Below are 132,593 nucleotides of genomic sequence, written 5' to 3'. Positions count from 1 at the left end.
CTTTCACAAACAATTCAAAATAAAATAAAAATTCAAGCAAATTAAATCAACAGAAGTTATTCCAATTTATAAAAATCAAAACATTCTCTCTCCAGGTACACAAACGTCTATATCAGAAAATGGGTCTTTTAAAACAAACAGGCAGACAAAGCTTTCTGACAAAACACAGCGGTAGTTATTCACGTTTTGCAGTGTCAGACAACAAAACCAACAACGAATAACAGCAACTTTCAAAATACAATGATATAAAAATCTGGAACCATATTTCCCCAGTGAGATTGACCAACGGGAAAACAAAAAGGCAGGCTTTGACATATATGAGAGTCTACATTTATTACTCTAAACAGAAGTGCTCATGTGCGACTGGTTTGGACACTCTTTGTGTCTAAGGGTTTCCATTAATCTGTCATCAGCACTCCTATTCTGTTTTTTATAATTACTTTGAAACAAGATGGCCAGGCTCAGATTTGATATGATATTAATAATATAAATAAAAAATAAGTTAACCTAATCAACACTGCCAAGGATGCAAAATTATCTTTGAAAATTGAAACAATAATGCAAAGTCTTGTTGGAAAAAGTTTGAAGTCATAAACCACTATTTTTTTTAAATTTGTGCTCCACAAAGGTAATGAAGGACTGCACTGAAGTGTTGTCCCAAGAAAATATAAATCCCTGATTTTACACAGAAAAAAATGTATCTTCTTATCTTACTTTTTGTTAAAAATTCCTTTTGTTTAAGCACAATGACATTTCGATAACGTTTGTATAGTTTTAAGATAATGTTTTTGTTCAAGGCGTTTAAGCTGTCAACAATGTTCATCATTATTCTCAATTTTCCTCATATTCTGTATATGTAACTATACATGTCCTAATAAAGTCAAAACCAAATTGTATTTTTCCATCATGATTTCAAACAAGAAACTCTACAGGCCTTTTGCAATATTTCATAGAAGAGACTTTTGTTCTTGTGTTTGCTAGAATTCAACATCTGTTGGGAAACTTCGGGACCTCGACTTGTGTATAAAATATGTTCTGTGGGATTGAATAATGCCTGGCAGTTCTGTTGAAATGATGAACATGGAAGCAGCTAAGCAGCTCTAACCTTAGCTTTAAACAGTGGTGTCGAAGACGAAGAAAAAACAACATTATTGAGGGAAGGACTGCTGATTGTAAGTCAAAGCATTTGGATATTATGGCAGATAAAACTACCATATAGTGAATAACTGTGGGGATTTAGGTAAAGTCACAACCTATAAATAAAGTAAATCATATGTCCTGTATAAAACACAAGGCAACAAAAGATCTCAACACAACATTATACTAATTTTTTATAATATTAGATCAGGCTTGTGCAGCTTTAAGCTGTATCAACTAATTCATTCTAGCAAAGCAACTGAGAACTTCACATCTGCTGAAATGAAGGAATCCTAAGAACAACACAATGTTCCTGCTTCAAGGGAAGGTCCTTTCCGAAAAATATAAAGTCCATTACATTTAGCAGAAAAGAGGCAGTGTCCACAAAGTGAAGTCCCAGGATCAGTAAACATGTACTAAGTCACTACATCTGACCTTTGCTGTGTCAGAAGCAACTGACTGCAGGGAAAAACTGGTGTACACTGAATCGATAAGGCATGCATCAAAATAAGACTATTGATCTGCTTATATCACCAGGTGTTTCACACTTCATTATAATCTGATCTTTTTGTTGAGCACAGACGACATCCATCCTCATAACAGTTATTGGTCTGAAATACAGCTGATAATAAAAGCCCTGCTGCCACTAAAATGCCAAAGCAATTCAACAATGTGACGCTCAGAAATGACTGCTCATTGGTCAAAAATATCCAGTTATAGCAGTTCTGACATAGTATGTTTAAAACCTGACAGTTACATCAGCATACAATCCAGAGGATGAATTAGCAAATTCGTCATGTGCTTACTTTTTTACAGCATGTCTGGTTACACAGGAATCAAAAAGAACTGTCTGACCCAATTTGATAACTGATTAATCAGTTTGATTAACCTTTCAAGAAAAAAAGTCAAAATTATCTGATTGCAGCTTATTAAATGTAGTATTTTTTTTGTTTTGTTACTCCTCTATGAAAGGAAACTGAATATTTTTGGGTATAAGCCCAAAATGACATTTGAGGATGTCATCTTGGGCTTTGGGACACACTGCTTGACATTTTTCACTTAATTTTTTGCACATTTTATTGACTAAACAACTAAGTGATTAATCAAAAAAATAATCAACATTGAAAATATCATTAGTTGCAGCCTAAGAGCTGTCGTACAAGACTCAGCACTTTTCCTTCATTTGCTGCAATTATGGAAAGCCTAATGTGCATTCACTGACAGACACTGAGTCGAGCAAAAATTCCTGGCCATTGACCCAGAGTCAGAGTCCTCTCTCTGAGAGACTATGCAGGGGAAAAACTAAAGGCCTTGTTTAAGATGCTGTTGAGCCTGTGCTGCAATGCTCTGTCATTGGGATCACTTAGATCATTTATACTTACTACAACATTTCACACCTCATTCAGTAACCCTATAAGGGTCTGCACATTATCATCATTTATCTTGTTTAGTTAAAGTAATTACAGAGTGAACATAATAAAAACATCTAATCACATAATCAAATCCACTGATTTTCAGGGATGCTGAGATGCTCAGTTTTTACAAGTCAGCTGGTGTCAAGTCTTGAGATGTCTTAAGTTGTTTTTGCTATTCTATGAGTGCACACAACACCAACAACTAAGCAGGCGAAAGTGCTTCTGAATATATCACCATACTGAAATGAATGTAAGTACAGTTACCACATGGCTTTATGTGTAAAATGATAGAACGGAAAACACAAGTGCACCTGCTCGGCTGACTATTGCATATTTTCATTCATTTCCAAAATTCAAAATGTGTTGATCTCAACCGATAAAATGTCTGGAAACATGTAATCAAATTAAATGTACAGAATCCAATTAAAATGACAAATAAAAGAGACTACAGGAAGCAAATGGTTATGAAACTAACCCCTCAACCTGATGTCACAAGTCTTTCTTATAGAGATCTGGGTTTGTTTTGTGTTCACTGTGTTAGGAGGGCTGCATTAACCTGTATGGTGCTGTTGTGCTGAGATGAATCAGGGGTCCTGCTTCCTTGTTTGGTGTGCAGTCTCCTTTTCCAAAATCAGCTCTGCAAGAAGAAAAAAAATCAACATTGTGTTACTAACATACACGTGTTATTTATATAGCTGCATAGTGCCTATAGCAGGCTATCATTCAAGTTGTTAAGAGATCTAAAAACCTTTCATTAAGAGAATATACTGTAAGTGCTATAGATTTGTGTTCTCAAGGCAAAAATGTGTAAAGCACAAAAACATCACAACCAGTAAAAGCTGTGTTAGTGACATATTCAGCTGAAGCGGAAAATCAGAAATCTGAAACAGAATTACTTGTTGAAATCAGATCATTTCTTTAATTGCCATGACCAGTGGAAAATAACAATGAAGGCTGAATTGCACAATTGGTTGCAACATGCACAACACACTTTGCCCCTCCGTGGCTTTTATGTGACGTGATTTTATTTTATTTTACTGTATTTTATTTTACACTGTGTGGTGTGTACTGTGTTGTCATGTGTTCTGCAGAGTATGTTGTCCTTTATGTCATTCTGTTGGATGTATTGAATATGTTTTAAATACCCTAAATGCAGCTAAGTTATTCAGAAGTGCAAGTGACTCAACAGCAGCCCAATAATGATTGATGTGGAACTGTTTTCAATCTGCTGCCATGAGATAAAAAATGACCATCATTTAACCATTTGAGCTAAAACCACCTCACATATAATGTGATTTTTTGTAATTCCAAAGTGTGACATGTTGAGTCAATGTTTAATAACACGAAGAACAAGAAAGCAAGTGACTGCCAGACTCCTTTTACCCCTTGCATTAAAATGCATTTTGGGTAATTGGATTCCAAGCAGATAGTGGTAAACCACTTGAAAGCACAGTTGCAAATGCACCCAAAACACATTGAGGATGAATTTTGATCCAATCACAGTGGCTACAATCATTTTATATAAATGCAATTTTGATTTCAATCCACATAAAACAACTCTGTGCAGAAATACGTAATCCGCGCATTGATACGTAATCACTGGAGACATATTAATACCAGTACCAGGGGCAAATGGAATCAGGTGAAATTATAACGAGATACAATCTGGATAGCAGATGTATTAAAGGTGTAAAGGGGGTGTTAGTGATAAAGACATTGTTGTCTGGCTCAGTGTATACCTTAGATTCGAGCAAGCTCAGCTTGTTTGTCTGCTTCAAACTCGCCTTCGTTCTCATCATCTCCGTTATAGTCAGCCAGCTCCTCCTCCATGTCCTTGTCTATTAGAAAGTACAATGTAGTTATGAACATCAAACACACATAAAATCCCTTTTTAGCACTGCGTCCATTTCTTAATCTTTGTTAGTTAATAATCCCTCACTCAGACTTTAGCTCTGGCCTTTAGATGGTCAACTGCTCTTAGACAAACTCCAAAATAAAGACTGAGGATCATCTCACTCCTCATCTATCACACTTTTTCAGTTTTATTCTATAAAGACAAACACATACCTATATTTTCAGCCAGTTTACTCTGCTGTTGTTTCTCCAATTCAACTCCAGCCACTACTTGCTCATCTGCATCATATTCTTCTGGCTCCTCAAGTTTCTGACCAATGGGAGTCTCATCTGCCTTCGCCCGGCCAATCAGCATGCCTTCCATCCCAGGGTCTGCGTCTGGAGAAGTGACCAAAATTTTCATTTAATTTTAACAAAATTTCATGAACTCTTCACTAAGCATGTTAAGATAACAAGCTAGTATTCTGCTTTCAGTGAACCAGTCCCTCTACCTTCTGTCTGAGCGCCCTCCTCATGAGCATCCATCACTTCCAAATCGTTATCCTCAGTCAGGTTATTCTTCACAGGTTTACTGGTCCCTGCCTCACCCTTCTCTGCTTCGACAGCTCCCTCTGGTGGGAGCAAAATATCCTGCTTGACTGCAGCAGCTGAGGGAACCAACTGGGACTCTCGGACTTCAGAGAGATTCTTCTCTGGAGACAGATTTACTAGGGCATCGGGACCTGGAAAATAACAAGGCAGAAAGCAAGTGTAATGTGAAGTTGTATGCATGTTATTGCAAGTCTACATACAGATATGTAGAGATACACAAAATACACTGGTGTCATTGTAAGCTGTATGAGTTTCCAGTGAAGTAGTCTGAGACACCAGGACATCCATGTCTGTTACCTTTGTCCACAATGATCTCATTGGTCAGTAGCTCAGGCGGATCATTCCCTTTGGGCTGAGAGAGGCTTGATGTGTGGCTTACAACAGTAGCTGTCTTAACTGCATCAACCCCGGTCATCACTGGTCCGTCCTCTTTCACTGCTATATCCACTGCATTTGTCTGCTGAAGGGGAAATATCATCACATACCACATTTCTTTTACGTCATAAAAACAGCTGGCCAAACATAAGAAAGGTCAAAGCCAGTCAATAGATCTTAATTTAGGGTGCCTGCTGTGTAAACAAAAGGCACACTATATATTATTCATTGTGTTTATTATCATATACACTTTTGCCCTGCGTCTACTGTTAGAGGGCCAGTACTTTCCTTTTGATTTTACTGCATAAAGTGGGGCAACATCAACTCCATTTCCACTACAAGTAGACTACAGAGAATGATTTTAAACAAAATTTTAAAAAAAATAAAAAATTAGTTGTGGTTCAAGACGGCCACATTAGAACATCACCTTGCCTGATAAGTTGCTGTTTGAGGGTTTTAACCTCAGAATATTGAAAATGCCCTGAATAATGTGATATTGTTTCAGGACCATATTATCCATGGAGGTGGATTAGGCTTTATGTGTCCAAAATGGCTTGATTGGCCCTGGCCCTCTGCCCTGATACTGATCCTGTGAAAAAACTCTTGACATCCCTCAAGAAAACATTGTTTACATCATTTAGTTCACTGTCAAACAGAAACGCCAACTTACCTGCGTTGAAGCACCCAGAGGAGGGATGAGCTTCTCCATCTTCTTCTGAACTTCAAGTTTAGCAGCGGCCACTCTCTCATCACACAACTCCTTCTGAGACAGCACCTGGGAGTGACAGTGGGTCCTACACACACACACAAAAACACACACACACACACACACACACACACACACGATTAGGGATGCACGATAATAATTGCATGCCATCGGTATCAGCAGATATTGGCTTTTAAATGAAATATTAGTATTAGTATATGACATACACTAAAAAGCACTGTAATTTACAACTCCATCTGCTGGTGGGCCAATATGAGTATGCATAATATGATGTTAATTCTACTACAGAAGATACTTGATGATCACTAAAATTAGAGGGGGGGGGGGGGGTAGTTATCTGCCAAACGAGTTGTTATATATCAGCTAACGGATATGTGCAAAAATCCAATATCATGCATCTCTAATTCAAACAGACCTGTATTGATTATAAGAATCTTTGTCTTACATGTCATATGTGAGTTTGTTGTTGAGGGTTTTGATGTTGCCTTGGCAACTCTGCAGCTCTTTCTGAAGCTCCCCCAGGTCGTCATTCAGCTGATTTAACTGACCTACAGTACACACACACACACACAAGATATTAAGGCCCACATAAGATATGAAACACAGACTTTCTTTCTACAAAGATCTGTTGGCTGCAGAGACAATGCAGTTTTTAGGTTGAGGTCAACCTTTACCTTTCAGTTCCTGTATGGTTTTGGTACTGGAGGAAATGTTCTGCTGCAGTATGCCCTAGAAGCAAAAACATATCAGTTATCACACTTCACAGTTTGTATTTTTGTATTAAACTGCCTGTGGTGTTTGTGGTCACCTTCTCTTGGCTGCAGGTGTTCTGGGATCCTTCCAGCTGTTTCTTAAAGAGGCTTTCTATGTGGCTGATCTGCTCCTTTTGTCTCTGGATCTCCTCCTGGAACTCATTTTTCTTCATCTCCTGTGCTCCTCGTTCTGCTGCCCCACGTCGCACCTGGCCCTCCAACTCATACAGCTTAGTCTGTATTACACACGCAAAGTCAAAGGGTGATAATGTAGACGATGGTACATCAATCTGACTGTTCAGTGCCAACTGGAAAAAACACTGGATATCTACAGAATGACCGAATCTGATAGTAAAGGCAAAATATAAAACACACTTGCTTGTAAAAAAAGATCTGCAACAATACCACCAGGTTTCCACAAAACAGCCAAAAATGATTTAGCCTTAAGTATATTTTTGTTCAATGCAAATAAGCAAGGCCCTGGGTTGTCAGTTGCTTATGGTGACCTACATAAAAGGATGTAAGTTAAAAAGGGAAATTACACAACATACAAAAAGACCTTCCCACAACCAAAACCCTGAAACAACTGAAGAATAAAGGAGGAACTGATGACGCTTATCTGACATCTACAGAAGTCAGTCTTGCAGATCTGCACCAAAAAAGTCAATTAATGATGGCAACCTGTTTCTTCGTGTGAATGTTACACACATTTAGGCAAATGCTAAAAGCGGATCTTGAAGGTCTATTCTGAGACAAAATATGAAAACATTTCCAACAAAAGAGGCTTCGATCATCTTATTATTCATGTAGTGATCATGCCAGAGCATAAAGTAGCATTAATATAACTTACAGCATCATTTAAAAGGTGATATTTGGAATATCCACTATGGTTAAAAAAAACACAAAGTAGCTCACATGGTAAAGCAGGCACCCCATGTACAAAAGACTGTCCTTGCTGCAGTGGCTGCAGGTTCGATTCGACCCACGGCTCTTTGCTGCATGTCATCCCCTCTCTCTCACCCTTGAATGCTAATATATCTCTTCTATCAAATAAAGGGAAAATCCCCCCCCAAAAATCTTTTAACACTCACACACACACACACACATAGAAACACACAAACACAGAGAGAGAGAGAGAGAGAAACACACAAACACAGATAGATTAACCTTACCTGTAGCTCCAGGTTGCGGGAACTTGACACCCAGTAGTTAAAGCCCAGAACGAGTATACAGGCAATTAGAGCGCCAATCATTAGAGGGGGTGACCTTCCTCCACGGCGCCCATTTCCCAGCCCACCCATAGCTGTCTACAAAACTGGACAAAAAGAAACAACAATCAGGGTCAGCATACTTTCCATTAATTCTATAATTACACGTTTTAAACATGCAGTGCCTGTCTGTGAGCCCTGAATTCCTCTATATGAAGTTGGTCAGCTGACTTTAGGCTAGTTATGGCTGATAATGTGGCTAAGGCCATTGAAGTAGTCTACAGATGTTTTGTAAGTTCCTTACATACATGTAAAAAGCTCTCTGCCGGGCCTGCAAGCAGCAGTAAAGTACTTCTGCTTGCATCAAGCTAATGTCGCACAAAAAAGGTCCATGGTGTCAGAATACAGTATAAAGGAAATGTTATCTAATGACACACACGTATAGTCTAATACTCAAAGCAATGCAGCAAGATGATCTCAGTTTGGACCAAACAATGCTGACTCAGCAAAAATGTTTGAAAGATGCTGAGAAAGCACACATTAACAAGACAGGACCAAAAGGTGCTGAGAAACAAAAGGTATTCACCCCTACCAAGATCCAAAGTCTGATAGTCATTGGAACAATATTATGTTGTCTGAGGGTTGGAAACACTCAACCATGCCGTGCTTGGTTGGTTTCCTCCCATCGTGCAATGCACTGAAGACCCAGGGGCAAAGACTTGTTCAGAATCGTAAAATGTAATCTACATTGTAAATTACTTCATGCAAATTTCTCATGGACTGCAATGCAAACAGCCATAGTAAATCCTAAAACGCAACAGCACACAAAGATAACACTTAAAGTAAGCATACGTTGTGATTTAGTTACCACAAAAGAAAGCTATGCCTTGCATTATCCCCTAGATACTTAATAGGGTTGATATTATAGTAGATGGTATGCATCAAGGTATCATACAGCTGTTTTTGTTGAAAGAAGATTGTAAGTAATACCTCATGGTGGACAACATGAAATAAAATAAAGATAATTATACAAAACAACACATTAACGTCTCCGAGTCTTGTCACGCAGCAGCAGTAACATTACAGGAAAAGGTGGCACAAGGGAGTCAACCTCTGCTTAAGATGACAAACAAGTGACGCCAGTGAAATAAGATTAAAAAAGCTGGCGTTTGTTAAATCACAGCACGGGCCTGACGATAGCTCATATCTTAAACATGTTGGGTAGTATCTACGCAGTTAGTAACGTTAACATTAGCCAAAAGGGTCACTCGTAGGCTACATTAAAAAATTAGGTCAGAAATGATCAGATGTTAGCAGACATCACGCCGACTAGTTTGGAGGGCATGATTTATAATCAATTATATATAAAAAATGGCAAACCATCAAAGAAGGTTAATGAATTAAGCATAATTTGGCCAATATGATAAAATAGTAAGTAGGGTTGCCACTCTACGTTGCAAGATAACGGTCGTTAGCAACGTAGCTTGTCCCCAGTTGCCTTTAGCTTTGTATTAGCAGTTAGCAAACGTTAGCAGCAAGACCATCTATTTACCTTACCCGTTAGACTCGAGAGTCACCAAACAGGAATATAATGTTGATCCCAATATATGGAGAGATACTTGGAAAAATATTTGACAATTTGGCCGCGTTTCTCTGGAAATTAACAGCGCATTACCGGTAGCTATGCGGTTAGCTCGTATCCATTATTGCCATACAAACAGCAGCTCTGTACTGTATGGGCAGCCTGCCTGAGTCCGTCAGGTGCTGCCTCTGCGTCCTGTGGGAAAAACAGCGTTTCACGTTGACTATAATTTCACTGGTAAATAAATAAAAAAATATATTTAATCCCCCATATTTATCATACATAGAGCTCCTGTAAAATTATTTTCTAGAGTTAATCAACAGTATTACTTTTCTGTTGCAGTCGATCTTTTGATTGTTCGATCTTTCAACCACTTATTGATTACAGAATGTTTATTTTACGAAGAGCACGTGAAGGCAGCACTTAATAAACCAGACATAATAAAATAGATAATAGCCTAAATAAATGAAATTATTAATTTAATGTATCTTGAGTTAAAATAATAGTCAGTCATTGTTTGTAAAAATAAATAAATAAATAAAATAAAAGATGGGGACAGACAAAAACACTGTTTTACTTTAAATAAGTCTTACCTGAACTTAGACATTACTTTATACTAGCTTTTGATACTGCTGGCCTAACTAGTTTTTATAATATCAAAAAACATTTAATGATGCAACTGAGGATCTTAAAGGTCCACTGTGTAGGATTTAGTGGCATCTAGCTGTGAGATTGTAGAGCTGCAACTTTTCAGGCGGGCCAAGCATGTCGGAGAACCACAGTGGCTGACACAAAAAAACGCAAATGGCCCTATCTAAAACTACTGTAGAATAACATGACGGGCTCTGTGGAAGAGGACCTGCTCTGTATGTAAATATAAACGTCACCTTTCATTAGAGCCCCAGGGATGGCATTTTTCTGAAGGCTGAGTTGAAGTTAGTGTTATCTTGGTTCCCTCCTCAAAAAGCCAGTGGAATGTTTCATTAGACTTGGATTATCGCTGAAAATGAGCAGCAAGATAATCTTCACAAATGAACATCTTTTTTTAAGGGTTTTTGAAGACTAAATGCAATAGTGACAAGTAAAAAACGAATATTAGGCTATAAACAAACTACACTACAGAAATGCTAACTCATTTCTGGGTTTTAGGACTCATTCCTGGTGTACTCTATGGAAACTTTAAAATAAAAATTCTTTATTTCAGGTGATTATAAACTAATGGAAATATAGGAATGAATATTATATACCATTTCATACCAAGTCATCTGTGGTCTAATAAAGATTGCATAAAGGGGTAAAATTATTAAATTTTAATGCATTATCATAGCATAAACATATACAAAACATACAGAAAATAACTGGCTGTAGATTTTACATACAAACAAGTCATGTCTTTTCCCAACAAAAAAGTATCCCACAAGAAATAAGCATGGCTGTTGATATCTTCTCTTCTGACGAATCAGTTTTAATTTTGTTTTTGTTTCCCAGTTTGCACAGTGAGCTTTGTAATGCAAATATTAATGTTGAAATTTTAAAACAACAATGCATTTCCACATTTATCATGTGCAATTATCCTCAGTGAAGAGAAGTGTATAATTGTGCCATTCATAACGTTCATCCATCAGTCACGCTTTCAGTATTTAATGACTGTAACTGATTGTACGTCTCAGATACACGATCTTCCTCTTTATTTCCTGAGATACTGTATAATTATTGGCACTCAGACTTTTGTCAGTAAGTCTCTGAGTGCCTTTTCCCAGTTCTAGCACGTAGTGGCTTGTTTTTTTTTTGCTCTTCCTCAGAGTCTCCTGTCTATCAAACATCATCAAAGATGCCCGACCCAGAAGGTGACAGAGACAGGTAACGCCTCCTTTGGATCTACGGTGTCAGACAAAGAGAGACAAACTAAGTGATTAAGGAAGCTGTTAGATTGTTATTCAGCTTCAATCAAACACTGTGTTTGATGCATTTCACACAAAAAACATACCTTCTGTTTGGTGAACCTTCATTACTGGAATTATCTCGCAGTAAACTTCTCTGCTGCTCCTCTAGCTCCCCGTCTCTTCTGCTGAATGTGACGACTGAGAAAGACAGAGAGCATTGTATCCACAGTGGACTGTAAGCAGGAAGACCTCTTGATGGATTTAAGTTAGAGTTTAGGAGTAAAATATCTAATATCTGTTGGAAAGGTCTGGTCTTATTCAGTTTCAGTAGCTGTGAGCAACACAGACATTTTTTTCAGGACTATTAGTATTAATTATTATTATTATTATAAACATTAATAAAAATAATAATAATCATAATAACAATAATTGTGCTATATTTATATAGCACAATTCACTCATAAAACACAACATAAAACACAAAGTGCTAAACCTAAACGTCAACCAAAACATTGGTGATGAGAAAAAACAGATGATATAAAATAAAATAAAATTCGGTTGAAACTGCAGACTAATCCCTACCGCTGTTGTTGATCTCTGTAACTGTGCTGCTCTGGTTATCCTTCAACTCAGTGTAACCAGCTCTGGTCCTACCAGCAGCTCCCTGGACTCCATACTGTTCCCTCCAGGCCTAAAACCCAAAACAAAACAGGCACATAAATACCAAGTGTTGCATCCGTACTGCTGTGTTTGGTATTTCTTAGTGTTGTGCTACAGTCTTTTTAAAATCTTTATTTTTGTAAAAAAAAAAAAAAAAATCTTCATTTTGGTTCATAAACATATCTCAATTACATGACTCATTCGGGGATGTGACACCTAGAGGCATTGTAATCAGTGAGCCAACAGACTAAATGAATTTTCTTGGCTTAAAAAAAACTTAAGAGAAATCATTTGATATAAAAAAAATCAAAAAGAAATCACCAATCTTCGATTTCCTCCATCCTCAGCTTTCTGTCTTTTTTCTTCTTTCTACAAAGGACCAAAAAGTGGTGCATATTGTTAAAAAGCACGTGAAGTGGTGAAATAACCAGTTTAATCTCATTTAAAAAATCAATCAAATTCACTAGAAACAGGAGAGGAAAAATAATCAGTTGAGTCTGATACTGTTGCTGACTGTCATGAAGTAAATTAAAGAGCTTAATAAATCTTTGAGCTGACACATTAGAAATGTTAAGTGATTTAATTTGCGATGAAACTACCTCTTCTAATAAGTTCCCTGCCTTCATCCACCAGGTCAGAGGTCAAGTCATCGTCAGTGAGGTACTGATGAAATCCAAGGAGGTTCAAACAGCGAGAGCCCAGGCTACAAACCCAGACAAACACAGTTACAAACATACTGTCATTTTTTTCTTTTCCAACCATAACGATTACTACTCCAAGATGTTTAATATTATTATTATTATTATTATTATTATTATTATTATCTTTTTAGCCAAATTATCTATAAACCATAAAGATACAGCTACAAATATATTTTATATGATTGTATGTGTAAAAAAAATCTTTATGTACAACAAAAATACAATATTTTAAGAAATATTGTCCAACATTTGAATAATAATTCACTCAACACATGCGCAAGACTACATTAAATCATACCATGGAGACACAGAGCTATATTAAGTAATTTCAACATTTATATTATCATAAAGTGGGCATCATAGTCTGACTGATACTGGATTTTTTAGGCTGATACTGATAACTATTAGAGTTTAAAACAGCGATAACCATACATCAATATATACACAATGGGGACACTGTTCTTAAAGTACCTTAAATGGTTAATTACCTAAATCTAGTCACATTTATACTGATAGCCTATATCTACAATAAGCAAATATCTGGCAAACTTAACGGTCTAACTTGACAGGTATACAACCAAAACTACACTTGAATGTGGTGTTTATATTAAATTGATAAAAAATGGTGTTTAATTGTTAGTGGTATTGGCCTACCTGTAATAAGTGGCAAAGCAGAGCAGCAATACCAGCATGGGATAATAGATGTAGAAGCCATCAGATATAAAATACAGCACATGCATCGAGCCCATGATCTAAAAGAAGGAAGGAAAGAGGGACATCACTCCATTAGGTTTGAATGTAAAGATAGTTTTACGTTTCTACATATATTTTAAATGATTATGCCTGTGTTCGTATAGGTGTCTGTTTGTGTGGGACCCACAGAGGTGTAAGATGTCTGTATTCTGTCCTGGTGTGAGATGGCAGAGTCCATGTGAATCAGGCCCAGGAAGTTGAGACACAAAGGAGGGGTCAGACGACAAAACAACCTGAGAGGAAAAAACAAATGAAAGCAACCTGATATCATAATACAAGAGTTTAATTTTGATCCTATAATTTTGTTTATAGTAAAAAATGCTGGAGTTTTTGCTGATGTTTCGACCAAACGAGCAACACTGTTTCTTGATGTCGCTTTCACCTAAATAAATATCTTATATAAAGACTTTATGAAGAACATACATGCCGCTGAACTGCAGGCTGTAAGCATCGGTCTGGTGATGTGGCACCAGGTAATAGTAGTTGAAAACTCGTATCCTGAACACTGTGGAGTAGACGCAGACACACAGGAAGAGGATACTGACAAAGCACACCATCTAGTGGAGAGAAGAAAACAAGCAGAAAGGATACAGTGTTGGATGAATTACCATCACGAATATACACGTCAGAAATATGGTCAAAACTGAAAACCTCGACAGACAACGGGCACTGTGTGTTTGTGCTGAGTGTGTTGCTGCTTAATAAAACTTAGATTGGCGGTGCCTGTTTGCATTTCGGTGTGCCTCACTGAGTACGTGCCCACCTCTATACAAATGTAGTTGTGTTGTTTTTCAGCCGCCTGAACAAAGACAGCGAAGAGGGAGAGGACAGGGTGGGTGCTGAAGAAGGTGCACTCAGACCAGACAACCGCTGCTGAGAGGAGACACAGGAGAACTGCCAGCAGCCTGTAGAAACCCTGCCTGAACACACACTCCCAGTACCACTCTGAGACACACACACAAAAACACACCAATTCGTACAGACATTTTAGATTTTAGATGTACATAAAAGTCTGCACATGACATATACTGCAGGTATGGATTCATACACAGATGATGTATTTTCAGTCTGGGTTTTTTTTAGATTATTTTTAGGCTTTTCAGCTGTATTTGATGGGATAGACAAATGAGTGAGGGGGGAGAGAGAGGGGAAGATGAGCAGCAAAGGGCCGAGGCTGTGCTCGAGCCCATGGCCGCTGCAGTAAGGACATAGCCTTTGTACATGAGGCGCCAAATCTACCAGGTAAGTTACTGAGTGCCCCTTATTGTCAGTTTTAATACCAAGTACTAAACACAAAGCTATTCTGAAGTATCTTGAGTTTGTGATGGCTTTGCCAATAACTGTCTTTTAATGTAGAGATAATACTAGATAACAGTTAAAACATAGTGTCTCCATAAGTTGTGTTTTTGACAACAACAACAAAACCCTAAATTTTAACACAGACGAATGAGAAATAATTTCAAATGTATTAGCTTTTTCAAGGTAGTGACACCCACCCTAATTAAAGTTAGATAGTTGGGAAAAAAACTGGAATATATATATTTATCATAAAGCCATTTCTGAATTAAAACATTTTTTTAAATCTAAGAAAGTCAAAATTTGGTGCAGGTTTTTCAAAATAGGGTCATGAGATGCCTTTTCTCTTTTAATTAAAAAATATGTTTTAGTTCTAAATATTTTTTTCAGATGACATTGAATTTGTCTGCTTTAAAATGAAATCTGCTGTTGCTGGTTCAAAAAGTCATTGATTTCAATCTTTTGTCATCTGAGAATAGAGTGCACAAACACTGGCAGGCTATGAAAAGTCCAATAAAGAACAAAGTCTCTCTGAAATGTAGTGGAGTAAATAAGGGCTCACAAAATGAAAACACTAAATCAGAAGTAACTTAATTTTGCACTTAAACATTTGAGTAACTACTCCTGCTTTCCATATGTAAACATGAGATTTTGGATCAGACTAAACTCACCCACAGTGGGAGTGTAGATGTACTGATGGATCCAGCCATGGCGGTGTGCAGAGGGAGAGTTGTTGATGAATTGTCGGACTGGGCTGCTCTGACTTTTAGCAACATCCTCTAGATGAAAAGCCTGGTCCAACAAGATAGACCACTGCACCTCAGTCTGACCGTGTCTCTGCACTGCAGAGATTACCTGTAACATAAATAATTATTATTCACATTTACATGCTGCTGTCACAGCTTTGCATTGGTTCCTTTAAATTCACAGTGCAATGTTAAAATAGTAATTACTTTTTTATGAAGCTTGATAAGGCCTCTTTTGGTGGGAACGACATTCTGTTCTCCACAAGAGCTTTCCACATTTCTTCCCAACTCCTCTTGGTACACAACAGGACACTGAAATGAGATGATACTCAGATGAAGACTGTCCCACCGAAACTGACTATAAAAACTGTAAATGCAACATTAAACTTTGGACTTGCAAATCAATAGAAAAACTCTAAAATGCAATCTAATGAACAAATGTTCTCGTTTATTTCTTACCTTTGTAATAATGGTGTCCACACACTTCCTGAGTGAGTGGTTGTGCCTGACAGATTCATGGACTCCTGCCACCTCCTAATAATACAACATATTATTGTTCTTGTTGAAGTAAGAATAAAAAGTTCCATTTTTTATGACTATGGAAAGCCTGTTGAAAGATTCCCTCGACTTTTTCAGATTTAGCACCTGCTAGAATCCAATCTCTTCACACTCCCACACCGCAACTCACCTCCATGACGTCTGCCAGGTTCTCCTCAGCGGATGCCTTCTCAGTAGCCATTTTTGCAGCCTTGAAGTAGGTCTTGGCCAGCAGGTAACCATGGGAAGATGAGAGCCAATAAGAACGTGGGATTTCCACCAGGCCGTAGCCTAGCAACAGCACCAGAAGGAAGAGGCCCCAGGTGTTAGCAGCTGCAATGCCGATGGTCTGCAGCCCTCTCCTGCACATGTTTTACAGACAAATCAATAAACTGACGTAACATCCGCTTAGAAAACAACAAAGAACAATTTTAGCCCAAAAGTCGTCCAATGCTTCCTGAATTGAGGCACATTTGATTTACCATGACAGTTCCCACTGTGGGTGAGCAGCCACGTAGATGAGCAGAGAGATGAAGATAAGGAGGTAGGTGCCATAATAGATTCCATTTTCGATGAGAGCCGTTTTAATCTTTCCAACTCTGGAGAAAGCTCCCGCCCGTGCGTATGACTGCATGAAGGGTAACAGCAGCCTGAACACAGAAGATCGAGTCAATACACCCAAACACACTTGTCTTTTTAGTAAAAGGTAGAAAATAACCGCTACAGTCAAGGTTTGTGTGAGTGCAAACAAGTATCTTACCAAGTAAGAAACTGAGAAGTCCAGTATACAACTCTCCAGAACACTGGTAGGACGCCATCTGGGATGTAGCTCCACGGCTCCTCACAAACCTTTGGTGTACTGTGACACACACATTGAAGAATGTGAAGGTTCATGTATGCATACAGGGTCATTACAGTGCACACACTTTGAACTGCAGTGATAAGTATAGCCGTCTACCACAGTGACTTTTTGGATACTAACACTCAGTTTCACCAAAGTCAGAAATGTTAAAATCCTACATTTAATTTTTTTTTTTATCAATTCTTCTTCCAAAAATTGAACAGGGGCTGCAGTAACTCAGTCTGTGGGGACTTGGGTAACAGGGAGGCGGCCTGTTCAAGTCCCCGTATGGACCAAACATGGAGCCTGCAATGGTGGCTGGAGAGGCACCAGTTCATGCTTCTGTACAAAAGTCCTCTTGAGCTAGGCACCAAACCCCCAGCTGCTCAAGGTGCCTGTCTGTGGGCAGCTCCCCTGCCCTGACATCTCTCCATTAGTGCATGTGTATAGGTACTGTTTATGCACGTGTCTGGTTGTATTTCGGCCGTGTGTAATATATAGAGTGAATTTCCCACTGAGGAACTAACAAAGGGATACTTTTTTCAATTAGTAGTGTCAATAAAAAAACTGAGCCAGTTTAAAGGGGGTATTGTTCATGAAAAGACTACCTCATAAATGTAATTTTTTAATGCTGCGAGCACTGTGCATGTCATTTCATTCATATTTTATTGTATTGCAGAAATCTCAGACATTAATGTGTCAACACTTAGACAAATGATAAGACTATCTGCATGGCTAGATAATAGATCCAGACCTTTGAGTCAAGAACACATAATATTGTTGCTAGAAGCCTAAACCCTTAAAAATGTTATCCAACCCAGTTTGGTAAGTTCAAAATCTATGGTCTAAGAGACACTTTCATGACAAAACACTCTATTGAAGAGGACAGGACCACATCTGGACACTGTACAATATGAGTCTGTTTAAAAATGTTGTTCAACTCCACAGCAAGTAAGGCCGCAAGGCCAAAGCTCATGATTTAAAAGCATACGCTGTAAAGTTTGACAATGAAACCTGACCTGAGTGCTCAGTTTGTGTAGATATATAGGCAATATAACAGCTTGATGGCCCTTGTGGAGTGCTCTGGCTGTTGACATTTGCTGATAAAAATTCATTTGAATGCTCTGGGGCTGGAGGCAGGTAGAGGTTTGTTCCTAGCAGAAGTGCATTTCACATTGTTACGCCCCTCCCACTTGGCTTGGAGGCTGACATGGCCAGCCTCATCAGGCAGCTTGCCGACATAGGAGGGTGTTTAGCTTGATTACGCTCACCTGGGAATTCCCAGCTGTAAAAGCTGGCCCAGGTGTTGACTCATTTTCTCCCTGCCTCTAGCAGATATCTACCTTGCATTGTTAGTTTTGGTTTGTTCATTTTTGTTTGCTCTGGTTTAATACATTATATGTGTTTTTACAAAATTTCTTGTGTGGACTCTCTCCTTGTCGAATTAATAATAACGATACGATTTAAGTGTTTATAAAATGCTGAGAATAAAGCCTATGCCAAATGTAATGCTATAAAAGCAGGATCAGTTTCTGTGATTTCAAACAATAAAAAAATCAACTCATCTTCTACTACTTAAAACGTTTCAAACTCACGTGCAGCTTTAATGTTGATTACATATGAATCCACATGCAGTGGCTAAATATTTGTTCTCATACTTTCAGCGAGCTGAAAGAATTGTCTATCATGTGGGTTGACCTTGGAACGCAATCTGGAGGAAAATTACCTTGAAATGAGCAAATTTAATCAATGAATCAAACATTATCTTATTTATGAGATGTATTATGCTCCATTTCTTGTGGTTTTTATTTCTGTCAGGCGAGGAGGCCTCGAAGTCAGAGGTCTAGGGATGGTTAGGCCTGGGAGCCAAGTGTGCAGAATACTGGCGCCAGGCTTAAATAACATGGAATTAGGCTCCTTTCAAAAAAGGACATATTTGTGGGGTCTTGTGATTGATTACAGCAGGTGAGGAGTTGCTTTACTTTAATGTATTGATGCCTGTACCTATATAAGAGACTTGCATGAGCTGTATGATAGAGAGATTTGCATTGATCCTGAATCCTCTCCCAGGCAGACCATGGTGCCTGGTGGATGCTGAACTTCGTTGTAATAAACTGATTCTTATGCAACCAAGTTGGTGTCAGCGAAAGTTTCTTCATCATCTACACATCATTGCTACTTAAGAAACAACATTTACCTGACAGGTGGATAAACAGAGGAGCCGTCTTCTGTCTGATTACCGTGTCTTGCTCGAGTTACAGGAGTAGGGTGGTCTGCATTGTCATGAATACACTGCCTGTAGATGGTCTAAAAGAGGAGCAGAGTTTACACAGTCAGGCAAAGACACTCTGAGATGAAGCCTATTCATCACATCACACTGATACATGTAAGACGCCACAGGCAGGATAAAGAAACACACAGCGCTCACACAGACACAGAATATTCTCAGAAACACAAACAAACTCACATCCTGTTAATCCTGTCTTTATCTGGAGAAACAGTTACTGTTACCAAGGCAAAAAGACCTCATGACAAGCACTTTAAACATACCGTGCTAACATCAAGTGGCAGGATGAAGACGATGAGAAAGCAGAGGTACCAGGACAGCAGCGTTCCCAACAGGACCATCCGCTGCTGCCTCCGCAGATCTCCATAGCGATGGAGGAGGTAGAGGGCCAACAGGAAAACAACTACGACCACAACAGCCAGCGCAGCACCACTCATAGTGATGAATTAGCAAACAGACGTCAAGAACTCATGATGGCACACTGGCGGAGGGGGGGAGAGATAAACAGAAACAAACCGATTAGATAGCAGCTCCTATCTGCCGGGAGTAACTGTTTGACCTGAACACTCGGAGCACATACAAGATACAGCCATGAGGTAAGCAGGGGAGGAGGGAGAGAGCAGGAGGAGTGAAATAAAAAATAAGGTAAAAACTAAAAAGATGACAAAGTGAGACAGGTAAAAAAAAAATGTCTGTTCGGGTGTTAAAAAAAAATATGTAACATATCAGAAATCTTGCATTTCTCATCCTGATGATACTCAGCTTAAAGCCAGGGTGCCTATAGCTTATTATTTTTGCAAATTTAGCAAATAATGCTGTTTTTTTGTTTGTTTGTTTGTTTTTTCAGAACCTTTACTATATTTCAAACAGACTTGTCATTAACATCTGTTAAATGTGAAAATCTGTTGGCAGACTCTTATAGCGTTATAAGATGATGTTGTGCAAGCTTTTTAAACTTGCATTTGTGTTGTTGTTATCCAGCGGTGAGGTTCAGCATTTCAGCCATGTGAAATTTCTCCTGTTTGTTAGAGAGCTATGGTGGCCAACGCAAAAATGCCAATGGCCCTATCTAGAGCCAGTGTTGGATTTGTCCATTCAGGGCTACTGTAGAAACAACATGGGAGACTCCGTGGACGAGGACCTGCTATGTTTGTAGATATAAACAGCTCATTCTAAGGTAACCAAAGCAAATCAATTCTTAGTTTAAAGTGACTGTAAAGAAATGAAAACATAGTTATAAACAATATATTCAGGGTTCCCACACATTTTTATGGGCAAAATTTCAAAACTTTTCCATGTCTTTTCAAGGACTCATAGGAAAATTTCTGTTTTAGAAAAGCTTGCATTTTACTGCGTCTGCAACACTTGTCAACCTCATTACTGTACTTTTTTACACACATGCAGGACAGTCTCGCTTTCCATAATAAATGCCACCACACTACTTCAGATATACACATAACCTTCCTTATAGGGGAAGGCTTGACAACTATTAGTCATGGAAAGTGAAAACTGTTCGTGTTCTGCTTGTATCAGGCAGAAATAAGGTGTTTTAGTTAACTTGCCCTACTTGATATCCTATGTCTTTGGATGCGTCTATTGCACATTGTAGCGTTGATGCTGAAAAAATATACTGAGCAGTGCAAATTCAACATATATTAGAGCTGCCTTATGTCAACAGCTAAAAGGTTACATTACATTGGATGTAATCCCTGAAATATTAATTTTATTACACATAACAAAATTCCATGACTTTTCCAGGTTTCCATGACTGTGGGAACATTGTGCCATTTCTGCTAATACAGCCTCTAAAATTGCACTGGACCTTTAAAGTGCAGCGCCACCAACATCAATGTAACTGTGACAACAGCTGATGCAGACTGTGTGTTCACTACACTGATTTACAAAGCTCAAGCAAGAGTGTTACTGAGAAATTAATTGATATCAAAATGTGCCTAGAATGATCCGAAATGATTTCCTCAACCCTAAATTTGAATAGCATGATTTTAAAAATGATAGATAAAAATATAAATAATTTGCACTTATAAAGAGGTGACTATACTCCTTTAAAATCTAGTAATGGGACGTTCAAACAATGAAAACAAACAGTATGGTCAAACTCTGGTGACCATACTGTTTGACAATGGTGACAGTAATATAAAAGGTGTGGTTCAAAATGTCCATACAAAAAACGGTTCTTTATTCTGTGGGCTACTTGGAGGCTGTTACAGCGATGCTGTCCCTTTTTTCGAGCAACTATCTCATTTATTTTACTTTCAAACGTTGAGCTGTGAAGATAGCTGAACATTTTTTTTCATTTATTCCTGTCGTTCATGCACTGTAGTCATGTTTAATGTCTAATAAAGCAGGGCTACATTCCGCTCTGTTTTTTGGTCCAGGCCGTCGTTAAGATTCACGCGGTGGACAAACAGTCCGTGTTTACGTTACTTACCGGGAGCGACGCTTACCTTTGAGTTCATTCTCTCAGACTGAAGCTCGAAACGCGGAAAACTACCAGATTTTACTGTCACATCGTGTTCCTCAGACGTGGAGTCGACAAATGTACACAACCTTTGAAACTACATTACGTTACAGCCACACGGCGTACGCTCTCGCTGTCACAGCAAGGACTTCTGGGTAATGTAGGCATGTAATGACGTCGCAAACAGGAAACCAGCACTGGGACCCCCGCCGGCATCGTGCCGCCAAACAACACATTGCAAAATATTGTGACAGTGTAACCTATATTTAAACCGTGCTGGAAAGTAACCAACTTCAGTTACTAAGGTTGTGAAGCACTCATAAACTTGCAACATATTTCCATATAAGTAAGTATTTCTATTCTGTGCTACTTTTTACTTTAGGCAAATAGATTATAGTCATTTTCTTGACTTTACTACATTTATTTGATAACCTAAGATACTCTCCAAATTCGGATTAATGTTACAAAATATAATCAACAAATAAATTCTGGGTTAATTTATTGATCCACAAGGAGAAATTCACAAGCTACCCGACAGCAGGCCGATATACACGAATTAGGCACACAATTAAAAGTTGCAATAATAAAGTGATATATAGAGCTACACACACACACACACACCTCTCTACACTTTGTCCAATCTATGTAATTTGTTACAGGTGGACTCCAATTAAGTTCTAGACAGGTCAGGGACAACTGAAGCGAACAGGATGCACCACAGGCCTAAAGAGTCAATACTTGAAATGATAGATAAATGAGATATTTCAGTTTTTATTTTATATACATCTCCAAATTTAAAAAACACGATTTTACTTTGTCGTTATGGGTTCTTTAGTGTAAACTGATAAGCAAAAATGGCATTTTTATTCATTTTAAATGACATCTAGAAAAGAGTAAAATACAGAGTGCACAAGAGAAAAGGTTGTAATAGACGACTTTTTGAGTCCCCTGCAAACACATTAAATAAAAAAGAGAAATGGTATAAATTAGCAAATATACAAATATATTGTGTAGATTGTTCAAATATATGATGATGATGATCATGATGATATACCATGTATGTTGATAAAGGCAATCAGTGACAAAAATGAGGAACTAAATACCAACTACTAAATAATGATTTTATCATATTGTTGTGTTTTATTGCAATGGTTCAAACATTTGCAACATCTTGTGCAGATCCACACACATTGAATCATGACATCACACATTTAAACATACATACAGTACAGAACATCCTGTGATGCTCCAAATTGGCTTTAAGTTCAGATAAAAGGCTGAATTAATTTGCTTCCAGTTGTCATTCACAGCCAAAAATGTATAAATATCGACAGATGATTGCTTTACAGTCTTGATGAATTTCTGCTGTGGCCATGTTAGATAAGCATGTAGTGCTGTGAAACCAAATACAATCAAATCGTGTTCACATACGTTTTAACCAACAAGAACTACTCTTGGGTTGTCTTGTTAATCTTTTACACACTCTTGTCATTCAGTCCTGCATTATTAAAAACAATAACAGTCTGACTGCTGGCTGCAGATCAAATATGAAACATCCATTGAATATGTCAAACATTTAGCTCTTTAAGCTTACATTTCCTCCAAATAAATCAAAATTGGAAGTTGTTCTGATGCCAGTGCTGTCACCTTTCCTGTCACTCACAAAGTTGTTTGCAGAGGCACCTTAAAGGGGCTAAGTGGACACTGACTCTGTACTCCAAAAGATGCGTCTGCTGTGATGGAGAGTTTGGATATCTTGTGGTCTAAATGTTTTCCAGCCAGCATAGTTGAACAACAACAGAAAGAAAGAAAGACATCTTCAATCCATTTCAGTTGTGGAGGAACATCCACACATATGGGTCATCAGCGTACAGAGGGCCCAGCAGGTTGACGCACACGGCTCGGTGCTCTAGTAAAAAGTCCATCTGTCTCATCAGATCCAGACACAGATGTTCTACAAGATTCAAACAAACAGACCAGTTTTCAGCCACTCTGGACACGGCGAGTGCGTCCAACCAAACTGACCCAAAAATGTCCAGAGACTGCGGCCAGTCCTCTAGAAGATCGTCCAGCTCCATCTGATTCATGATGCTGTTTGAGGAAGCTCAGCGTAGATCAGTCGTGCTTTGATAGTATCTGTGTTGCTCTGTCACATTACTCCTCTCTGTTTTCTGTTGCTTTGCCTTCGTCCTGTTTCTGCCATACGAGGATAATTGCCCTGATCCAAACTGTTACGGTGCAGATAAAACCTGGAAGCATTGGCAGCTTAGTGAGGCCATCTGTCAGCCTGCATCCTCACCTTAACCCCTTCTCTCTCTCTCTCTCTCTCTCTTTCTCTCTATCCCAGATTAGTGTAGTATACTGTTTCAGACCCTAATGTCCTCATTTTATTCACTGTTTTCATTGATAAACCTGCTGTGTGAGTGAGATTTAGTCCCTCATTTATTGTTGAATACATATTGATCCTGTTTCCTTAGATCATGCAGCTTTGTCTTAATCTCTGTCGATTCTCTTTAACAAATTCTCACACCACACACACACACACACACACACACACACACACACACACACACAAGGGCACTCATGTTCACAGCACTGGAAAACATGGTCTTTAAAATGAACTTATCTATTAGGTAAAGTGTAATAAAGTGACTGCATTGAATTTAGCGTATTTTTTATTTATTTTTATTTAACAGTTTCTACCACTAGATGGAGATAATGAATTTGTCTTTAAACCTCCTCAGCAGCACACAGCTCAGCAAAAGGCAAACCAGAGGGAGTTGCAGAGGTGTAGCTCAAGTGCATCTACCTTTTTAACAAAGATTGACAAATGCAACGCCTTCTTATATATTTATAAAAAATAAGAAAATAATCAAGGTTATGTCCTCTGGTTATTCCAACAATAAAAATATAAAGCTGGATTGAATCTTATCTCAGGTCCTGAGTAATAAAAATTCAAATCAGTGAAGTTTTCTTTATTTAATTTTCCCACGTAATCCAACAAACTAAATAAAATCAAATTGCCTAACCCTAGTATGATGTTTACTGGCATTATTGCACTTAATGTAAGTATGCTGCTGAATATGTTTTTGGTGCAGATTGTGGTTGTGATTATTGTGATTATTACACTCAGAATCTTAATGGGAGGATCAATAACAAAACAGTACAACAAAAGTGAAAAAAAACCAAAATAAAAACAAGAGTTTAGACTGCAGGGCTCAGAGGTGAGACTGAAACTGAACTGTGATTAGACGAGACACTCGCTGCGTCTCCTTTATGCCTTTGTCTTCTCTTTTTATTCTACTGTCATTAATCACTTTTATCTTGTATTTACTGAAATACTGGCTTCTTTGGTTCAGTTGTTTATGGAACAATAAAGAGGGGTGTCATATTTAAATCTTTGAGCACCTCAAACACATCTTTAACAAAGCCTGGGTCAGGTTTCTGGTCACTCCCCTTGGCACCACAGGGTAATGATTATTTGGGAAACTCAAACCTCGTGCCATTCTGCTATCTAAGATTCAGTGCTAATAGGATAGAGAGAAGTTCAATGGTGAGATAACAAGGCAACAAACTTTTCAGCCATCCACTGTTTAGCAGTGTCGCCTCTCTGCAGTACAAATGTCACTTACAGTAAAGACACAGGTGAACCTGGTTAAGGTAATTAATGCTTCACCCGCCAAGACAATCAGCATCTGGCATCCCAACAAAGAAAAGTAAGAGATTCCCTACAAGCCTTTCTCAGCAGACACCTTGGCCTGTCATAGTGAGCACAGGTGTTAGCAATGACACTAATGATGGCTCTGTTGTACTCCAGAGTCCACGTGAGTGTGACAGTGAGCAAGCAATACCAGGACCCTGAAATCAAAGCAGCTAAATGGAATTCAGCCATCGTTAATTTCATTATTTACACATGTGTCCTCTGCCCATTATCCAGGCATATACGTACCTGTTTGATTCAGTTTAACCCACTATATTGGGCTCCTGTTAAGCTTTTAAAGGCACAGGTGATGTAGGTCTGCAGATGGTACTCTGGTGCATGTATACTCAAGATGCAAGAGTCTTTTATATTTGGCACTGTAGAAAGAATTGTTGGTATATATATATGTGTGTGTGTGTGTGTGTGTGTGTGTGTGTATGTATGTATGTACATACACACACATGGGGAAGTTGGCCGATATTAGCCGATTCCAATATTTCATTATACAGGCAATATCTTCCAATACTGATGATGTGTTGATATTATTTTGCATCCTTATTTATCATTAGCATTGGTCAGGTAAAGCAATATTTAAGTATTTTGGGGGATACTGGTCCAGCAACAAAATCATGTTGTAATATAAAGCTTCAAACTGTTATCAACTTGTTGTCTAAATGCTCTGAGCAATAAAATACACCACATCTTCTTTATAGCATCCATGTAGTTTCCACATTACCACTTAAAGCTCATGAATTCACCCAAGTACAGGGAAAAATTTCCCAACTTGAGAAATGGGAGCAGGTGGATGCAACATATAAAAATGTGTGAGCAAAGTATTCTCATCTATGAAAATAACATCATGTGTTGGAGCCCTTGAGAACATAAACTCTGTCCTCTGTGCTTTCAAAGTTGTCTCATTTTGCTCCGTTACATCAGGGGTGTGTGTGAGAGGGGGTTCCTTGTTGTTGAGCAGGGGAAGCTTGTTTTCCTGTGTGTTTAATTCTGCCTCTGAGCTCAGTCTGGTACTGAGAGTCTAGACTTCCGTCTTTTCTGCTGACTTTGCCCACTCTCATTCTCCTCACACTTCAGCACAAGTTATTCTTATGTGTCTAGCATCTCCTCCTCTGCCCCCTCACTCCCCACCACCATCTTTCCCCTCATCCTCTACATCCAGACGACGAGCCTCTGGGACGTCGTCCAGTGTGGCCTCATTCAGATCAGTGAGAAACGGTGTGTGAACAGGCTCGTCTCCCATCGTGCCCATTGAACAACAGCTACGAGTGCGCTGAGACCCCTGGGTTTGAAGTCTGTAACATTTGATCGCATGGGAAACCCTCATGCACAATGATGCCGGTGAACAATGTGGCCCCAGTTCTGTGTGTCCCTGGAGGGCCACTGTAGACTGCAGATCTTATAACCTGTCCTGGATACATCACTCCCCTGGGATTGGACCACTCCCATCTGAAACGACTGGCCTGGTAAAGCAGTTTGCACACACTCAGTGGTCCCGAGATTGAGGATATGGCCTGTGTGTACCTGTTTATGTGCATTTGTGACGCCAGTAAGCCTATAAGTTGCTGATGACATCATATCCTGCAGTACAAGAGCATTTGAAGTTGCCAACTGTCAGCCTCATTTTCTTCACTTTCAACCAAAATAAAAGTACCTAAAATCTCCCAACGAATGTTTATGTAATCTGAGATCAGCAACAGGCATCAATTATTTCCTCTTTAACCCTTAGAAACTTGGATAAACATCAGTTCAGACACCGTTCACAAGCTGTTTGACCCTTTGAAACCTTTGCAAATTATTGTGATTTCTTTCAAAAACATGGGGAAAAGGCAATGACCAACAAATTGCAAAAAGATAGTAAAGGTGTCATGAAAATTACATTAAAATTTGTTTTAAAAAAGAAGGGAGGATTATTAGAAAATTAGCAAATAATTCTGAAAAAACGGATCTACTTATAATAATTTTATATATAAATTATGTTACAGAAAGAAATATCATAAATATATGAAATAAATGCATATTCTTTTTTTCATTTCAGCACTTTTTTAAGGTCATTATTTAAATGTTTTGGGTTTTTTTTTTTTTTAACTTTTTGGAGTAATTTCTTTTTTTTTTGTGCTAATTTTTAGTTATTTTTTGAGTCATGTCTTGTTAAAGTGACATGTTTTTGAAAGAAATTGCACCAATTTGCAAAGGTTTCAGAGGGTTAAGGGAAGCCAAAAAAAAGTCCAAATGCTGGATTTAATGTCTTTGCCTGTCTGTCATGATCTGATTCTCCACTTGATCCCTTTACAGTAAATCCCAACAGAACATGTGATACCATTAAATGTATATGACTACAACCCTCAACAATGAACAAACAGATTATTGCACGAGGATAGAAAAACAGAGATCCATTTTGTTCCACATTCCTCCTGTAATCTATTTAACAGAACTGAGACTAGCCTTCTTTCTCAAGTATTCAAGGCCCTGCGGTCTCTTAAACTCACAGTTTCTTACGCAAGAGCAAAGAATCTGTTTGATCTATGGCTGGGTGAGTGAGAGAGAGAGGACAGTGAAGAAAAACTTTTTATTGCAAACAGAGAGACAAAACAATGTCACATATATAGTCTCTGTGACCTATATCAAAGGGATCAATGAACAGATTAGGAAGATATTCCACTGTTGTACTTTTATTCCTTGGAGACTTCCCCTTACTTGAACTATAACTACTTCATACCATCTCTGCCCTGACCAGTCTTAACCTTGAAATAAATCATTAAAGAACAGTGCGGTGCTGGAGAAACTACTTTTAAAAAGCACAGTTTTGCAAGCTATAAATGAGTTTCCCTCCAGTATAAATATTTAAAAATTTAATAGCTAAGCAGAGAATTTTAGATCATTTTTAAGAAAAATATTAGGAAGTTCTCAAAGTTTTGGTGATTAAGTGTGATTTTATGACACCAGTAAATGATTGAGGGCTGCGGAGGAAAAGTGCACATGCTGTGACTATTTTATGACTGTTTTATTTTATTACTTTTTAAATGCCATACTATATGACTTAAGGTTTGACCAATAAATTGAATTGGTCAGAGGCATTCCTGAGTACAGTCTATGGTGCTAACCTAACATACAGCACAACAGCAGTGGGACTTCTAACTCTGCATGTATCACTCCGCTCTCAATCATTAATTAGGCCTACACAAACGATGGGTAGTTATCTGGTGTCACTGTGGACTGTAGTGTAACAGACTGCTCTGGAGGCCTGCTCTGTGGCCCTCTGGAGTTGCTCTTTAGCAGCAAAAAAGTAAGGGAGGGAATTTACACTCCTTTTGGGGCTCATGCATGTGTGCGAGTTTTGGTTAAGGAAACTAAAAGGGCAGTAGTTGCCGTTGGAGCTGTCACACCGTCTTCCGTCCCGTTTTTTGTTTATTTAGTTATCCAGTTAGGTGGACACAGGACCCTCGGCTACATTGGTACCAGCGGACTTCTTCAACAAGCCGCCGTGAGGACTTTCCCGCGGACGTGAGGACCTGTTACCCGCTGTTGTTTTTAGCTTAGCTGCCTCAGTATAGCTAGCTAGCTAGCTAACCCAGTGTGGTGCCTCAAGACTGTGTACAACTACGTTACGAAGATGTGGCGCGGAGAGGAGGAGCCTTTTAAACCCGGGACGGGGATGTTTGGCAGATATTTGCCCGGCAGGGACCCTCGGGTTGACCTGTCATCTCCCTTCACTGACCAAAGTTTCCTCAGCCGAGTGAGGCGGCGCAGACTGCAGTTATAAACCGGTAAAGATCCTTCCTGCTCGCCTCGGCAACTCAAGAGAGACACACAACATATTTCAGACCTAAATAAAACAATGTCGCAAGGTAATTTGCAGGAAAAAAGTTTTGTTTTGCTAGACAACAGCTGTGACTCCCTGCAGTTGCAAAACTATTTGTGTCTGCCTAGCCAAAAATGATTAGTTGAACAAACAAATCATAATCTGTTGTCCCCTATTACCATTCACTAATAAATGATGCTTGCTGAACTGTTATAAAAGCAAAATCACACTCAAGGAGCTGTGATGATATTCAGTACAACAGCACTCTGTCATGTGATATTTCTTATTTTTTTACAACCTGTTTTATATCAATTTTTTATGATGTACTAACACTTTAAAAAACAATACCAGCAAACAGTGATATCGCCCACACAACACTCATATCACACTCTAGATTTCCACTTTTTAAAGAAATGAAAAAGAGAGACAATACCATGCTCAACACTGATTCTTCCTCATCCCTCAAGCAATGGCTTTTACTGAGGTATGATGCCAGTTGGACAAACCACATGAAGAACAGCAGCAAACCATAATCAATAAACAGAAGTAATAATAATTGCATTTTGTTAAGTTTATTTATGATTATGAATACTTTCACAAATGTTGGTGGTGCATTTTGAGCAGATTTTTAAAATTGGGGAGCTGTTTACCCCCCCATTATAGTTAAACTAGCCTACCACATTAATTACACATAGTCTAGTTCACTACTATCCAACACAGATTATTGGTGAACTTTTAAAGTGCTGGGGGACATGTTGTTTCTTTTGGACAGGCTATCTGTTACCCTCCCAAGTTAGCCACATTCTGGCGGTAGCTTCATACACACATATGACAGTGGTATCAATTGTCTTATCTACAGTAAATCTCAGCAAGAAAACTGTCTTCCAAGATGTCAAGCTACGGTGAGGACCAACAGCTATTTGTCCTCATATGTGGATCTCCATGATAAACCCGTTGTCCCCACAGTGTACTTAACACAAGTAAACACACATACACAGTCCGAAGGCATCACGTTTTCTGCCATGTATCCATGGCAATGTGTCCCATTCACCTGTTTCTCTGTTGTTTCTGCACTTTTTATGGCGGGACGCCTGATTCTTTTCTCCTTTCTTCACTTTACAAGTTCTGCTCTTCAGCTGACCCCATCAGCCGATCCTTCGCTTCGCAGGGGGACAGCAGGACAAAGGAGGCTGTTGTCTGTTGTTGATTGTTGGGATAGCTGTGCGACAGATGCCATGTGGGTCACAGCGGTGAGGGTGAGGAGCAGAGATTTAAAGCTTTCCAGATGAGCTGAGGTTTAATGATGAGAAAGCCAGAAATTAGGCCTGTCAGTACTGGTGTCAAACACACACAATATCCAGGGATGATTTTACAGTATTTTTCTGGAGATTTTCTGAATTTGTTGGAAAGAATCATTGACCTGAAGGCCGCAGTTACACAGTGGTTGTTTCTGACAAAGATATATACACATACAGACAAAAGTCCTCTGACCAAATCAGATTCTGAATAGAGACAGTTATCAAATAAATGATTTATAGACTGCTTAGGAAAGAAAGGTTTTTACTCCATCATTACCGCTATTTATTCAGCTGGCCATTTTAAATCAACTGATAAGAAGAGCCAGCGGGAGAGGTGCCTCCAGTCCTGCCACTCTCCACCTGTCCACCAAATACCACCAGACTTCCCCCTGAACCTGGATCACCTGTTCAACCCTTGCTTTTTAACTGGTGCTTGTTTAACCTTTTGAAACCTGGATTGACATTGGTTTTCTTGTGCTGCGTTCAGACGGCTTTTAAAGGCTGTTTAACCCTTTTAAAAAACTGAGAAAATTGGTGTGATACTTTTGAAAACATGAAGGAAAAGGCAGTAAGCAACTTGGCAAGAAATAGCCCCCAAATCGCAAGACAATAGTTAAAGTTGTACATGAAAACCCAGCAAATACTACAACTTACAGACAACTAGTACATTATGGGCCTGCGTGAAAAGAAATAACTCCCCATGCCAGCAGCTGACACTCTGAAATCCTCATTAAAAACATAAAACCATGTCAGCTGTGTCAGGGCCTTATGAGTAAATATATATATATTTCAGATTTGGTGTTGAACAATCCTTTTTGCAAAGAAATGTTGCAATGTTGCAGGGCACACTTACACATGGTTGTACCACTGCTTACGGTAAAAAGTGTTGGCTATTTTTAGTCTAGTTGTTCCTCAGATATCTAAAATAAGCAGACACAGTGGATACGCTTCTAGTAACACCCTGCGTGACACTGTTTTGTTCTAAATTTATATCAAACAACTCACTCACCACCCCCAGCAAAACTCTACTACATCTCCTAATACCAGAAAAACCCTGAGCAAATCTGCAACATGTCCGTGAGCCTTGTGTTTAAAACGGCTCCAGAGCTTTTTTTACAGCCACTGAAAAAATACACCAGACAAAACCCATCTATCCTCTACTACTGTTCCTCCTGTGTCTCTAGTGGAACAAAGTTGTAGTACAGCATCATTTTGCACATATGGAAAGGTAGAACAACTCTCTAACTCTGTTTATATGATAGATTTTAGTCACGTTTTGCATGTAGCATGTGTTTTCAGTGGATAAAGGTCATTGATAGTGCTATTTTTCGTTTTGTGGCTCCACAGACAAACATGTACCTTATAAGTGGCAGAATGAGCCAGCTGTTTGTTCAGTCAGTTGTTCACACTGCTCAGTACAAGTTACAGCTGACTCAGTATATTGATATGCATTTTCTAATACATATTTTCTAGATACAGTATGTATAATGGTTAAGACAAACAACATTACGATAAAAAGGCACATAATATGGTTAAACATTTACAAGTTAAGAATATGCAACACAATTTAACAATATAAGTGGATAAAATCCAAATAGCAGATGATGCAGGCAAAATATGGGTATAGTCATTTTTAAATTAGGTAAAATTAGCCTAAATAAATATAAATAAATATACCAGTCATTCATGATTTAATGATTTTCTAGATTTCACCAGCGGTATTTTAACACTGACACAAGAATATTAATGAATGACAGGTTAGCTATGCCGCCCCACTATATTTACTTGCTACATGAGCAGCCTCATATATTAGGGCTACATCTATATAATAATGACATCGTCGTAGATCAAATACAGCTCTGATAGTGAGTTGCCAGTTTGAGCCAATATGGATGTTCATGCTCTTTTCATCAGCATCTGTTTATCTAAATAAAATGTCATAAGAGCAGTGTTGTCGTGGGATTTGCAGCCACTGACAATGATAGTCGGTCTGTGCACTAAAAATCCAGCAGCTCAGTCTGAACTTCTCAGACGGAAGTGTTGAGAGAAGCTGTTCAGTGTCTCCCAGGCCCAGGGGATGATAGGGGAAGATAACACAGTACATGTTCTCTCTCCCTGCTATTCAGACAGTAATTGCCTGTTTGTTGAGAGCTAATGATGGTTATCCAAGCATCTCAGAGGAACGATGATTTCACCGACAGCTCAGTGCTTTCCTTTGCTGCTCCATTATACTATGAATAATGATTACAGTTTGAAAATATTTGCTCCCTGATTGCAAACATGTTGTTCTGCAGCATGTGCTCAAGCTTTTTTTTCAGACTTAAAGGTCCAGTGTATGGGATGTAGTGGCCAGTGTTTTCTCTGTCCTGGGCCGCTGTAGAAGCAGCATAGAGGACTCAGTAGAAGAGGACCCATGCTGTGTATAAACGGCTCATTCTAAGGCAACCAAAACACAACAATTCTTATTTTCTGGTCATACACTACAATACACTATAAAAAATGTGAATATTATTTAATGTTAGCAATATAATATACCATTTCTGCCAATATTTCAAACCTGGAGCTACATCACTTTTGTTGTGCTGCTTTCAGACCCCTTTCACAAGTATTTACTTGGGAAGAAATGTTCTATACTATATTTGTAAATGTCATCATTACATATTAAAATATATTGCAGAAGTATTACATTTAAGTATTTAGTACTTTCATTGAGTCTTGTTGGCCTTTTTAACCCCCCCAATTCCCCCTAATTTTCAGGTAATTTTGTTAAAAAAAAAATGTTTAAACACATTTCTTGCTTATTTTGGGCCATTTCTTTTTTTGTTGCCCATTGCCTTCAATCAAGCCAGTTTGCTTTGGTTTCATAAGGGTTCAATTGTTTCAGTGTCAGACCAAAACCTGAATCTCAGTGGCATTGGGTCTGTACCAACAAAAGTGGCGGAAAATACACTTTCAATGCTTATCAGCAAATTCTTTTTCCAAAAACACTCACATTTACTATAATTAAATCAACAGACTTTTTCAATTCTTTAAATAGAAAACTTCTTTTTAAAAGTATTGCAAACAACTGTTTATCTCTGCAAAAGGAGAACAGGCAAGTCACAACAAGATCTGTGGATTAATGTGAGTAATTATATCATATAAAAGACACAGTAGGCTTGTTACTGCAGATTTGAAAGATTTTTTTTATTTTAGAAATGCTCAAAGAAAAAATGTTTCATTGCCGTGAGTGAACTTTCCCCATCACTCCCTCTACACGCTGCAAGTGCAGCCACTGTTAATGTATTCAAAACTCTTTGGCGGTGTCACTCTTGAAATTTCTTCTCCTCCCTGGTGTAAAAGACGAATGCCAGAGTCCGAGGTTATGTAATTTTTCTGAGGTCAGATGCAGCATGGAATACTGTGCGTGCGCGTGTGTGTGGACAACATCTCTGCCAAACATGGATTCCCTTGCTATGAGTCAGAAAGGATGCCTGCAACTCAACCTCTCTCCCCTACTTTTTCACAGACACATTCACCCACATTCACACGCGCACATTTCCTTACGTACCCTCGCCTTCATCCCATCACACATGCCAAACTGAATTCCTGAATCTGCTGCCAAGCTAAACTCCCAGTCATCAGCCTGCTTGTGTTTAGAAGTGTTTTGCTTCGTAACCACTGTGTCTCCTGCGCTAACGCTCAGGTAGTCATTACATTTAAATGGCACAGATGTGGCTGTCCACATCTGTCCAAGTAGCACAGCCGGCAGTATGCCAAAAATCCTCCAGATTTGAAACATGTTTACACAGAGTGTTTGTTTCCAAACCAAAAGCTGCTGTACCAGTTGCACCACTGGCACTTTTGGGTAAACATTTACCCACTGTGTTTAGCTGCGCCAACTGAAGACGCCACTGTTTTTCATGGAAAAAAAGACGACCTTTGTCTGGTTTAAATGTGTATTAAATTAAAATGTAGCAAAAGCAGGCAGTTTGATTGACTGGTGAGTGTATTTGTTGGAGATGTGCCAAAAGAAATGTATGAATGGCTAATCCACTTCCATATTTTTTTGATGGATGAGGGACTTTTATTTCTCTGTTGACTCACTCTCCACAGGAATCTCCAATCAGGCTGAACTTATCAAGCGTGAAAAACCTATTGAAAGGAAGGCTGAGTGGGACAGAAGAAAACAAGAAGGTCCTTTCTCTTTTTGCTGCTTGGAAAGCTCATTATTCCTCTAGCTCCCTTCTGTCTGAGAAGCACCCCTCCTCTAAATTACTTCACTTTTTTAGTTCCCGCCTCACCTCCCCACAAGCCCACACTGTGTAAGTGACTAGCTCTAGTTTTTCTTCTACTATAGCACCGCCTCCATTCTCTCACTGGCTCTTTTATTCCCTCATCCCTGCCAGTGCTCCCTCCTTTCCTTTCTCCTCCCCTCTCCTCTTTTTCTCCTCTTTCTCTCCATTGCTGGTTGCTCACACCAACCAGCTCGCAGCCCAAGAGCTCCTCTGTCTCTCTCACACTGATCGGGCTTTAAACCAGAACTTTACCCCCGAAAAAACTGAGACATTGCTCCAGAGGAGGTTATTGCTCAAGTATAAAGGTACAGAAACAACTTATATCTTAATATTTTACCATTTTATGTGTCTTAAGATGCATTTAAGCATTTGACCAGTAGCTGTCTGTGTGTTTCTGCATGCGTGTGAATGTAAATCTATGTCAGTAAAACCACACGTGGTGTTGTAGCTTCCCGAGTGTACGTATGAGGAAGTCTGCATGCCTTCACAGTTGTGGGTGCACACATGTGTTCTTTACAGTCTTCATTGATAAAAAAAGTTTTTGTTTTGCAATGCATGTTGGGGGGTGAATTTTTACACCATACTTTGTACGTGCTGTATAAAGGTTTTATGTGACAGTAAATGTGGAGTGTAGCAGTCCAATTTACATATATCATCTGACTAAATTAAGAGTCTGACAGAATGGTTGTCTGCTTTTTTATCATTTGTTTTCTGTGCTAAAATATTTGCTAACTCACTATATGCCCTTTCCTTTCAATCAGAACACATTAACCCCTCAAACCAAAGGAGAGGTTTGGTTGAGAGGAAGAAGAGCAACAGGTTATTCAGCTGCAACTTTAGGGTGTACCCATCGCATTTACGTGGAGATCAAGTCCCTACACATTTATAACAACTCTGAAGACTCCAGTAACAGCTATGACTCAGAGCAATGGGGAGAACTCGCAGAGGACCCAGAGTGGTCTTCACCAGATCCGGGCCAGGATCCAGGCCAGATCCTTGCAGGCCAGGAAGAGAGTGCAGAGCATCAGGAAGGAAGATGTGAGAGGATTCTTCATAAGAAATGCCTTTGTGATCTTTACCGTCGCTGCTGTCATTATTGGTAAGTGGAAAGTATAAGATGCTACTCAGACACTATTGGTAATTTAGTTTCAAAACTGGACATTATTAGAGAAGACCCTGCTCCTCTCCTTTCCATCTTTTCCACTCTGCTTTTCAAGCTTATAAAGAAAAAGTCATCAGCATTCTTCCTCAACACACCAATCCATCAATCTGGTGTGATCAACACCCCTGCAGCAGGACGGAAGGAGGAAACGAATTGAAATAAACTCAGCGGATGAGAGAATAGAGGGACCTTGGATGAACTTAGCAGGCAGGCCTTTATCTGACCCTGTAGCTGACCCTCGACCTGCTGCCATTAACCTTTGAATCTGACTCTGTAGGAAGTGAGCCAGGCCCACCCACTGCCTGCACATCTGCAGCCCTGCTAGAATTACACCATGCCATGACAGACACATTTAACCGATTGTTGAATTCAGGATATTGTTCAGTTCAGGCTGCTGGGTGCCACCTGGGTGCTGCAGTGAAGAATAGACCTCACTGAGACTGATGAAAAGAACTTCTGCACAAATATTCACCATAAAATCAGGTTTAAAAAAACGACCACAACAGAAGTGACAGTCATTGTGCAATCATTGGTATTTTTAATAGTCTATAAACTCCACCTCCTGCCCTCAAAATACCAGTAAATGCCAATGCCTGTCATCCACATTATTGCACAATAACTCTTCCTAGCAATGATAATGTTCTCATTTGCTTTAATTTTTAACAGTGTAGGCCCACCTCTCCCGCATTATTTGGGAAAATGTGGGTAAACAGTACCAGTGCTCTTACCCAGGAGTCTGCAAGGCAGTCATTTGATAAAAATATGTCGTTTCAGCTCTAAGGTGTCACTTTGAGGCTCTGAAACTGATCAGTATTTTGAGATTATCAATATCCATTCAGAAATATGCTACATTTTGATCATTTTGACATGCTACAACTGCAGATATCAAATCTGTGATTCTCTCTTTCTCGTGTGGACACAAAAAATTTGAAATGTTAAAGTTGATAAAGTTTTGACTTTTCCTCCACATCTGTTTCTCATTGCAGGCATTATCCTGGGATTTGCCCTGCGTCCTTACAACATGTCTTACCGGGAGGTGAAGTTCTTCTCTTTCCCTGGAGAGCTGCTGATGAGAATGCTTCAGATGCTCGTGCTACCCCTGCTGGTTTCCAGCCTCATCACAGGTAAGAGCTGAGCATAAGGTCATAGGACATCTCCCAACAGAATGATCTCTCAATTTGACCTCTTACTCTTCTGTGCTTTTGAACAGTCGCACAGGAAGACTTTGACATGGTAGTATTCTTGAGTTTTGAAAGTCCATTTATTTTCTGTCACTGATAATCAAACTGAAATATCTCATGCATGTGAATCTGATCGAGTCATTGGAGTGAAGTGTTGGGGATGTCTGCCTCCTCTCAAATATAATGGATCTAGATGGCACTCAGCTTTTGATGCTCAAAGCACAAAAACTTTAAAAAAAAACCTCGACAACAACGCCTCTTAGCTGTAATATTAGCTAGCTCAGTGTTGCAGTAGATGCACGCTTCCCTCTGTGCGGTGTTAAGGTTGGCAGGTGTGGTTTGGTAGAAAGAAAATAGTTCCTACATAAAACTGTTAACAACAAGGCCCGTGGACTTTCTTGACTAACTGGGTCGTGATTACTGGAGAGAGACATTGATGTTGAGTTTTTCCAATTTACTTTTTGGAGCTTTTAACATTGCAAGCCGAGTGCCATTAAGTTCCATCGTATTGGAGAGAAGTCAGACATCTCTACGACCGTTACCTACAACACTCGACAACTCACACTAAAACAATGAAGCTTGATAAATAGCACTACAGGTAAAGGCCGACACATCAAACTGACATCAGAGAACTAGCTGCAACGAAAGCTGCCTGCTGCTTTGCCTCACATCTCCTGTGTCTTGGCCAAAAAAAATTGCACACAAACACACCGCAAAGACTGTACCCGAAAGTGACTGTCTGAAATCCGCACACAAAACAGGGAAACTACGTCAGCTTGTTGTGTCAGGGCCTTACGAGAAAGAATATATATTTGTGATTTTGGGGTGAGTTGTTCCTCTTACAAAGAAATCTGGTGATGTTGCTTCCACCCAGGGCACACACAGAACTCACATATGGTTGTATCATTAGTAACGGTAAAAAGTGTCTGCTATTTTTAGTTCCTCAGATATCTAAAATAAGCAGACATATCGTAGACACTTCCAGTAGCAGCCTGTGTGACACTGTTTTGTTCTAAATTTATATCAAACAACCCAGTCACCACCTGCAGCAAAATACTACTGTATATCCTAATACCAGAAAAACCCCAAACATTTTCTTTTATCAGCACTATCTGCGACATGTGTGTAAGCCTTTGTGCTCAGAAGGGCTCCTCAGCTTTCTGGCACAAACTGTAAAAAATACACCAGACAAAAACCCATCCACTTTTTGCTACTGTTCCCCTAACTACTAGCCTGAAGATAATGTTACTAAGTGGTGGGTCATGATGCAAAAGTGGGTCCATTCTGAATGGACAGCAAGTGACTGTGGATGAGGAATGTGTCAAACCCAAAAAAACCCCACTTTATTTTAGCTCAAAGCTTTTATTTTGAAGTGCAGTTTCTGTTTATTCTTGCAATATGTTTTATTTCTTTGTTTTCTAAGCCAACATGTTATGAAATAAAATTTAAAAAATAAGATAAAATTGAAAATGCGATATTTTATCTAGTGTGTGGACCTTGAACTATAATGACAATGGAGAGCTGGACCCTGTGGCTGGACCAGTTGGGAACCACTGATGTACAGTACAGCATAAGTTTGCACATATGTAAAAAGTGGGACAACTCTCTGTTTATATGAGATTTTAGTTACATGTTTTGCATTGGACATGTGTTTTCAGTGGATAAAGTTCATACCAGTGATAGTGCTGTTTGTTGTTTTGTGGCTGCACTGATGAACACGTACCTCAGGAGAGGCAGAGTGAACCAGCTGTTTGTTCAGTCATCGCTGTTTGTTGTTTTTTGGCCAAGTGGCGGATGGGGTAAGGATGACCTCATGAGCGAGAGAGAGACAGAGACAGAGATAGAGAGATATGTTTTGAACTGCTGGTCTCAATCACATGCTTGACCAATGCTGTGGAGGTCTTGATCTTGATACAACATGACCAAAGCGATCCCGGCTTTACTGTGTTTTAATTGAATAAGCAATTCATCATTTCTTGAATAGATCACTTCAAGGTTTCAGTACATCTTGTACCTTGTGCAGCTCAAGTTTTTGGGGCTTTATCTGAGAAATAATCACAAACATATGACACTGAGGTTTTCTACTCCATGGATATAGTGAGTTATTCGTCATTGTTGATATGGCTCATAAAACCATTCAGACATGCGGGGGTGTTTTCTCCCGGAGGCCTGTGGGTTTGTCACTAAGCAGAGCCTCCACTTGTTATTGAAGAAGAAGTGTAGATAGAGTCACGGAACATGTGAGTTTCCAAAAACACAGGTCAGCAGCACTGACTGACAAAGGCAGGCGGGACATACTGAGACCAAATGTCCAGTCCCTGAGCAGTGATTGACAGGGGAAGAGGCCCGTCTCCCCAGCGGATGACAGAGACACGTTGTCCGATAATAACCTGCTTTGTGCTGCAGCGGGGCGTAACATCAGCATCCTCTGACATCATGTCACATGACCGCAGCCACAACATGTGGAAGCAACAAAGAGGGCTGTTCTGTAGCCAAGTCATCCAGCACATGGCTCTCATGTGTGTATGTCTGCCTTTGTCCAAGTTACCAAATGCAAAGTTGTCACTAGTCTAGGAAACATCAACTACTACATTACCACAGATTACAAAGTTTTCTGCTGCCCTTTTTTTTGATCTTCGGGAAATAGATTTGAAACCATCTATTGCAGGGAATATCATGTTTACTTTATGTTATCATTGAGTAGTGAGTAGTTTGGCTGTGCTGCTTGATTTTGAAAGTCCACACTGCATAAAGGCAGCAACTTTTATCTTTATTAATGATTAATCTGACAATTACTTTCCTGATTAATCAATGAATCATTTAGTCTATAAAATGGCAAAAAGTGAAAAATGTCCATCATCATTTCCCAGAGCTTAAAGTGACGTCTTAGAGTTGCTTCATTGTCAACTGTCCAAACTCCAAAGACTCTTCATTAACCATTATAAATGACAAAGAAAGGAGCAAATTTTCAAATTTAAGAAGGGGGAACCAACAAATGTTTGACATTTTTGTTTGAAAACTGAAACGTTTCATCAATTATCAAAATAGTTGGTAATCATTTTCTTCGATCGACTAGTTTATTATTTGACAAGGAGTTGTAGCTCTAAACTGCATTGCTATAGCATATCATACATTTGTGTCATTTTGTGTGGAACAGAATTGGTTGAAACACATTTGTCTGCATCTGCTTCACCACTACGCAGATTACAGGTAGTCATATCAGTTTGCAACATCAAAACCGGCACAGCCTGTGCCTTTGGGTTGACATGATCTGGTTCCACCCTTAAAGAATGTGAGCACACTGGATGCAAATAAACTCCTCTATGTAGAATTATTATAATGCTAACATGCAAATTTCAAGTGATTTTCAGTGCCAATTGAGAGGTCATTAGCTAGCTGTCCAAAATTCAGTAGATTAGATTGAAATCAGAAGTCACAGCAACTACAGCTTGAAAAGTATAACTGTTTCACCAACATACAAAAACACACTGCATAACTCACGCTGTGACTCAAGAAATTTTGACTGTCAATGAAACAGACGAATCAGTAGATTAAAAGATTATAACTGAAAATTCAATAAACACATTTAGCAAAAGGTCATTAGTTAGTTAACAAATTATGACATGTTTCTCAACACCTGCTGTAGATCTCAAGTTTATAAAAGTTTAAGTCACCATTTAAAGTTGCTCCTTTTTTTCTTGTAGTCTTTCAAATGCTTAAACTATGATCTCAGTTGAAAAATTATATGAGAAGCCTGAGGTAACTTAAGAGGACAACAGCTTCTTTTAATCTTGAAGGACATTTTGACATACTTTAACTGGGTTTGGCTGCATTTCTACCCCCACAGCGTATTGCATTCACCCACTTTCCCATAAAAACCAATCTCCTACAGCATTATGCCTGATTTCTAGAGCAGTGATTGCTTTACATACATGACATGGAGCACGACTTTGAGAGTAACATATTTTAGAGGATAAGAGCATCCAAAGCATATGACTTCTTTTCCGCAAACACTTGGCCCCTGTGTAAACTGGCTGTCACGCTCCTCAGGCTGAATTGTGCCTCTATGTGAAAGGGGTTGTCCCAGAAAGGGACTTGCCTCTGAATTTTGATCTACAAGTTAAGTTAAAGTTAAACTGGGAATCAGAAAGTTTCAGTAGAGTGCAGAGGGGCCCTAGAAGGTATTAAATGAAGGAAAGCAAGACAAGTGGACAGTCAGGCAGGAGAACCAAGGATCAGGGACTATGAGAGACTTCATACAAACCATTCAACATATGTTTGCTACAAAATCCATATTGTCTTCAGGCATTTCATTATGATAGCTGAGAGTTTGCCACAGAGTATTATAGGAGCCAGGGAGGGGGCTGGACAGGGAGAGGGGATGTGGGCAGTAAAAAAAAGGAGGAAAAGGAGGATGATTACAGAGGAGGAGGAGGGAAGCTTGATGAAGGAGGGAGAGGGAGTAGAGGGGAAGACCAGAACAAGAAGTAAAGACAGGACATGAATGACGAGAGGGATGAAGATTCTTCATTCTTTCCAATTCTTTGTGAGTTTGTTACATTAAGACAGCAACGTAAAGGTAGAAATGAAATAATGAAGTTATTAAAATTGTCAAATCAGTTTCAACTCATGGATTGGAAATTTCACTTGAATATGTAGCTGGTAATAAAATGTAATGTAAGTTCTCCCTCAATGGAAAGGTCCTTTGCAGTGTTAAATTACAATAATTATACTACATACATTCTGTCTAAAGCCTTATTTAAATTTGTCAGTATCTGAACTCAAGACTACACACAAGTTCATATAGTTAGAGTTTACAGTATATATATTTATTTCAAAATGATTAGAGAGCTTAAGGGATGGTGCTTTTTGTCGTTGTTGTTGTTGTTGTTGTTGTTGTTGTTGAGAGAAGTTGCCTGGTTCCCTCATCAAAAAGACATTTGGATTTTTGATCATTGCAAGAAAAATAAAACCTCTCTCGCAAACATATGTTTATGATACTTGCACATTTTGTTTAACATGATGATATTAACAAATGAACACCACTTTTAGAAATTTTGAAGCATGAATGCAATAACCAGAAGTAAAAAGCTAACATTAGGCTGTAAACGAACTTAACTACAGTTTAAACATCACCACAATGAGGCTGTTAAGTTGTGTTCAGTGTGATGACGTTCTTTAGTCTCATTTAGTGACTTGTTAGCAACCGTTTTTGTTAAGACAAAAGTCAGCATATACTGAGTGTGGTATATACTGACTTACAACTTATGACTTATTTTTTGTTGTAGAGCAACAACAAATAAGTCTTGTGCTAGTGTTAACTATAGACCTTATTTCGGGAATCTAAACTAAACCCATTCAAACAACACTTTGTCTTCAAGACGAGGCAACCTGAAGTGCAAAATGCTGACTCATTTGCAGATGTTAGGACTGATTCTGCATCACTCTATTGTTTTAGTCTACATTTTACTTTTTTGTACCTTTTTTTTTACATTGTACCTGTGCTATGCTGCTACTAACGATTATTTCAATGACTTTTTTTTAATTAACCAATTAAATTCACTGTTATGCAGATGATACCTAATTATATCTATTGATCAAGCTAGATTGAACCAATCAGTTAGCTAAACTTTAAGTGCAATTTTCTGATGTGGAAGTCAGATAAGACTTAAGTTGATTGTACTTGGCCCCAAACACCTCCAAAACACAGTATTTAAAGATACAGTTACTCTAGGGGTATTGCCCTGGCCTTCCAGCAGTACTGTAAAGAAACTCAGTGATCTAAGGTGAGTTGTGTAGTGCTTGTATGGTTCAACTAGCACTCCCCAAAGCCTAAGATACTTAGTATAGTATTACTTAAGACAAAGAAAAGCATCAATTAAACACATTTCAGGCTGGAATCAATGAAAATAGATGATACTGACTAATTTTTAAACCCTTTCAGCTCTAAATTTTGAACCTAACAGACTGACGTGGAGATATTTTCTGACTGCAGTCTCGCTAAAACTATGGAGTCAATCTTTGCCCTGCATCAGTGGATGTTAATTGCCCACTGGTCAGACCTATTGCAGTCAGTGTGTCCTGTGCTTCAACCCCCCCCCCCTAAAGTAGGCCTACTTTTGTGTTTGATGAACATTCCCCTTATGAGAAAGAAAGTCATTCTCCCTGCTCTCCTTCAGTCTTCGTTCTTTCGTTCCTTTGAAAGGATGGAATTGGTGAGGCTGCGTCGGTTGTTGCCTGGACAACAGGTTGGAGATCATTGTGTGCGTGCGGGGCTGACTAAGTCAACAAGTTTTCCCAGGGCTGTCAGAAAAGGAATAGGAGGAGAGCAGGAGAGGTAACAGGGGGTTGGGAGGAAAAGGGTGGCAATGAAAGAGGATTGCAGCAATAAGATCAGCGTGCAAGAGAAAGAGAGGAGGGAGGCAAAGATGTGGGGGTGGGAGGGGAGGAAGAGCAGGGGAAGGGGTACGAGGGGGCACCCTGAAACAAGAGGTGGGGATGCAGAGAGGAGGTGAAGAGTTTGGAAGAGGAGAATGAGGGAGGGAAGGATGAGGAGGGGAGGAAGAGGATCAAAAAGAATTGCATAAAAGCTTAAGTCTTGGGCATGTTGAGACAAGAGGAACAGAGAGGGCCAAGGCAGGGGCACAGGGCACACATACACATGCACACATGCACACAAACACACACACACACACACACACACAATCCCAAAGTGCCACGTATGAAAGGAACACATACATCTCCCATCACACAAAGCCTGCTTTGCCTTGTACAGCTCTGAATGAAGATAATAGCCATAATAGGATCTGACACTTTGAAAATACAACACCACTGTCATGTCTTTTGAGGCTGCATGTCTGTTTCCAAATCCAGTTCTCTGAATGGCTGCATTTCTTTTTAACACCGTTATCCTGACAAAGTCTGTTTAATGCCATTAGAGCTGTGGACAATGCTTTAGCCTCCAGGCTTTGTAAACTTCTCTCATATAAAGCTTTTTTTTTCTTTCCCCAGTAATGCTTTATCACTTCTTAGAAAAAGCCTTGTCAGAACTATTTCTCCTGCAACCTGAAATTGATTTGTGGCTTTCCAGCAAGCCAGTAAAATAAAACTCGCCACATATTTAAGGTTTTGTATACTGTATAATTAGATAGCATCCAAAGTTCATTGCAGGGAATGAACATAGCTTCTTTGTAATGCGACCATCCGCTGTTTCTTCTGGATCTAGCTGCAACACTTTTTTCTTTCTGTATAAATCGCTGCTCTGTTTGTATTTTCAGAAGTTGTTCACACAAATATTTAACTGAGGTCAGACTGTTAATCTATAACTGACACTCGGTCTGCTCTCTGTGTTCTCAACAAACTAATGTTGCACTTCGGGGACACGCAGCACATGTTGTATGATCAAATGAGACCCAATAATTTGTACTGTCTTGTGAAGATTTCTGCCAAACCAGCACAAAATCAGAATTTGAGAGGCACATTTTTAGCACATTTTCAAAGTTTCTCCCTGTGGATATGATTAAAAATTAATTTTCTGTATATGAAAATACAGTAGATAAGCAGGTTTTGTACATTAGATATGCTCCTGTTGTAGTATATTAGTTGTTTTGCAAAGGTCAGAGTCAGATTGTATTACTTGCTGCTCTTTTTTGTCATAGATAGTTAGTCAGATAAGCCAGATGGGTGTATTCCTCCTGTAATTACAGCGCCTTTTCCCAGGCTAACTGTATACTCATAGGGACACTTAAATGCAAACTGTAAGATCACAGGGCAACACAACAAAAGCTGATGGGGATGTTGATTTTTTTTCATGTATAGAAATAACAACAATGAGGCAGTTTTTCTTAATAGTTTAATCCTGAAATTATGGCAGTGATATTTACTCTCAATCTATTGATGCAACTATGTATATGGAGGCAACATTTGATTTTGTGTTATTTTGTTCAAGTGAATGTTACTTAAAGCAAATGTAAAGCAAATGAATGTCTGAAACAAGGCATATGATGAAAGAATTAATGATTACATTGCACTGTTGCTACACTGCTGCTCCCTCTACAGGAACTATTTGGGATTCTTAAGTTTGATCCATGCTTCTGATGATATGGGTAAAGAGTACAGGCGGATAAATAATTACTTGAGAAACCTTTTGGAGGTTAAACCCTGCTATACATTCATTAACATGTCTTTTTCAGGTATGGCCGCTCTGGACAGCCGTGCTTCTGGTAAAATGGGTATGAGGGCCGTCATCTACTATACCACCACTACAGTCATTGCTGTGTTCATCGGTATTGTCATGGTGCTCATAATTCACCCTGGAAAAGGATCAAAGGATGAGTTTGCCAAGCAGCCGCAGATAGAGCAGGTCAGCCCCGCTGATGCCTTCCTGGACCTTATCAGGTACAAACACACTCACAAGAGAACTCCAGCAAACTGATATAATAAAAAATTGTATGCCTGTTTTTTTTTGTTTGTTTGTTTTTTAGTGATGTGTTGACATTTTTTTAGTGATTTGTAATTAGTAATAAAAATGTACCTCTTTTGTCGTTTTCTAGAAATATGTTTCCTCCTAACCTTGTGGAGGCCTGCACCAAACAGGTACCTTTTCCAACACAACCTCTCTCTTTCTGTGTGCTCCAGCTACATTTAATGTTTTATAATTGTAATTGTAATTGTCTTTTTTATATACATATTGCAGTTGTCATTTCTTTCAGCTACTTACTGGAAATGTAATACTTTAGCAATTAAATCTAAATTTGCCATTTATATAAAAACACACACCAGATGCCCATATGCCTATGCTTATACCTGACAATTCAAAGTAATTAACAGAGGCCCTCATCTCAGTGCCACTTTCACTTCCTCATTCCAACACATTTTAGGCAGATGGGGTAGTCTGGAGGGATTGTGACATTTTGTGTACCAGATGTTGGTAAAGGAAAATGAAAGCACAAACGAAATATTTAAATTTTGAGTCATTTGAATATTTTTCTTCATATATTCCCCAAGCTAGACTCTGTAATGACCCTGAATCTTTTATTCATAAAAAATATTATGTTATATTAAATTAGTAATTATTGCCCTGGGCACTTACTACTATTTAACCCATCCACTTTCTTTTTTAAAAAATCTAGTTCAAGACACAGTACGCCAAGAGAGTGGTACATGTGACAATGACCGTGAATGAATCCATATTCACACTCAATGGTAGCCAGGAGATAGCGCGGGAGGAGATGATCCCGGTGCCGGGGGCGGTTAATGGGGTCAACGCTCTCGGCCTGGTGGTGTTCTCTATATGTTTCGGTCTGATCATCGGGAGCATGGGGGAACAGGGGCTGCCCCTCAAGGACTTCTTTGACTGTCTCAATGAAGCTATCATGAGGCTGGTCGCCATCATCATGTGGTGAGTGCCAGGGGGGATTGATCAGTGGATGGATTAATGGATAGAGCAAACATAGAATTAAGTGTTGGATATGGATTTCAAATTCACATTAACACCCTTTGATCCCCAGGTATGCCCCTATTGGTATCATGTTCCTGATTGCTGGTAAGATTGTGGAGATGGAAGACATCACAGCGATGGGTGGTCAGCTGGGGATGTACACAGTGACAGTCATTTGTGGCCTGCTCATCCACGCCATCTTTGTCCTGCCAACACTCTACTTCATCATCACCAGGAAGAACCCTTTCACTTTCATCGCTGGACTGTTGCAGGCACTCATTACTGCCCTGGGAACATCCTCAAGGTTTGTGGTTGGGTTGTGTTTAACTGAAAATCTCATAGACTGATAAGGATGGTCAAGCTAGAATTTGCTACCTTTTTTCGCACTCAGAGTACAGGGAATGAAATGGCATTGCTCAAAAAACTGTAACAAAACTGAAACAAAACGAGGGGAAGTGCTGTACATATTTGAATGCACTTTATGTCTGTTTCTTCAATATGCATTTTTATGTGACAGTCATTTCTCTATATTTAAATCAGAATCGACCAGCAGTGATTGGTTTTAGGCTAAAGTATTCAGTAAGCCTCCCTGAATGCTACATATAATGACCGTTGATAAGCATGATTCAGCAACTTTCTGTAATTTCTAGGAGACCGGGTTGATTTTTCCCTATGTCCCTATTTTCCTTTTTTTTATTTGATCCTCTGTCTCCCTCTCCTCTTTCAGCTCTGCCACACTGCCCATCACTTTTAAATGCCTGGAGGAAAACAACAACGTGGACAAGCGTGTGACCCGTTTCGTGCTCCCTGTGGGAGCCACCATCAACATGGATGGTACTGCTCTATATGAAGCCCTGGCTGCCATCTTTATCGCTCAGGTCAATGATTATGACCTTAACTTCGGACAGATTCTTACCATCAGGTATGTGATATAGAAGACACTTAAGTTTGTGCTCTTTTTACATCCATTATAATGTCATTTAATAAGTACCCAAAAGGATTTGATTAAGTAAACCTCGCCTTGCCCTGAGAGTTGAATCATTTTTGGAAGTACTGTAGAATATTTTGATCATATTTGTCTTTCATTCCGACAAGAAATACCGCTTAACCTAAGTTAAGCATCTCCGAGCCTCAGACACAGGCTTTAGCTTTATAAATTACTTTCTAATCACCAGACTTGCTTTTTGACTATCGGGATAGAGGGGGAATTTAAGCCAACATAATGACTTTTAAGTGACCCTCTTCAATGCTAGGAACAAAAAATGATGGACGGATCAGTAAAGGGACATATGTCACTGTTGCACTGCACTGAAGGATTGTTAGATGACTAAAACTTCCATCCATCTTTTTGTCTACTTTTTCCATCAGTATCACGGCCACAGCGGCCAGTATTGGAGCAGCTGGAATCCCCCAGGCAGGACTGGTCACCATGGTGATAGTGCTAACATCTGTTGGCCTGCCTACTGATGACATTTCACTCATTATTGCAGTTGATTGGTTTCTGTAAGTATTGGTATATAAAGTTTTAAAAAACTATATATAATTTAAAAAAAAAAAAGATCTTGTCAAGATTGTTCCTCAAGTTGCACCGGCACGCGAAACTCGCAAATGGTGGCTTTATCAATCCTTTAAATCTAGAAATAAAACTGCATGTTGTATATACAGTATATCAATTAACACAACATCAAATCCACACACTGTACATAATCATCTAGTCTATGTATATACTTTCATTATTTATTTCTTAACACTTTGTATATAGTTCACAACTTAGAGAACATTTTAATCATGTAAAAATACTTTTTTTGTTGTTTTTTTTTGTTGGCCATTGGTGTTTTTTACGGTATATATATTTATAAAATATCAATATCAGCCAATGTCCAGAGTGCCCAGAGTATGCTCAGTTGCTCTCAGAGTGTGGTGCTCTGAATAACTGAATAGTATACTCCAACAGCGCTCTGAATTAACACATGGTCCTGTTTCTAGAGTGCATTTTTGCACTCGGAATGACTATTTTTACGAACATATCCCATGTCACAAATGTCTGTTTCTGCTCTGAAAATACTTCAGTTGACTTTAGCTTGTAAATTTTTCTACAGTTTCATTTCTGTATTTTCAGGCCTGTTTTTTTTTGGGCCCAATCACAGCCGGTGATTGACACAGTCTGAGAGAACCAATGAGCACATTGACCGGACTGCACCGGTGAAAACAAATCTGTTTGTTAGCACCTTGAGAAATTAAAGAAGAAACACAACAACAGGCACTGTGCCTCAGCCTGGCATGTAACAGTACATAATTGTGCTGTTTACGCTTTACTTTTATTTGTCTAGCTTTGTTGTCCTTGTTCTCAGATGTTATGTGTATTTGTGTGTAAGTATGCTGAGAGCAATTCCAAAAAAACAAGTCAAATACCTTGTATTTTTCACATACTTGGCCAAGAAACGGGATTTTTCTTTTTCTTTGGAGAGGAATGAAGACCGTTACATCATGAGGATGTTTTATTTTAGTAGTACAAGTGGTAGGAATTCAATTCAGCTCCACCCAAGGAGGGTTAAAGGGTAACAAGCTATCAACTTGGTGTGCTGTAACTCCTGAGTGGATTATGGGACAGCTTCCAGAGACACTCCCTTCATATTCTTTGCCTCTCAATCCATCTGGTTTTTATTCTATCGGCATCCAAAGCCCAACTTTCTCATTATCTACTGGCTGTGTTGCATGTGGTTTGAAGATTGCCTTCAGAGATTACAACTATGCTTCCAGTTTACCAATGCTGCTTTTTATGTACACACATTTAGAGACTCTCCATGTGGATTTAATTTTCAGTGTCTTTAATGAAACCGTTATTACCAGAACCATTTAGGACGCCATAAACCCACACACTGCAGCTTAGAGCTGCACGTTGGAAACATGAACAATTATAAAAAAGCAGCCTACAATGTAAAACAGGCTGTGAAGGAGGCAAAAGGAACTCAACTGAAATGCACAAGTTTCAGGCAGTAATTATAATATATTCAGGAGGTGACACAACCACTCAATATTCGAATATGCTAAAAATGAAAATTTAATAAATTAAAAATAAATAAAATAAGAATAATAATACATCAGGCAACCATGCACAACTGTCAGAAATAGTCATCAGCAAATGTAATCATAATCATAAATATACTAAACAAATTGTTAAAATTATTAATAGTGATTCCAGTATTATGGTGTACTGCAGTTCTGCATGAGGTTCAAGTATTTGTCAGGGCGCCCGCATGAAGTTTTATAAATGTGTCAATATTGTGCTGCATGTGTGACTTATGTAAACAGTAGTAGCTTTTACTCACTGCAATATTTGTCAAATACTTTATAGCTGTACTTGCTTATGCTTAATAATTTAGTATAGCAAGAAATTTGTTTTCAAAATGGGAAATTCTCTCTGGGAGGCGACCCCCAGAACGTGGCCTAGCACTAACTGAAGGAGATGATGGGGTTGCATTTCACTGGAGTTAAACCTTGCCATAATCTTTAAGTCTTTTTTTCCTCTCATCTTTTGTTTGTCTTGTTTGTTCTGTCTTGTTTTTTGTCTTTTCATTTCATCTGTAGTCATCTAGTAGTCTCTTGTCTTGTCTTGTTTTGTCTTGTTTTGTTTTGTCTTATTTCATCTTGTCGTCTCCCTGCCTCCTGTCCTCAACTTTTCTCTGTCTGCCCTCAGGGACCGATTGCGCACCACAACCAATGTCCTGGGAGACTCCATTGGTGCCGGTATAGTAGAACATCTGTCTCGCCACGAGTTGCAGAAGGACCCTGAGGTGGGCAACTCAGTGGTAGAGGAGGCAGACAAGAAGCCGTACCAGCTCATCTGCCAGGAGAATGAGTATGAGAACGAGAGACGTGCTGACAGTGAGACCAAGATGTAAATTTTTGGTCTGAAGATGCATGATTGAAGGGTTCGAATGAAATTGATCTACAGCTAGAATATATTTCAGCCAAGATGAGTTCCACTAATGTGTGAGGTTGAGTGTTGGCTTTCCTGACACACTGTAGACTTGAAATGGTTAAGTGACGCATTGTTTTTGTGCTATGATGCTTCCTAAGAGTACTATTATGTGTATGCCATCAGGTGGCAGCTGTTTACTTTTAAGGATAAACATCTCTGGAGACCAGCTTTCCGTGGCCTGCATGCCATATCCGTCTCTTCCCAGAACTGTGATGACTAATCTCACCCACTAGAGGCCAGTATTGCTGTGAGTCTTAACACCACAGCAGATTATACAGGCCATTTTTGCAAAGACTTTCACTGGCTTTAAAGTTGTTACTTCTGTTCTGTTTGAACAGTATCATGTGGGAAAATGTGAATGAAATGGTTTTAAAAATCTGCTTGGAGACAGATGTGAGGTGTTGGATGTCATGCACATACACTAGGCTGACCAGGCCAACTTCTTTGGGGAAAAAGGGCTGTTCATTTACAACTTCTTCTGCAGACGTTAGTGGCTTTATTTTCTATGATTTGGTGTATGAACTTCAACTAAATGAATGATTGATGTTTTTTACCTTTGTTTCCTAACCATGCAAACCAGGAAGTGCTATCTGACGCTGTCAGAATATCTTGGCAACTATCCAGCTTTTCCCTTTTTCTTTGTCTTTTATTTTTACAAATTTTCCTTAAACAAATCATTACAATCTTTAGACTAAGTAACCAAAATCCCTCTACCACGGTTTAACTATAAATGTGCTCAGCTGAGAGTTTGAACTGTAATCAAATCAGAATTGTATGCCGATATATATTCCAACCAAAAAAAAAATTACCAAAAATAATATCCAAATTTCCGAGGAGTACTTCACCCATTAAATGACAATTTCAGTTAATCTTACTATATTCTGCTGAATTTGTGGTGAAAGCTTTGTTTTTCTTGCATGCCTTAATGGAAGATGGCAAAAATATTGATTTAGTTATTGACTGTGGACTAAAATTACCAATAGTAAATAAATAAAACATCAGTTTACAAACTCTCACAAAACTTGTGCAGCGTAATTGGACTCTAATTTATCCATTTGTATGCTTGATACTTCCCATACACGTGCGTTTTACTAAAAAAAAAAAGTCTTATACTGCACACATCGTGTGAGAGTTTGCAAATGAATGTTTTGATGTAGTTTGCTCTTGTTAAACATGGTCCCCAATCAATTAATAAATTAATATGTTCAACGTTTTCTGTGGACGCATGTAAGAAAAATGTTTTTGTTGCAAATTCAAGGTAAAACGGCATGACTAACTGATACACAAATCGTTATTTTACAGTTTTCGTTTAAATATTCCCTTCCCATGCTCAAACAAAATGCTAACCTGCAAAGTAATACAGTGCTGCTTCAATAGGAAGATAATAATGATTTTATTTCTGCTAAATTCTAATGATGATTGTGAGTACATCCCTTACACAGGCCCTTTAATATGGGGCAACAACTAATTATTTGGTTGAAACATTCATATGACGGTATACATTTTTTTTAATATTAAATTGGTAAAATGGTAGACATTAGGTTGAATATATAATTTTTAATTGTCAATTAAACTTTCTTTAGATAAAATCTAATGTTGATTTCATTTGATTTAATATGGATGTGTGTTGTAAAGTTACAAATTTCAGTTAACTCCCCATTTTTTAGTTTAGTGAGCTTGTGCTCGAGCTAATTCTGTATACATAGCACATGTAACATTTACATAGAAGTTGCTTTGTATAGAAGTTTCCTCTGAATATACTGTATAGAGAAATGTAGATACATGTGTACATTTATTGTAGATTTGAATTGTAAAAGGTTACTTGAGGATTGCGTATGTAAAGATGTTGTAACCATGCTCTTATAATGACCAAACTAACAATCCCTCTAGTTCCTTTTACAAATGCAAAACTGGCTGATTTAAAGGACCAATTTTTTTTTTCTTTACACACTTGAGGAAATGGAATAGTTCCTTTGTTTACAGTTGCTGGTGTCTCTTGATATGACCATTTCTCTTGGGAATTCACATGTGACTACACATACACACACACACACACACAGGAATGAATTATAGTTGTAGTTTTGTCTTGCATGGATTTTTATGAATAAAAAAAATGAAATAATTATTGTTTTAGTTATTGTTTTATTATGAAGATTATGAATGTTGGTGGCTAAGTGGATAAAGCAGGTACCCCATGAATAAAGGCACTGTCCTAGCCACAGCAGCCTCAGGTTCAACTCCCGCTCAAGGCCCTCTGCTGCATGTCATCACCACTCTTTCTCCCCCTTTCACACTACTGATTTGTCCTATCTAATAAAGGCTAAAATTCCCCCAAAAAACCTTTAAAAAACAATAAAAATATGTAATATGTAAACTATGAACCAAGCATCCATTTAATAATGAGAACATGTCTTCAAATTTTATAAATTCTTATGAACTCTTGTTTGATATCTTCCGGGATCCATATTCTTCATATGTTTGCATACTATCTATAACGTCTGCATGTCTGTTCATCCAGGGAGAGGGATCCCTGGATTGTGAGGGAATCCGAGGACAGAGGGTTTTGAATGCTGGGAAAAAATTGTAAAGCCTCTTAAGCATGGAGGGATTACTAAAAAGGTTTGTCAAACTCAGGCCAAGGGGCCCTATGTGTCAGGATGCCTCCCCGGCCTTTACCTGCAAAATCGCCTTCATTCCTGCTTCTTCCCATCAAACACGTGGTGGCAGCAGCACCCCACTGACAGGGGTCATTCAGCTGAGCCTTCCCTCATATCAATATTGGTATTGGTTTTAGTAATAACACTGTTGCTTTCCATTTTTGGTTTATTTTTTAATAAAATTCCACTCCAATTTATTTAATTTTCCTATTTATTACCGTATTAATGGGGATTTTTAAAATGTATTTATTTATTTATTTTTACGTTTTGTTAAGTCCTTTGAATTTTCCTAAACTAAACATCTGATCAGAGAAACAAAATACAGGTTAGCTAATTCAGAAAAGTATGTGTGCGTGCGCGCGCACGTGCATTCGCGTGTGTGCACGCGCGCCCGTGTTATGTTCGAATTTGAATTAAACCTTTATGACGTGGATAGAATGTGTGCTACATTAGAATTCGAATTAAACCTTTACGGCGTGATAGAGCGCGTGAGGGGGCAGTTAGTTTGCTGGAGTCTTTGAAGACAGCATCTGACTTATTATAGGAAGGCGAACTCGCAAGTTTCAAAACTTGAAAAATTTATTAATCTTAGACGCTGTTATCGCATCGTGAGGGTAAGTATTTGGGGGTTTTTTCCAAATAAAAACACACAGTTAGCAGAGAAACTATATTTTGTATGATTCATGTAATAGTCAGATATGTTGCCTACTTTGATAAATCCTAGGTTTTGAATATTGAAAAATTATTGTAATTATAATTACAATAATATAAATTATAATGTTATAAATGAATATTATATTATTTTCAGACTGTGAAAAGGGTTTTTGTCGAAAGTGTGAAAAAAAGGCTCGAGAAAACATACTTCCAGTCACGGCCATTAATAACCCCTTTGTGGTCTAAAATTCCTAATATACCTGCAAAGTTTCTAACTGTACAAAATCTGTCTCAAAACAATATTTTTGATGTATGTTTAAATTGTTTTGGTTACTTACCTTAACTGGATTACAACATGTGGACAGTGATTTAGTACTGACTGAATTTATACTTATCCAAATTCTCAAAAGCTGACTTAAAGAGAAGTGATAAAAAAAATCTGATCTGATGCCATTATGTTGAATCAGAACAATAAAATAGTGATTGCCATGAGATGTGGGAGAGAGTGGGGAAAATAAAAGCCCCTCAATAAGTCAACACACTATAAGACACTTGTATGATTGTTGAAAATATACATCAGTCTATAATGACGAAAAGAGAAGAGGATGGTCAAAGGTCTCATCCACCACAAACTACAACCTCAAAAACGACCTGGCTCCTCTCTGGCTCAGAGCTTTTGGCTCGTGTGTGTTAGGCTAAAAAACATAAAGTACTATTGACATGTACTGAGTTATTTCCAGTGATAGAAGTCTTATAATTAGAAAAGTAATTATTAAACGTGTATATGAGATAATTTGTGTCACAGAGTGACTGACACCCTTCTCTGCGCTCTCATTTCGTTTAGAGCCATGCCACGAAGAAGCACTCGTTTGGAACCATACTATGACAGTGATGGAGAACCCATAAATTCCTACAAGGAGAACCTGAACAAGTAAGCTAGAGTTTGTGTGTGTGTGTCTACATATTGTATGTAATGCAGTCATATGGTCTTTATTACACATCTTCAAAGGTCTCACTCCTTTCTCATGTAATTTTCATTACAAACAGGATTTTCAGAACATATAGGAGATGCCACAGTAGATCGACCCACAGCACTGAGAGTGACATTAGCCAGCACAGCTACAGACACAGTGATGACTACAGCCACAACATCGACTGTGACATCCACAGCTGCGTCAGAAACAGCGACAGCCACAACATCACCAGGTCTCCGAGCATGTTGAAACTGTGGCTGCTCGCTTTTCTCTTCATCATACCCTACCTGTGTTTTGGTAAGCAATCTCTTCTGACACAAACAATCCTATCTAGTTCGTTAGCTTGTATTTTACAGAGTGTCTGTCTTTGAATAAAATATCTCTAACCTGTTTATCCTATGCTTTGTTTCTTTCCATCCATCAGGATTTGTATTCTTGACCCCGACTCTGAGCAGTTATCACCAAAATTTAGGACTCTCAGAGTCACCCGTTCCACCTACCAATACAAAACACGGGACAGGACAGGACGCAGGATATTGTGATGACACAGCGAACCGCCTGAGAGAGCTGCAGGACATGGTGCTGAAGTTGGAGCAGAGGGTGAACTACTTAATTCCCGTAGCTGACACTTTGCCGAACTTCGCCCTGGAGTCACAAGGTATGATATCTCATCATTTTAATCTTTCACATTTGCACATGTGGTTTTTAATTTTGAGATTGCTCTCTAAAGTCCTATGTGTGTTTTTTTTGTTTGCAGGAGCCAGTGTTATATCACATCTGTCCTCCGCCACTTACCGGGAATCAGGAGCATACCTAACGGTCTTTGGGTTCCGTCTTTGGCCACTCTCATCACACCCAAGGACTGTTGTTCAGGTAGGAACTACATACACTAAACACATGGCTACGTACGCACGGCTATATAATGTGGTGGGGATTGTTTTAACATATAGCAAACCATCTCAACTCTCTTTTTATGCTCTTTCTTCCCTCAGGGAAACTCACAGCTGGTTCCTGGACACTGCTGGCCCTTTACAGGTGGGCGTGGACATTTATTTATCACCCTGTCCCACCCAATAACCATCAGCCATGTGACACTGGGTCACATGTCAAAGAAGCTGTCCCCAAGTGGCACCATTCCCAGCGCCCCCAAAGAGTTTTCTGTCTATGTAAGTCACAAATGTAATGTTGCTACACTACAGATTTCTAGGTTATTTAATTTTCACATACATGGAGAACAACAAGGTGTTCAACTGGATTCTTGTCTGTCTTGCAGGGCATGACGACTTTAGAGGATGAAGGAACCCACATAGGCACCTTTCTTTATGATCAAGACGGGGACCATATCCAGACTTTCAAAGTTGCTGTAAGTATCAAAACATGTTAACAACAAAAAAAGGCTTAATTTCTGTCAAAAACATGGGAATAAGTCAATGACCATCAAAAGAGGAAATGACCCAAAAAATTAGTAAGAAATTATTGAAAAGTATTAAAAAAAACTGACCTGGTAATTAGTTAAAAAAAAGAGAGAGAAAGAAAGTACAACAAAATAAAACAATTAAACAAATAAATGACCAGGGGAAAAAGGGGGTTAAAAACTGTAATAATTCTATAACATAGTTTTAAATATGTAATTATAATTACAAATATAGTTTTCCCCCAGTTTTTTTCTCTTTCCAAAGGCATGGCAAGGTGATGTCGCTCCAGGTTTCAAAGGGTTAAACACTCAAATTTCACTCATGAGATAATATATTGTAGAAGTTAGAATTTGTTTGTCCTTATTGTACTCATGATATTCCAAAGTACCTCAGTTTTCTGTTCATTTCTCATCTCTCAGGATCATAAAAAGGGTGTCTTCAAACACGTGAAGCTGCAGGTGGAGAGCAACTGGGGACATCAGGACTACACGTGTCTGTACGACTTCAGAGTCCATGGGAAGTTGGCAGATTAGAGAGGGATGCGTGGAGCAGACAGAAGTCCATCATCTTGGTGCAGAGATGGATGAGTATAGTTTCTTTTCTACACTACTGTGCAAAAGTCTAAGGCCAACTTAAACTGTGGTATTTGTAGCAAGGTGATCATTATCATATATATCCATTTTTTAGTAGCCTCTCAACTAAGATGCAGCCAAGAAATACAGGGAATGTGTACAAAGTATTTAAAAAAAAACACCTTTAACAGGCTGAAGTTGCAAATGTTGTGTGACCTAGCATGTCTTGAACTCTCTCGGGTAGATGATTTATAACAATAGTTTTCTGGTATATCAAGTGGTTATTTAAGAAAACTTCATGATAGCCCAGAGATGGCTCATTAAGGCGCCACTGAAACGTAACAATTATTTTTTTATCAACAGACTAGTAATGTCATGGTAAAAAAAATGCCTTAAGTTACTTGTTTGGTGATAAGAAAATAATTGATACACTTTAAGGTAGTCTGGCCAAGAGAGTTCAATAGGTGCTATGCGTAGAGGGGCTCAAACTCAATATTGACTTCAGTCTGAAGAAGCCATTTGTTTTGACTTTTTTGGTGTTTTAATGCATTGTAAATAATCCAAGGGATTTTATTTTACCATTACATAACTATTTATATATATATATATATTGATATATGTACTGTATATATATCTCATACTTGGCGTGAAGTCAAACATGTTGCCGGTGGGTGTTGGCCTCCGCCAGGGTTGCCCCTTGTTTCCAATCCTGTTTGTGATATTCATGGAGAGGATCTCAAGGCGCAGCAGTGTGTGAGGCGGTCGGGATGAGAGTCAGCACTTCCAAATCTGAGGCCATGGCTCTCTGCTGGAAAACGGTGGATTGTCCCCTCTGGTTGGGGAGTAAGTTACTGCTCAAAGCGAAGTAGTCTAAGTATCTAGGGATCTTGTTCACGAGTGAGGGTAGAATAGAGCATGAGATGGACAGGCGGTTTGGCATGGCGTCTGCAGTGATGCGGAGTCTCCACCGGACCGTTGTGGTGAAGAAGGAGCTGAACTGGAAGGCGAGGCTCTCGATTTACCAGTCATCTATGTTCCCACCCTCACCTATGGTCATGAGCTCTGGGTAGTGACCGAAAGAATATGATCGGGGATACAAGCTGCAGAAATGAGTTTCCTCCGCAGGGGTGCTGGGTTCAGCCTTAGAGACAGGGTGAGGAGCTCAGACATCCGGGAGGAGCTCGGAATGTAGCTGCTGCTACTTCGCGTCAAAAGGGGCCAGTTGAGGTGGTGCAAGCATCTGATAAGGATGCCTCCTGGGCGCCTCCCATTAGAAGTGTTCCAGGTACGTCCAAAAGGAGTGCTCTGCTCCGCCTGCCCCTGCATCTCGGCCCTGATTAGGCGAAGAAAATGGATATATATATGCACAAATCTACAGTGGCCTTAGACTTTTGCACAGCTCTAAGTAAACTTAAATCACACCATGTGTGAATAAATAGGGCTTAATTTAACAAAGTGTTGTGTAATTTGCAGTGATAAAAATATGAGCAAATGTTAGCATACTGAGTCAGCACGGTGGTGCATTGGTGAGCACTGTTGCCTCTGTGTAAAAGGATGCAGGGTTCAGATTCACAAGCTGGCAGGGCCCCTCTATTTGGTGTCTGCATGTTCTTCCTGTATCAACAGGATTTTCTTTGGCTTCCTCTCACAGTCCAAAGACATGCAGATTAGGTTAATTTGTGACTAAATTAGCCGAAGGAGTGAATGGGTGAATGGTTGTCTGTCTTTGTGTGTCAGCTCTGTGATAGTCTGATGATCTGTCCAGTGTGTACTGTGTGTGCCCTCCTGTGACCCCTAACATATGGGATATTGGATGTCCATATGAATGGATATTCACACCTGTGCAGGGGTGGCAGGGTGGGCTAGTGTTGGGGAGAAGTGTGGTGTACCGTGGAGGTTACACTCTGCCAGCACTGTGAGGGGGACCTCGCCATTTGCTCGTATTTTCTGTCACTCCAAATTCACAACACAACACCCTCTACTAATTCACAGAGGGTCTGAGGGCTGCACGGTGGCACAGTGGTTAGCGCTGAAGCCGCACAGAGAAAGGACTGGTTCTCACTCAGGTTCTTGCTCTGTGTAGAGTTTGCATATTCTCTCCGTGTATGCATGGGTTTCCTCCAGGTACTCTGGTTTCCTCCCATACTCAAATATGCACAGTTTAGGTCAATTGGCTGATTACATAATAATTTATAAAATAAAATAAATAAATAATAATAGATAAGTTAATTAAGTAAGTTCTCCTTGTTTTATTCTCTATTTAGAATCCATAAGTGTATACCTAAACCCTGATTAATACCTGATTTATTGTGCAATTAATTGCACAATTAATCAGAAAGTGTCCTCGGATTTCCCAATCACCACAATCAATATCACTCTATGCAGATGACACTTTAGTGTATATGACAGACGTTCAGCAAACTCTTACCTGTGTCCTAGAAACACTGAAATAGTTTGGATATCTTTTCAGGGTACAAGGTTATGCTCTGCACTGATGCTCAATAACACGGACAGAAGTGAGGTGACTCCTCCTCTCCAGATTAATGTTACTTGGGCATTAGAGTTAGTAGTTCCCTATTGTCTATTGCTAAAAACCAATTTCTCTTTAATTAAAAAAAAATAGAAGAGGATATCAACAGATGGAGACGTCTGCCTGCATCTATCCCAGCACGTATATCAGTTATTCAAATGAATATACTACCCTGTATTAATTTCATCACCTCAATGCTCCCACTAAGTTTTATATATATATTATTTTAAGGTTTCAGTTGTGATTTTTTTACTTTACTTGCTTACTTTTTACTTACTTGCTCCAACATTTTTGTTGGAGCCCACTGAGCAATAGATGTCATTTAAACATCATCTCCAAGCTATCAGCTACATATGCCCCAATTTTAGGTCAAATTTTAAAATAATTATTAAATATATTTAAAATACCTAAAAATCTGCAAATAATTTACAAAAGTATTGCATACCCCCAAATTCCTACATTCAATGTTCATTTTTTGTCATATACACAGATTCTGTTTACTTTTTCATCTAGGTTAAGATTATTGACTTCCACTAAACCTTCACTTCTCAACCTTGAATAACTGAAATTTAAAGGTCTAAAGACAAATAAATCTAAATGTCTAAAAACAAATATAAATGTAATAGGCATTTATTAAATGTCTTTTTAAAGTTAAATTGCTTATAAAAGTTGAATTCCTACAGTTGTGCATTGACAAAGGTTGTCCTTAAATTGTTTGAATATATGCTGAAACATATTTTCGAAGCATTGCCTTCTGTTTTTATTTGCATTTCCACACAGCGTACCAGCTTTTTTGGAATTCAAGTTGGACAATATTGAGATAGTTGCACTAATTTCTGCTTTATATTTCTTCTCCATTACAGTTCATAGAGTACTCCAAACTTTATATGACAGATTGTTACTCTTTCATGATAAAATTATTCTTTAATGATAAAATTATAACTATTCGAGATAAAAATCCATCACCTCTTGCCCTTAACTGACCTGACCCCAGACTCAGATAGCCTGGATATGGCAGCAAGGCCTGAAATTTATTTGGACCATTTCTCCCCCATTGACCTTCATCGACTCTATACTTTGATTTCTGCATCTAAGCCTTCAACATGCCTGCTAGACCCCATCCCAACTAAGCTCCTAAAGGAAGTTTTGCCCTTATTAGACAACTTTTTATTAGATATAATCAATGTGTCTTTATTAACAGGCTATGTACCTCAGTCTTTTAAAGTAGCTGTCATTAAACCTCTTCTAAAGAAGCCCACTCTCGATCCTGAGATTTTAGCTAACTATAGACCGATATCTAATCTCCCCTTTATTTCTAAAATCCTTGAGAGAGTGGTTGGCCATCAACTCTGTGACTTTCTCCAAGATATCAGTTTATTCGAGGACTTTCAGTCAGGCTTCAGAGTTCATCATAGTACAGAGACGGCACTTGCAAAAATTAATAACTTATTTATCGCTTCTCACACAGGTCTGGTCTCTGTTTTAATCCTATTAGATCTCAGTGCCGCATTTGACACCATTGACCATCAAATTTTACTGCACAGACTTGAAAACTTAATTGGCCTTAAAGGAATGTCACTAGCCTGGTTTAAGTCATACTTATCAGATCGTTCCCAGTTTGTTCACATCAATGATCAACCCTCCGCACATACTAAGGTCTGCTTTGGAGTGCCACAAGGTTCGGTGCTTGGACCAATCCTTTTTACTTTATATATGCTTCCTCTAGGCAACATAATTAGAAAAACACTCTATAAATTTCCATTGTTATGCTGACGATACGCAATTATATCTATCCATGAAACCAGATGAAACTTATCAGCTATCTAGACTTCAAACATGTCTTAAGGATGTAAAAGCCTGGATGAGCCGTAATTTCCTGATGTTAAATTCTGACAAAACTGAAGTTATTGTTCTTGGCCCCAAACACCTCAGAAGCTCCTCTTCCAACAATGTAATTTCTCTAGATGGTATTACCTTGGCCTCTAGCACAACTGTATGGAACCTCAGAGTTTTATTTGATCAAGATTTATCTTTTGCCTCTCATATAAAACAAATTTCAAGGATGGCTTTCTTTCACTTGCGTAACATTGCAAAAATCTGACATATCATCTCCCAAACAGACGCTGAAAAATTAGTACATGCATTTGTCACTTACTGTAACTCCCTATTATTTGGTTGCCATATTATTTGGTTTGGTTTGGTTGGTAGACTTAAGACCTTCCTCTTTGATAAAGCTTATAATTAGGGCTGGCTCAGGTTGCCTGGACCAGCCCATAGTTAGGCTGACATAGGTTTAACCTGCTGGGGGGGGACTTCCTCTGATACGCTGAGCTCCTTTCCTTCTCTCAATGCCGCCATCGGAAAATCATGCATGTCTGTTAACTGTATTGCCATTTGCAAGCTTAGCTTAGCCTCAGCAGTTTAGCTTAGCCTTACATCTGTGATAGCCATGTGGTACTCTCACTACCTGGGGCTCGCGATTACAGAGCCTGGGTCTGTTGAACTGCACTACGCTAATCCTGTTGCCTCTCGGGAGCATTCCTGCTCCCTTGTTTCCTAGTTTTCCCGGATCCTGGCTGTAACCTTGACTGTGCCTGACTGTGGTGATAGCTGTGCTGATGCTGCGACCCTGCCTTTGGTTGTGCTCGTGCTGTGGCTGTACTGATTCTGTGCCCCCCGCTCACCCTGATTGTGGTCTGGTCCTGGTTGCGCCGATGCTGTGATCTTGCCTTTGGACACCTCCCTATCAGCATATGCATGAAACTGTTATCATCACCCTCAACATCATCATAGAGTGCAATTAATAATTTCACAGCTACCGTTATTGTAATATGACATGCATCTGTTTCTACGATTGCCATGCCTCCTCCCCCTCTCTCCCCCTTCTCTCCACCTCTCTCCCCCTTTCTCTTTGGCTTTCCTTTTTTGCCATGATTGTATTTCATTTGTTATTTACGACATCTATTGCTCATCTGTCCGTCCTGGAAGAGGGATCCCTCATCATCCTCTACCGCTCTTCCTGAGGTTTCTTCCTTTTTTTCCCCGTTACAGGGGTTCTTTTTGGGGAGTTTTTCCTTGGGTGATGTGAGGGTCTAAGGGCAGAGGGATGTCGTACACTGTAAAACAGCCCTCTGAGGCAAACCATGTTTTTTGATAATGGGCTCTATAAATAAAATTGACTTGACTTGACTTGACTTACTAGTTGCTTTGCAGAACAGCCTTTAAAATTGCAGTGACAGTAAATAGTAACAATAACCTCAAACTTCACAATATTAAAATGCTGTTTGGTATGTGCATGCATCAATAGAAGACCCATAGTAAAATAACATTTTAAGTGGGGTCATTTTTCACGAGTGCTTATTTCACTAGCAAGGACCACACCTCAATAGGAAATCATTTTGACAATTTATTGATGTGAATGTAAATTTGGTATAACATTGATGTTGAATTATTGTGGGATGGATGGTTGAGTGTGGTGTGGGGAAGCTTCGGTGGGAATCTGCCGTGGCTCCCAGGCACGACAGACCCCTAGGACCCTACGGAGAGAAGGAGGTGCAGAATAACGAGAACGAAAGGGGAAGATCAGGTTAGGAGGATATTTATGCCGGAAGAAGTGCAGTTGAGGTGTGGTCCTGCTCCTGAAATTCTGCTATATAGCTTCACTTCTTTGATGCTTTTATTATGTTGATAGTAATAAATGTCTTTTACTGGCAACTGTTTTTTTTTTAATAGCAGTACTTACGTAAAAGATCTGAGTAATTCCACTACATCACACATGACAGAAAATAGTGTTTTATAAGGGTGTATAATAAAAAAATATGATTTATCATACAAATCATATCATATTTATTTGTATTGTGTGTTACTGTATCTGCAAGAAAAAAAAAAGTACCAGATATTTAACAGGTGAACAGCTTTAGGTTCCTTGGAATTACTATTACTGAGAACCTATCTTGGTCATTGCACATCACCACCCAGGGTAAAAAGGCACAAAAAAGGCTCTACTTCCTGCAAAAACTTAGGCTAAATTCCAGAGCAAGATCCTGGTTAACTTCTACAGTGGAGCAACACACAGCATGCTGACTGGAAACATCACAAACTGGCATGGTTCATGCAGCACAGCCCAGGACAGGAAGGCTCTACAGCGGGTGATTAAAACTGCCCAGGACATCACTGGTTCACATCTACAGAGCCTCAGTGGCCTCGGTGAAGTGAGGTGTCTCAGAGCCGAAAGGATACTGAAAGACTGCAAAATTTTATTTCATTTTTAAAACTGTATTTAAAGAAAATCACTAATAAATCTACCTTTTACCTTAATGTGATTCACCAGATATCTGTGGCAATTTCACGGCTTCTATAATCACCAGAAAAGATGATTTATTTAGGTCTCGGTTTAATTTAGGTAAGCAAGGTATAAATATACCAGAATGAATACATTATTTAAATTTATTTTGACATGTAAAAAAAGGAAAGGATGAAAGAATGACCATGTAAACATACTTAAACATACAGAGATGTCCCAAAAGGAGTGGGAAGAAATGCAGTTAATGAAAATTAATTGACTTGTTTCCATTTTTTAAATAAATTTAATTCTCTTAAAACTATATATAATTATATATATAAACTATATACAGACCATATTTAACAATTGGCAAACACATTCACATTGTTATATGTAAACATATACAAACTATATACAGACCATAAATAACTATATGTAAACATATTTACATTGTTGTTTACAGAAAAAGAGGAGATAGAAAAAGGAAATAATACAAAAAAGTAAAAAATAAATAATGACACAATAATCCCTGTGAAAACTTGACTGTCAAACTTCATCTTCGCCTATGTACTTCATGAAAATCAGATCCTTATACATCTTTTTAAATTGGTTCATGTTTGAACATTGCTTTGACTTATTCTTAAAACTATTCCATAATTTTACACCACAGATTGAAATACAAAATATTTTCAGTTGTCCATGCCCTGTGAATTTCAAAATTAAACATTCCCCTTAATTTATAACCCTCATCTTGTTAAAAAAAAAAAAAACCTCTTTAAATATTTGTTGGCAGTGAATTATTTTTAGCCTTAAACATTATTTGTGCAGTTTGCGGTTCCACAAGATCCATGAATTTTAAGAATTTTGACTTTAAAAAATATTGTGTTTGTGTGATCCTGATATCTGACATTGTGAATGATTCTTATTGCTGTTTTTGGAGAATAATTAGTGAATGCAACGGACTTTTGTAGTTGTTGCCCCAGCCAGAAGGCTATTTTTCATTTTTAATTCCCTTGGCCAAAGTGTTACACAGGCTTCCTACAATACAACAAAGCAAAACAACAAAATAGGGCAGACAGTTTAAAAGATGTCTTTACACTAAAATTAGAAAATATTATATATTAATTTAAAGGTACTATAAGTGGAAATTACATATATGCATATAAAATGGCATTGCTTAACATTATATTGTTAAAATATTTATCAGTTTCTTTGGATTTCTTTTAAAAAATTTAGAATTAACCCTTTGAAACATGACTAAATTGGCTTGCTTTCTTTAAAAACATGGGAAGACGGCAATGCAACAAAAGAAGAAATGACCTAATATTAGCAAGAGATTAGTAAAAAGCCCAACCAGAAAATTAGCAAACAACCATAATATTAATAATAATAAAGAAAAAATAAAAAAGGAAATTACATGGAAAAACCCTGCCACTTGCTTTTTTATATAAAGATCTTTATACACAGGCTATGGTTGAGGGTAAATCACTATATATATATATATATATAATTATTATTATTCTATCATTATTATTATATTATATTATACATAAACATTGGTCATCAGACATAAAAATGTCAGGTGCTAATGTCATGATGCTGATACTATTATTAATATAAAATATTATGGATATTATTACTACTTATTATTATATTATTACTACTATTATTAATACTATCACTACCATTATGTGTGCGATGTCTTCAAACTGATGTTATTACCATTATTAGTATTATATGTACACCTCTACATATTCCCCTTATTCTGCTGTCATCATTACCATGCTCATGTGTATCCTTACCATCATCAGATTGCACCTTACCACTGCATTTGCACTACCTCAGCATTCAATTTATTCTATTTTTATATTTATGTTTATTTCTATCTTCTATTATTCTTCTTATTTTTCTATGTATGTCTCTGTATGTCTTACGTGCCAAGCTGCTGTGAGAACTAAATTTCCCTCCGGGGATCAATAAAGTCGTCTAAGTCTAAGTCTAAATATTGTTTACCAGAAAAGGTAAAGTTGTCCTACAGCGCCGTCCAGCGGCTCAGAGGTTAAATGTTGCATGGCATTTTGTTTGGCGCCGATGGAGGGAGTCACTCCTGAGATCTTTGGTCAGTCAGACGGCAGAACTTCCGGTCGGCATTTTGTTCTACGAGAGGAGAGCCTCTTGATGATCGCAACAATCGTCATATTTCTCATTTACTGTCGAAATTGGCTGCACTCATTGTTTATGTCGGCGCAGACCGACTGAAACTCCGAAGAACGAATGTTTCCCCATGAATGTACGTTGAAACATTCACCCTTGAGTGACGGGAAAAGAACGAATCAGTCCGACCCGGATTATTGTTGATAGCTAGCTTGCTAGCTAACCAGCTAGCTGGCAAGCCAATCGAGTTCCTTCTGGAGGAGCTGCGAGAGAAGAAAGGGGGAGCTAGAGATACGGACACGGACACAAACCAAGCTAAAACATTCCCCTCCCTTTGAACGCAACATCCGAAGGTAAATATAATCACCTATCTATCTTTATGCAACAAACTTTTTAAATTGCGATTATGAAAAAGAACATTAACAAATGTTCTGCTGCAAGACCACCTACGGCGTCGTTAATCGTTGACCGGGAGGTAACGGAAGCTAGCGAACTAGCCAGCCAAGCTAGCTAGGTGTGTTTTTGCTCCGCCAAGGCGCACGGCCTCAACTGGATGTCATTTGTCGAGCCCGAGGATTGGGCCGTTGCCACGGAATTGGATTCAGAGCCGCTGCTTTTACATCTACCCACACTATCACATCGCATTTTCCCGAGCTCAGGGGAAAATTGACCAACATTCATCAACCCCGACAAGCGCTTCCTTGTATTATTTGAATTGGCGTCCCTTTATTTGAACGGGGAACAGCATCCGAGGCTAACCAACAACAGTTAGAGCTAGTTAGCATAACTAGCTAGCTATTAAAACACGACTATTGTTGTTAGCGAATGTTAGGCAGCTAGTGATCTTAGCTGCTATCGTGAGAGGTAACAGTAGCTTGGCGGTTAGCTCGAAACATCCAGGCAGTCAACTTCTTGGCAGTGTAATGGTTTTGTTCGCAAGTAGCGGGCTGCAGCTGGCAAATGAGCTAACTAAGGTAAACAGTTAAATGAACGCTAACGTCAACTACTCGTTAGCAAATTGTTATGTTGACACTTTTATTTGTAATTTTACTCCTAACGTTGTCTGCTGGTTGCTGGAGCTTTTGGCAGGGCTAATGTTGGTTTTGGTTGCTATTCTGTTTTGAAATGTTTTGAGTGACTTACATTACAGACTGAGCACTTTCGTTGCCTCAGATCTACTTACTTAACTATCGGAGTTTGCTAGATTTGTTGTTGTTAGTGGAATCGTTTATATTTTTCCCTCTTGGTCACAACGAATGCAGTTTGATCGCTCTCTGCAGTTAGCCAGTTTGCAGAGTGCGTACGGTGGCTGTCGGCTACTGGAGGATGCAGCCCCCCACTACTGCCGCCACCATCACAGTGCATCTGTTCCTTTGTGCTGCCTCCTGCCTGTCAGTCTCACAGCTGTCAGCCAAGCCCCTGCGTACTGAGGAAGAGCACACAGACTAAGCATGCTAATCTTACAGTTAGCTGATATAATGTTTACAATATCCATCTGTTGATTCTCTGTAACAGTTACGTCGTGCGGAAGCTGTTGCATGTATTTACAACCTGACCTCAAAGCTCGGCTTGCACTCCGGTCAGGTTGAAACATTATGTTTACAGATTTTCTGTGGCATCGGGATTCCGCAGAAGTTGCTTTCAAAAATGTTGCATTTCCCCAGAAGTTATTCAAGAAAATTTTCATTAGGTCAGCAGTGCTGCATACTGTGTCATTTTAAGTTTGCAGATTGTGCAGCAGTAATGTCATGCAGGGTTCCCATAGTCATGAAATTCCCCGAAAAGTTATGAAATTAGAAAAAAAATGTTTTCCAGGCATGGAAATAATTTTAAATGGTTTAACGTAATGTTTTGGAAAAGTTATGAATATATATTATTTTGGCTGTTCAAATTATATTCTCAAAAAACTCAAAAAACTTGTCCGTGCAAAATATGTTCCTTGTATTATTCATTTAAAATCTAATGCTATTTAGCATACCTGAAAAATGATCAGACATAAAACATTTGAATTATAGGCATTAAATGCATGCACACTTACACAATGTGCTGAATATCCACCACACAATTACACTGGTGGATATTCAGCTGTGGTTTGTTGGCACATACAGCCTGGTGGCACAAATGTAAAAAGCAAAGTAAGTTATCGCTAACACAAATACCTATGAAGTGCCTGTTTAATAGTATATGGTATTGTTGCTGTACAGGCCATTTTTTAAAACTACTTCAATAAAGTTATGGAAATGGAATGAAATATTATGGATAAGTTATGTAAAAGTTTTTAAATCAAAGTGCTAAATATGTGTGAGAACCTTGGTCATTGTAAATGTGAAATGCATGTTTGACACTCAGTATTGTGATGCTGCGTCTGGCATTCCTCGACTGTTAAGGGTTAGTTTTTTTTTTTTTTGTTTTTTTTTTATTTAACTGCTTTAGAGATGTCTTTTCATCTATGTGTCACCAAAGAAGAATCAAATGCAGTTACCTGCCATGTTCTCTTTCAACAGATTGAAGGAGTAGGACTTTTTATCTGAAATGTCAGTGAGTCCACCCGAGACTGCACAGAATTCTTCAAAAAGGTATTATAATGGTTTGAGCTATTCATAATTTGATTAACTTGTCATTAATATCAATAGTACTATTTGTTTACTCTTAATTGAGGCAACAGAGAATGCTGGTAACACATTCAGTGAGTGTTTAAGACTCATGCAATTAATGTCTGTAATTTCAGTGTCTATAATATGTAAACCCTTTATCATAATTTTGCGTTATGGAGACTGAATGTGGATAACAACAGAGTGCTGTACTGGCATTTATCGGCTCGTAGCAACTAGGTTTACACATCAAGCGTGGGATGATTTTTGAGAAAATTGCAGCTGGCTTTTCCCTCTGCTTTTTCTTGACCTCCTGCGCAGTGTTACTGGAAAGGTCAAGGACACCTAACAAGCAAAGGGATTTAAGACAAATTAAATGGGACACAGGGTCCTAATTTGTGCAGATCCATCATAATAAGATAGGAGTGAAGAGCCCAGTGGTTTGAAATTTGTGAAGGGAAATTGACTCCTATGGCATAAACACAAAGACTGACATCTGTGGACTACTTATTCAGTTTCACAGCACTAGCTGTATTAAGTGTAACAATAGAGGAATGCTATCTGTACCAACACAGATGGTAAAATATAATGCCAAAGCTTATTCACTGGAGTACATTATCACTGGGGCAGTATATTATTCATAAAGTATTTTAAGTAGTTAACATGATAAATGACCATCTTGCTTTTTTTCTTACAAAGCTCCTTTCTTTCATTTAACCTAATAAGCCAAAGAGTGATGTTGATCATGTGCGGTTGTATTTACAACTGCTTACAGTATATTTTCCATGCAGATATGTGTTGGTTTCCACTTCCACCAAGATGTTTGTGTATTGCATATCAGCTATTAAGGGAGATCTAAGTAATCTGATGTGACATTTAAATGACTCATAATAAGCATCAGTCAGTGTACTGAGGCTGAACTATGACTTGCTCTTTAAAGTGTAAAAAATAGTAAGCATGTAATGATTTTATTTATCAGTACATTGGACTCGTAATATTTTGTTTATCTGAAACGTCTTATGGTATATACCAGTGTTATAACGTGGTGTTGTTGAGCAGCAGGCTGGTCTAGTAATTAGTGACCTTGTTATGTAAGAGTAAGACCTGGATTCAATCCTCTGTGCAATTGTATATGTTGAGCATTTCTTGAGTAAGACACCTTTTTTGAATTTACGGTAGTGGCATGATATCCTTGATTTTGTGTCCTTGCAATTCAGGCAGAGAGTACTATAGATTCTCCTCTTTTGCATAAGTTACATATTTAAATAATAATATCCTACATGTATGAATGAAAATGGTGAGATCCATGGCAGTTTATCTTGACTGATAAGATCTATGAAGACACATTTATTTCCATCTTACAGATGATGTAACGGGCACTATTTCTCCCTCACAAAACATAACATCAGAGTCAGGGCAGACATGGCAGTATATTCAGCATTTTTTTTTTCTTTATTCACTGCATTTGATTCTATGTTTTTGATGTGTCTGAATAATATTGATTATTTTATTATTTTCAGTTTTGTTCATTTTTTCTCTGCCTCTTATAACACATACATTTTATATTTATTTTATACATTTTGCAAATCTATGCTTTCCCCCTTCACTTACTTGTGCCCTTTCTGCTCCTTCTCCTGTCCATTACTCATGCTGTTTTTTGTCTTTCTCTCTCCCTCACTAACCATCCTCTTTCCTAGGAGTCAGGAGATGTGAGGACGGGTGTCGTCCATCGACCCCCTGATCTACCTGTGTATCAACACACTCCCCCACCCTCACCTTCAGCATGAATGGGGATATGCCTCATGTTCCCATCACCACTCTTGCTGGGATCGCTAGCCTCACAGACTGTGAGTGACACGCAGCAGTGCTCCAAACACACTCTCACAGTTTTTGTTAAGTCTCGTCTTCCAGTGTAAAACGAAGCTGAATTATTGAACTGATGAAAATGATCAAATGTGATTGCATGTTCTGTCTCTTGCCTTGTCTTTCGCCTTCTGTCTACTTTTCTACTTCCACGTTTCCTGTATTGCTCATGCTTGTTTCTCACTCTGCCTCTTTTTCTCCTCTCTATTTCTTTACCTCTCCACCTCTGTCCTATACATCATCTCTCTCTTCTCGCTCAGTGTTGAACCAGCTGCCCCTCCCCTCCCCTCTCCCGGCCACCACCACTAAGAGCCTCCTATACAATGGGAGGATCGCAGAGGAAGTTACCTGTCTACTGGGCTGTCGGGATGAGAATCTGGCCTCCCAGCTAGCCCATGGCCTCAACCAGGTCTCCACAGAGCACATGTGAGTGTTTAAGTGAAAGTTTGCTACAATATGCTACAATAAATGTTGAAGTGCGGGTAAAATAAAATCTGGGACTTTTTTCTTAACACATTATACATGCTAGAAAATAGTTGCTGAAAACACTTGAAAGGACTGTGAACCACACAGTATTGACTTGTTGAGATAAACTGCTCTATTAAGTAACCCGGCCTGTTTCAAATTAGCCACCACAACCATCACTTTCAGTCTTTTGTCCAAATTAGCTACCTGTCCTGACAGTTACTGCTCACTGCTGGCTGTGTGCAGTTGGGTTAGCTGCTGAATGGGAGTCTGTCGCTGTGTAGCGGCGCTCAGTCAGTGCCGCCTAGTGTCAGAGCCTTCAGGAGACACACCCTCAGTGTTTCAGTGAGCAGAATACTGAAGATAGCCATCTAGCTAGTGCTGTAAAGTGTTACATACTTCTCACGGAGATCAATCAGCTCACCAGCGTTACATAAAACAAGAACAGATGTTTGGGGCACAGAGTGGGAACGAAAGAGGCGCCATTCTCTCTATCACAGTGTACCATCAACATGATTTTGACGCTGTTATTTTAAGGTAAAAAGTTGCATAATGTTGTATTAATCCTACACCGGAGGGTGTATTTTTTGGGTACAAATACTACATATTAAAAAGTCAAGAAAGTTGTCTTAAAAATATAGTTTAAAAAAGCAATTTATTTTGAAAGGTGTCACATTTGTTTGAGGTTGCACACTTGATAAAATCTAGTGTAGTGCTTATGCAAGGAGCCACACGTTTTATATCAAGAGATTGATATATTTTCTTAATATAAAACCCCTAGAATATATACATTTGGAAAATCTATGTAAGTCATTACATTGATGCAGAGATTCTGTAAACACAATTTTGCCATGAAGGAGCTGTATCATTGATTTTCAACTTTGCTCCTACATTTACAATACAGCAGTAATGGGTTTGCTACCATCTAATAAAACATATACACATAATTTTTTTCTTTTTCTTTAATGCAGTGACTAGTTGCATTCATACATGATTTGAAACCGTGTTCAGTGTATTTTAATTTCTTATTACTATTAATAATACCAGCCTCTTTTCTCTCTTTGACCGTTTTGGAATTTGGCTGAACTTATTTCTGCGTGTGTTTTCAGAGAGCTGAAGGACAACCTGGGTAGCGATGAGCCAGAGGGAGATGCACCACTGCTGCTGCAGACCATGCTGGCCAGGAACCCTGGCATCTTCAGGGAGAAAAGTATATAGATTAATACAAGTTGCACATAATGAAATGAAAGCACCAATCATAAAGATCAGCTTCATGTTAATATTTACAAACAATACACTGTATCTTCACTTCTAAACAGATGTTATGCAGCAGCCAATGGTACCACCATACAAGATCACCCAAAATTCCATGCATAGCCCTGCCCAGCCTGCAAACTTCCAGCCGGCTGCGATTTCTCCCAATCCATCAAGGTGGGTCAGGCTGCACAGTTTAGCAGGCTCTAATTTATCATAAACACTAATACAAAAATTATATAATAATAATAGCACCATATAACTTAAGACAAAAGTTATATAGTGCTATTATTTTACTATTAGACATGCAGTTCTTTTACTTGCTTGCTCACTTTCTTTGTCCCTGTTCATTCCTCCACTCTGTTCAGTCGGTTTGTGGCACCGCAGACTGGTTCCAGTAGTCGGTACATGGGCCAGAACAGTCCAGTACCCAGCCCCTACACTCCTCAGAGCCCTGCCCCTGGTTATATACAACAGTATTCCCACCAACAACCACCCAGCTATAACCAACACCAACAGATACAACAAGGTAAGAGTGTATGTGTGTGTGTAAGCAAGTATACTTGCAAACTTACAATTTCTTCTAAAAGGTGTACATATGGCCAAAGGTTCCCGTTCAGGAAGGCTTTGTGTGATGACCCACATCTGAAGAGATCTGTGCTTTGATATAATTTCAGAAATTCACATTTTAAACTGGTGCACTTAAGTATTGCTTTCTTGTGCGACAGCATCAAGATTTGATCAGATTATGATGTTTGTTTTTAATTTATGATTTGTTGTTCACCGTGTAGCATTATCCAGGAAAAACAGGGTGTGTTTGACACGTTGATAGTGAGATAGTGAGCATCCTTTCATCTCGTAGGTGTCCAAAGGGCGATCTCTGTTTGTCCCTCACACGTTTTCTATAGTCCCCGGGGCAATTGGACATAGTTAGTCTCAAGCCGTCCTTTTGAACCTCCGCCAAAATTCATGTGACACAACAGAAAAATATATGCCACTGACATCACCATATTTGCTGATAGGACGATGGCAGGCAAAAAGATGAATATGGGGCCAATGCTGATGCTAAGATAATAAATTGTTGCATTCAGAGAAAGAACAGTTATATCTGTCAAGTAGTCAAATTCTAAAACTAAATTCTTGACTTTTGTTTTCTAAAGGCATGCAGGCTGGTGTGTTTGTTGCATATGATAAGCAGCTGTGATTTTGTGGACAGAAGCCTGTTCCTTCTTTTTTTAAGTCACTTTTAGTGAAAACTTCATGCTTGCTTTCATTGCTTCACAGTTGTTGCCATGTTGCTTTTTTCCTTTATTTTTTTTTTAAATTTGCAGCTGCATTTTGTTCTGTTTCATTAGGATATATAACTGGGAATAACAAGGGATTTTCTCAGTGTTATTGAAAATGACACAATGGAAACTAACGAGGACAAATAAAAAAAGTTAAATCTGAATTCAACGATAAAATAGAACAATTTTTCATACTTTAAAACAGTCAAGCAATGATCGATAATATAGCTTAATAGTAATAGTATTGTTCGATACAAAATAATTACATTAAGGAGGCCAGTGTGGCAATTTCACAACTTAAGTCCAGACATTCCTTAGGGCCAATACTATTAGTCAGTTTGGTTTATCACCGTGTTGTTATTGTTGTGCATGTTGGCAGAAGAGCAAAAGAAAATGCAGTGCAAATAATTGCAGCAAATGTTTGTTATTCTCTGTGTTTTTGTGTATTTGAACTTGTATTAGTACAGATGTTTCTGTGTTCTGTACAAATGTTGTATTTCGTAATTTTTTTTTATTGGCAGCAATTATTTTAACGGTGAATTCCACAGTTCAAACTTCACTGTTATGTTAACCATTACTGTTGTCTATAATAGTAAAGATCTTTTGTTACTGGTCTAAGCTTGGGCCGAGTTTTGGTAAAAAAAACACGCCATCTAAATATGACTAACTCACAATTAATTTGATAATAACTGTGATTATTGTGGCTTCTACAAGTAAACGTAGCTGGCTGAAAAAACAGCCTTGCATTTAGAGTGTCTGCTCTGGTGCAGTCAATTGTATTCTCCCATTTCAGTGAGACCAATAACAGGAGGAACTGGTTTGCTTCCACCATGTAGTGATTTGCAGAGGTCTACTTGCTGCTCAAGGTAGCAGATAATAGCCAAAATGAGATTGCAGTTTTGACAAAAAGATATTTTTTAACTGTGTATGCAAACAATAAATTCAGTGTTATTGTGTTTTCGATATATAGTGGTTAGAATTGTAGTGATTCACTTAGCTTTCTTGTGGGTCTCATGAAGCCTCTCTGGGACTCCTGGAACTGAAGCTACATTTTTACAGTTAAACCAAAAAGTTTTCTGATGAAATCCATGTTCCAGTATGTGCATATTTACTGTATTTTTTAAACAACGTTCAGACACATTTTTAAGAGATGATTTTTTTTTCTGTCATGACCAGCAATGTCACAATTACCTCACTAATGGATGATTAAAAAAAATATATATTTCTCTTTCTTCTTTTATCATCTCAGTGTCTGTGGCCAGCCCCATGGTTCCAGGTGGCATACGAAATATCCATGAGGGCAAAGTATCGGGGCAGATGGCCAACGCTGCCAACCACCACTCAGACAGACACGGCACTGAGGACTACATGAATATTGTACACCGGCTGAGCAATGAGGTACGACTGACAAAGTCTATCATGAATGCATTATAAGTTTACTGACAAAGGCAGAAGTTTGCAAACGAATAACAATGTCTGGCAGTTAGATAATACTATTTTTAAAAAGGAAATTTCTATGCATGAGGTTTAGAATATTTGATATGTGAATCAAAAACATATTTTCTCCAAGCAACATTTAGAGCGCATGCGTGTGATGCCACTGTACATGAAAGTCCCCACTGTCTCTGCTCAGGGAGCAAACAGTGAGCTATCGATGGAAGAAAAACACACAAAACACAGCTAATATAATCATGCTCACTTGTTCTATACACAGCACAAGGAGATTTAGAAAGAATTCAGGCCCAAGATTTGACAGACTGCCTCAGGCTTAAGAGTAGACACGCAGTTCTTAAGTTCTTATAGGCAGCCATGTAATGCTAACAAACCAGGCACAAGGGTGTCTGAATAAACCTGTCAAGCGACATATGTATGTGTGGTTATATTTGTGTGTTTGGTTTGTTTAGCTTAAAATAACCTCACCTTAAATAGCTTCAAAAAATGTAATATTTTTGGTATTTTCTATTAGTCGTTTTCAAAAATTTACACTGGTTTTGAGGTGAAATCGTCCTTGTTTATTGATGTCCTAGAGAATTATTAATATATATAGGGAAAGTCATATAACATGCGGTGAATGATCCGACAATAGTGCAGTATTTGGCATTAAATTAAATAAACATTGTGGTTCTGAATTGTGAGAAATAATTGGTGCAAAATTTAAATTATTTTTGTCATAAAATTTGTTGTGAAAAATATAATGAACCGGCACAATTGAGTCAGTCCCCCCTCGTTAGAGGAGCTTTATTTAGGTCTGTCACAATAATTATATCATAGACGTACTGAGCTCAGCAAAAGTTATCAAGATCATGTCCATATGTGTTACAATATTGCCCTTGTGTTTGTTTACATAAGAATGTCATTAAATTTTTTGCCAACATGATGCCAGCTTTGTTGGTGACAATTGGACTATAAAAATTGGACTTGCTATCTGTTTTAAGATTGTTTGTGGGGCCGTTTTTTGGTTGAAAATCCAAGCGCTTAACTTAAACCTGCCTTGTCTGTGTGTTGTTCAGGAGGGGGACTCCACCATGAGGAATCCTTCTTTCTCCCTGAGGTCTCCACAGTCTGGCTGCTCCCCAGCAGGGAGTGAAGGAACGCCCAAACGTAAGGACACAGAAAGAGGAACAGCCTATACACCTCGCCTACCTTGTGTCATTCAGGAAAAAGCCGCCTATGGCACTGTAAAACTCATGATTTTAATCTCACAGCAACAGGATGAGTTGTGATACAAGGCCAAAGTGATTTTCATTTCAGTGATAGTGGCCATCTTTTTATAGCGTCGTGCACATCAGTTGTCATCACAGTGCTCTGTCTGGTTTTCTGTGCTTTCTTTTTACCTGCCTTTGGAGGATAACTTTCTTCTCTATTTTGTGTTGCTTCATCTCAGCGGGTTCTCGTCCTCCGCTGATTCTGCAGTCACCGCCTCCCTATGCGCCCTCACCAAGAGAGGGAGGACCTGACCAGAAACAGCAGCTCCAGCAGAGAAAGAAGGCCCCGGCAGTGAAAGAGGAGAAGGATATGTACGACATTGTAAGCTCTCCAAACAAGGACTCTACGAAACTCACCCTCAAGCTCTCCAGGGTCAAGTCCAATGAGTCCGATAACCAAGGTAAGGAAGATTTGGATCGGCTCAATCTGAACTGGATCCCCAGTTTTTAATGCAGGTTCTTACAGTTCTAGTTTCAAGTGTAACCACTTTCACTGCTATTTAATCATTTAGCAGCACTAAAAAGAGGTATGCTCTGGTCATGTCTTAAAGAACAAAAAAAATCCTGTCAGTACTGGAAATCATTTTAAATACAACCTTGTAAAAAAGTTTTTTCAATATTTCAGGTGACATTCTGCCGGGAATGGACCAGAACTCTGACAACATGGAGGCAGAACTGGGCTTTCAGCAGGTGCCCGTTCTCCAGCAAAACCTAGGAGCTCGGCTTCAACAACAGCAGCAAGTTGGTGGTGCCAGTGGTCTCCAACCTCCCAGTTCCCCTTACGATGAGGCAGAGCTGGATGCCCTAGCTGAAATTGAAAGGATAGAACGAGAGGCGGCTAGTGAGAAGTGCTCCAAGGAGGTCCAAGATAAAGGTGTGTAGAATATCTCTAAATAAGATTAAATGGATAAAATCTGAACAGTTGTGAATTTATAACTTGGGCTGTCAAAAACAATTATTTTTTTAATCGCAGAATTTTATTAGGTAATTGTGATTAATTGCATTTTAAAATTTCGAAGTCCATATTTAAAAGGTAAAGCAATTCCTACCAGAGTGTCTTGATTACAGATCAAATGAATCAAACTGCATGGGACTATTATAAAATGTCTGAAAAGCGAGAGTCACGGGTACCCATAGAACCCATTTTATTCAGATATCCTGAGGTCAGAAGTCAAGGGACCCCTTTGAAATGGCCATGGTGTTTCCATCACCAATATTTAGCCTAACTTTGGAACATTATTCAGCCCCCTTTCTGTGAAACTAGCATGACATGGTTGGTACCACTGGGTTCACTTGGTTCCCCATTTTCTCTAGTTTTATATGATACCAGTATCATTGCTGTAGCTGGAAAACTCAGTGCAGTACAACCTCTTAAACAAAGAAATGTGGGCTGGCGATTAAAGTGTTTAAAAAAAAAAAAGTGTTAAGTACATACTTTAATGGCATTGCGATTAATGCATAACCGCTGACAGCTCAAGTTATGACTTAAGGTTTTACAAATATGTTTTATCTTCATGTCTTCCTTTTTACAGACAAGCCACTGAAGAAGAGGAAACAGGACTCTTTTCCCCTGGAGCCAGGTGCAGGGGGACCAGGAGGCCCCACGGGTGCCCCGGGCAGTGGATCAACAGGAGGGGGCAATGCTGGCAAACTGACCCCGCAAGAGGCCACCGCAGCTGGGAATGGTGCCAGCCGCCCTCCCCTCATGGTGAGCATCGACCTCCAGCAGGCAGGCCGAGCTGATGGCCAGCTCGACCCCTGTCTGGCTGCCCCTATTCCAGCCCTTGAGGCCCAACGCTGGCCTGAAGAACCAGCTAGTGGTCCAGCGGCAGTGGAAGGTTCTGACACAGCTTTGCGGTTGAAACCAGATGGGCGACCGGAAGTCATCAAGAACAGGGTCGATAAACATGACAGCAGGAGAGATGGTCGGGAGTCATCAAAGCACCGACACGATGAGAAGTCCTCTGACAGACGGGGAGACATGCCAAAGTCATCAAACAGAGGGGAGCACGGAAGAGACAGGGACAGAGAATCTGACAGAGACAGGAGGCATCGGAGCGAGGCCGGTGGTCGAGACAGACGCTCCCCTGACTCTCGCTGCCGAAGTGATCGCGATAGGTTCCGGGCTTCTTCCACTGGAGAGCCTGGTCGGAGCGGCAATAGGCACGATGGTTCCAAACCGGCCTCATCTGCCTCTGGTGCTAAACTTCCAGATTCTTTCCCTGCTCAGCTCCTCGGAGGGCATAGTGGCGCACTGAAGAACTTCCAGATCCCTAAGGTGATCTGGGCTGACGCAAACCAAATATCTACCCACCTACCAATCATTCAGCTTTCACTGCCTGCAATCTCACAAAACCAAATCACACCACTGCTCACTCTTGTTTATGTTTATGTTTTCCCATTTTTAAGCCTGTTGTTTATTCCTGAGATTGGTCTAAAGTTTCTGTTAACACATTAACCCACACCTAACCATCTGCTAAAAGTAGATTTTTTTTAGTTGTGAGTCATGTGTATGAACTAAAGCAAATAACTTAAAGAAATGCTCCACTGCTGTTTCTCAGATGTTTCATGTGGGTAAATGTTTCCTTAAGCACTCACTGTCAGTATCATGCAGCCCAAAATCCTTGACAGAAAAAAGCAAATTTTCTTTATGTTGCCAAACTTCCATTTGTTTCATCCTTTCGTACATCTCTTGTCAATGTAGTGTTCAAAGCCTTCATGCAACCCCCAGCCCCATACCATGACAGCATGCCCCCACCACAGTAAACTGTGCTGAGCAAATAATTGAACATCATAGTTTTTGTGTTTGCTTACAAAAGGGCACAGTTTTACATGTATTACATACAATATCTTATTTTTGCTCTTAATCAGGAGCTGCGGAAACAAGTAGCGAAATACTATAGCTGTGCGAGCACAAGACTACACTGCCATTTGAGCATCTGGAATAGTTTCAAAGTTTGCCCGAAATGCTGAAGGAAATATATATACATATACATATATCACAAATCTGCAATAAGCTTGGCAAACCATTTGACAACTGCATAGCTGTCTTGCGCAGTCTAATTTATTGCACTATTATGGCAAATGTTACGACCTGCATGCTATGTTGCTGTTATTTTAAAGACACTGACAGTGCATGGAGAGAAGCTTCCATTAAAAGCAGATAATTCTCACTGAAGCTTCGATGCCCAAAAACTGATATTCAGTATAGCCCTAATAGCTAATTATCCACACAGTATACCAGCAGTGACTGGCATGCCTACTGAAAATGTGGCTTTTTGCCTAATTTTATATTGAAGTTGCCATTAACTCAATTAAAAGTTGAAAGGATTAAAGTGGCTGTGCTGCCTCTGGTTTATGGAAATGTAACTCAAACTGATCAGTTATGAGGTCACTGGCATTGGTTAAGGAAGAATGAAACTGAAATCTCTCATTTAGGCCTGTCATTCATCATTGGTGAACACTGCAACACTGACAAAGAACCATGAATTGACCATTACTATTATGGTTTTGAGAAAACTGTGGATTATTCCTTTAAGTCTTTGCTATCAGAACTTTATTGGAAATTAACATCAAAATCACCAATCTCATGCCAATCAGTTTGATCCATTGTTTACTTTTTTAAAAATCTTTCATGATTGTGGGTTTTTTTTTGTAAACAAAGACCATGTTTTTCTTGTGCAATAATTTAAAGTGTGAATTAATTGATGTTTGAACTTGAAACTTCACAAACTCAGAAGACTTTCCTGACTGTTCTTGTTTGTTTGTCTTTTTAGATCAAACGTGATAAGGATGGCAGTGGGTCAAATGACAGTCAAATGTGGGGACAGCCCAAGGTTAAACTGGAGAGGCTGGGTTTGGTGCAGGACTTTCAGAAGAGACCCAAGCCTGTCGTGGTTCTGAAAAAGCTCTCTGTCGACCAGATCCAGAGGATCATCCGACACAGCAAGTCTGGAAAGAACAGGCTCTCCTCAAAGTCTGGCAAAGGTAATAACAAGAAGTTGTTTTGCTCATTTCTTTTAAATGAACTTTTTCCACACTCATGGTACATTTTTTTAAGCACTGACATTCACAAACAATAAACTTTTTGATTATTAACTTGAAAATGTTATTGTCAAATTCTCAGGAGGTATGGACCCAGCAGTTTTAAAGGAGCTGCCCCCAGAGCTGCTGGCCGAGATCGAGTCAACCATGCCCCTGTGTGAAAGGGTAAAAGTGAACAAGAGGAAACGAAGCACTGTAAATGAGAAGCCCAAATATGCTGAGGTCAGCTCGGATGACGACTTTGATCCAAATGGAGAGTGTGAGTCAAATTATTTGATTCAGTTTGTTCTCGCTGCTAGTCTTTGCACAAGGTTGTAGCACGAGCATTATTCTAAAATGTAATCTAACTGAGATGGAAGGACTCTGTCTGTATATGTGAGCATCGATTTTCTTTTGAGAAAATCTGGTCATCCTATCGACTTCACACTTGGGTGTTTTGCTGTGGACTAACGGAGACACAATGTGGAGTCTGCGGTTTTTTGGATGAGTGGTTCTAAAGAAAGCTGCAAGCAGCAACACAGGAGGCCGAGCAATTGGCCCACTCCGAACAACATCTGTTGTTTTTCCAACCCACTTTAGATGAAGCCACGCCCATTTCCATATGATGAAAGCTGTGATGGATGTGTCACTGAAAGCTACGCTCACATGGGTCCTGCAAAATGTGACAGCTACAGTAGCTTGGAAAATACATTTACATTTACTGTTTACCAGACCACAAATGAGACAACTCTCCACTGCCAGGAGACGGACCTTCATTTAACAGCTGTAGTAACTTGAAATCAGCTAGCACATTCCTGTGGTAGTGCTACATCTAACTTGTGTACAGCAGCAACAGAAAGTTTTCTGATCTCTGCAGGGATCTCTGCGGTCCAGGATCAGACTCCTGGTGCTGGGTCTTGCCCTGGCTGGATTTGAGTTGCTACAGCTTATTTTCCACTATTTTCTAAGCTTCTGTGGTTGTCACAAAGATATGACCAGTATGAGTGCAATTCAATATAACGCAGCTGTTGAAACTTCTGTCATACAGAAGTGGCCATAGTTTCATCTGAAATAGGTTGGAAAATTGGCCAATGCGAACAGGCTTGTTTTGAATTGGCACTGCAGAAATAAACCTTAATGAGCTGACAGTTTTTAGCCTATTGAAATTACTTTTTGTGAAGATTTCTTCTCAGAAATATTTTATAATTTAATACCAACTAACTGTGAATGGTTTGTTGTACTTTTTTTATTTAGATTATATGGCCTAATTTATTTATGCCTAATCTCTACAGCTGCAAGGAAGCGGCAGCGCCGAGACAAAGACAGGTCCTGGGATATGGAGGAAAGAGAGCGCAGGGGTTCAGGGGACCATCGGAGAAGCGGGCACCGGGACAGCCGACGAGGCTCAGGGAGCCGCTACCGAGACTCCTCTGACGAACACTCACCACCACCTAGCATGAGTGAAAGTACGTATTCAAGTCATCTGCCATAGCATTTCCAATTATACATTTTTCTTTTGTGTGTGACATTGATAGAGCTACTTTGTTTGGTCTCCACAGCTGAAGCCAATTCTACATGATACTGGGCAGTGATGTTGTTATGTCCATATAATGAAAACCAAACGAATGACATAATATCACAGATTTGAAAAGCATGAAAGGAACCTAGAAGTGAATAGTTTTATTAATGATGAATGAACTTTTAGAGAGAGTGTTTGGTATCTGGCACACACATTTCAAACAAAACAAACAGCAGAAATATTAAGATGGAAATTGTCTATCTCAGTTGCCAGAAAAATGAAGATGAAGGAGAAGCAGAAGAAACGGAAAGCATATGAACCCAAGCTGACCCAAGAGGAGTTGATGGACTCATCCACATTCAAGAGGTTTTTAGCAAGCATCGACAACATCCTGGAGAATCTGGAGGATGTGGATTTCACCGCCATGGGTAAATATCAGTGCTGACAGGCTTTAAAAATTGTGGTCAGCTTTGAAAATCCAAATGCAGAAACCTCATTCTGTTTTATTGTGGGCTTGCTTTGCGTTTTCCAGCAGCAGATGATGACGAGATACCTCAAGAATTGCTTCTCGGTAAACACCAGTTGAGTGAGCTGGGCAGCGAGTCCGCCAAGATTAAGGCCATGGGCATCTCCAGCAGGGTACTGTCTATAGTATATTATTAAAAAGGTGTTCAGTTGGGCTGTTGAGGATATGTGGTGCTGCTTAAAATGTAGGTCTTAATGGTCTCTGTTGTTATAGATCCCATCAGACAAGCTGGTGAAGCTGCTGAACATACTGGAAAAGAATATCCAGGATGGATCCAAGCTCTCCACCATGATGAACCATGTGAGCATGCGAATTTTGTGTTATAATACAGAAATCCATAAAATATTCCTTTAGAAAAATCAAAAGATACCCACTGGCAGCAAAAGTAGATTTTTTTTAAAAAAAAAATCCTACATATAATTCCTATGCTAGAACTAAACAAACAAAAAAAAAAATATTTGGCCTTCAGATAGTAGTTTATTTCTGTACAAAGCATTCAATTTATTTTCCTCTCTGAGCTCAGGACCAGGATGCTGAAGATGAGGAGAAACTTTGGCGAGACCTGATAATGGAGAGAGTCACGAAGTCAGCAGACGCCTGTCTGACAGCTCTTAACATCATGACCTCAACGCACATGCCGAAGGCTGTCTACATCGAAGATGTCATAGAGCGGGTGCTACAATACACCAAGTTCCACCTTCAGAACACACTGTACCCACAATACGACCCGGTCTACAGGGTGGACCCTCACGGAGGTGAGCATTAAGAAAAATGGCTTTATTTTATTGGATTTTTTTTATTTTTATATGTGCCTGGGCTGATTGTGTGAGCACCTTCCATCATGTTTGTTGGTGGACAAACGTGTTACAATATGCAGCAGAGTTCCTGCAATTAAAGGTTTAGGTTTATTTATAACCAAAGCCAAAATATTATGTGACATTTCTTTTATCATGAAGGGGACATGTTTGTAGTATGTAAAATAATGGTTCATGATCAGACACAGGATTTACATTAGTTACTCTTGTCCATTCAGGTGGCCTGTTAAGTTCCAAGGCAAAGCGTGCGAAATGCTCCACACACAAGCAACGTGTGATTGTCATGTTGTACAACAAAGTGTGCGACATTGTCAGCAACATCTCTGAGCTCCTAGAGATCCAGCTACTTACAGACACCACCATCCTCCAGGTAAAAACTAAAATAGCTGAAAACAAACACTGTTAGACAGCAGTTATCTGCTTATTAAGCCAAAAATTGCAAACCAGATGAATACCATTCCCTCTTTCTTTCCAGGTTTCTTCCATGGGAATCACTCCCTTCTTTGTGGAAAATGTCAGCGAGCTGCAGCTGTGTGCCATTAAACTAGTTACAGCAGTAAGTATTTTTTCTTTATAAGTATTTATCTAAAAAGACTGCCTGCAGCAAGCTTTTTGGGTCACTTTATGTGTAAAACTACATTGCAGTTTTTTGCTGCTAAACTGATCCTTGTGATTTTTTGTCCGTGTCTTGCACGTGTTTTTATTGTTCTATAATACTACGAAGGTTGAGACTAACCACTTTTATTATTTTCTGTCTCCAGGTGTTCTCACGTTATGAGAAGCATCGGCAGCTGATCTTGGAAGAGATCTTTACCTCTTTGGCCAGACTGCCCACCAGCAAACGCTCCCTCAGGAATTTCAGGTAATTTGCTTTATATTAATTCAGATTGATGTATGTCCATTAGGTGTCGATAAGACATCAAGTCAGGGGCTTTATTACTCTCTGCCCAGCAAAATAAAAAGCAAGAGAGGAAAATGTAAGTAGAAAAGTGTGATGTGTGTTATTCATCATGTATCCTTGCCCCCTGTGTCCTCAGGCTGAACAGCTCAGACCAGGATGGAGAACCATTGTACATCCAAATGGTGACAGCTCTGGTGCTGCAGCTGATCCAGTGTGTGGTCCATCTCCCCAACGACAAGGACGTTTTTGATGAGTACGACAGCAAGGTAGGACAGCAAGCAGACACACAAAACCACCACACAAGCAAGCAAATATACAATTTATGCAAATAAAAACACACTCAGAAAAATGATTTGAGTCTTTTTCTTGTTTTAGGTCGATCAGGACGTGTTGATAACCAACTCGTACGAGACGGCGATGAGAACAGCACAAAACTTCCTCTCAGTCTTCCTCAAAAAGTAATTACCATTCCATTCTGTACGGCCTTGAAATATGCTATGTACTTTTTGCATGACACTAAAGCTGTCACCTTAAACATTTATTAACATGTGTACAATGCATGATAATGCTTTTGCTACCTGTCACATGCATTTCCACCACCGTTTGTTAAGCCCTCTGCAGTCAGTGGAAATATGTATCAAACCACTCCCATTCTTATGGTGTGCATGTTTCTCCATTTGCATGCTTTGAACTGCACCAGATGCAACAATGTGGGGTCTTGCTTGTCCTTACCTTGCATAAGTGTGTCAAGCATTCAAATGCTCTTCTGAATTTTACGTGTCTTCATTTTCTGGTGGTGTCATGGTTCTTGACCCCCGATTATGGTTACTATCATTCATTCTTTCTCATTATGCTTTCCTTTTGTTCCTGTTATTCCCCCTTTTCCTCTTCTGCCACTTTCTTTGTCTTTCCTCGTCCTCAGGTGTGGCAGTAAGCAGGGAGAAGAAGATTATCGGCCATTGTTTGAGAACTTTGTCCAGGACCTGCTCTCGACAGTAAACAAACCAGAGTGGCCTGCTGCAGAGCTGCTGCTCAGTCTGCTTGGTAGACTACTGGTTAGTATGACAGAGCTCTTTCCTTAAACTGGGAACGCAACTATTTGTCTTAAGTGTTTCCAAAAATAGACAACCCACTTTAATAGCATGGATAGCTTTGCCATCCTTTGATAAAAAGGAACCCTTTTAACTTAAGAAGTTGCAAGTCATTATTTGGAAAGTACATCTTCTTGTTGTATGCATTCTTTACATTTTTAACAATAGGTTTGTAAAAGTTGTTTTGGACAATAGCAGTCAAGTATTTCAACATTTTAGGATGCTTTAATGAAGAAGGTAATTAATCTTAAATGCACTCTGAAGTTTTGTTTTTTTGGCTTTCTCACTGTCTGCTCAGGTCCACCAGTTCAGTAATAAGCAGACAGAGATGGCTCTGAGAGTAGCCTCTTTGGACTACTTGGGCACAGTGGCTGCCCGTCTGAGGAAGGACGCAGTCACCAGCAAAATGGACCAGAGATCAATCGATCGAATCCTACAAGAGGTAGAAGAACAACCTCACACTGATGACCACACTGTCTCCTGGCACATAAGTTGATGATTTTAATGAGCAAAACAAGTTGAACGGAACAAGGAGATAATGTGTTTATCTCTGTTTCTCTCGTTATGTAGTCTCAAGGTAGCGATGAGACGCAGCAACTGCAGAAGGCTCTACTGGACTACTTGGAGGAGAATGCTGAGACAGATGCCTCACTAGTGGTAGGTCTACAAAAGACTGAAAACCTTGTCCATGTTCAGTGTCTCACATTGGCACAACACTGGAAAACATCTGTTGTAACTGTTAGCCGTAAATTCATGCTGTTATCTGCTAAAATTACTCAACTCCACCTTTTCCTTTCAGAATTAAATCGCTACATTGAAGGCACATATAACAATACTGGCTTATTGTATCACTTACTGTGTGCTAAATGGATTGTTTCATTGATTTCTTATATGAATCAACTAAATCTGATACTGAGACATTCTTTGTCTTCTAGTTTGCGAGAAAGTTCTACATTGCCCAGTGGTTTCGGGACGCCACCACAGAGGCTGAAAAGTCCATGCGGAACCAGAACCCAAAGGATGAGGACTCATCGGATGGACCACAACATGCCAAGGAGATGGAGACCACTGGTGAAATCATGCAGCGTGCTGAGAAACGCAAGAAATTCCTGCGTAACATCATCAAGACCACGCCGGCTCATTTTGCTACACTGAAGTAAGGATCTATGAATGTATAAGCAATATATCCATATTCTTCATATAATGTAAACTTACTTGACCCATCTAAACCCAGTTACAGCCTCACCCCCGCTTCTATGGCTGTATTATCCAATAACATTGGTCCTTTTTGCCCTTCTCTGCAGAATGAACTCTGACACTGTTGACTATGAGGACTCCTGTCTGATTGTGCGTTATTTGGCCTCCATGAGGCCGTTCGCCCAGAGCTTTGATATTTATTTAACACAGGTAAGATTTGAAAGTTCCTACCATAAGTATCATTATTTTTTTTAATGAATCACAGCAGCAAAATAAAATAATCTGTTAAGCCGTTGACATGGTATACAACAGGCTCACTATTATGGCTCACTGGTGTTTGTTTTGTAAACTGTTGAACTGAAAATAAAGTCATTTTGTGTAACCATAGGCTTTTGTGTTTAATTTTTTATAGATATTGCGAGTCCTTGGGGAAAGTGCCATCGCTGTAAGGACTAAAGCCATGAAATGTCTGTCCGAGGTTGTAGCTGTGGACCCCAGCATATTGGCAAGGGTATGCCGTGAACTGTGTTCATGAAGACAATTTTTCATGCCTGAATTGCACGTTAATATCCCACACTGTGTATGTTGTGGGCAGTCGTTACTTCTGTTCTTGTCACATTCTTGCTGTGTCAAATTGTTCTGTCCTGTCCTTTTCTATGCTTTCCTGTTGTGTATGCAAGTTATCTTCTGGTCTTTTTTCCCCCCATGCTGTCTACTGACACTCTCTTCTCCTCCTCTGCAGTCTGACATGCAGCGTGGCGTCCATGGTCGTTTAATGGACAACTCTACCAGTGTGAGAGAGGCAGCTGTAGAGCTGCTGGGCAGATTTGTGCTCAGCAGACCCCAACTCACTGAGCAGTACTATGACATGCTCATAGAGAGGATACTGGTAAGTTGAGTCACTGTAGACACAATATTGTGTGTTGTGAGGTCTCATGATGCCCACATGAACTGAACTGTGTCATCAAGATGTTAATGTATAGTTATTGATGTGTTAGTTCAGTGATCCCCAAACAACCACTCACCCCCTCATCAACCTGCGCAGTTGTTTGCATGACAAGCCGTGCATTTTGGGTCCATTGTCTCTTGCTGTCTACACCAAACCACATTAAATGATGTCTTTGGAAGTATGATTTATTTGAAGAGAACATGTTTAAGTCATTGCCAGTCTATTGATAACTTGACTTGGGCAATAACATGATGTTGTGTTGAAATTGTCTCAGCACGCCACTAATGAAGTGTGACCTTAACCATCTTACTGTGCACGGGCAGTCGACTGCTACTCCTAGATAGCAAACTTCTGACGAGGTGTCTTTGAATTGTGGTCCAGTTATTGTACATCTTTAAGATTGTCTTGTGTGGGGAAAAACAGCTTTTCTCTCTGGCACCATCACTTCAAAACTTAGCGGAAATTAGTGTGGAAGAGGGGCAGCTGTTGAATGCACATATGCAAATGCAGCGAGCAGGCGCACGTCTACTGCGGAAAGAAAGTTATGCATTTCTGGTGTCTGAGTTTACATGAGAAAGCACTGCAGGGATTGAGCTTGAAAAAGTTTATTTTGGATGTTTTGAGTCAGCTTTTAAATGATGAAAAGAATTTTAACAGGAGCAGTGTACAGGTTAAACACTGATCATTGTGATGGCCTTAGTAATATAAGCTATCTATATTGAAATGCAGTCCAACGCACAAGCTCTGTACTCATTCTTTGTACTCAGCATCTGAGACGTGAACATCGAAATTGTTGTGCCTGTTGTCATGGAAATGCTCAGGAGGGTTCATGAGAAGTTCACTCTTCATTACAGTCTTGTGCTGCCACCTATTGGCAGAAAAATGTTATCGCATCCTTTGCAGATGTTTCTTTCGTATATGATGAAAACAAGAGTGCTGATTTTTGTTGCAATGCTTGCGGTACACTGCAAAGCTGTTTATTAATTAAATTTTTCTTTTTGTGCGCAGGACACTGGTATTAGCGTTAGAAAACGGGTGATCAAGATCCTCAGAGACATCTGTCTGGAGCAGCCAACCTTCAGTAAGGTTACGGAGATGTGTGTGAGGATGATACGCAGGGTCAATGATGAGGAAGGTATCAAGGTAAGAATCTACTGCACCTTTGTCTCTTCACAATTTTAGTTGTTTTGAGATATGGCTTACATTCTTCATAAATATTATTCTATTTATTTATCATGACCCTTTTTGGATAGATCTCAATGTATTGCAGTATATCCATCACAAAACCAGTGAAAGATTTGTACAAAGTAATGACACATGAACTTGTGCTGTTTATAGAAATTAGTGAACGAGACATTCCAGAAGTTGTGGTTTACGCCAACTCCAGCTCATGATAAAGAGACCATGACCAGAAAGATCCTCAACATCACAGATGTGGTAAGTTCAACTGATTTAGCTTGTTTGTTGTATCCAGTAATAAAAGCAATAATTCTCTTGAACCTTCACCCTGTATCATTTCTGTCTAATGGTGAAGTTTGGCCAAAGTACTTTTAATTCTCATGTCTGATTTCTTCTTCAGGTTGCAGCGTGTCGAGACACCGGCTATGACTGGTTTGAGCAGCTTCTCCAGAATGTAAGTAGTTGATTTTTTTTCCCCAGAGCTTCACCTGATGGGAAATATATCAATGTCGAAACCCTTTTCAAAAAAAAACATTGTCCCTCTGGCTTTAGCTTCTCAAGTCTGAAGAGGATGCATCATATAAGCCAGCCAAAAAAGCGTGTGTTCAGCTCGTTGACAATCTGGTAGAACACATCCTCAAATATGAGGAGTCTCTTGCAGGTATGCAAGCTATCATTTGACACCAACTTAAATTGTACCATTATGCAACAGTTGATTTTATTTTTAATCACTGTCTATACTTTTCCCTCTCTCCACTACAGAGAACAAAGGTGTAAACTCAACACGGCTAGTGGCGTGTATCACCACCTTGTACTTGTTCAGCAAGATCAGGGCCCAGCTCATGGTCAAACATGCCATGACCATGCAACCCTACCTGACCACAAAGTGTAACGTAAGTTGTGTATACTGAATCTATTTTTTATTGCATAATAACAAAATAATAATAATAAATGATATTAAAAAATACATATATCTTATTGATCCTTCACATTAGCCTGGGGAAATCAACATTAAGAACTCTAAGAACTGCCTATTCCACAGATTGAACTGTGCATCGGAAACTATTTTGCAAGGGTTTTTCTGATTGGTGGATTTAAGGACCACCGGTTGAGTTATTATTGGAGCCTGATCTATCAGAACTTCCCCAGTAATTACTGTTGTGTTGTTTCTCCTGCAGACTGCCAATGACTTCATGGTCATCTGTAATGTGGCAAAGATCTTGGAGCTTGTGGTTCCTCTGATGGAGCACCCCAGTGAAACGTTCCTTGCCACCATCGAAGAAGACCTCATGAAGCTCATCATCAAATACGGCATGACGGTGCGTGGCTGTGGCTTTTTAGAAATGTTGGGTGTGGAGCCATGTTTGCTGTGTGAAATGTTAACTGTCATCAGTGTTATAGAGATGACATGTAATCTTCTTTTCTTTTCTTTAGGTGGTCCAGCATTGTGTGAGCTGTCTTGGAGCTGTTGTCAACAAAGTCACGCACAACTATAAGTTTGTCTGGGCTTGCTTCAACAGATTCTATGGTGAGATATACAGTTAGCAGATTTGATTTTGTATGTGCAGTTTTTGCAAGGATAACAGTGTGCAGCAGTGCAGCCTTAAGCCTTAGAGTGACACCTGTACCACAATCCAAGACAAGGAAATTGCTTGTGTTTAACGTTTCTAAACAAGGTATCAAATTAGAAAAGAGTAGACTATAGTTTGACCAAACCAGCGCAAGAATAAAAATAGGACACGCTAATAATATTGGTCTTTTTATGAATAACTTTTTAATCCTTTATCGTTTTTATTTCAGGTGCACTTAACAAGTTGAAGGTTCAGCATAGTGAGGATCCCAACAGCACGACGTTGGTAGCAAACAAGCCTTTCCTGCTGCGATCGCTCTTCACTGTGGGTGCCCTGGCCCGGCACTTTGATTTTGATCTGGAGGAGTTCAAGGGCACCAACAAGGTAGGATTGCAGTCAGTGTTTCATATTATTTGGCAGGCACGACAACATTGCAATGACTAATATTATAATCACCGTCTGAGTTGCTGTCTGTGTGTGTATCGTCATGGCAAAATGTAGTCGTGGTGGCGCGTAATGTTGCAGGAATTACCACAGAAGCTGTTTTGAGTACTTTGGCAGGTGTTTAAATGTCTGTCTGTGGACAGATTGCGTCACAACCAAGATTGTTTATTGTTTATTATAAGGATCCCCATTAGCTGATGCCTAGGTGACAAGCTAGTCTTTCTAGGGTCCAAGATGCAGTCACAAAACTTTACTGATGTATAGTCGAGTGCAACATAAAAGCCAAGTTTGAAGATGAGTGTGGTCTGAGCAAGGTGGCTGGGATAGGTAAGAGGCCATTGCCCTTGCCCCACTTTTTGCCTCTGGTCGACATTATCTTTAAGTCGCAGATTGCAGTATTGCGGTTAGAGGGATTCCATGGCAACATGGTCTCTTATGTACATTGAAAAGAAAACTGTGCGGAGCCATACATTGCAGCTGTGAGTCCAGTTGTTAGTTTTGGGCATGAAAAGAAAACAACCTCTGCTCAAAAAATGTTGAAAGTAAAGTTACAGAAATTTGTGTAGATATGAAACTAAAATCATTGCTTTACCACCTTTATTGCACCTATCACAAATGATTAAATGCACGCTAATTCATTACTATGTGTCTGTGTATTTTGTGCGCAGGTTGTTATCAAGGAGAAAGTTCTTGAGCTGCTGATATACTTCACCAAACATGAGGACGAGGAGGTCAAGACCAAAGCCATCATCGGCTTAGGCAAGAATACCATTTTTAATTATTATTAGGTTTCACTAATGTAAAGGTCACCATATTTATTTTATGCAGAAATTAGTGTTTAGGAAGACTGACAGCACGAGATTCATGTTTCTGAGTCACTGACAATAAGCAGATTTTCTAACAGGTGGAAATGATGGAGATGCATTGTTTACTTGTTCTTACATGTCTTTGCTTTTTTTTTTTATTCTCTCCCCTCAGGCTTCCTTGTGATCATGCATCCCAGCCAGATGTTTATGCCTGAGGTGAAGTCCTTGTACAACGGCATCCTGGCTGACAGTGCCTCCTCCATCAACCTCAAAATCCAGATCCTCAAAAACCTCCAGACATACCTTCAGGAGGAGGACACGCGGATGCAGGAAGCAGACAGAGAATGTAAGTGAAGCTGTGGTTGTTGCTGTAGTTAAACAGCTTTTCAATTCGCTGATGTCACACAGATTTTATTGGAGGCACCATCAACAATGTGCAGTGATTAATAAGTTGTTAATTGTGGCATGTTGCCTGTAAAATAGTGTGCAATACATCATATTTTGTGTCTTTGCAGGGAAGAAACTGTCCAAACAGGAGGATCTGAAGGAGATGGGAGACATCTCTTCAGGGATGAGCAGCTCCATCATGCAGCTTTATCTAAAACAGGTGTTGGAGGCATTCTTCCACACCCAGTCCAGTGTACGGCACTTTGCTCTCAACGTCATAGCTCTCACACTCAACCAGGGTCTCATCCATCCTGTACAGGTAAGATGTGAGAGCCTGAACCTCTCAAACCAGCCCACTTCTAGTGAAGGATGAATAATAAAGTCCCATTTTAATAATACATCCATGTCATAGAATTAAGCTCTTAGATTTAGGAATAATTTCAATATGATATCAAACTATTGATTTTTCTGCTTAATCATCATATCCACATAGTTTTGATCCATTTCATTTGTGAAAACATCTGAAAGCTTGAAAATAACTATTCTAAATAAGAACCAAGATGTAATACTTCATGTGCTGTAATATAATCATACCCTCTTAAACCTCGATTTAAACTGTTTGATAAACCAATATTAAGATATGCATGTAAACGTCTCATCTCTTTTGTCCCCTCCTTGCAGTGTGTACCTTACCTCATTGCGATGGGAACAGACCCAGAGCCCAGCATGAGGAACAAAGCTGACCAGCAGCTGGTGGAGATTGACAAGAAGTACACAGGATTCATCCATGTGAGACGTAGTTCATTGTAGAACTTTGAAATACTGGCTTGTCTTCCTAAATCAATGACTTAAAGGTCCAGTGTGTAGTGTTTAGGGGGATCTGTTGGCAGAAATGGTATATAATATTCATAACTACATTTTGTATCAGTGTATATTCACCTGTAACTAAGAATAAATGCATTTTCGTTAGCTTAGCATAAGCCCTTCATAACCAGATAGGGAGTGGGTCCTCTTCCACAGAGCCCACCATGTTACACTGCCATGTTTCTACAGTAGGCCATAAAGGTTTTTGTGGGGTTTTTTTTGTGTTTTTTTACATTACCTGAAGGCAATCATGGGTTCTACAAAACGTTTTAACAAGGTGGGGATGAGGAGGGGTATTCAGTGGGATGAACTCTGCAACCTCACTGCTAGATGCCACTTAATCCTTCACACTGGTCCTTTAATCTAATTAAGCCATTTGTACCTGGACAAGGTATTAGCCCTTCAGTGCTCCCATAATAACCTTCAGTACTGTATGATCGACAGACCATCACTCAGAGATTTAGCAACATCTTGGCACTTGTAGTAGAACGTGCAAGATGTTCTTTGTATTTATGTGATTTTAAAATATATGAAAGTAATTGAGATCAAGGAGTTTATACATGCCAGTATCATATAATGAAGGCAAAGTAGCTGCAGATCACTTCAGTTATAATCCAGAGCAGTGTGACTGCTTGAAGTGGTTAGTGGTAGAATTACATTAATGGCCTGAAGACCAACACTGGAGGGTTAAATACATTACCGCTAGAATCTATGTACAGTTGTTTTTTGTCTCCAGTGTTGCTTGAGAAGTACCGTAACACAAATTTTTGTCTCATTATTGCTGTTTGGCACATTCTCATTGCAGCAGCTGTCTCAACAGTTGTCTGAAAATCCAACTTTGTCACACTTTTCTGACAACATATTCTCTCACAGATGAAGGCAGTTGCTGGGATGAAGATGTCTTATAACTTGCAGCAGGCCATCGAGTCGTCTCGTAAGACTATCATAAGAGGTTTCAGACAGGACGAGACGCACTCGGCGCTCTGCTCACACCTCTTCACTATGATCCGGGGGAACCGGCAGCACCGGAGGGCTTTTCTCATCTCGCTGCTGAACCTCTTTGATGATAGTGCTGTGAGTAAACCTGCGCTCATCCTAACACATCTTGGCAATGCTCAGTGTGAAGTAGTATTTCCTCATTAACAACATGCCAAGTGAGAATCTACACTAAGTGTTTTTTTTTGTTTTTTTTTTACACTTTTGCCAGCAGGCTGTCTTGGCAAGAAGTGTAATAAAATGTGTTAAATACAGCTCTTAAGGGTACAGACAGCACTGCTGATTTTAAATAGCAATACCTGTTATAAAGAGACCTGTTATGACAAATGCTATGTAATTTAGAGATGTTACATTATTTTACTGTTGTGTCAATTTAATAAGGTTTGTTTATTTTTAGTCATGTGTGAAAAGTAAAAATTCTAATAAATGAACCCTGCAATGTGACTTTATACCGGGCACTCAACTCTCGATCCTGCTGTTCCCCTCTTATCTCACTTTCTGCAGAAGACGGAAGTAAACATGCTGCTATTTGTAGCAGACAACCTCGCCTGTTTCCCGTACCAGAGCCAGGAGGAGCCTCTCTTCATTATGCACCACATAGACATCACCCTGTCTGTTTCTGGCAGCAACTTGTTGCAAACCTTCAAGGAGGTAGGACTGCATTTTCAGTCATTCCTTCATTCATTCCTTCATTTGTTCATAATCCGTTCATTCATTCAAATCTTTATTCAAGACTCGGGAAATCATTGAGGAAGACCCTCATTTTTCAATGATGTGGAGCGTGAACAAGACATTTAAAACATTCAACAAGCAATCAAATAACAGTTTAAAAGAGACAGAATCAACAATATCTGAAATAAGGCGTTTGAATAGCCATAATAATGGAAGAGTTTCTAAGTTTAAGTTCCTTTGCAGATTATTCCATGTATAAGGTGCACTGTAAGAGAATTAATTTTTTCTTAGTTCAGTTCTGATTTGGGGAATGTAAAGTTAAGCTAGATGGCAGAGGTGAGTGCTGTAAGGATCACCGGTTACAAACCTTATAACTGAGTACTAGACAGCACCAAGTGACTTTAAAGTTGAGGAATCAGCTTTGCCATAAATTACATTCTCATAATCTAAAACGTATTAAAAAAAACAGATTCAACTATTGTTTTTCTGTATAAAAAGGGGAAACTATTTTTATACCTATATAAAAAGCCAATTACAGTTCTTAATGTGTGATATAGCTTGCTTGAAAAAAAACCTGTGATGCATGTTTTATTTAAAGTTATAAATATTTATATGGAAATTTCTGTTTTTTTCATCCAGCTGCTGCTAAAAGAGCCGAGGCGCAAAGAGAAGAAGGTAAAAGAGTGGAAGAACACATCAGATGGGGAGGATGAAGAAGAAAAGATGAACTGCGATTCTCCCAGGAGTGACGATGTAGAAAACAGTGACAATGACGATGTGGTACGGCGGCCTAAAAAGGCCAGAAAACCTGTCTCAGACTCAGAGAGCTCAGAGTCAGATTCTGATCTCGAAGATCTGGATTTGGAGGATGTGGAAAAAGTAATGAGGCTCCTCCCAGATAATCCCACAGGTCTCCTGGACTTTGCTAATGCTGTTCAGGGCATCCTGTTGCTGCTGGTGCTCAAACAACATCTGAAGAACCAGTATGGATTCTCTGACGGGTAAGATCTACATAATCTTCTAAACAGTCTTCATGAAAGTGACTGTGTGTACGTTTTTAAGTGTGGATTAGTTTGACCAGTTCAGATCTTAAGCCACACATGACCCTCAGTAACTCAACATTTTTGTCATCCAACAGTAAAATCCAGAAGTACTCTCCGAATGAGTCAGCCAAGGTGTACGATAAGGCAGTGAACAGAAAAAGCAACATTCACTTCAACCCGCGGCAAACCATCGACTTTATCTCCAACAACATGGCGCGTGCCTCACTGACAAACGATGTCAAGAGGCGGATTGTCCGACAGTACCTTGATGTAAGTGATGAAGCTCTATCAGACTTTCATTGCCAGTGTTTTAAGTACTCCACCAATTGCTAGTTGATTTGTTTTGGGGTCTTCTCATCAGTTACTTACATCAGCACTTTATTACAAAGTTATTTCTAATTATCAGAGTTATTTCTTATCATCTAGTAAAATGTGATAAAAGTTCGGATAGCAATCAATGAAGGACAGTATTTATATTAAAGCTGGAATTTTTGTCGCCCCCTTCTGGCAGTGAAAGTTATTACACAAACACTGTTGACGTGCATAATTTACACTTACAGGTGAGCTTGCTGCAGCTTCCTCGCCCCCCAGGAGCACTCTTTTGATTTTTATTTCTCCTCTGAACGCTGAGTTTATATTTTATCTTAAGCATCTACTTGAAAAACTTTTTCCCGCCATACTTCTAACTGCTATTGGTTGTCCCCCTCCCCTTTTTACATTTTATTAACAAACAGCATGGTAAGCATGTAACAAAATACGAGAAAAGATAATGCCAGGCGCTCTCGGCACCGAGAGACATCTTGCATCAGTTTAAGGTTTTAACTGCTGTCCTGTTTATAGAATAAAGGACTGATGTAATGTATTATTTGATTTTGTTGTCAAAAACTAAACATTTTTATTATTGGAAAATTTAGATTTATGAATTTAAGATTTTGCAAGTAATAAAATCAAATTATTATTATGATATAGTATTGATTTATTTTGGTAGAAAAGTAAGAAAAAAACAAAACAATGCATTTTCATTAGATATGGCAAATTTTGAGTCCGTATATTGGGAAATAACTGCACAGACAGGAGTGGGGACAAAACCAGAGTTAATGTCACAAATATTCTGGAACCAGTTAAAAAATGAGCAGTCCTCATCATTGTTTTTGAAAAGTTTTTGAAGAAATTCCTAGGAGGGATCTCTTCCTTCTCTCCTGTCCCCTTTATGACAGGTGTATGTGGCTTCTGGTGCACCAGCTCAGCAAAGTCGCCACAGATGCTACAATTCCAGTATACTGCAAAACACAGTGCTCTCCCGGCCATAGGCTTGATCAGCATTATGTAAACTCCTTACGAGGGATGTCATATGATCTAAAGCTTTCTGAGGCAAACTGTGTTTTGTTATATTGGACTTTATAAATAAAATTAACTTGATTTGACTTTGGCGAGGACTTAAATGCAAACAATATTTGTTTATATATAAAAGTGCCGCACTCCAGGTTTAAAAGATGTTTGTCGAGGCACACATACGCTGAAAAGCTTTGTATTTTATTATAATTCCATTGTAATTCCACTACAGAGAGTCTTGATGATCTGTAAAATTAGGTGGGGAAATAGAGTACATATATATATCGACATCGGTATTGGTCATCAGTCAAATGAGTAGTTATATATCAGCATATCCGATATAGGCAAGAAATCCAACACTGTGCATCCCTACTCAATACCCGTTAGTTTGTATTGTTAACCCTTACTCTCCTCTGTAGTGTTTGGTTCTTGGAGGTCGATGTGTAACTGCTGTGGCGTGTGAAACTTGTGTCCTAAAGTCTTTTCTCTCCACACAGTTCAAGGTTCTAATGGAACATCTGGACCCAGACGAGGAGGATGAGGAGGGAGAAGCGTCTGCCAGCGCTAACATCAGAAACAAAGCCATAAACGCCCTACTGGGAGGCTCCGGCCCCTTGTCAGGACCCAGTCCGCGCAATCAGGCGGGACCAGAGACCGATGATGACTACAGTGATGGCGACGAAAGGACCTCAGGGGTGAGAGAAATAAGCACGCACACTTATCTGTGAAATACAGTTTAAAATGTGCGGTAAAAAAGTGCAACCTTTCTTCTTTTTTTTTTTCTCTTTGCAGTCTTCTCGAAGGTCAAGGCGAGCAGGTGACTCCTCGGACCCCGGCCGAATGAGTGAGATCGTGGAGGCCATGGATGTGATTGCCCTTTGCTGCCCCAAATACAAGGACCGGCCGCAGATAGCTCGAGTCATCCAGAAGACCTCCAATGGATATAGCATCCACTGGATGGCTGGCTCCTACTCGGGGCCCTGGGCAGAGGCCAAGAAACGCGATGGCCGCAAACAGGTGCCTTGGGTGGACACTATTAAGGAGTCGGACATCATTTACAAGAAGATTGCCTTGACCAGCAACCACAAACTGAGCAACAAAGTAGTACAGACTTTACGCTCACTGTATGCAGCGCGGGAAGGAGGGGCTAGCTAATGGCTCCCGTGTGGTGTTTTTTTTTTTTTCTTTAATTTTTTTTTTTTTTTTTTTGGTCCCCCTTCTCCATTTCTACTTTATCAAATCCTCCTCTTCCCTGCTCCTCCTCCTCCTCCTCAACCTGCCACCTCCAACGACACAGCCAAACTTCACTGGATTCCTACCCTCCGCCTCTCCTTCCTCATTTTTGTAAGAAAACACGAGGGCAAGAATATTTGACACTACATACTTTTACATGAGTTATTCTTGCAAAAATGAAAAATGACACAAAACATAAGACTTATTATATTAGAGGGACTTCTCACGTTTTGTTTGTGTACAAGTGCAGAGGATAGAATCCAGAAGGCATTAAAGGAATAATTCACCCAAATTATCCCTTAAAAAGGCTATCAGAAGAGAGACCTGGAGGGAAATGTTTTGTCAACATTGTTGTGGGAGCTCCTTCGCTGTTGTGCAGCAGATTCTAGTCGCTCATTTCTACTCCCACTGTATCATAGTTTAACACGACAAAAAACTAAAATGTTTATATCTCTGAAGACAAAAAAAGCTGTAAAAAAAAGAATAAAACCTTAAGTGAATGTTGGAAATTAGTCTTTTTGATGTTCTTATTAAAGTGTTTTTGGAGTTTATTATACTACTAGCACCCTGATGGTTTTTCCTTTTAGCTTTTAGATATTTGAAGGAAAAAGAAGAAAAAAGACAAAAAAAATAAGAATTTTTATTTTTGTTCACTTTTATTTGTCCATGCTGTACAATGGCAGAGTCCTCTGAACATAATTTATTCTATTTCGAACTACGCATGCAGTATATGTGGCCTATTGCAGGAGGATATTTTGTAAATGTAGATTTTGTTGTATTAGGTCACCCTAGTAATAAGAGGAAAGGGGATTCATACCCTTTTGGTGGAACAAATACTGCAATAAATTTTCTACTTCTCTTTGTCACTTGTCTGCTCAAAGTGTTAATCTGATCTTTTTCATTTTATAAATGAATAGTTTATGAGCTGGATACTGCTAAAAACACAGGCCTGAAAGGACTAAGAGGGCTGATCATTTACATTTGAAGGAGACATTGTACAAACTTATGCCAGACAACCCTTCTACTGGTATTTTCCTACATAGATTTCAAAACAAACTAAACAAAATATTGGCACAATTTGTGGATTTTAATTTTTTCTAGTGTTTTAATATACAATCATGTAATTATGTTTTTTTTTCTTTCTTTATTACAAGTGGTGCCCTTCAGAGAATTAGGCTACACTACAATGAAAGACCTAACATCAGTAAATGCCTATGTTACTATGTGGTTTTATTGGATATTTTTATACGAGGTGCATTTAGTAAATAAAACAGTGTGATCAACTGTGACAAATCTGTCATACACTGTCAAGATTATTCGTCACAGATAATACAACAAAAAGACTAAATTTGCTTGAGGATTTACAGATCATTATAATATATAATATTCTGCTGCCGTGCAGCAAAATGTAATTAACCTAGTTTTCTCTCATAGCTCTTAAGATCAAAAAGTTATATATATATATATATATATATATATATATATATATATATATATATATATATATATATATATATATTTTAAAAAAAGGAAAAAAAAGAATTATTTAACATACTAGACCAGGCATGCCCAAAGTCTGGTGGGGGGCTTATTTTGGCCTGCAGACTGATTTTTAACAGCCCACAGATTGCAGATAGTGTACATTATATGGCCCCCAATACAATATTAATTGATGATAACTTAGCATTTGTTGCTTTTTTTTTTTTACCTCACAATGGCACGACTCTCATACAGTCTGTTGACATGTACCAAATAGTAACTACGTAGGCAGAACTAATATGTTTTTATAAACAGCAAACGCTAAGTTAACTAACAGCTGCCATGGCCACAGCAAAGACATGTAATGTCGACAGTGAGGACCGCCACTTTCTGGAGCAGAGGAAAGCAGAATACTTTTTCACTGAAAGATTAAGCGGTTGTGTTTGTCTCATTTGTATGACTTTTTTTAATAACTTGTATCATGTGAGAAGTAGATGGCCCCCAGATATTTTCACATAATTTATTCTGGCTCACATTAAAAAAAGTTTGGACAGCACTTTGCAAGAAACAGGAGCAAAATCTTTACTTTTCTAATACAGGGTACCTGCAGCTTAAGGAAAGGTAGATTTACAAGACTTTTTAATGCCACTTGGAATTAAGTATAAAAACGATTTTTTTAATAACCAAAATTGAAGAGGGACATTTTATTTTGCCCTAATGATTATCGTAATACGAAACATAACTTTTCTTTTTTTCCCAGTGATAAAGTTAGACTGTCTTCATCAAGTGTTGAAAAAACAATCCTTTTAAGAGGGGAACACATGGAAAACAATAAACATATTATATAGTCAGGAAAGTATTTATTTGATTTACCAACAAAAGTGGGGAATATCTGGTATTTATGGACGTTTTTCTCGAAGATTTTGTGTTTCTCAGTCTGCACACGAGACTCCAAAACTTGGATTCCCATCATGACGAGTTTCAGTGTGATACAAATTAAGGCTTTCTTCTTTTTTTAGATTAATGAATTCAATGTCTTTTTAGACTTTTTAAGGATCTGCGGTAACTACTGTAATAATAATGTGGGCGTGTGACTGTGCTCAAGTCATACTGTTAGTAGAGCGCATTACGAAGCAGTCTTGGACCAAGCGGCTCTCCGTACTGTAGTGACGTCACCGCCACCCTCTATTTTGTATTGTTTTGGCGGGGTTTGGGACTTCGTCCGCTCGGATACTCCGTTCATTTAGTAAACATTAGCTTTTCCACCTACGAAAAATGGAGCGGTACGTCTTAAATTTGCTCGAAAACCACACCAGTCATCTTGTATCACTGAAATTAACCGGCAAACAGCAGTTTGACAGAGTGTGACGGTTTTAAGGCGTACCAGAGACACTGCTAGCGACCGTTACTGCGGCTAATCACTGCTAGCTGCCGTTAATTTAAACAAAGTTACCGACCGTATCAATAAATACGCCAACTGCACTACCGAACAGCGATTATAAGTATATGTTTATAATATAATTAAGCTGCAGGGGATTTATTTTCCGTGTTGAGTTGTGTCTTAACCTACGTAGCTTTAACTGAGCCAGCTAGTTAGCTAGCTAAGCTGACGTTAAACAGATGACATACATTCAGATACTGACAAGCTTTACGTTAGCTAGATGTGGCTTTGTCTATATTTATTTAAAAATGTAACTAATATTATCTCACATATGCAGTTTGTGTGTTTTATGGGAGTTTGTGAAGTAGTGCAATAACTTTAAAAAACGGCAGCTGTTTATTTTTTGTAATAATTTGTGTCCAGCGGAAGGATGAGCCGAGCAGCAAGCAGCAGACTGTCGGAGCTGCCGATGCGGGTGCAGGACAGCAACAGGATGAGCATGGTGTACACAACGCCCAAGAGGTTGGTTGGAAGTAACGTCTTTTAAAAGTTATGTGAGAAATGCATAGTTTCAAAGTCAGCAAAGATGCTGCTGTTGCTATACTATGAATTGTGTCCACACATATACTGAGCAAATGTGGTAAATATAACCTGATGTTAGCGACCCCCACATAACTATACACTTTACATTCTAGTAAGAGTTTATCAAAACTATTAAATTGATAGAATAGGTACCATTAAACAACTTTATTCAATTCAATTCAAAACTTTATTTATGACTTAGCTCATAGAGAGGTACATATACAATAAAACAAGATGATATCAATAAAATAAAATGAAAAAAAGAACAGAAAAAAATATGCATTGGCAATATGTGACATATCTTTATATTATACATATATACATACATGAATGCAATAATCTGTTAATGTCTGTATGAAGCCTGGGTAGTTTAGTTTGGACTAATGTTACATTCAGGCAGGATAAGATGTTGGGTATAGTTTCATGCTACTTCTTATATGGGTAATAACAAACTGGGACACAAACGCTGGAGCATTATCTAATTAGAGCAGGCATACTCAACTTCCTTTACCCAGGGGGGCGCTTTTGCAAATTAAAGGGGACTGGAGGCCAGTCAAATGTTGGGGTTCAGTCATCTTTGCTCAGAGGCAAATACAGTCATACCAGCCCCATATATGAGGTCATTTCTAAGATTTGAGGATTTCGACCTCTGTCAGGGAACCTCCCTCAGCCCTTTTTATTAATGACAAAAAGCACAAGTATGATATTTTCTATGCACTCAGGCACCTTATTACATTCAAAGGACAACAAAATATCCCAATGTGAATTAATTTATTTTATATGTGAATTGGAAAATGGATAGAGGGCCTCCTGGCACCCTATCACGGGCCAGATTTCTCCCAGGGACCGCAGGTTTAGGGACTTTAGGGACTTTAGGGGCTTAGGGACAGAAAGCCGAGGAACATATTTGAAGCAGCTTGATCAAATGTGAGTCAGCAAAGGGGAACACGTGCATTTTCTCACAATTTTGTTTCTTTACAGTAAACAGCCTTCCTTTGGAAAGCTCAACATACCTAAACCACAGTCTGTGAACTCTGAAAGACGGACCAGCTTCTTTAGTTCCCGGTATGTGAGTAATATCAGAAATTTACACAGTTGCATTAGAGAATACTTCATAAATCAGTAAAAAATATAAACAACTGAGAATATACATTACGTGTGTGTGTGTGTGTGTGTGTGTGTGTGTGTGTGTGTGTGTGTGTGTATGGTTTTACACTTCCTGCAATGGAAACACAACTATCATCTATCATCAGTGTTTTTCTTTCTCATTAATATCTTAATATAATGAAATTATTGAGATGCAAATTAAATGAAACTTGTTTTCACCTGTGAAATGTATGTTAACATTTTGTCTGCAGGACCAGTGGAGCTGGTATGCCTCGCAACAGCACCATGTCAGGGTTTGGAGGAACTGAGAAGATCAAAGACAGCAGACCTCTGCATGATAAATCCTTCGTTCAGCAGTGTATCAGACAGCTGCATGAGGTAAAGAACTCTATTTTTCAGTCTATATAATGTATACACACACAAATAGGTTTGTTTAACATTGCCTTACTCTTAATACACTAAATTCAGCGTGTAGGATATGAAAATGAAAGACTTTGGTGCCCCTTAGTGGTTGTATGCAAAAATTCACTATAGAGGACATCAACAGTCACCTCATGTCATTTCACTGAACTGCTAAGAGTTACCACAACACGCCTGACAGACAAATTCTGTGATTCTGAGTGTGGAATCTAATTTTAGCTTAACCTTTTTTTTGTGCCTACAAAAAAAGTACAGGTGTTGGTCAATATGAGTGGAAATCCTGTAAAACTGTAGTTCTAACTGGATGTTTTCTTTTGTTTTTCCTTTCTAGTTCTTGACAGACCAGGGTTACCCTGGCACCTTATCAGCCAAAACACTCCAGTCCCCCTCCACAAAGGAGTTTGTGAAGGTCTTTGAATTCATCTACCGTCAGCTAGACCCAACCTTTGAGATGCCAAATGTAAAAGTTGAAGAGGAGGTTCCAGCTATGCTAAAAGCGCTGAGGTAAGATGCTGTCTTTCTGCATTAATAGGTATTGTATGTTTTAGTATTTCTTTGGTTTATATAGTACCCCTACAGTCTTGAGTGAAAATTTTGATCATATGAAGAACTTGGTGGCCTTGTTATTTCTATTCCTGCCACTGAAATGGCTAGATTTTTTTTTTTTAAAAAAGGAATAATGGAGAGAAATGTCTGTTAAAAATAAAAAAGCTACAGCACTTAACAAAAATCATTCTACAAAAATATGTACATGCAAATCCCTTACCATTTGTTGTGAGCCTTGAATTGTCTCTTCCTTTGTAATTTAAGAAACATTACTGACCGTCTGTCTTTACTCCTTTTCCTGTCTCTGGTTTAAGGTATCCGTTTGTTCTCTCCAAGTCTTCAATGTATTCTGTAGGAGCTCCCCACACCTGGCCTCAGGCCCTTGGTGCTCTCATGTGGCTAATTGATCAAGTCAAGGTGAGAAATAAAACACTTCTTAGTAGCAATTACAGCGCACTAAAACTTAATACTTAATCTAAAACCAGTTTCATCTGCACAGCATGCAGAGTAAACTAAACTTATATAATGTTGTTCAGTGAAACCTGTTAGAACCAGTGTTGTGCTTATTCTGTGTTTCAGATCAACTGGAGTTTGAGTAAGCAGAACCTGCTTCTCAGTGACTTCTGTGAAGACAGTGACGATATCGAGGAAGGAGCCGAGTATAACAAGGTACTGTCCTCTTTAAGCTGCACCAAAAGGCACAAACTCTCTACTACTACAAAGACACGAGGATGTACTCTATATCTGTTACTAGATTCAAACACAAGACCTCATTGTTAAATTGTTGATAACAGTTTGAGCTTTCTCTCAGATGTAGTATCTTATAAAGCATTTCAGATGTTATTTCTCTGTATTTTTAAGCACAGTCAACATCCTCAACAGAACTGTATTCTATAGAGTTGCTTTTATTTTGTCTGTCTAAATCCAAAACATTTGTGAGTTTCATTATTGTTTTATCTTCTGTTTTACTGTGCAGCTCCTCCTGGACTACACAGCTGAGGCATACTCTAAGTTCATGCAGGGTGAAGACACATTTGAGGATGTGGATGAATCATACCTCAATAAACTAAGTAAGCACACGGTCCATCTGTTACATGAGTTGAAGAATGAAGAATGTTTGTCCTTACATTCAGTTTTCAGTCCCATTAAAAATGTTATCAGAAAATCAACAAGGAGTGTGTGTGTCTTCATAGAGAAACTTTACAATGTTGACGAAGCCCTGCTGGCCACGATGGAGGAGAAGCACAGAATACTCAGCGATGAGGTGGAACGACTGGAGAAGGAGAGCCAAACGGTCAGAAAACCCTTATGACAAATCCCAATGTGCACAGATTAGATTAGAATTTTAATATTATGATATAATCATGATATTTCTATAAACATTTCATATATATAGTTAGGGCAGTTGTACTGGTTTATACTAAGCAGAAAGATGGCAAACTTGAGCATTGTTAACAAAGAACAGACAAAAGGAAAGGAAATTTTTAAAGCTGTGGCCAAAATAATCAGTTTCCAGTCAGGTCCATCGGTAATATGAAACAAATTTAGTGTGAGCAATAAAAAAATCAGACATATAATTTTCTCCTTCACCTTGACAGGACCGTCTGATGACCAAGAGGATGGAAAGGGTGAAGCTGCAGGCAGACCTCAAGAAGCTCCAGAGCTATCGAAGCAGTCTGGAGTCGTTTAAAGCCAACCTGGAGCACAAAGCTTCAGAGCTGAGTGATGAGCTGGAGTCCACTGGTAAATATAACCATGTCAGTTAACCAGTTCTCTGATAGGATGCACGGGATCCTGTGGACATCTCATGATCCCAAGAATCACAAGATGTCTGTGCTAATTATTTTTATGCATTAAGTTGGAATTTAAACTTTCCAAGTTCTTTATAGATAATATAAGGATTCCACTTATGGGTAAATTGGACTTATGTCCTGGCTGAGATTCTTTCTCAGTTTGAGATGTTGTTAAAAAACATAACATTCCTGCTTTTAAATAATTAGCCCCCGGAGATCATTTACAGTGTTTTTAAAACTGCTAACAGTGTAGAATGCAAATATTTAGCCTTTAGCAAACATTTCAGTTCTTTTGACTGACTACTGAGCAACGCACTTTTGTTGCAACTATACAGAATTCAGGTTTAACTTAGCACATAGTTATTTGGGTGTTTCAATAATCTGTTGTATGGTTGTAAGTGGGCGTTTTGGGTTTTTTTACAATGACATCAGAGTTGAGGATTGGATCCAATTTTATAAAAATTTTAATATTCGGGGCGGCCTCTAGCTCACCAGGTAGAGTGGGCGTCCCACATGCCTGAGGCTTCTGATGCTGCCTGGATTAGAGTCCAGCCTGCGGCCCTTTGCTGCATGTTGTGCCCCCTCCTTTCTCCCACCTTCCCTGTCTCTCTTCAATTGGCCTATGAATAAAGGGAAAATGCCCTGAAAAAATAATCTTACAAAAAAAAAACACAAATGCGTTTTTTCTCTGTGGCTGTGAAGGCAGTCATCTGGAGTCTCTAAAACATGAGCAAAATGAACTGCAACACCTGCTGCGGAACCAGAAGTTTACTCCAGCTGATGTCGAGAGGATCAACAGGGAGAAGAGAGAACTCCAACAGACCATCTCCAGTCTCAGCAAGTCTCTCGAAGATGCTGAACAGCACAAGTGGAATGAGGAGATCGCACTGGCCAAAGTGAATGAGAAGGTGATGTATGTGCATCCAGTATGTATGTTTGGAGGAGCAGGAATAGAACCAGTTTTCATTGAGATGGTGTTTGTGACTCGGTTTCATCTTATTAGTTTGTATTAAACTTTGATATTTAATGTCAGTGTTTTTTGTGTTCAGGTTGTAGTCGGTATAGAAAAGAAGCAGATGTTTTCTGTCAGGTGGCACACGTTTTGACCAGTGATTTAATTTGTGTCCTCGTCCCTCGTGTGCCTGTCTTATTTTGTTCTTTCTCTTAATCCCAGGTGGAGCTGAAGGTAGCAGAGTACCACAAGCTGGCACGTAAACTGAAGCTGATGCCGCTGTCTGCAGAGAACTCCGGTGGTCATGATTTTGAGATCAGGCTGTTTGAATATGGGCCCGGCAGCATGGTTCAGCATAAAACACAGAGACAGGTACTTCCAGCTAATGATCCTGTCTACACAAACATTAGAATCACCATGAGAGCAGACGATATTTTTCATAGATTTAATTTCACTGTAAACAAGGCCAGCTTACTACCTCAATGCTTAGATTATTTACCATTGCATATATCTTTTCTACTATACCTAAATCTAGAATACTATACTTAAATGTAGGTAGATTTTGGTATTTTGTGGACTTGTTCTGATTTATGCTGCGTGTTGTAGATGCTCCTGAGAAAGCTGGTCAGTGACGTGGAGGAGGAGAACACTCGATTAGCCAACATGAAGCTCAGTCTGGAGGAGTCTTGTGAACAGGTATCAAAATCCTGATTTTGCACTATTAACTTTTTCCCGATATGGCACACAACATTACCAAAGTGCATCTTTAAAAAAATCACATTTTTAATTTTTAAATGTGTTTCTTTAAGGTGAACTCTAACCTTCTGGACAAGTCCAATGACCTGAAGCAGCTGAGAGAGGAGATTTGCAAGCTGGACGAGCGGTTGGACGCTGACATGCAGGTAAAGTCTACATAGTTCAGTCTGCTTTATGTTGGCTGAAATGCCATACTGTATTCACTACCAAATAGCTCAAATCGAGCAGGCCTAACAAATTAAGACAGGATGGCATTTGTCATTCGTCATTGCGCCTTCATCACAGAGCTATTTGTCCTCTAAGCTAAAAGACAAGAAAAAGTGAACATTTTAACATGTTGGTGACATAAAGAAAACATACATGTACTAAAGACAGTTTCCTGTGTGTCTGTGTCTGTATAGGAGCTGGCTCAGGAGGAAAAGGAATGGGCCGCAGAGAAGGAGTCAGTGGAGAACCATCGTAAACTTCTTGAGAAGAAGATAAATTATGGTTATGACGAAGCTGTACAACAACTGAAGGCAGCGCAGCAACAGTGAGTGATTCTTAAAACTTCATACAAGTAAGATCCAATCCAACAATTTGACTGGAAAGGAGACGTTTCAAGAGTGCTGATATAGAGTGTAACAGCACTGGGACTTTTAACTATGCCGCATCACCCCACTTTCTAGGATGTTCTGAGCTGTCAATTATGTTAACCTTTAATTAGGCTGCATTAACAAACTTTCACCGCAAAAAGGAACTTATTTCCATTAATAACATTTGAGTTAGATAATGAATGATGATCAGAAAAAGAAGGAAGAAAAAAGAAGAAGCCTGGATACTTCACTGCAGACCTCCAGGTAAGCTCATGTGACATCAGAAGACGCTGCAACACACCTATTAAGCTGCTGTCAACAAACTTATTTCACTGGTCGCAAAATAAATGGAAACACAGATAAACGCATGTAACATAAAGTGTAGACCCACGCAAAGTAGCAAGTTAGTGTGCCAAAATGTGTGTGTTGCTTGGCAACAGTACACTCCTAGATCAGTTTACAGAGTTATTTGTGCCGACAGAGCGAAATTAATCATTATTAAACAAACAAATGATAATCTGTTGCTGCTTTTTATTGCTAACTAATGCTTGTAGAAACATTGTATAAAAGCAGTATCTGTGACTATCTAATCGCAGTGTCTTCGGCACAAGGCCACATTTGAAACAGTGCAATACTCCCTACTGTGTGATATTACTTAAATCAACATTATATATGGCTTAAGGGTTACTTCATCTGAAGGCTAAGGCAATTACAAAACTAAACATTGCCAAATGTCTCTGGAAATACTGTTTCATCTCGATACATGTTTCATTCATTCTTATTTTTCTAAATGAGCCTCAATGTGTGAACTTTAACATCCTCGAGGTCTCTGTTTTTGTTAGTCTAAAATAACACTGTTGTCTCTAATTTCAGGTACCACCTGGTGCTGCAGGAGACCAATGAGGAGAGACGAACAGTCGCCAACAACCTTGCGTCTGTATTTACCACAGCTACCGACCACTTGGCAGTCACAGAGGTAACGTTCTCAAAACTCTACTTCTGTCCCCCATACTGCAAAGAAGAGTCTGTATCAGGCATACTCCAATTTGTTTTAGCACTCAAACAAACTAATTCATCAGATTAAGTAGATCTGGCTTTTTTCCACCACATGACCATACAAGAACATTGTCAGTATTTCACTGTAGTTTAGATGCGACTTGTTAAAATCCATGCAGAAAATATCTGACTGAATCAAAAACACTAAAAATGATGGCAAAACAGCCCTGTTGTAAAAATAAGAGGAAAATCAGCACTAGAATAACTGCCTTATTTTAAACAAATTAAAGATATTGTTCTTGCTGATTCCCTAAGCTGCCTAGTAGTAGTATTATTCATGTTTTACCTGTAGCTGTGTTTACATTATTGTGTGTGTTGTTGTATAACAGAAGTGCCTGGAGGATTTGCACGGCAGAGTGCAGCGTGTCTGCTCTAAGGCTGTAGAAGAGGATGAAGCTGCTGTACAGAAGCTGAGGGAAACTTTAAGGAGCTTCGTGTTCAAAGCAAACAGTTCGTAAAGTGAGGCAGCAGGTTTTTTTTCCCACTTTCTTTATTGCACACATATTCATATACAGGAGTACAAACAGATACATACACCGCTTTACTAGCTGTTTGTTTTTCTTTTTTTTCCCAATGTTTTTTTGTCAAATAATTGAGCACAAACAACAAGCTGACTTTTGAAAATATTAAAGTAGAATTTAACATTAAACAGGGGTGTCTCTATATTAGTTTAAATCTGAATCTCATTAGGAAGCCTTAAATTGCTCCTCAGCTAGCAAATGTCCAGCTGCTCATGTAGCTATGTTTGTGCGGTCCCTGTGAAGTGGGAGGACAGAGGACCTGAAGTCAGCAGGGTGAGATAAATTCAGCGACTATGGAAGTGTGGGGATTTTCCAGTCGTTTGAGTTTTTAGATTATCATCTAGGAAAAAAAGAAACGTTAACAATTTAATTCTTTCTTTCAAGTTCTGGAAATGTATCATATGACTTGTATCTTAAGAACAACAAAATAGAAAAAAAAACATCCTTGGTCACTGTCAATTTTCTTTTTGATAACTTATTTTTGTTTTGATTACAACAAAAGTGTGTTTTTGCTGTCACAGATAAATTGTAAATACAAAGTGTTTGCATCACGATGAAGGTTTTGAAGTCTTAATGCGTGTTCTGTTAGTTATCTGGTATTTACAGACTCTGGATCTTTATGTGTCTGTTTTGTGTCATTCTATATCAGTGTTTTTCCATGTCTTAAATAAACGTTCATATGTAAGTTCAAAAAAGAATACTTGAAAGCCATCCAATTTCTGTTTTTATAAAACAGTTAAAAATGCGCCATCAAGTTGCAGATTGAAAAGCTGAACGCTTTTTGTTATACTAACCAAAAAAAAAAAAGAAAACATGTTTAAAGTTTTAGTTACGACCCCTTCCTTGTTTGTGGTTGCTTTGTAAGAAACAGCATCAGTCCCTCCTCACTTTGGCCTTCCTGCACCTTATCAAGTAGCTGTGTTGTACTGACGCCACTGGACGGCAGCAAAACACCTCGAGTTGCTAATCTGTTTACATTTTCCTCTGGGGACTTATTTCCAAACATTTGAATGCTGCAGTTTTGTACAAAGCTACTTGGTTTATTAAAGTAGTCCAACATTAACGAAAGCTTTGTAACAACCCTCTTCAGAGCTCCAAATTCAGCAGTGTTTAGTTTTTGTAGGCTGAATCTCTTGATTGGGAGTTTACAGCAGCCAATACAACCATTTGTTTTTTAGTGATGAGTAAAAGAAAAGCAAGTACTATCTAACTCTGCATCTGGAATCAATAATTCATTTCTGCAGCACTGCCATCCATCAGGCCATGTTTAATCCAACTTTAAACTTAGATGACTACAAATCTGTAAATTTGAGCTTGAATTTAAGTGATATTGACTTAAGTTTTGTCAGAAACTCCATTCTTAAATACTGTTGATCCAGACTGGATAACACATGCAAAGAAAAATGTCTCAGACACTGTGACTGCTCTTATTTAGTAGTATTTGTGTTGTACAAACCCCAGAATCTGTGAAATTATACATTCGACTTCAGTTGCATATTTGTTCAGGCAGGCAATGGTTACCAATGAAATGGCCGACATAAATTCCATTTGTGCCAGTCTCACACATCCTGTTTTTACTGAACACGTTAGAGAAGTTATCAAGTTTCACATAACAGCCAAAACCCATAAAACTGACTAGCTCATTAGTAAATTAGGAAAAATATTTTAAGAGTTTTCTGTACTTCTGGCAGGAACATTTATTGCAAATATTTGTGGCCAGGGCAAAGTTGGCAGTGAGGACGCAAACAGGGATTGGGCCACATCTCTGTACAATGCTTCGTCCATGTCACTGTCAACATCACTGTACCTGTTTCCAATGAACGCTGTGTGCTTGGCCTGCAGTATTAGTACTTTTTTACATCTATATCCAGTCCAGCGATTCAATCCAGATATCCTGTGGCAATCTGTTCACAATTCAAACCACAATTTGGCTTTACTTAAAGTTTTCAAAGAAAATGTTTCCGTTTTGTATCCTATAATATCGGCCCTGATCCAAATTTTTGTCTCTCTCCAATATACTCATTTAAAGGGAGAATCCCCTAAAGTCCCAAAAAACAAATTTCACCTTTCAGTACTTTTGGGGCTCCATAAAACTTTCCAGTTTTCAGTTTATTCTAGTTCCTATTTAAAATGAAAGAGTGTGCATGAATTTCTACATTGCAAACAGAGATAGTTTTATTGCAACAGCATGTTCAAGTCAGACCTTCAGCAAACTTCTCGCCTGTTCTAAACATCTAAATTTAAAGCCAAGAGTTTCGCTGAATTGCAACTTTAGCTTTTCGTGGCTAGTGATTTTTTGTTTTTGTCACCACCTGCTCATTCACCTGTTGAAAAGCACTGATGGATATTTGGCAAGAAATTACTCCCCAAATTAGAAACAAGTTAATTAGAAAAATGGCGTGTTTAAACAATGTGACAGTACAATACAACAGTTTAGAGCTGAAAAAAAAGTCAGTTAACTGATAAGTCAGCTGACAAAATTGTTGATGATAATCAATCCACAACATTTACTTGTCCAAGCTTTCAAAAGTGAGAACTGACTGCTTTTTTCTGTTCAAACTCAGCGTAAACTAAAATTCTTTGTGTTTTTGACTGTTGGTTGGATGTTTTCAAGATCTCACCATGGGTGCTGAGAAACTGTAGCAAACATTTTTTTGACATTCTTTGACCCCTCAATTATTTTCAAAAACAATCAGCATATTAATGATGATGAGCAAACCTGAAATATTTTCTGCAAAATAACTCAACAGAACAGACTTTTGTTATCTGTCAATGGAGTATTTTCTGTGTCATCCTGGGATTTGGGGTGTTGGCCCGACTGCTTATACTCCACCTCGTGTCAAGACAGTAAAGTAGAAGACATTTTTACAATGTTTGAAACGCGACAGTGCTGCGAGCGTGAGAGAAATGTTTTGGCAGATGTGATGAGGAGAGATGAGGTGATTGTGAGAGGCTCCATGGAGAGAGCGAATGAAAGATGTGATGGATAACTTCCACCACTATCAGAGGCAACCACTGTGTGTGTGTGTGTGTGTGTGTGTGTGTGTGTGTGTGTGTGTGTGTGTGTGTGTGTGTGTGTGTGTGTGTGTGTGTGTGTGTGTGTGTGTTGGATGGGGCGGTGGAGAGGAAAGGAGGGGGAGAGCAGGAAGTCAAAGGAAAAGGAGAGAGGCTGGTGCCGCGTGTTAACAGCTACAGAGACTTTAATCAACTAAACAGGACAGTCTTCGTGTGTTTATTAGATCCCATGTGGACAGGTGGCGACCATAAATGCCATTTTACAAGACTTACGAGTGTGTGTACGTGTCTTTGCATGTGTGGGAAAATGAATGTCATGATTTGTGTATCTTTGGACCCCCAGAGGCATGTACATGGCGGCCTGAATGTGTATGCGTGCTACTTTTCGTGCAGGAATTTGTGTGCTTATTTCGGTGTAGACCTGTGTTTGTATTTGTGTTTTGTCTGCTTGCCTGTTGCTTCTTTTCATGTTGTGTGTTTTAAGTGTGTTGCCCTGTTTTGCCTTTGGCCCTCAACCTGTGTGGACCTATTTTATCATGGATCATTGCATTCAAAGACATGCACCACAAATTCTTTAAACACTATATGTCCCTGCTCTCACACAGGGGAAGTCAATATGACCCAGCTGAGGGCAAAAGCTCTTCAAGGGTAGTGTGTGTGTAGATCTCACGGGGCCTCTAATAGAAGTAGGATGTAAGGAGGAGGGTATGTGATGGTGTGCACACGAGACAGAGATTCAAGATGTAAAAACAAAGCAAAAATTCAAAGGTTATCTTCCTCCCTGCTCTGTGACCTATAGAGGGTGTGTGTTGTACCTTTACCGTGTACCACGAGGCTTTCAGCAGCTAATCTGTCATACCAGAGACAGCCAGACACAGTAGAGTGGCGAGGTGTTAATGTAGAGTTTTATTAGGGGTTAATCTCACCCATCCGCCACCACAATAATCTGTTCTACAGATGTGGGAAACGGGGGCAGAGAGAAAGGGGAAGATAAGGAGAAAGCACGAGCTCTGTCTTATAATTTTATGCTCTCTACTATTTTCTGTCTCGCAGCTCCCTGTCAAAACACCATTGTGTAGCTGAAATCTGTCTTCCTTAGACCTACATTATGACTAGCTCTGGCATTTTGATTTCTCTTCCAGCAACTAATTGTCTCCAGATTTAGAAGACAAATCAACTTCTGCTATAACTGTGGCACAAACACGCACAGAAATGACGCAGCTGTTGCAACAAGATTCAGATTTGAAAAAAGTCACTGTCAGACGATTGTTGACATCTCGACTTCAGCGCAGTCATTAATAACAATAACAAAACCATTACAGAAATAATCATGCATCCTATTGTGGCTGTCAAATCCATGGTGTACTGAGTTCAGCATTTGCTTTTTTGCAAATTGCTTGTTTGAGCGGATGTGTAATGCGTTGCTGATGTTGAAGAATATTCTGTGCAGGTTTTCTAGCAGCAGAGTCGTGGTTAAGGTTAGTTTATTCTTTGTGTGCTGGAGAACAGGCAACGTCTGCTTGTCTACATGAATTAAAGATGATTTCCCACAGACAGACATAGAAATGTTGTAGATTAGACAGCTTTCTATGCAAGATATGCAAATCTGTAATGCAAGCTACATCAGATATGCAACTTTACTTTGTCAAAATCTTGATGGCTCGCACTGTTGTGGAATGTGAGTGTCTGCATATTGAAGGAAATAGTTTCTCTTTTACATACCAATCATATGATTGTATTGTGAAGTGACTTGCAGCTGGCTGACAGGCAGCCTTTTCACCACAATTGGTTTCTCCACTCTGGTCTTGATGTCAAGTCTAATCCAGTTTTTGAAATCTTTGACTGTGCACCAAGGCAATTACAAAATTTGTTAGAATTTTTGCTTTTCACAGATTATTTTGTGTTGTATGCTGTATATGCTTGTTATCCTCATGTCTTTCTCATAAATTAAAATTAAGAGTAAAAAGTCTAAAAGTTTTAAAGGTTAGCTCACTGTTTTGGCATTGACTGGACATGAAATTTGGAGGGCCAGTGAGACTCAGTGCTTCCCATTTTCTCTAACATGGGCATGCTCTTCTTGTTGGACTATACAGTAGCTGAGCTTCTGACACAATCAGGCCCACTGAGCTGTTATAAAACCAGCTGATTTCAGTCTGCCCACATCCACATGCTACTGAATTCAGGACTTTCTTACCAACAAACCACAAGCGGTGATGCAATAAAGTCTCTCTTTTGAGATCCAAACTGTTCTGACTACACAACTGCTCATTCATCCAGTGCAGGGAAACTCCGCAGATTTTTCACGAAGATCAGCCAGCCCAGTCACCGCAGGGAAATGTGGGCATTTGCACATTTCATACATATATCAATTTTTCTAAAATGACTTGGCTTATGAGCTGATTTTGTGTTTGTCTTTTTAGCCACCAACCTTTTTTTTTTTAGCTGTTTTTCCACTGTGGGTAATGCCATGAAACATGCCACAATTGTTTTTTTAAACAAGACATCATGGTGTTTCCAGCCAGGATTGTGTCACCAAAACCAGTTTTTAAGCTCAAACTTGTTATTTTTGAGCTTAAATTTAACCACAAGCTAACCACAGCATTGGTGAAATGAAACAAAGTTTCAACAAGTACGCTACATAGTGACATACAAAGGTAACATATTTGTGGTTTGGTCTGGTCATGGTCTGGTGACTTGGTTGCAGTCAGTCAGTTTATCATGTTATTGCTCAGTGCTACTTAGCCCATGAAAACATTGCATGGTTCCTGTGTTTCTCTGGAGGAGCTTTGTCAAATCTGAGAACATGACCCAGATGATGTCAAAGTTGTGTGATCAGGTTTATCACAGTTTGGGCTTAGAGGCTAAGTATTTTTTTATAGACAATCTGGATGTAATGAAAAGATTGATCAATCAGAATGCATTATGGGAACTCTAGGATCCAGTGTTTTTGGAAGTTGACCCCTACTTAAAGTCAGGACATCTTACTCTCTGCGGCTTCAATTTTAATTATTGTTTATTTTAAACTGTCTTATGTGTCTCCCAAATGAATTAAAGGGTAATACTTAATAGCTGGAGAACCCCTTTGAAAAATATAGTATTAAAACAGCTCAGCTTGCTCTGCAGCAATAACAAAAAGTCATTTCAATGAATGACACTGACAAAACAGTGCCAATGTCACATAAAAGCTCCCGAATCAACCTCACAGAGTGGGCAGCCCGTCACTGAAGTCCAGCTGCAGAATAAAGTAACGCAAAGTGTCTACTTCTGTCATCACGCGTATGTGCGCGACAGCGTTTTGCGTGGGCTCTTCCACCACTGCTGCATGTGTGAGGCCGGTGGTTCCTCCTTGTTTTGATTCCTTTGATGACAGTGAGCTGTGTTGACATTATGGCAGCCTCCTGTGTGACTACAGCGCACGTTGACAGTTTCCTGTGTGTTCAGCCTCAGTGTGAAGTGCTGTAATCAGAGTATCTTTTGTTGAATAATAGATTCAGTGAGTGACCGCTTTGCACACAGCGGGTTTTTCCGTTTCAGCTTGCTCATAATTCAGCTAAGGCATGAAACATAACAGATTGTCAAATGTTATTCTTTTGTGTCAGGACAATATATCCACAAAATCCACAGTATAGAAGATCCAACTCAGATTTAGCCAGAAAACAAGACAGGAAGTGTGTTAAGTAATGGTGCCGCAGTCACGTAGAGCTCTATTAAAAAGAAAAAAAAAGGAAGAAAAAAACAGCTGGAAAACTACTTGGACATTACACATCGTGCTCTTGTAGGGGTTAGAGTACATTCTGTGGTTTATCCTGATCATGCTGCTCATTTTAAAAAATAGCGACAAATTACTGCGCAGCCATGTGTCTTCAACTTCTTCAACTTTGTTATCCCTTAATAGAAATTTATTTTGCAGCCCTGTGACACATGAACAAAAGAATACCTCGCACATCTATCAGATGAGACACTCCCGCACACTGTCTAACTCGCATTATCACTTTTATTTGCGACGTTTCGGTACTAGGCCTTCATCAGGAAAACCTTTGCAAGTTAGACAGTGTGTGGGAGTCACATACAATACACACAGGCTTAAACGTAAGATCCATAAAACATAATAAAATGCTAAAACATATCAGTATCTATTCTAAAGCCTTCAGCTCTCTTATTCATTGTTAATGTAGAGTCAGTTTGCTGCTCAAAAAAAAGTCCTACGAAATTAAACAACAGAAATTAAAACAGGATGAAAAAATGGGGGCATGTATTTAAGTTATTATTTCTCTGGCCTAAACCAGCCCGTGGTAGGATTTTAGTTTTTCCATCCAGAGTGAGGAAGAGTTGTTTTTTTAAAGCCATTACTGTTGTGCTGTGTACCTCACAGGTTAGAGCATGACAGAGACATTACAGAGGTCATTGTTTTATTTCCTGTTGTGGTAATCTCTGTTAGAAATATGTCCACTACACGGTGGCATAGGGTGCTTTCCACCATATGGCATAATTTACCTGAATTACAGGGGCATATGAACATGCCTTATTATTATCTGCTTTCCATTTTTTTGTTAGATCACAGTAAAGAGTAGCCTTTACACAGTTTGACATCAGTCGCTGTGTCTGTGTGTGTTCATACGTGCATGTTTTATCTGTGTTATGTGTCTGTATGCTTGCAATTAACTAGCTCTGGATTTTTGTGAGAGTGAGATGATGTGTGAGTGAATTATAGGGCAACTGAGCATGAGATATCAAATTTCCATCAGCTCTGTCTCTGCTCACTCAGTCCTGGATGGGGGTTATTAAGGCACTACGACAGGTCATAAGAAGGTCATTTTAGACGATGAGAGGTTATAGCGGGGTTATAAAGGGGCTGTGACTCAGAGGTTTGAACTGTTTGCTCCCTGTTTTTGCTCTGTGAGTCATTTTCTGACTTAGTAGGATCCATTTCAGGGTCCATTCACCTCAGGGGGGAAACAGATGTCTTTAGAGGATCAGAGGCTTGTAAATACTTTTGTAGGTATTTTGGGCATCTTACATGCTTATGTTTGGGTTTGATCAGGAGCTAATAACTAAAACATTTGGTGGCAATCTTGTTTTCCCCCCAAATTCTTGTTCCATTGTGTCCCGCTAAGCTGTTAACTTGTTTTACATGAATATCTGATGTGTTTTTCCATCACATCTATGCATTTCTTCAGTCTCCTTTCCAGTTTCTAGCATGCTTGTGGATCAGTGGGCTGATCTGAATGTGTAATGTTGCGAGTCTGAATGTGGTTCATGCTCTTTGTGAACATGTCACTGAGAAAACCTCCTCTTCTTCTCATCTCTCCTGTTTCTCTACTCTGCATACGACAGAGTTAAGCAAGAACAATATGAACATGGCCATAATCAGTGAAACTCAAATATTTAGATTTCATTGAGGTGAAAATCCGTTTTCTTACTTAAAACAATCCTCATTCTTTTTGTTTTCATGAAAAGGACAAAGATGAGGAAACACTTGTGCAATGCTGCAGCTATCACAGAGGAATGCTTGCTCACGTGGTTGGGAAGCCTGTATTATTACAGAGCCCTGATGAGCTGTAGATTTATGTATACACATGGGTATGTCAGTTTTTGGCATGCTGCAGTTTTTTCGTAGTGTCCACTTGGCATGAGTTTAAAGCACGGATGTGGTGTGTCGGATGATAAGGATGCAATACTTATGTGTTTGTATTTGTGTGTTTTTATCTGTGTGTATGTTATATGGTCAGTTGAAGTCAACCTGCATGATATATTCAGCAGATTTATGATCTTTTGGGCCAAACATGCTCGCACAGTGCTGTATATCCTTTTCAGATAAAAGAGCAAAGACAGAGGTTTAGAGGGAAGTTCATGAAACTTTGATTTAGTGGATGATGGATTACAATGACTCATTAGATGCAGGAAACAAAACATAAAAAGGTCACAATTGCAGTATGGTGCTGAGGAAAGAGAGAAAATACAATACAGTGATATACAAGTTAATCTCACCTCAGGAAACAAAACTGAGATGTCCAGTAAATGCACAACATTAACAGAACAGAAGACAAATTGTGGAGCAACATATAGGCTTTTGGAAGTAGTTTTTAATTGAACCTTTGTAGGTTTTTATTATTCATGGAGTGCCAAAGTAATGACATTTTTCTCCTCATTAAAAAGCCTATTTTCCCACTTGATTTTGGATTATTACAGAAAATAAGCCCTGTGGCTATCAAACGTTTATGATACTTACACATTTTGTTCAGCAAGATAATCTTGACAAATGAATACCACTTTAAAAAGCGTGAATGCAATCACTGGAAAAGCTAATGTTAGGCTATAAACAGACTACACTGCATACGCTCAATGATTCAACATTGTCACTATAACACGGTAGTCTAATTTAGCCACTTGTTAGCAACCGCCTTTTTAAGACACATAAAAGCTTCAAAGTTCGCAAGTGGGGTATTTGCTGACATATTTTATGTCATAGAATAAAATGTGAAAGTCTGTCAACCACAGACCTTATTTCAGGCGTCCAAACCAAAAACCCATTCAAAAAAAACTTTGACTTTAAGATGAGGGAACTGGAGGTGCTAACATGCTAATTGATTTCCAGGTTTTAGGACCCGTTCCTGGAGAACTTTATACACAGCTCGACCAGTCTACCCAGTGAGTCTCCCAGAGTATCTTAAGAGATTTCAATTACTTTTGATGTGTCCTATTTACAAGGCATGACTGCAGTTACTAGGGGGAAGGAGTCAGAAGCCTTGCTACAGATCCTTTGCATACCACAGAGGTGTTTATGGAGGAAGCGAGAGGTTAACACCAGGGAATATTCAGACTCACGCAAGTTCATGTGGATTAACACGCTCAAACACAGGGGACTGCAGACAGCAAGCCAAGTTTATTCACAGGGGATAAAAGAGAACAAGAAAACAGAAGGACGGAGGGCTGGAAACATTAATGGATGATGTTAAGGGACATCAAAACGCAGGGGGACGAAAGGAAGCTGGGGAGGGTGGGTTGAGATGAAGGAGGTAGTGAAAGACACCAGGAGGATGGAGGGAAAGTGAGGAGCAAGAAAGGGATAAAGGGAGGTCTGGTGTTTCCTCATGAGGGGAGAATGAATGGTGAGTTAGTGGTCTGGTTTGCCTCGTGGGGTCTTAGACACACACACACACACACACACACACACACACACTCTGCAGTGTTTACAAAAGAGATTAGAGCAGTTCCACTCTGTACCGCAGCGTAGCAGAGGTGGTTCCCTGCCATATGTGCAAACGATGAGAGGAATGTACACTGATGTATTGACAATGCATGCTATGTACATTTTGTATTATTTATAACCTTTTTTTATCCCTGGAGGGAACAGCTGTAGTATGTTGTCATGAAACCAAATCCATGGGTACTTTTTATGTTAAGTGACACATGGAGCAAATAGCATGATTAATGGTTTAATTATTTTTGCAAAAAATTATCACGGCTGTTACGGCTGTTTAAAGTTTGTGTTTGATGTTGTTTATCATAAGTGCTTTTAGGGATTCAGTAGGTTTTGACCCGCAGCAGCAGATAAACAAATGAACCTATCCTGAAATCAGGCTCAGTTTGCGTATGGATCATTTGTCTTTCTGACCACAATCTTCTTCATATTCTAGGAAAACAGTCCTCTACAATGTCCATGCATACTGAAAGCTCATTCTTGACCTCGGAAGCGAAGGTCGACAAACAAGCTCTTTTGATCATATTCCTTTTTGTAGAATATAATACAAACTTTTGTGGTTTTCAAATATAAACGGTTTGGCGTTTGGCCTACAGTTTAGAGGTGAAAACCATGGATGTACAAAGAGATCTGGATACAGTGTTAGAGGTGGGATCTCTCCCACATCTGCAGGAGTGCTCCAGGGATGAGTTCTTAAACGTGGAAATGAGTTAGCATTTTTATCGGTTCCCTTGTCTCAAAGTCAATCAGTGTTTTGAATAAATTTCTCATTAGATGCCTGAAATAATGTCTGTGGTTAACACAAGATTAAGAGACTTCCACGTGTTGTTCTACGCAATAATATATATATCAGTAAACACCGCGCTTGTCGATTTTGAAGCTTTTATGTCTCTTTAAAAGAGGTTGCTAACATGCGGCTAAATGAGACTACAAAACATCGAATGCACATCACGTCTTTAAAGCCTTGTTGTGGTGATGGTAGGTCGTGTCTTGGTGTACTTTGTTTATAGCCTAAAATTAGCTTTTTACTTGTGGCAAGAATATAGATCTAAATAGATAACACCTGAAGCTGTTTACATCCAGGTTATCTGTTAAAGTTCATCTAAGTGATACAAGTAGTCATAGACACAATAATAAATTTGACAGTTAGAAATATCACTGCAGCTGTACATACAAGCATCCAGTCTGTAGTCACAGGCATGTATATTATTGAAGCCTCTGTGTTGGAAAAATACAGTTTTGAATAAGTCTCTCACTGACGTAAATCCTAGCTGGTCAAATATAACTTTGTATGCTTGTGTGTCGGTGGTGGTGTCATTCAGGATCACACCCTTTTCAAGTAGGCCGTCACATCATCTCAGCAGCTTCCTCTTTGCTTGATGTAGTGTGTCACATCGGAGCGGACAGCTTCCACTCTGGCAGGGCGACTGTCCAGTCTGCCTGTGAGCTGTTTCTTATCATTACACTCTAACGGCACAGACAGAAGTGGACGGAAAATCACGTCATCAACCAGCCTGTCAAAATCTTCGGCTTTGCCTGCTCTGTGTTAGTGCTTTCATTCAGAAAAGGGTCTACACCCAACAGCACTTTGAGCAAAGCAAAACAGATAAAAGTTGTAAAAGAATTTGAAACAACTTCTGTTTTTACTTTACTGTTGGACTGAAGGGCACCAACAATACACTTGGCATTTTTACAGTTTGCAACTTCTGGCTTTTAAAGGTTCAGTGTGTAAGATTTAGGGGGATTTAGATGCATGTAGCAGTGAGGATTACAGATTGCAACCAGCTGAAACTTCTCCTGATTAGGAGGTTTTTACCAGGAGCTGAATTATCCGCAGAAGTCTCCTCCTCTCTAAAAAAAACAATTGAACCCTGTGATTTAAACAGGCAAAATCACTGAGTAAAGCACTTTCATGCTACAAATCAGTGATTCTCCTATGCTGTTTGCCATGTTGGAGACAAGCAGCTCGCCTGCCACACGCCAATGTCTGCTCACCTTTTTCTCTTATAATTTAAGATCCAGAGGTGTCTTCTTCTCCAAAACAAACAGACCCGATGATTTAAACCAGTAAAAACACTGTATGAAGCAGTTTCATGATACAAATCTGTGTTTTTACCAACTTTCCAGTCATGGAGGGACTGCTAACTATGGAGGGCTGACCCGAAAACATGAATGGCCCCATCTAGAGCCAATGTTTGGTTTGTTTGTTCTGGGCTACCGTAGAAACATGGCAGTGCAACATGACGTTCTCTATAGATGAGGACCCACTCACTATGTATATATAAACTACTCCTTTTAAGGTAACAAAAACACAACAATTCTTATTTTCAGTTGATAATACACTAAACATACTTTTTTATGTATTCCATTTCTGCTTATATACTCAAAGTCCCACACACTGGACCTTTAGACAAGGTTAAAATGGCAAATGTCTGCAATAACATTTATTTAAACTGGTCCTTTCATCTGCCACAACACTCAAACATTGAGATTTACACTTTCCTGTATGAACACAAACACACACACACACACACACATTGATGTACCACAGGTGTGAGACCGAGTCGTGAGTTGTAATGCACATTCTCAGGTTGCACCTGAATATTTACCCATCTGAGCGAACACCTCTCACACACCAACACGCAGGTGATCATGTTGCATTCACACCTCTTGTCATTTCCCTCTGCAGCTCTTAAACTGTGTCAAAATACTGCATCTGCTAAAGCACTTTGTGTTTCTGAGCTGAGACAGGTTAACACAAATTTACTGAAGTACAAATGTCACGCACATTAAAAATATCAAGTGCTTGCATCATATAAGCTGCAGGTATTTCTCAAATGCTCCTTTATTTTTGTTATCCTTTTGTTATATTTCACCATCTCCTTTGAACTGACAAAATATTAAAACCCCAGCAAAATTCCAAATGTTTTCCAGAGAAAACATAAAATAGAGGGTTTGATGAACGTCAGCCCTCTGATTTTTCGGTGTTTGACGATGGCGTTCTCTTTCTGTCTTGCATTGTATCTGCAGTGTATCTGCAGTTCACTAAAGCGATGACTGATAACGCGTGTCTGCGTGTGTGTGGCAGTAGTGATGAGTGGGGAGCCTTCGGCTGGTGGTCCAGACTGGAGGTTTGGCGATAGGCCAGTCAAAGATGATCAGTGCAGTGCGGTTACAGCTCCACGTTAATCCCCTCTGCCTCTGCTTTGTGTTGATGTGTTGCAGCCAGTCCAATGACAGCGCAGCAGTGTTTCCTACACTACGGCTCACAGCCTGTTTCTTGCATGAATCACTAAAATACTAGTGTTTTCTTGAGAGTGTTTACTATTAATATAGCAGAACTTTGGCGCCAATACCCTAGAGATTTCTCCTCCTTTTGTATTTTCGTTTGTGACCTTCAGGCTTTGAGAATTTCAGATTAAAAGCCTCACAAAAGACGAGATACTTTTATCAGTTGTGAATAAGAGAAGATAACAGATCTCGGAGCTGTCTTTGATCTTAAAAAGAGGGTGAGACAGCATCGGTATTGTGCTGTCGTCATATGTCTTGAATTGGTAGCTGTATTGTTTTTATCGGTAATGCCTCTCATTCTTCCCTCTGCGGTTGTCTTTACAATTGACTCGTCATATAGCCTGAGTCACACTGACAGATTCCCGAGCAGAGGCACAAAGATCTTCTTGTGGTTTGACACATCTCTCATGAAGGCCCGCGACATGTCTGATATAACCGTGATTACACTTAGGTTATCATTTGTATCTTTTCTCACGCCAGCTGGCACAATGGTGGCGGACGAGGCTCTGCCCACAATTGCTTCCTCTTGTAAACAAGCTGGTCACTGATTTGAACTGAATGATGGGAATGTGAGCTACTTCTTATAAAGTAAATCTTGAAACCATCATGCTGAGACGCAAAGGAGGCTGGCTTTTCTCCTGAAAATCTGACAGGTTGACTTACCAGATCGGTTTTGAAGTCACGAGAGACGAACTTTTAATGCCCTTTTACCCCAAATAACTTCTAAAAATAACCATTTGATTGCTCGGGAGCTCTAGCAGAAGTATCCATATGGAAAATATCCATGTAATCCTTTCATATAATAATATATATTACTAGATTTATTCATAGTGTAGGCTTTTGTTTAAAGGGACAAATCACCCCAAAAGTAAAAATACATATTTCCTCTTACCTGCAGTGCTATTTATCAGTTTATATTGTGTTGGTGTCAGTGGCTGAGTGTTGGATATATCGGCCGTAGAGATGTCTGCCTTTTCACCAGTATAATGGAACTAGATGGCTCTCAGTTTGTGGTGCTGTAATAACAAAAAAACTGGTTACTCAATATAATCCACAGTTTAACGTAGGTACTTTTCCCTTTTTACCAAACTAAACCCCAACTGCTTATTACTGTGCAGAAGGAAGCATGCATCTACTCATGGATGAGAGGCACGTTCTCATGACAGCGCAAGATGTAAACATTAATGGCGTCCTACTTGCTGAGCTTATAGTGTTAGCTGCTAGGTGAGCTAGCAGTAGATGCACAATTCCTTCTGCACAGTGATACAGTTGGCATGTGAGTTCGGTAGAAAAAAAAGTTCCTACATGAAACTGCTTACAACAAAGTTTGTGGATTATTTTGAGTAACCAGGTCCTGATCGCTCCTGAGTTTTCAAATGTAGTTTATTGTCACTTTCAGCACCAAAAGCTGAATGCCATCTAGCTACATTATACTAAAGAGAAGGCAGACATCTCTCCAACACTGCAACTCACATTAAAACAATCTAGATTGATAAATAGCACTACAGGTGAGAGTAAAAATATGTATTTTGACTTTGGGCTGTACTGTTCATTTAATTTTACTTTCTGTTTTACATTGCAGGGATGTTTCAAGCTTTATTTTTAAAAGGGTTGGTTTGGCCAAATTACATAATGCATTTATACAGATTACTAAATGGTTACATTTGCCCAGGTTTTGAGATATCCGCGTCCGAGATTTCTGTCCCACACTAACACAGCGGACATCACCGAACAGTTTGTGAAACTCAAAGCACAAAAAGTGCGTTTAGAAACATCAACAGAATCTTGTTTTTCCCCAAAAAGCGCTCCGGTTACTCCAGATAATCCAAAGGCCTCATTCAAAATAAGGTAATAAGGTGTGTGGATTTTCCAGGGCAAACGGGATATTGCTTCTAGAAATAGGTTTTGCCATCGAGGTTTTTGTAATTTTTCAGTGCAGTGCGCGTGATGAACATTTTATTCAACTCCATTGTATTAAGATGATATCTCATGTCTGAAAAAGTTGCACGTCGTGACACCATCACATGCAAGAGAGAGATTCTGTAACTTTGGTGAACCGTCCCTTTGAAGTTCTTAATGTAACCTAAATGTGTCAACAGGTACAGCTCTGCCAGTATTTAGCACCTGTTTGAAACACCCCCTCTTTAACAGCTGACACTTGTGTTGTATTACACGCCGGTGGAACATGATCCTTCATTACAAGCTCCTCTGACACCGTGAACAAAAGAGCAGTCAACTCATGTGACTAATGACACTATCCTTTGACGGTCTTGGCTCTAATGGTTTCCTCTGTAAGATAAAGCTGATGAACTTGTTTTGTATATTTCCACAGTGGGGCCGATAATGCTTCGGCACTGTCATGGTTAACGCAGGAATATGTTTAATTGGTCCCACAGTAGCCATTAGACTGCAGTCTACGTTTGGCCAAGAAGCACTGTGGGTGTTGTGTTTTTAAACATTATTTAGGCATTAGGTTTTTGACTCTAATTCTTCTGTACAACTCGATCATCTGTGGCTTGGAAGCTAAAATAATAAGTAGCAGTAATGGCTGTGGAAAGTTTTGACCCACTCTATGTTTACTGCAATTTATGGTTTACCAAAATACGAACAAGATGAACAAGCTCAAAATAAAATTAAACCTGGAGCTCATTTTAAGGGGAGCACCTCTTTTCTCTTCTTTTCTATTTATGCTTCGTATTTGCACTTTATATTCTTTTTTTGTTTGTATTATATTTGTATTATATTTTATGTTTCTGTGTGTACACACACATATAGATGTGCATTGCCATATGTTATTCCTTGCATTGTATAGTTTTATTTATCTTTTCATTTTTTTGTGTGTTTTTTGTCTGTTTCCTTTTGAAATTGTTTGAAATTATGATAAAGGAAAAATTAATGGAATTATGAAATTGTATGCAGCATTTAAAATACAAAATGGAATCAGATATATTTTTCCACAATTTCAACATTATGATAACAATTAAAAGGTTTAAACCTGTACTGTGACTTCTGCTATCATCTATCTTTATTTATTATTGTATATAGAAATATATGTTGTTCTGGGGCGCCTGGTGGCTCAGTGGATAGGCGCCCCATGTCCAGAGGGTGTGTCCTCGCCCCCAGCGGCCGCTGGTTGGAGTCTGGCTTCGGCCTTTTGCTGTATGTCTCCCCCCCTCTCTCTACCCCTTTCACACTCACACTGTCCAATTGATTAAAGGCAATAACAGCCCCCAAAAAAATCTAAAAAAAAAAAAGAAAACACTCTATTTTCATCTAACACCGAGGGGACAGACCTTTTAGCAATTTTACATTAAAAAAAATAATTAATGTAATCAATACATGAACTATGTAATGAGAAAGATAAAAGAAATTACATGTTGACATATAAAAAAAAAGTTGGAATACAAAAACAAAAAACACTGTTTTGCGTTAGGTTTTTGATTTTAATTCTTCAGTACAACTGGATCATCTGTGGCTTGGAGGCTAAAATAATAAGTCTAAGAAGTAGAAGAAGTGCTGTGGAAAGAGATGTCACACTCTGTTTACTGTAGTTTTAGGTTTAAAAATCAAGGAGGAAAAAAGGTAACGCCTGCAAACACAAGTTTCCTCATGAAAGTTTTCTGAAAGCCTTGCACCTACGTGATGTGCATATAACTATCCGTTTTTCAACTTAAAAATCAAGGAGGCTCAAAATAAAATCCAACCTGGAGCTAATTTAAATTTAAAATCCATTTTGTTGAAGTAAAATATTGATGGAGTGAGTAGCCAGTTTCATACAAGTTACTGGCTGCAGATTTTTATTTTCATAATGTTACCATGGTGATGTGTTCAACATCCAGTAGATCAAAATTTCGAGTACAGGGGAGTAAAAATCTTCATGATTTCAAGTTTCTTTCTGCTCGCATAGCAGAGCTGTAGATCTCAACACGTCTAACAGAGAATCCCCAGCTGTCAAACTGTATTAATCACCGGCTGTGAGCCTGACTGATCACTGAGAATCGCAGTATCATTTATAAAGATAATGAGTTCCACGAGAAAATAAAATAGACTTGGCTGGCCCATTTTTTTGCCCTGTAGTTGTTGAACGAGGTTGCACTGACTCACAGCTTTGGAGATAGGCAGAGGAAGGGCTGTGAAATGTGAGAGAGCACGGGATGGATCAGATATCGACCACACACATTAGTTAAGCAAGACACATCGTCTCTTCTCATGTTCTCCAACTACATCATTGTCTTCTCTGGATATTTGCCACCTTTTAATCATACTGCCTTTCCATTGTCCTCCCCGTCTCTCTGCTAATATGCACTTTACCTCTATTACTATCCATGTTGTTTTCTTTATGTTGTAACACTTGTCTTTCGTCCATTTGTCTTCTATCCCTCACTGTCCGTCTCACCTTCCTTTTATTCTCATACTGTAGGCGCTGTACTGTAGCTACAGATACTCCATGTAATGCCTTTTCCTGTAATTTGATAACATCAGATTCTATTCATCCTTTATATATTGCAAATCCCCAATGCCCCATTGCTGTGTTGTTCACCTCCCTCTTTAACACAAAAGTGACAGAAATACAATGATTATTTTCACCTCCCTCTTTAACACAAAAGTGACAGAAATACAATGATTACTTTCTGTTACCTAACTTGTGTTTGATCGAGGTCTCGTTTATGTAAAACCTGTATGGCGTAATGTTGGAAACCTGAGTTTTTCCCTGAGCCTAGGCTGATTTTAAAAAGGACAGTTCACCCAAAAATCAAATATACATAGGTATACTCTTACCTGTTGTGCTATTTATCGGTCAAGGCTTTGCCATATACTTCCAAAAATTGGAACTATATGGCAGTTGGCTTGTGGTGGTAAAACAATAAAATAAAAAAAATTTGAAAAACTCAACAGCAATGTCTCTTTCCAGAAATCATGACCCGGTTACTCAATATAATCCACAGACCTTGTTATGAGCAGGTCCATGTCTACTGATCTACACCAGCTCACAGTATCACTGCGCTGAAGGCTAGCTCATCCATCACTGCTGAGTTAGCTAATGTTTCAGCTCAGCTGAAGAGGATGCCATTAATGTTTACATCTTACGCTGTCATGAGCAATTTTTTTCATGCACTGTTTGTATGTATAACTATGAAAAGTAATTTGCCACAATTCGTGTTTATCAGGCGTAAATATGAGCCAGTAATTAGTGTATAACCCATGTAATCGGGAAGTCTTTTTTTTCGCTATTCAAGAGAAGGTAGACATCATTTCGAATGATATCTCTGACACTCGCCAACTCACACCAAAACAATCTAGATTGATAAATAGCACTACAGGTAAGAGGAAACATATGTATATTTGATTTTGGGGAGAATTTGTAACCGCATGGCCTGTTGTTAAACTTATCCACAAAGGGCTGCAACAGTATGTACTGTGAGTTAGTAATTACATACACACTAGTCTGTGTATAATACATTTATTTATAATTAAATGAGACAATTTAAATGTGAAAACCGTATAAAAATAAAGCTGTAGTTATATGTCTTAAGTGAGAAAATCTTGTTTCACTAACACAGCAATTCATCTGAGAGTGGGACATGAAATTCGCAGTGAATAAACAACCGTTCTTCTAAGCATTAGAAAGAAATGCTGTGATATTTCCTCACTTCGTTCATTAAAAAACAAAACAGGAAACAATGCTGCCAAATGAGGCTGAAATTGTAGAACACTGTAAACATTAACATGCTGAGGAAGGTTTTTTCTGTAAAGAAAAACTTTAAAGGTGTACCGTGGAGTTTTTGACCACTCGAAGTGCTACAGAGCAATGTTTGTAAGAGCGGGCCCCTGGGTGCATTTCGGATCACATACTTTTTTCCTTTTAGATGGTACTGCAGCTGCCCCTACAAAGTATGTACTGTTGCATGCAGAGTGCACACAATCAGGACATACTACTTCTTCATAACATTGCACCCTTCATAACACTAACCCTCTTATTCATAGGCTATATCTGTTAACTTGGATGAAAAACAAAACCTCATTCGCAGAGCTCGCCAGAGTCAGAGATCAACCTGGAGAGCTCTGCTGTTTTTACTCTACAATGTGTGTAGTTTAAGCTTTAAAGTAGTAACTGCATACATTATAGATTCTAACATTATATTCACAATTGCAAAATTATATATTTCTCTATTGTTATTTAATAGTTGTGTCCTTTAGTTGTCAGTTATCTTTATGATTATTTTGTTCACTTAAACAGTTAATATTCTTATTTTTACTATTCAGTTGTCATCAGTAACTTGAATGCCCTGTCGTCCATCATTGTGGCCTCTGACAGCTGTCAGTCAGCTGTCAACAAGATGTCAGAGCTCTAATCTCTTTGCGTCTCTGTTGATGTGATGAATCTTGTGCTGTGCAGAGGATTGTGGGTCAGAATGACAAGAAAAGCATGCTGTCTTGCATACCACCAAATGTGACCAAGTTTAGTAGAACATCCTGGTATTTTTTCCATACTGCATTTGACATATTATGTATGGGGAATACTAAATCTTTTTCTGGCATAGTAATTAGTACGGTAGTATGGGTAACACACTGCCTATATATATATACGTATATGTATATATATGAGGAAAAAACTTATAAACTCATTAAACGTTGTTGTTAGACCAAGAGGATACACAAAAAAAGTTTTGGTGAGAAACACTGAATGCTCCCATGACTTTGTTTGTTTACACACAGGGTGCCTTAAACATCATTTAACAATACAAACAACCACCCAGTCTTTCACTGCTTTTATATAGAACTAAATCATGGACATCTTTGATTAAAACCTTTGGCACACTCAGAGAAGTCACATCACAGTAATAAATAACATGTATAGCTTTTATAAAAACAAAATAAATATCAATAAGTTAATAAATTCAAGATTTCATAAATACATTTCATATGTGTATAACTTTTTTTTATGTAACATATGTGCTATACAGTAGACAGAGTGAGTCTGCTGGATCGTGAATTGTGTCTGATTGACTTCAGTCCATTAGGTTGAGTATCCATGAAAACATTTAAAAACACACTGAAAACATTAGCAATGAAAGGTGTGAAATGTAAAGGAAATTGTGGATATTTTGACTGAGCTAGGGAGGAGGCGAAAACAATTGTTGTTGTTTTGGGGTAAAAACTGTAGTGACGCTACCTCCTGTCCATATTTACTCCTTTGGTGGTGGACTCAAGTCACAAAAGGCCACACACGACCCCTGAAAGTTTCCTAGCAGCGAGAAAATTCTGAAAAAAAAACACCAAACAAACAAAAAGCACTCGAGATCATACTTCAGAGTGGGAACTACATAAAGCCTGACACCAGCTCATACTCCCTACACACAACCACACTTCCTGGCAGAGTGCTTCCTCACGGTGTGGTAGACAAGGTTATCGTCCAGAAACGAGAGGTCATCGTCAAACGCTATTGGCCGACAGCAAGCCTGAGGGGGCGTGTCTTTAGGAGGAAGCCTCCTGTTGTGAGCGAGGTTGTAAAGGATTTTGTCGTAGTTGGTTTCGGACTTCCTGCATGGTCCGGAGCAGTACCTGAATATCATTTCCTCACTGGAGCGGTAGCCCAGGCCGAGGTCGGTTACATTGAGGTGGATCTGTTTGAGCACACAGCCCTGTCCTCGTCCGCTCCCTCTTCCTCCCCTAACCTTCCTCCCTGTCTCGCCTCCACTAGCTCTTTCTCCTCCACTCTGCTGACTCGCCCCCTTCTTCCTTTCCCTTCTGTTTCGAGTTCTGCTGCTCAAGTCTTCTTTGGAGGGGGAGGACGTGGTGGGGGACGAGGTAGATGAGGACACGGTGGATGAGGAGGAGCGACGTATTCTGCTGATGGTCACTTTGATGAAGTCCACCACATCTTCAAATTCATCTGGCTCCTTCATGGTGTCTGAAATGCATCACGACAAATGGCACTCTCACAAGGGCGTATCATGTTGGACAGCACATATTGTTTCACTTTAACTCATCAGTCTGGCTATCGAACAGATGGAGTGTTGTGTCAGAAACTACGCATGCAAAAGCGGAAATGGTACACATTGGTTTTCTTTACTGCAGAGGAATTCCATTCGAACTGATTCATCCAAGTTTGAAATGAATGCCATTCCTATTTCTGCACATGACTGTTGTACATTTGAGTGGATCAGTTGCATCAGAGATACAATTGCCAGTATGTAGCCTTGTGGCACGTACTGCTTGAGCTAAAAAAATGGATTGACAAAAAAAATTGACAATTACTGTTATTTTTTTAGCAAAAAACTTTGGTTCCAGCTTCACAATCGTGAAGATTTGCTACTTTCTTTGTACTGATTAATAAAGTGAATATGAAGAGGTTTTAGACTAAATGAGTCATGTGAAGATGTCTTCTTGGGATCTAGGGAATTAAAAAAAAACTACCCTGAAGGAAACATACTGCTGCCTTATATAATTGTTGACCCAGGTGGAATGTGTTTGGATGACTCTGGTATGGTCTGCAGACCTTTCTTCTTTTCCCTTGTGTTGCTTGTCTTTTACTCTGTAAAAAAATAGTTTTTTAAGTGAAACTGAATATGCTGCTTATGTTGCCGTCTTGCCCAGAACTCCCTAACAGAAAAGATGTAATATCTCAATGGGAACTTCCTCGCTAAATAAAAAATAATTCAAATAAAAATAAATCATGACTTTTTTTTTTTAACTAAGTCATTATTCAGAAATAATCTTTGACTCCTTTGTCAGCTGCAAACCTACATACTGCCATGTAATTCTGTCCAAAACCAATTAGCATGTCATTTGTGGTTGTAGTACATTGTTGGAAAGGTATGAAGAAAGTATTACTATCAAACTTCATTCGCTGTGAATGATGCAGGCCTAACTGGGAGGGGTGGGAATTACCAGAGGCCCCACTATACCATAATCTCATAATATTTAAGTCACAATACAATATTCCTGTGATTTTAAACGTGTTGCTGACTACTGAGTATTGTGATAACATACATTGTGATATATTGTGATTCTCTACCTTTTTTCCAACTGCTAATGATGTCCCAAAAGTAAAACCTTTTATCTAATAAGGTAATGGTTTTTAGTCTCTTCAACTCACAGCAAATCATTTTCATTGCAGCAGATTGTTTCTAGTAGTCTAAAAAAGCTAATGATTTCATATTCCTGTGGGCTATGAAAAGTTTGATGTTTGTATCATTTTCAAAAAAGATAGCCTACTTGGAGCAGTTCATCGACACAATATTGCCACGCAAAAATATCACAATGTTCGGTTTTCCTCCACCTTAAGAAGGTTAAGAAGGCCAACAAAACGCTACTGCGAATATTTTGGTAACTGGAGCCTGCACTGAAAAATTCATCTGAATACGTTTTCAAATTCAGTCTAGAGATTTGATTTGGAAAATTTTCCTTTTCCACAGCAAAAACGTAAGTACTTTTTATATTAGACAGATAACAATGGCATTATTTGTTTTTAGAAATAAAACGAATACAATACTCAGCAAGCCAGCTGGGTGCAAAGAACTTCTTAGGATGTTTTATGGCACTTTGGGCACTCCACACAAAACCACAGGCGCTTACATGTTTCTCCTCCAGCCAGCGTCTCTTCCCAGTCGGCTGTATCCGCCTCAGCACGGCTCATGCCCGGGGAAGTGACAGACAGGCGGATCTGAACCGGCGGGAGCTCCAGGGGAGTCTCGGCGGCGCGCCCTCTCCTCTTGCTGGACGTGGACTGCGGTCGGCTCCGGAGCAGCAGGCTGGCGTGCACGGCGCTCAGCAGTATCAAACAAGTGGTCAGGCTATCCCATAACTTCATTGTCCACTTCAGTCCGACAGTAGGACATGGCGCGATGAAAAACCAACAGGTATCATCTGGCAAAGGCGATTAATAACATGTTGAAGACGTCCAATAGTTGGAGAGGAAAGATGGGGCGCACTCATCAGCTCCTGCCGCTGTAAATGATGAAGATCCGCGTATTATTGCTTGCCTACTGTAAACCGCACGCTTTCACTTATACCAGCTGGCAAACGCTGTGCAGCGTGGCGCAACATCCAAAGAGGCAAGAAACCAAACGCAGAAGCGCAAAATGCAAAGACTTCCCTCGGAAGTTTGCAAATCCAACGACGCTTGGAAAATCCTCCCAGTTTATGGTCTACAGGCTTTCATTCAGTGCGCGCGGCTCCTCTTGCACAACAGTGGCTCCTGTCCATCCTCACTCACCATCAATCCTGACTGAGCCTAGAGGAGAAGGAGAGGTCTAACAGGAGAGATGGGAAGTGGTGGTGACGTCTC

The 132,593-nt window shown here is 39.1% G+C and overlaps 6 protein-coding genes across 9 annotated transcripts; 3 read left to right on the top strand and 3 right to left on the bottom strand.

Moving 5' to 3' along the window:
* Positions 1-2,216: 2,216 nt before the first annotated feature.
* golm1 (golgi membrane protein 1) lies at positions 2,217-9,775 on the bottom strand. Of its 2 annotated transcripts, none has more exons than XM_042488284.1 (11): positions 9,617-9,775; positions 8,024-8,166; positions 6,908-7,087; positions 6,774-6,828; positions 6,545-6,647; positions 6,043-6,166; positions 5,295-5,457; positions 4,898-5,128; positions 4,620-4,784; positions 4,292-4,390; positions 2,217-3,189 (listed from the first exon to the last, which is right to left on the bottom strand). In XM_042488284.1, the coding sequence occupies exons 2-10, from the start codon at positions 8,150-8,152 to the stop codon at positions 4,293-4,295; spliced, it is 1,248 nt and encodes a 415-aa protein (XP_042344218.1). In that variant the 5' UTR covers positions 8,153-8,166; positions 9,617-9,775; the 3' UTR covers positions 2,217-3,189; position 4,292. The 2 variants fall into 2 exon arrangements, with proteins under 2 accessions (XP_042344218.1, XP_042344219.1); XM_042488285.1 differs by having other exon boundaries at positions 5,295-5,454.
* A 2,969-nt stretch (positions 9,776-12,744) lies between these two features.
* Positions 12,745-21,902, bottom strand: LOC121945031 (G-protein coupled receptor-associated protein LMBRD2B-like). Its single transcript, XM_042489029.1, has 14 exons — positions 21,811-21,902; positions 19,609-19,826; positions 19,256-19,365; positions 16,978-17,076; positions 16,700-16,867; positions 16,369-16,579; positions 16,140-16,214; positions 15,888-15,992; positions 15,606-15,789; positions 14,402-14,583; positions 14,062-14,195; positions 13,766-13,871; positions 13,540-13,637; positions 12,745-12,887 (listed from the first exon to the last, which is right to left on the bottom strand). Exons 2-14 carry the CDS (start codon positions 19,780-19,782, stop codon positions 12,764-12,766), a joined length of 1,770 nt encoding a protein of 589 aa, XP_042344963.1. The 5' UTR covers positions 19,783-19,826; positions 21,811-21,902; the 3' UTR covers positions 12,745-12,763.
* Positions 21,903-35,053: 13,151 nt separating this feature from the next.
* slc1a3a (solute carrier family 1 member 3a) lies at positions 35,054-52,799 on the top strand. Its single transcript, XM_042488070.1, has 10 exons — positions 35,054-35,218; positions 35,675-36,012; positions 37,062-37,199; positions 45,449-45,653; positions 45,809-45,851; positions 46,388-46,656; positions 46,766-46,999; positions 47,423-47,617; positions 48,064-48,198; positions 50,393-52,799. Exons 2-10 carry the CDS (start codon positions 35,829-35,831, stop codon positions 50,595-50,597), a joined length of 1,608 nt encoding a protein of 535 aa, XP_042344004.1. The 5' UTR covers positions 35,054-35,218; positions 35,675-35,828; the 3' UTR covers positions 50,598-52,799.
* A 13,123-nt stretch (positions 52,800-65,922) lies between these two features.
* Positions 65,923-98,493, top strand: nipbla (NIPBL cohesin loading factor a). 3 transcript variants are annotated; one of them, XM_042487575.1, is made up of 49 exons: positions 65,923-66,268; positions 68,420-68,491; positions 70,204-70,353; positions 70,630-70,795; positions 71,944-72,044; positions 72,154-72,265; positions 72,457-72,617; positions 74,624-74,772; positions 75,885-75,975; positions 76,259-76,480; positions 76,705-76,953; positions 77,612-77,787; positions 79,856-80,066; positions 80,206-80,382; positions 81,395-81,568; positions 81,888-82,049; positions 82,154-82,260; positions 82,361-82,447; positions 82,671-82,902; positions 83,181-83,332; positions 83,438-83,518; positions 83,724-83,824; positions 84,000-84,129; positions 84,239-84,321; positions 84,786-84,918; positions 85,253-85,396; positions 85,525-85,611; positions 85,890-86,110; positions 86,259-86,361; positions 86,564-86,662; positions 86,894-87,040; positions 88,109-88,243; positions 88,439-88,537; positions 88,680-88,733; positions 88,832-88,940; positions 89,042-89,172; positions 89,458-89,598; positions 89,714-89,807; positions 90,080-90,234; positions 90,963-91,053; positions 91,273-91,446; positions 91,616-91,806; positions 92,169-92,276; positions 93,225-93,425; positions 93,852-93,998; positions 94,659-95,020; positions 95,158-95,332; positions 96,892-97,089; positions 97,187-98,493. In XM_042487575.1, exons 3-49 carry the CDS (start codon positions 70,290-70,292, stop codon positions 97,547-97,549), a joined length of 7,050 nt encoding a protein of 2,349 aa, XP_042343509.1. In that variant the 5' UTR covers positions 65,923-66,268; positions 68,420-68,491; positions 70,204-70,289; the 3' UTR covers positions 97,550-98,493. The 3 variants fall into 3 exon arrangements, with proteins under 3 accessions (XP_042343509.1, XP_042343508.1, XP_042343507.1); XM_042487574.1 differs by having other exon boundaries at positions 77,612-78,357; positions 82,157-82,260; XM_042487573.1 differs by having other exon boundaries at positions 77,612-78,357.
* A 1,799-nt stretch (positions 98,494-100,292) lies between these two features.
* Positions 100,293-109,449, top strand: ndc80 (NDC80 kinetochore complex component). Its single transcript, XM_042488399.1, has 17 exons — positions 100,293-100,389; positions 100,911-101,009; positions 102,051-102,134; positions 102,428-102,554; positions 102,928-103,100; positions 103,457-103,559; positions 103,722-103,811; positions 104,119-104,212; positions 104,336-104,436; positions 104,741-104,885; positions 105,638-105,843; positions 106,110-106,259; positions 106,494-106,583; positions 106,697-106,789; positions 107,045-107,175; positions 108,092-108,194; positions 108,604-109,449. Exons 1-17 carry the CDS (start codon positions 100,382-100,384, stop codon positions 108,730-108,732), a joined length of 1,926 nt encoding a protein of 641 aa, XP_042344333.1. The 5' UTR covers positions 100,293-100,381; the 3' UTR covers positions 108,733-109,449.
* Positions 109,450-129,654: 20,205 nt separating this feature from the next.
* On the bottom strand, positions 129,655-132,183 carry LOC121945008 (glial cell line-derived neurotrophic factor). Its single transcript, XM_042489001.1, has 2 exons — positions 131,882-132,183; positions 129,655-130,214 (listed from the first exon to the last, which is right to left on the bottom strand). The coding sequence occupies exons 1-2, from the start codon at positions 132,114-132,116 to the stop codon at positions 129,655-129,657; spliced, it is 795 nt and encodes a 264-aa protein (XP_042344935.1). The 5' UTR covers positions 132,117-132,183.
* Between the last annotated feature and the right edge of the window lie 410 nt (positions 132,184-132,593).

Source organism: Plectropomus leopardus, chromosome 6 (genome assembly GCF_008729295.1).
Source record: "Plectropomus leopardus isolate mb chromosome 6, YSFRI_Pleo_2.0, whole genome shotgun sequence".
Classification (NCBI taxonomy): Eukaryota; Metazoa; Chordata; class Actinopteri; order Perciformes; family Serranidae; genus Plectropomus; species Plectropomus leopardus.
Note: the sequence above shows the minus strand (reverse complement) of the source record. Positions and strands in the feature narration are given on the sequence as shown.

Bases quoted from the DNA above. Each gene is read 5' to 3' on its own strand.
- LOC121945031 (XM_042489029.1), bottom strand. From the start codon at position 19,782: ATGAGTGGTGCTGCGCTGGCTGTTGTGGTCGTAGTTGTTTTCCTGTTG. The intron at 17,077-19,255 runs GTAAATGTTGTT...TGTGTGTCACAG, and splicing joins TCTGTTTATCCACCTGTCAG to TACACCAAAGGTTTGTGAGG. The intron at 16,868-16,977 runs GTAAGATACTTG...TTCTGTGTTCAG, and splicing joins ACTTCTCAGTTTCTTACTTG to GCTGCTGTTACCCTTCATGC.
- ndc80 (XM_042488399.1), top strand. The intron at 103,560-103,721 runs GTGAGAAATAAA...TCTGTGTTTCAG, and splicing joins GGCTAATTGATCAAGTCAAG to ATCAACTGGAGTTTGAGTAA. The intron at 103,812-104,118 runs GTACTGTCCTCT...TTTACTGTGCAG, and splicing joins AAGGAGCCGAGTATAACAAG to CTCCTCCTGGACTACACAGC.
- LOC121945008 (XM_042489001.1), bottom strand. From the start codon at position 132,116: ATGAAGTTATGGGATAGCCTGACCACTTGTTTGATACTGCTGAGCGCC. The intron at 130,215-131,881 runs GTAAGCGCCTGT...GATGCATTTCAG, and splicing joins GCTGGCTGGAGGAGAAACAT to ACACCATGAAGGAGCCAGAT.
- slc1a3a (XM_042488070.1), top strand. From the start codon at position 35,829: ATGACTCAGAGCAATGGGGAGAACTCGCAGAGGACCCAGAGTGGTCTT. The intron at 36,013-37,061 runs GTAAGTGGAAAG...TTCTCATTGCAG, and splicing joins CGTCGCTGCTGTCATTATTG to GCATTATCCTGGGATTTGCC. The intron at 37,200-45,448 runs GTAAGAGCTGAG...TGTCTTTTTCAG, and splicing joins GGTTTCCAGCCTCATCACAG to GTATGGCCGCTCTGGACAGC.
- golm1 (XM_042488284.1), bottom strand. From the start codon at position 8,152: ATGGGTGGGCTGGGAAATGGGCGCCGTGGAGGAAGGTCACCCCCTCTA. The intron at 5,458-6,042 runs GTAAGTTGGCGT...TTTCCCCTTCAG, and splicing joins CTCTGGGTGCTTCAACGCAG to CAGACAAATGCAGTGGATAT. The intron at 4,785-4,897 runs GTAGAGGGACTG...TCACTTCTCCAG, and splicing joins GGAGGGCGCTCAGACAGAAG to ACGCAGACCCTGGGATGGAA.
- nipbla (XM_042487573.1), top strand. From the start codon at position 70,290: ATGAATGGGGATATGCCTCATGTTCCCATCACCACTCTTGCTGGGATC. The intron at 85,612-85,889 runs GTAGGTCTACAA...TTTGTCTTCTAG, and splicing joins AGACAGATGCCTCACTAGTG to TTTGCGAGAAAGTTCTACAT. The intron at 93,426-93,851 runs GTGAGTAAACCT...CACTTTCTGCAG, and splicing joins ACCTCTTTGATGATAGTGCT to AAGACGGAAGTAAACATGCT.